This window comes from Mus musculus, chromosome X (assembly GCF_000001635.26).
Source record: "Mus musculus strain C57BL/6J chromosome X, GRCm38.p6 C57BL/6J".
Classification (NCBI taxonomy): Eukaryota; Metazoa; Chordata; class Mammalia; order Rodentia; family Muridae; genus Mus; species Mus musculus.
This window is the reverse complement of record NC_000086.7, coordinates 58,080,045-58,224,223: the sequence shown is the minus strand read 5'-3', so window position 1 is coordinate 58,224,223 and position 144,179 is coordinate 58,080,045. Positions and strand designations below refer to the sequence as shown.

Here is a 144,179-nt window from a genome sequence, read left to right as displayed (position 1 = left end):
TATCCCAGTTAGCCAGAAGAAGACAGACATTGCCTTCAGTGATATTTCTAGAATAAGAAGAAAATGATTTTATAACAATGGGATAGTATATGCTCTGGCTTACAATGTAATACTTATTAAGGCAGAAAAAGAAGTTTTTTCATAGCATCACTAAGTCCTGAAGAAAGAAACAATACTGGTTGATGACAGGCATAAACATCAGAAAAGCATTCTGTAAGCAAACCACACATTCTAATTGTCAAGTTACCAGATAATTCACAAATAAGATTTTGCTTTGTAAATTCTGTGCTTCTATTATGAACAAAAGTATTATTGCTTGTATGGTAGTAAATAGTATTGCTACAGTTAGAGACAAATTTTAAAATATAAAAATGATATGTCATCTAATTCATTGATGAAAGGGTAATTGCTCTTCCAGCCTATGCTTTTGAGGCAATGTCTCTTAATCAAGCCTGATAAGGCTAATCTCACTATTGTGCTTGCTTGGGGGTCTTCTGTCTCTTTTTTCTGAGGCTATAATTACAAGTTAGCTATCATGCCTTCCCAGCATTTTACTTGGGTTCTGAACAGCTGAACTCCAGTTCTCTTGCTTACATGCCATGCTACTAAGCAAGTTCCTGCCCCGTCGTCCCCCATCTTAGTTAGGGTTTCCGTTGCTATGAAGAGACACCAAGACCACAGCAACTCTTATAAATGAAAGCCTTTAGTTAGGGCTGGCTAACAGTTTCAGAGGTTTAGTCCATTATCATGATGTCAAGAGTCATGGTGGAATGCAGGCAGACATGGTGCTAGAGATGGACTTGGGAGTTCTACATCTTGATCACAGGCAGCAAAAGGAGACTGTGGGCCATACTAGATGTAGCTTGAGCATAGGAGGCCTCAAAGCCTGCCCCCACAGTGACACACTTTCTCCAGCAAGGCCACACCTAATCCAAAAAGGCCACTCCCTGTGGGTCAAGCATTCAAACACATGAGACTATGAAAAGCACTCCCATTTAAAGTACCACACAACTCTGAAACTTTTGTCTTCTCAATATCACATCCCCAAATAGATTCAGTTAGATTACTCAGTTGTTTTGACTTTGAGCTCAAGATCCAGATCACCTGGATTTAAAAGCACAAAGCTGGCATTTAGTCAGGTAATTGAAATTTTCTATGTTTTACTTTCCTTATTGGAGATTGTAATTGTACAGCAGCTTATTTTTAAAAGGATGTTGTGAACATTAAATGGATTGTGTTTTGTAAAGTACTTAAACTATGTTAACCAAAGGAGGAAGAAAATGAAAGCACAATGCCAAAACATGAGCACCAACTGAAACTTTTACTGTCAAACAAAGATATCAGTCTGTCACAGATGTAATGCTCTATGTGTTCAAGTTAAGTGGACAGACATGGGATGAGATTTTTAATGCCCAAATTACAAATCATCTCAATTACACATTAAGAATGCTATATATCCCCCGGTGGAGAGATAAGGAAAGCAACCCACCCACAAAACTTTCAACCCCAAATTTGCCCTGTCTACAAGAAATGCAGGGACAAAGAAGGAGCAGAGACTGAAGGAATGGCCAGCCAGTAATGAGTCCAGCTAGAGACCCATCCCATGTGCAAATACCAATCCCTGGCACTATTAATGATACTCTGTTATGCTTGTAAACAGAAGCCTATGTCCCCTGAGAGGCTCCACCCAGCAGCTTACTGAAACAGATGCAGAGACCCACAGACAAACCTTGGATGGAGCGTAGATAGTCGTATGGAAGAGTTAGGAGAAGGATTGAGGAACCTGGAGGGGATAGGAACTTCACAGGAAGACCAACAGAGTCAACTAACCTGGACCCTTTGGGGCTCCCAGAGACTGAACCACCAACTAAAGAGCATACAGAGGCTGGACCTAACCCCCACCCCAATGTAGGTAACAGATGTACAGCTAGGTCTTTATGTGGGTCCCCTAACAACTATAGCGGGTGCTGTGTCTAAAGCTGTTGCCTGTCTGTAGATCCTGTTCCTGTAATGGGGTTGCCCTGTAGTGGGAGAGGATACACTTAGCCCTGCAGAGACTTGATGTGTCAGGGTTGAGTGATACTCATGGTGGGGGCCTCCACCCTCTCAGAAGAGAAGGGGAGGAGAGTTGGGGGAGGGACTGTGTGAGGGGCCACCAGGAGTAGGGGAGGCAGTGATCAGGATGCAACATGAATAATTAAATTGATGGAAAAGAAAAGACTAAATGAACAGAATGCTATGTACACTGTTGATAGGCTACTTGGAGGTATCTAAACAAAATGGTTAGCACAATGTATATGCTACTGTCCCTTTTTCCTATGTTGTATACCTAAAGTCAGTGCTTCAGAATTTATGCCATCAAGTTGTCATGCATCTAGTTGAACATGCCATGTTTTCAGTATAGTAGATATACACAATATTGTTCTTAAACCACTACCCAGTATATCATAATGATTATGATTGCTACATCAAAGCTATTAGATGTGGCTATATTATACTCAAAGGTATCCAGTTGGGCTGGAGAAAAGGCTCAGCAGTTAAGAGCACTGAGTGCCCTACCAGAGGTACTGAGTTCAATTCCCAGCAACCACATGGTGGCTCCCAACCATCTGTGATGTCATCCAATGCCCTCTTTAGGTGTGTCTAAAGACAGTGACAGTGTACTCATCTACATAAAATAAATCTCTTTTTAAAAAAAGGTATACAATTATCGGCCAATGTTTTGATGAATGTGAGTGATTTTTCCAAAGGAACTCCTGTCTCTGGCTTAGTGCTTGCAAAAGAAAGAAGGATGCAAATAACTGCTTTTGATATTCAAAATACTGTTGCCAAGAACGTTAAAAATAGCCAGAAAGATTAACTTGAAGAATAGGACCAGGAAAAAAGAAAAGTGTGACCAGGTTAGATCTAATGCTGAAGGGCATCTGCCCTGTCCTAAGTGCATCTACAACTGCAATGCTAGTGTTAGATTCAGAGTCAGACGGAGAATTCTCTCTTCAGTTGGTTCTTATCACTAATATGCTTAACCAATCAACTTGATTATGATAAACTTGACTTGAGTGTGTGTCTTAGTCAGGGTTTCTATTCCTGCACAAACATCATGACTAAGAAGCAAGTTGGGGAGGAAAGAGTTTATTTGGCTTACACTTCCATACTGCTGTTCATCACCAAAGGAAGTCAGGACTGGAACTCAAGCAGGTCAGAAGGCAGGAGCTGATGCAGAAGCCATGAAAGGATGTTCATTACTGGCTTGCTTCCCCTGGCTTGCTCAGCCTACTTTCTTATAGAACCCGAGACTACCATCCCAGAGATGGTCCCACCCACAAGGGGCCTTTCCCCCTTGACCACTAATTGAGAAAATACCTTACAGTTGGATCTCATGGAGGCATTTCCTCAACTGAAGCTGCTTTCTCTGTGACAACTCCATCTGTGTCAAGTTGACACAAAACTAACCAGTATAGTTTGTTTCTGATCCTAAGTTCTAGCATTCCTTTTCTTTGTGTGAGGATTGGGCAGATTATTGCTACTTCGCCTAGGCTGGACTTGAACTTGTAAACTTCTGAAAGGCTGGAATTATAGTCCCAAACCACCATGTTAGGTTTAAACTCGTGGCATTCATTTATTTCTTTATTTGGATATTTTTTTCTGGACAGGGACACACTTTTATTGTTGTTTTTGGTCAATGTGACACAAATCTAGAAATATCAAGGAAAAGAGATACTAACTGAGAAAATATTTCCAATACTTGGCATATAGGCAAGTCTGTTGGGCATTTTCTTTTTTCTTTAATTTCTTTTTTATTGGTTATTTTATTTATTTACATTTCAAATGTTAGCCCCCTTCCTGGTTTCCCCTCTGCAAACCCCCTATCCTACCCCTTCTCTCCTGCTTCTATGAAGATGATCACACACACACACACACACACAGAATCCTTCCATACCACCCTAGCATTCCCCTATGCTGGGGCATCAAGTCTCCACAGAACCAAGGGCCTCCCCTCCCAGTGATGCCAGATAAGGCCATCTTCTGCTACATATGCAACTGGAGCCATGGATCCCTCCATGTGTACTCTTTAGTTGCTGGTTCAGTGTTGGGAGCCGCGCCCACATTCGCCGTTACAAGATGGCGCTGACAGCTGTGTTCTAAGTGGTAAACAAATAATCTGCGCATGTGCCGAGGGTGGTTCTCTACTCCATGTGCGCTGCCTTCCCCGTGACGTCAACTCGGCCGATGGGCTGCAGCCAATCAGGGAGTGACACGTCCTAGGCGAAATATAACTCTCCTAAAAAAGGGACGGGGTTTCGTTTTCTCTCTCTCTTGCTTCTTGCACTCTGGCTCCTGAAGATGTAAGCAATAAAGTTTTGCCGCAGAAGATTCTGGTCTGTTGCGTCTTTCCTGGCCGGTCGTGAGAACGCGTCTAATAACAATTGGTGCCGAATTCCGGGACGAGAAAAAACTCGGGACTGGCGCAAGGAAGATCCCTCATTCCAGAACCAGAACTGCGGGTCGCGGTAATAAAGGTTCCCGTAAAGCAGACTGTTAAGAAGGATTCAACTGTATGAATTCAGAACTTTTCAGCTGGGGAACGAGAGTACCAGTGAGTACAGCTTTACGAGGTAAGTCTGATCTTGAACTTTCTAAGGAAATTCAAGACAGTCTATCAGAAGTAAAGTGGAATATGTTTGGCCTTGAATTTTTTCTAGTGTTAGAAGCCCTTTTGTTCCTTTTCACATGTTATCAAGTGGTTAAGGCAGGGAGGATTCTAGATGAAATTCAGGACAATCTATCAGAAGTAAAGCGGGGAGAGAGAGTAGGAGCAAAGAGAAAATATGGTACACAAAATAAGTATACAGGCCTTTCCAAGGGTCTTGAACCCGAGGAAAAGTTTAGGTCAGGTAAGAATACCTGGGGAGAGATTAGAAGGAAGGAAAAGAAAAAAGAAAAGAAAAAAGATCGATTAGCGGAGGTCTCTAGGAGATACTCGTCACTAGATGAGCTCAGGAAGCCAGCTCTTAGTAGCTCTGAAGCAGATGAAGAATTCTCCTCTGAGGAAACAGACTGGGAGGAAGAAGCAGCTCATTATGAGAAAAAAGGGTACCAGCCAGGTAAAGTGCTAGCTAATCAGTTAAGGAAGCCAAAAGCGGCTGGCGAAGGCCAGTTTGCTGATTGGCCTCAGGGCAGTCGGCTTCAAGGTCCGCCCTATGCGGAGTCCCCGCCCTGCGTAGTGCGTCAGCCCTGCGCAGAGAGGCAGTGCGCAGAGAGGCAGTGCGCAGACTCATTCATTCCCAGAGAGGAACAAAGGAAAATACAACAGGCATTTCCGGTCTTTGAAGGAGCCGAGGGTGGGCGTGTCCACGCTCCGGTAGAATACTTACAAATTAAAGAAATTGCCGAGTCGGTCCGTAAATACGGAACCAATGCTAATTTTACCTTGGTGCAGTTAGACAGGCTTGCCGGCATGGCACTAACTCCTGCCGACTGGCAAACGGTTGTAAAAGCCGCTCTCCCTAGTATGGGCAAATATATGGAATGGAGAGCGCTTTGGCACGAAGCTGCACAAGCGCAGGCCCGAGCAAACGCAGCTGCTTTGACTCCAGAGCAGAGAGATTGGACTTTTGACTTGTTAACGGGTCAGGGAGCTTATTCTGCTGATCAAACAAACTACCATTGGGGAGCTTATGCCCAAGTTTCTTCCACGGCTATTAGGGCCTGGAAGGCGCTCTCTCGAGCAGGTGAAACCACTGGGCAGTTAACAAAGATAATCCAGGGACCTCAGGAATCCTTCTCAGATTTTGTGGCCAGAATGACAGAGGCAGCAGAGCGTATTTTTGGAGAGTCAGAGCAAGCTGCGCCTCTGATAGAACAGCTAATCTATGAGCAAGCCACAAAGGAGTGCCGAGCGGCCATAGCCCCAAGAAAGAACAAAGGCTTACAAGACTGGCTCAGGGTCTGTCGAGAGCTTGGGGGACCTCTCACCAATGCAGGCTTAGCGGCCGCCATCCTCCAATCTCAGAACCGCTCCATGAGCAGAAATGATCAGAGGACATGTTTTAATTGCGGAAAGCCTGGGCATTTTAAGAAAGATTGCAGAGCTCCAGATAAACAGGGAGGGACTCTCACTCTTTGCTCTAAGTGTGGCAAGGGTTATCATAGAGCTGACCAGTGTCGCTCTGTGAGGGATATAAAGGGCAGAGTCCTTCCCCCACCTGATAGTCAATCAGCTTATGTGCCAAAAAACGGGTCATCGGGCCCTCGGTCCCAGGGCCCTCAAAGATATGGGAACCGGTTTGTCAGGACCCAGGAAGCAGTCAGAGAGGCGACCCAGGAAGACCCACAAGGGTGGACCTGCGTGCCGCCTCCGACTTCCTATTAATGCCTCAAATGAGTATTCAGCCGGTGCCGGTGGAGCCTATACCATCCTTGCCCCCGGGAACCATGGGCCTTATTCTCGGCCGGGGTTCACTCACCTTGCAGGGCTTAGTAGTCCACCCTGGAGTTATGGATTGTCAACATTCCCCTGAAATACAGGTCCTGTGCTCAAGCCCTAAAGGCGTTTTTTCTATTAGTAAAGGAGATAGGATAGCTCAGCTGCTGCTCCTCCCTGATAATACCAGGGAGAAATTTGCAGGACCTGAGATAAAGAAAATGGGCTCCTCAGGAAATGATTCTGCCTATTTGGTTGTATCTTTAAATGATAGACCTAAGCTCCGCCTTAAGATCAACGGAAAAGAGTTTGAAGGCATCCTTGATACCGGAGCAGATAAAAGTATAATTTCTACACATTGGTGGCCCAAAGCATGGCCCACCACAGAGTCATCTCATTCATTACAGGGCCTAGGTTATCAATCATGTCCCACTATAAGCTCCATTGCCTTGACGTGGGAATCCTCTGAAGGACAGCAAGGGAAATTCATACCTTATGTGCTCCCACTCCCGGTTAACCTCTGGGGAAGGGATATTATGCAGCATTTGGGCCTTATTTTGTCCAATGAAAACGCCCCATCGGGAGGGTATTCAACTAAAGCAAAAAATATCATGGCAAAGATGGGTTATAAAGAAGGAAAAGGGTTAGGACATCAAGAACAGGGAAGGATAGAGCCCATCTCACCTAATGGAAACCAAGACAGACAGGGTCTGGGTTTTCCTTAGCGGCCATTGGGGCAGCACGACCCATACCATGGAAAACAGGGGACCCAGTGTGGGTTCCTCAATGGCACCTATCCTCTGAAAAACTAGAAGCTGTGATTCAACTGGTAGAGGAACAATTAAAATTAGGCCATATTGAACCCTCTACCTCACCTTGGAATACTCCAATTTTTGTAATTAAGAAAAAGTCAGGAAAGTGGAGACTGCTCCATGACCTCAGAGCCATTAATGAGCAAATGAACTTATTTGGCCCAGTACAGAGGGGTCTCCCTGTACTTTCCGCCTTACCACGTGGCTGGAATTTAATTATTATAGATATTAAAGATTGTTTCTTTTCTATACCTTTGTGTCCAAGGGATAGGCCCAGATTTGCCTTTACCATCCCCTCTATTAATCACATGGAACCTGATAAGAGGTATCAATGGAAGGTCTTACCACAGGGAATGTCCAATAGTCCTACTATGTGTCAACTTTATGTACAAGAAGCTCTTTTGCCAGTGAGGGAACAATTCCCCTCTTTAATTTTGCTCCTTTACATGGATGACATCCTCCTGTGCCATAAAGACCTTACCATGCTACAAAAGGCATATCCTTTTCTACTTAAAACTTTAAGTCAGTGGGGTTTACAGATAGCCACAGAAAAGGTCCAAATTTCTGATACAGGACAATTCTTGGGCTCTGTGGTGTCCCCAGATAAGATTGTGCCCCAAAAGGTAGAGATAAGAAGAGATCACCTCCATACCTTAAATGATTTTCAAAAGCTGTTGGGAGATATTAATTGGCTTAGACCTTTTTTAAAGATTCCTTCCGCTGAGTTAAGGCCTTTGTTTAGTATTTTAGAAGGAGATCCTCATATCTCCTCCCCTAGGACTCTTACTCTAGCTGCTAACCAGGCCTTACAAAAAGTGGAAAAGGCCTTACAGAATGCACAATTACAACGTATTGAGGATTCGCAACCTTTCAGTTTGTGTGTCTTTAAGACAGCACAATTGCCAACTGCAGTTTTGTGGCAGAATGGGCCATTGTTGTGGATCCATCCAAACGTATCCCCAGCTAAAATAATAGATTGGTATCCTGATGCAATTGCACAGCTTGCCCTTAAAGGTCTAAAAGCAGCAATCACCCACTTTGGGCGAAGTCCATATCTTTTAATTGTACCTTATACCGCTGCACAGGTTCAAACCTTGGCAGCCACATCTAATGATTGGGCAGTTTTAGTTACCTCCTTTTCAGGAAAAATAGATAACCATTATCCAAAACATCCAATCTTACAGTTTGCCCAAAATCAATCTGTTGTGTTTCCACAAATAACAGTAAGAAACCCACTTAAAAATGGGATTGTGGTATATACTGATGGATCAAAAACTGGCATAGGTGCCTATGTGGCTAATGGTAAAGTGGTATCCAAACAATATAATGAAAATTCACCTCAAGTGGTAGAATGTTTAGTGGTTTTAGAAGTTTTAAAAACCTTTTTAGAACCCCTTAATATTGTGTCAGATTCCTGTTATGTGGTTAATGCAGTAAATCTTTTAGAAGTGGCTGGAAGCGGTCGCCATCTTGGTCCGAGACCCGCCGAACTTAGGAAATTAGTCTGAACAGGTGAGAGGGTGCGCCAGAGAACCTGACAGCTTCTGGAACAGGCGGAAGCACAGAGGCGCTGAGGCAGCACCCTTTGTGGGCCGGGGACAGCCAGCCACCGTCTGGACCGGAGGACAGGTGCCCGCCCGGCTGGGGAGGCGGCCTAAGCCACAGCAGCAGCGGTCGCCATCTTGGTCCGGGACCCGCCGAACTTAGGAAATTAGTCTGAACAGGTGAGAGGGTGCGCCAGAGAACCTGACAGCCTCTGGAACAGGCAGAAGCACAGAGGGGCTGAGGCAGCACCCTGTGTGGGCCGGGGACAGCCGGCCACCTTCCGGACCGGAGGACAGGTGCCCGCCCGGCTGGGGAGGCGACCTAAGCCACAGCAGCAGCGGTCGCCATCTTGGTCCGGGACCCGCCGAACTTAGGAAATTAGTCTGAACAGGTGAGAGGGTGCGCCAGAGAACCTGACAGCTTCTGGAACAGGCAGAAGCACAGAGGCGCTGAGGCAGCACCCTGTGTGGGCCGGGGACAGCCCCACCTTCCGGACCGGAGGACAGGTGCCCACCCGGCTGGGGAGGCGGCCTAAGCCACAGCAGCAGCGGTCGCCATCTTGGTCCCGGGACTCCAAGGAACTTAGGAATTTAGTCTGCTTAGGTGAGAGTCTGTACCACCTGGGAACTGCCAAAGCAACACACTGTCTGAGAAAGGTCCTGTTTTGGGCCTTCTTCTTCGGCCAGGAGGAGTTCCAAATACAAGATATCTGCGCACCTTCCCTGTAAGAGAGCTTGCCAGCAGAGAGTGCTCTGAGCACTGAAACTCAGAGGAGAGAATCTGTCTCCCAGGTCTGCTGATAGACAGTAACAGAATCACCAGAAGAACAATCTCTAAACAGAGTCAACTATAACTACTAACTCCAGAGATTACCAGATGGCGAAAGGTAAACGGAGGAATCTTACTAACAGGAACCAAGACCACTCACCATCACCAGAACCCAGCACACCCACTTCGCCCAGTCCAGGGAACCCCAACACACCTGAGAACCTAGACCTAGATTTAAAAGCATATCTCATGATGATGGTAGAGGACATCAAGAAGGACTTTAATAAATCACTTAAAGAAATACAGGAGAACACTGCTAAAGAGTTACAAGTCCTTAAAGAAAAACAGGAAAACACAATCAAACAGGTAGAAGTCCTTACAGAAAAAGAGGAAAAAACATACAAACAGGTGATGGAAATGAACAAAACCATACTAGACCTAAAAAGGGAAGTAGACACAATAAAGAAAACTCAAAGCGAGGCAACACTAGAGATAGAAACCCTAGGAAAGAAATCTGGAACCATAGATTTGAGCATCAGCAACAGAATACAAGAGATGGAAGAGAGAATCTCAGGTGCAGAAGATTCCATAGAGAACATCGGCACAACAATCAAAGAAAATGGAAAATGCAAAAAGATCCTAACTCAAAATATCCAGGAAATCCAGGACACAATAAGAAGACCAAACGTACGGATAATAGGAGTGGATGAGAATGAAGATTTTCAACTCAAAGGTCCAGCAAACATCTTCAACAAAATTATTGAAGAAAACTTCCCAAATCTAAAGAATGAGATGCATATGAACATACAAGAAGCCTACAGAACTCCAAATAGACTGGACCAGAAAAGAAATTCCTCCCGACACATAATAATCAGAACATCAAATGCACTAAATAAAGATAGAATACTAAAAGCAGTAAGGGAAAAAGGTCAAGTAACATATAAAGGCAAGCCTATCAGAATTACACCAGATTTTTCACCAGAGACTATGAAAGCCAGAAGAGCCTGGACAGATGTTATACAGACACTAAGAGAACACAAACTGCAGCCCAGGCTACTATACCCAGCCAAACTCTCAATTATCATAGAGGGAGAAACCAAAGTATTCCACGACAAAACCAAATTCACCCATTATCTCTCCACGAATCCAGCCCTTCAAAGGATAATAACAGAAAAAAACCAATACAAGAACGGGAACAACGCCCTAGAAAAAACAAGAAGGTAATCCCTCAACAAACCTAAAAGAAGACAGCCACAAGAACAGAATGCCACCTTTAACAACTAAAATAACAGGAAGCAACAATTACTTTTCCTTAATATCTCTTAACATCAATGGTCTCAACTCGCCAATAAAAAGACATAGACTAACAAACTGGCTACACAAACAAGACCCAACATTTTGCTGCTTACAGGAAACTCATCTCAGAGAAAAAGATAGACACTACCTCAGAATGAAAGGCTGGAAAAAAATTTTCCAAGCAAATGGTATGAAGAAACAAGCAGGAGTAGCCATCCTAATATCTGATAAGATTGACTTCCAACCCAAAGTCATCAAAAAAGACAAGGAGGGACACTTCATTCTCATCAAAGGTAAAATCCTCCAAGAGGAACTCTCAATTCTGAATATCTATGCTCCAAATACAAGAGCAGCCACATTCACTAAAGAAACTTTAGTAAAGCTCAAAGCACACATTGCGCCTCACACAATAATAGTGGGAGACTTCAACACACCACTTTCACCAATGGACAGATCATGGAAACAGAAACTAAACAGGGACACACTGAAACTAACAGAAGTGATGAAACAAATGGATCTGACAGATATCTACAGAACATTTTATCCTAAAACAAAAGGATATACCTTCTTCTCAGCACCTCATGGTACCTTCTCCAAAATTGACCACATAATAGGTCACAAATCAGGCCTCAACAGATTCAAAAATATTGAAATTGTCCCATGTATCCTATCAGATCACCATGCACTAAGGCTGATCTTCAATAACAAAATAAATAACAGAAAGCCAACATTCACATGGAAACTGAACAACACTCTTCTCAATGATACCTTGGTCAAGGAAGGAATAAAGAAAGAAATTAAAGACTTTTTAGAGTTTAATGAAAATGAAGCCACAACGTACCCAAACCTTTGGGACACAATGAAAGCATTTCTAAGAGGGAAACTCATAGCTATGAGTGCCTTCAAGAAAAAACGGGAGAGAGCACATACTAGCAGCTTGACAACACATCTAAAAGCTCTAGAAGAAAAGGAAGCAAATTCACCCAAGAGGAGTAGACGGCAGGAAATAATCAAACTCAGGGGTGAAATCAACCAAGTGGAAACAAGAAGAACTATTCAAAGAATTAACCAAACGAGGAGTTGGTTCTTTGAGAAAATCAACAAGATAGATAAACCCTTAGCTAGACTCACTAAAGGGCACAGGGACAAAATCCTAATTAACAAAATCAGAAATGAAAAGGGAGACATAACAACAGATCCTGAAGAAATCCAAAACACCATCAGATCTTTCTACAAAAGGCTATACTCAACAAAACTGGAAAACCTGGACGAAATGGACAAATTTCTGGACAGATACCAGGTACCAAAGTTGAATCAGGATCAAGTTGACCTTCTAAACAGTCCCATATCCCCTAAAGAAATAGAAGCAGTTATTAATAGTCTCCCAGCCAAAAAAAGCCCAGGACCAGACGGGTTTAGTGCAGAGTTCTATCAGACCTTCAAAGAAGATCTAACTCCAGTTCTGCACAAACTTTTTCACAAGATAGAAGTAGAAGGTATTCTACCCAACTCATTTTATGAAGCCACTATTACTCTGATACCTAAACCACAGAAAGATCCAACAAAGATAGAGAACTTCAGACCAATTTCTCTTATGAACATCGATGCAAAAATTCTTAATAAAATTCTCGCTAACCGAATCCAAGAACACATTAAAGCAATCATCCATCCTGACCAAGTAGGTTTTATTCCAGGGATGCAGGGATGGTTTAATATACGAAAATCCATCAATGTAATCCATTATATAAACAAACTCAAAGACAAAAACCACATGATCATCTCGTTAGATGCAGAAAAAGCATTTGACAAGATCCAACACCCATTCATGATAAAAGTTCTGGAAAGATCAGGAATTCAAGGCCAATACCTAAACATGATAAAAGCAATCTACAGCAAACCAGTAGCCAACATCAAAGTAAATGGAGAGAAGCTGGAAGCAATCCCACTAAAATCAGGGACTAGACAAGGCTGCCCACTTTCTCCCTACCTTTTCAACATAGTACTTGAAGTATTAGCCAGAGCAATTCGACAACAAAAGGAGATCAAGGGGATACAAATTGGAAAAGAGGAAGTCAAAATATCACTTTTTGCAGATGATATGATAGTATATATAAGTGACCCTAAAAATTCCAACAGAGAACTCCTAAACCTGATAAACAGCTTCGGTGAAGTAGCTGGATATAAAATTAACTCAAACAAGTCAATGGCCTTTCTCTACACAAAGAATAAACAGGCTGAGAAAGAAATTAGGGAAACAACACCCTTCTCAATAGCCACAAATAATATAAAATATCTCGGCGTGACTCTAACGAAGGAAGTGAAAGATCTGTATGATAAAAACTTCAAATCCCTGAAGAAAGAAATTAAAGAAGATCTCAGAAGATGGAAAGATCTCCCATGCTCATGGATTGGCAGGACCAACATTGTAAAAATGGCTATCTTGCCAAAAGCAATCTACAGATTCAATGCAATCCCCATTAAAATTCCAACTCAATTCTTCAACGAATTAGAAGGAGCAATTTGCAAATTCATCTGGAATAACAAAAAACCGAGGATAGCAAAAACTCTTCTCAAGGATAAAAGAACCTCTGGTGGAATCACCATGCCTGACCTAAAGCTTTACTACAGAGCAATTGTGATAAAAACTGCATGGTACTGGTATAGAGACAGACAAGTGGACCAATGGAATAGAATTGAAGACCCAGAAATGAACCCACACACCTATGGTCACTTGATCTTCGACAAGGGAGCCAAAACCATCCAGTGGAAGAAAGACAGCATTTTCAACAATTGGTGCTGGCACAACTGGTTGTTATCATGTAGAAGAATGCGAATCGATCCATACTTATCTCCTTGTACTAAGGTCAAATCTAAGTGGATCAAGGAACTTCACATAAAACCAGAGACACTGAAACTTATAGAGGAGAAAGTGGGGAAAAGCCTTGAAGATATGGGCACAGGGGAAAAATTCCTGAACAGAACAGCAATGGCTTGTGCTGTAAGATCGAGAATTGACAAATGGGACCTAATGAAACTCCAAAGTTTCTGCAAGGCAAAAGACACTGTCTATAAGACAAAAAGACCACCAACAGACTGGGAAAGGATCTTTACCTATCCTAAATCAGATAGGGGACTAATATCCAACATATATAAAGAACTCAAGAAGGTGGACCTCAGAAAATCAAATAACCCCCTTAAAAAATGGGGCTCAGAACTGAACAAAGAATTCTCACCTGAGGAATACCGAATGGCAGAGAAGCACCTGAAAAAATGTTCAACATCCTTAATCATCAGGGAAATGCAAATCAAAACAACCCTGAGATTCCACCTCACACCAGTGAGAATGGCTAAGATCAAAAATTCAGGTGACAGCAGATGCTGGCGAGGATGTGGAGAAAGAGGAACACTCCTCCATTGTTGGTGGGATTGCAGGCTTGTACAACCACTCTGGAAATCAGTCTGGCGGTTCCTCAGAAAATTGGACATAGTACTACCGGAGGATCCAGCAATACCTCTCCTGGGCATATATCCAGAAGAAGCCCCAACTGGTAAGAAGGACACATGCTCCACTATGTTCATAGCAGCCTTATTTATAATAGCCAGAAACTGGAAAGAACCCAGATGCCCCTCAACAGAGGAATGGATACAGAAAATGTGGTACATCTACACAATGGAGTACTACTCAGCTATTAAAAAGAATGAATTTATGAAATTCCTAGCCAAATGGATGGACCTGGAGAGCATCATCCTGAGTGAGGTAACACAATCACAAAGGAACTCACACAATATGTACTCACTGATAAGTGGATACTAGCCCAAAACCTAGGATACCCACGATATAAGATACAATTTCCTAAACACATGAAACTCAAGAAAAATGAAGACTGAAGGGTGGACACTATGCCCCTCCTTAGAAGTGGGAACAAAACACCCATGGAAGGAGTTACAGAAACAAAGTATGGAGCTGAGATGAAAGGATGGACCATGTAGAGACTGCCATATCCAGGGATCCACCCCATAATCAGCTTCCAAATGCTGACACCATTGCATACACTAGCAAGATTTTACTGAAAGGACCCAGATGTAGCTGTCTCTTGTGAGACTATGCCGGGGCCTAGCAAACACAGAAGTGGATGCTCACAGTCAGCTAATGGATGGATCACAGGGCTCCCAATGGAGGAGCTAGAGAAAGTACCCAAGGAGCTAAAGGGATCTTCAACCCTATAGGTGGAACAACATTATGAACTAACCAGTACCCCTGAGCTCTTGACTCTAGCTGCATATGTATCAAAAGATGGCCTAGTCGGCCATCACTGGAAAGAGAGGCCCATTGGACACGCAGACTTTGTGTGCCCCGGTACAGGGGAACGCCAGGGCCAAAGGGGGGGAGTGGGTGGGTAGGGGAGTGGGGGTGGGTGGGTAAGGGGGACTTTTGGTATAGCATTGGAAATGTAAATGAGCTAAATACCTAATAAAAAAAAAAAAAAAAGAAAAAAAAAAAAAAAAAAAAAAAAGAAGTGGCTGGAGTGATTAAGCCTTCCAGTAGAGTTGCCAATATTTTTCAGCAGATACAATTAGTTTTGTTATCTAGAAGATCTCCTGTTTATATTACTCATGTTAGAGCCCATTCAGGCCTACCTGGCCCCATGGCTCTGGGAAATGATTTGGCAGATAAGGCCACTAAAGTGGTGGCTGCTGCCCTATCATCCCTGGTAGAGGCTGCAAGAAATTTTCATAACAATTTTCATGTGACGGCTGAAACATTACGCAGTCGTTTCTCCTTGACAAGAAAAGAAGCCCGTGACATTGTTACTCAATGTCAAAGCTGCTGTGAGTTCTTGCCAGTTCCTCATGTGGGAATTAACCCACGCGGTATTCGACCTCTACAGGTCTGGCAAATGGATGTTACACATGTTTCTTCCTTTGGTCACCCGAAAAATCCAGACTGACCAAGGGAATACTAATGTCCCTCGTCTTGGTGATGTCCAGGGCGTCAATAATAAAAAGAGAGCAGCGTTGGGGGATAATGTCGACATTTCCACTCCCAATGACGGTGATGTATAATGCTCAAGTATTCTCCTGCTTTTTTACCACTAACTGGGAACTGGGTTTGGCCTTGATTCAGACAGCCTTGGCTCTGTCTGGACAGGTCCAGACGACTGACACCATTAACACTTTGTCAGCCTCAGTGACTACAGTCATAGATAAACAGGCCTCAGCTAATGTCAAGATACAGAGAGGTCTCATGCTGGTTAATCAACTCATAGATCTTGTCCAGATACAACTAGATGTATTATGACAAATAACTCAGCAGGGATGTGAACAAAAGTTTCCGGGATTGTGTGTTATTTCCATTCAGTATGTTAAATTTACTAGGGCAGCTGATTTGTCAAAAAGTCTTTTTCAGTATATGTTACAGAATTGGATGGCTGAATTTGAACAGATCCTTCGGGAATTGAGACTTCAGGTCAACTCCACGCGCTTGGACCTGTCGCTGACCAAAGGATTACCCAATTGGATCTCCTCAGCATTTTCTTTCTTTAAAAAATGGGTGGGATTAATATTATTTGGAGATACACTTTGCTGTGGATTAGTGTTGCTTCTTTGATTGGTCTGTAAGCTTAAGGCCCAAACTAGGAGAGACAAGGTGGTTATTGCCCAGGCGCTTGCAGGACTAGAACATGGAGCTTCCCCTGATATATCTATGCTTAGGCAATAGGTCGCTGGCCACTCAGCTCTTATATCCCATGAGGCTAGTCTCATTGCACGGGATAGAGTGAGTGTGCTTCAGCAGCCCGAGAGAGTTGCACGGCTAAGCACTGCAATGGAAAGGCTCTGCAGCATATATGAGCCTATTCTAGGGAGACATGTCATCTTTCATGAAGGTTCAGTGTCCTAGTTCCCTTCCCCCAGGCAAAACGACACGGGAGCAGGTCAGGGTTGCTCTGGGTAAAAGCCTGTGAGCCTAAGAGCTAATCCTGTACATGGCTCCTTTACCTACACACTGGGGATTTGACCTCTATCTCCACTCTCATTAATATGGGTGGCCTATTTGCTCTTATTAAAAGGAAAGGGGGAGATGTTGGGAGCCGCGCCCACATTCGCCGTTACAAGATGGCGCTGACAGCTGTGTTCTAAGTGGTAAACAAATAATCTGCGCATGTGCCGAGGGTGGTTCTCTACTCCATGTGCTCTGCCTTCCCCGTGACGTCAACTCGGCCGATGGGCTGCAGCCAATCAGGGAGTGACACGTCCTAGGCGAAATATAACTCTCCTAAAAAAGGGACGGGGTTTCGTTTTCTCTCTCTCTTGCTTCTTGCACTCTGGCTCCTGAAGATGTAAGCAATAAAGTTTTGCCGCAGAAGATTCTGGTCTGTTGCGTCTTTCCTGGCCGGTCGTGAGAACGCGTCTAATAACAGTTCAGTCCCTGAGAGCTCTGGGGGGTGTCTGATTGGTTGATACTGTTGTTCCTCCTATGGAGTTGCAAACCCCTTCAGCTCCTTCAGTCCTTTCCCTAACTCATCCATTGGGGACCCTGTGCTCAGTCCAATGGTTGGCTGCAAGCATCAGCATCTGAAAATAGCATGGATTTTTTTTAAAGATTTATTTTTTTATATATGTAAATACACTGTCGCTATCTTCAGACACACCAGAAGAAGGCATCAGATCCCATGACAGATGGTTATGAGCCACCATGTGGTTGCTGGGAATTGAACTCAGGACCTCTGGAAGAGCAGTCAGTGCACTTAACCTCTGAGACATCTCTCTGGCCCCTAGCATGGATATTTTAAAGATAGCTAGTTTGCAGTTGCTAACCTGGAACTCCTGCCTTGGTTTCCAAGTATGATATTGCAAGGCATGTACTACCAAGCCAGGACTTGAATTCTTGGGTTTTAATTACAAATTTGGAATTTAATATAATTTCTCAATGCTGTGGCTGCTTACCAATTTGAAATACATTTTCCACCTGGATCTATACTCTGGTTCAAATTAAATTAAATGGAAAGAAGGGGGTCTCTTCCTGTTGTAGTGGCAGAGTTCAGACAACCCCTTATATTGTTTCTACCTTATGTCAAAATAATTCAACATAAGAAATTTTCTTTAAATTTGCAGACTCTTATGGCTGTTGTGTCTTCATGTAGATTCCTATGTATTGGAAAGAGTGGAATGGAAATAAAAGTGTGGGTTTGAGGATAGGCGCTTCCCAGGAGCACTCTCTGTGAATCCGTCTCTTCTTCTCTGCAGGAAGCTGAAGGAGGACAGAGAAGGATGGCTTCCTGCCAACGGCCACTATGTGTGTAATCTTGGAAACAGACACTTTGACCTCAGTCACACATTCAGCTGACATGTTGACTATGAACCTGTGAGGAGCCTGAGCTCAAGCACAATACACACTACATCTATATAAAAGGGACAAAAGCCAAGATAGCAAATTTAAAACAAAGCCGTACTTATATAACCAAGAAATTTAACAAATGAAGAGAGAGAGAGAGAGAGAGAGAGAGAGAGAGAGAGAGAGAGAGAGAGAAACATAACAAAAATATTGTGTTGGGCTAGGCCACTGCTTGGTGGTACACAACACATGCCTAGCATATGTGAGAAGCTGTGTTCAAAGCCCAAAACCAAACATTTCTTTTTTAAAAAGAGAAGGAGCTTGGTGCAGTGGTGCACATCTCTACTTCCAGTACGGAGAGACAGAAAGTAGTCTTATGAACATAGTGAATTCCAGCTAGCCAGGGCTACACAGTGTGAGGAAGAGGAAGAAGGGAAGAAGGGAAGATCAGTAAACCTTTCTAAACACATCATGATCAGGTGGTCAAAAGCAAAAAAAAAAAAAAAAAAAAAAAAAAAAAAAAAAGAGTCTTTAAACCAAGTAGAAAATTAAAAAGCCAGAGTTTCAGATATAAGATTAAAATCTTTCACAAGAAATTATACAGGACATTGGACATATTTAAAGTACAGATGTAAGATGGAGGAGAAGAGCACTCAAGCCAGAAAGAGTCCAATGTCTAGGAAACCTAGTCTCAATAATGAAGTTTGACCTTAGAACACGTTCAAATAAGTAACAATCCAATGAGTTCAATTCCAACAAGCTGGCACTACAGGAAATGCTGATGAATGCTTTCCCCCTGGATCTCAGTGACACTGATAAGACTCCAATATAGAAAAAGGAATGAAAGAATGCTAGAAACGGTCAATATGTAGGAGAATACAAATTATTACTTTCCTCCTCTAAACTACTTTAGTGAACATAAAATTTTTATAGTAGAAATTTGAACATATTGATAGACTTACAATGCATACACATATACATATATGTATACATACATATAAATGTATTATAAGTATATATATAAATGTATATAATATATGTACATATACACACATATATTTTTCTTTTTTTATCAGATATTTTCTTTATTTACATTTCAAATGTTATCCTGTTTCCCATTTTCCCCCCAAAAAGAACCTTTCCCATCTCCCCTCCCCCCTGCTTCTATGAGGGTATTTCCCCCACCTACCCACCCACCCCCAACTCCCTGACCTGGCATTCCCCTACACTGGGTCATCAAGGCTTCACAGGACCAAGGGCCTCTCCTCCCACTGATGCCCAACAAGGCCATCCTCTGCTACATATGTGGCTGGAGACATGAGTCCCTCCATGTGTACTTTTTGGTTGGTGGTTTAGTCCCTGGGAGCTCTGGGTGTTCTGGTTAGTTGATATTACTGTTCTTCCTATGGGGTTGCAAACTCCTTCAGCTCCTTCAGACCTTTAACTCCACAATTGGGGACTCCATGCTCAGTCTAATGATTGGTTGTGAACTCTGGCAGAGCCTCTCAGGAAACAGCTATATCAAACTTCTGTCAGCAAGCACATATTGGCATCTTCAATAGTGTCTAGCTTTGATAACTGTAAATGGGATGGATCCCCAGGTAGGGCAGTCTCTAGATGGCTTTTCCTTCAGTCTACTCCACACTTTGTCTCTGTATTTTCTCTCATGAGTATTTTGTTCCCCCTTCTAAGAAAGACAAAAGCATCCACACATTGTTCTTCCTTCTTCTTGAGCTTAATGTGGTCTGTGAATTGTATTTTGGATATTCTAAGATAATATCCACCTATCAGTGAGTGTATACCATGTGTGTTCTCTTGTGACTGAGTTACCTCACTCAGGATGACATTTTCTAGTTCCATCCATTTGCCTAAGAATTTGATAAAGTCATTGTGTTTAATTGCTGAGTAGTACTCTATTGTGAAAATGTACTACATTTTCTGTATCCATTCTTCTGTTGAAGGGCATCTGGGTTCTTTCCAGGTCCTGGCTATTATAAATAAGGCTGCTATGAACACAGTGAAGTATGTGTCCTTGTTATATGTTAGAGCATCTTTTGAGTATATGCCCAGGAGTGGTATAGCTGGGCCCTCAGGTAGTACTATGTCCAATTTTCAGAGGAACTGCCAGACTGATTTCCAGAGTGGTTGTACCAACTTGCAATCTGACCAACAATAGAGGAGTGTTCCTCTTTCTCCACGTCCTTGCCAGCATTTACTGGCACCTGAGTTTTTGATCTTAGCCATTCTAACTGGTGTAAGGTGGAATCTCAGGGTTGTTTTGATTTGCATTTCCCTGATGACTAAGGATGTTGAACATTTCTTTAGGGCTTCTTAGCCATTTGGTATTCCTTAGTTGAGAATTCTTTGTTTAGCTCTGTACCCCATTTTTAATAGGGTTATTTGGTTTTTGGAGTCCAACTTCTTGAGTTCTTTATATATATTGGATATTAGCCCTCTATCAGATGTGGGGATGGTAAAGATCTTTTCCCAATCTGTTGGTTGTTGTTTTGTCCTACTGACAGTGTCCTTTGTTTTACAGAAGCCTTGGAATTTTATGAGGTCCCATTTGTCAATTCTTGATCTTAGAGCATAAGCCATTGCTGTTCTATTCAGGAATTTGTTTTTACCTGTGTCCATTTGCTGGAGGCTCTTCCTCACTTTCTTTTCTATTAGTTTCAGTGTATCGGGTTTTATATGGAGGTCCTTGATCCACTTGGACTTGTTCTTTGTTACAAGGAGAAAAGAATAGATCAATTTGCATTCTTCTACATGCTAACTGCCAGTTGAACCAGAACCATTTCTTGAAAATGCTGTCTTTTTTCCACTGGATGGTTTTAGTTACTTTGTCAAAGATCAGGTGACCATAGGTGTGTGGGTTTATTTCTTGGTCTTCAATTCAATTCCTTTCATCTACCTGACTGTCTCTGTACCAATGCCATACAGTTTTTATTGCTATTGCTTTGAGGTCAGGGATGGTGATTTCCCCAGAAGTTCTTAGATTGTTGAGAATAGTTTTTACTATCCTGGGTTTTGGTGTTTTGTTTTTTTGTTTGTTTGGTTTTTTGTAGCTGCTGTTATTCCAAATGAATTTGCAAATTGCTTTTTCTAACTTTATGAAGAATTGAGTTGGAATTTTGATGGGGATTGCATTGAATCTGTAGATTGCTTTCAACAAGATGGACATTTTTGCTATATTAATCCTGCCAATCCATGAGTGTGGGAGATCTTTCCATCTTCTGAGATCTTCTTTGATTTCTTTCTTCAAAGACTTGAAGTTCTTGTCATACAAAATTTTCACATTTGCTTGGTTAGAGTCACACCAAACTATTCTATTCTGTTGGTGACTATTGTGAAGGATGTTTTTCCCTAATTTCCTTCTCAGCCTGTTTATCCTTTGCATAGAAAACAGCTACTGATTTGTTTGAGTAAATTTTATATCCAGCCACTTTGCTGAAGTTGTTTATCAGCTGTAGGAGTTCTCTGGTGGAATTTTTGTAGTCACTTTAGTATATTATTATATCATCTACAAATAGTAAGGTTTTGACTGATTCCTTTCCAATTGTTATCACTTTGACTTCCTTTTGTTTTCTAGTTGCTCTGGCTAGGACTTCGAGTACTATATTGAGTAGGTAGGAAGAGAGTACCTGATTTTAGTGGGATTGCTTCAAGTTTCTCTCCATTTAGTTTGATATTGGCTACTGGTTTACTGTATATTGCTTTTACTATGTTTACATATGGGCCTTGGATTCCTGATCTTTCCAAGATGTTTACCATGAAGAGGTGTTGAATTTTGTCAAATGATTTCTCAGTATCTAATGAGATGATCATGTGGTTTTTTCCTTTGAGTTTGTTTATATAATGAATTATGTTGATGGATTTCTGAATATTGAGTCATCCCTGCATCCTTGTGATGAAGCGTACTTGATCTTGGTGAATGATCGTTTTGATGTGCTATTGATTCAGTTTCCAAGAATTTTATTGAGTATTTTTGCATCGATATTGATAAGGGAAATTCGTCTGAAGTTTACTTTCTTTGTTGGGTCTTTGTGTGGTTTAGGTATAAGTGTAATTGTGGCTTCATAGAACAAATTGAGTTGTGTTCCTTCTGTTTCTATTTTGTAGAATAGTTTGAAGAGTATTGGTACTAGATCTTCCTTGATGATCTGATAGAAATCTGCACTAAACTCACCTAGTCCTGGGCTCTTTTTTTTTGGGGGGGGAGACGGTTGCTATTTCTTTAGGGATTATGGGACTGTTTAGATGGTTTATCTGATCCTGATTTAGCTTTGGTACCTGGTATCTGTCTAGAAAATTGTTCATTTCATACAGATTTTCTAGTTTTATTGAGTATAGCCTTTTGTAGTAAGATCTGATGGCTTTTTTCAATTTCCTCAGTTTCTCTTGTTTTTGTCTCCCTTTTTATTTCTGATTTTATTAATTTGAATACTGTCTCTGTGCCCTCTGGTTAGTCTGGCTAAAGATTTATCTATCTGGTTGATTTTCTCAAAGAACCAGCTCCTGGTTTTGGTGATTCTTTGTACAGTTCTTCTTGTTTCTACTTGGTTGATTTCAGCCCTCAGTTTGATTATTTCTTGCTATCTACTCCTCTTATTGTATTTGCTTCTTTTTGCTCTAGAGCTTTCAGGTATGCTGTCAAGGTGCTAGTGTATGCTCTCTCCAGTTTCCTTTTGGAGGCGCTTAGATCTATGAGTTTTACTCTTATCACTGCTTTCATTGTGTCTCATAAGTATTAGCATGCTGTGCCTTCATTTTAATTAAATTCTAAAATGTCTTTAATTTCTTTATTTATGTCTTCCTTGACCAAATTACCATTGAGTAGAGTGTTATTCAACTTCCATGTGTGTGTGGGCTTTTCCTTATTTTTGTTATTATTGAAGACCAGCCTTAGTCCGTGGTGATCTGAAAGGATGCATGGAATTATTTTAATCTTTTTGTATCTGTTGTGGCCTGTTGTATGACAGAATATATGGTAAATTTTGGAGAAGGTAACATGAGGTGCTGAGAAGAAAGTATATTCTTTTGTTTTTGGATGGAATGTTCTATCAATATCTGTTATAACCATTTGGTTCATGACTTCTGTTAGTTTAACTGTGTCTCTGTTTAGTTTCTGTTTCCATGATCTGTCCATTGATAAGAGTGGGGTGTTGAAATCTCCCACTATTATTTTTGAGGTGAATGTGTGCATTGAGCTTTAGTAAAGTTTCTTTTATGAATGTGGGTGCTCTTATTTTTGGAGTATAGATGTTCAAAATTGAGAGTTTGTCTTGGTAGATTTTTCCCTTCATGAGTATGAAGTGTCCTTATCTTTTTTGATAACTTTTCATTGAAAGTAGATTTTATTGGATATTAGAATGGTTATTCTAGCTTGTTTCTTGAGACCATTTGCTTGGAAATTTTCTTCCAGCCTTTTACTCTGAGGTAGTGTTAATCTTTATCACTGAGGTGTGTTTCCTGTATGCAACAAAATGCTGGGTCCTGTTTATATATCCAATCTGTTAGTCTATGTCTTTTTATTGGGGAATTGAGTCAATTAATGTTAAGAGATATTAAGATATCATTGAATATCTTGGTTTCTGCATCTATGGTAATTGAGAGTTTTGCTGGGTATAGTAGCCTGAACTGGCATTTGTGTTCTCTTAGGGTCTGTATGACATCTACCAGGCTTTTATGGTCTCTGACAAGAAGTCTGGTGAAATTCTGATACATCTGCCTTTATATGTTACTTGACCTTCTTCCCTTACTGCCTTTAATATTCTTTCTTTGTTTTGTGCATTTGGTGTTTTGACTATTATGTAATGGGAAGAATTTCTTTTTTGGTCCAATCTATTTGGAGTTCTGTAGGCTTCTTCTATGTTGATGGGCATCTCTTTCTTTAGGTTAGGGAAGTTTTCTTCTATAATTATGTTGAAGATATTTACTGGCCCTTTTATTTGGGAGTCTTCACTCTCTTCTATACCTATTATCCTTAAGTTTGGTCTTCTCATTGTGTCCTGGATTTCCTGGATGTTTTGGGTTAGGAGCTTTTTGCATTTTGTATTTTCTTTGACTGTTGTGTCAATTTTTCTATGATATCTTCTACACCTGAGATTCTCTCTTCTAGCTCATGTATTCTGTTGGTGATGCTTGCATCTATAACTCCTGATCCCTTTTCTAGGTTTTCTATCTCCAAGGTTGTTTCCCTTTGTGATTTCTTTATTTTTTTTTTCATTTTTAAATCCTGGATGGTTTTCTTCAATTCCTTTACATGTTTGTTTGTGTTTTACTATAATTCTTTAAGGGATATTTTTTGTTTCCTTTTTAAGGGCTTTTACCTGTTTATCTGTGTTCTCCTGTATTTCTTTAAGGGAGTTATGTACGTTCTTCTTAAAGTCCACTATCATCATCATGAGAAGTAATTTTAGATCTGAATCTTGCTTTTCTGATGTGATGGGGGTATCTAGGACTTGCTGTGGTGGGAGAACTGGGTTCTGATGATGCCAAGTAACCTTGGTTTCTGTTGCTTATGTTCTTGCACTTGCCTCTCACCATGTGATTATCTCTCGTGCTACCTGCCTTTGCTGTCTCTGACTGGAGTCTGTCCCTCCTGTGATCCTGGTTGTGTCAGAAATCATCAGAGTCCAGCTGTCTCTGTGATCCTGTGATTTTGGGATCCTGTGATCCTGAGATCCTGTGTGTATCAGAGCTCCTGTGATTCAAATTGCCTCTGTGATCCTGAAATCCTGGTGTTACCAAATTCCTGAGATCCTGTTGTGTCAGAACTCCTGGCAGCCAAACTTTCCCTGGGTGTTGCAGGGATAGGTGGGGAGCCAGAGCCCTGGGTTTGCTCTGGGCAGAGGTGCAAGCTAGAAGGAACCTGAGCCTCTGTTGGGGTGGGAATTTGTGTTTTCCTGGTTCCTGTGGGGGTCCTAGTTATACTGGGTGCTGGGGAAATGTTGTGGCAAATGGATGGACCTGGAGGGTATCATCCTGAGTGAGGTAACCAATCACAAAAGAACTCACATAATATGTACTCACTGATAAGTGGATATTAGCCCAGAAACTTAGAATATTCAAGATACAAGTTGCAAAACACATGGGACTCAAGAAGAAAGAAGACCAAAGTGTGGTCACTTTGCCCCTTCTTAGAATTGGGAACAAAACACCCATGGAAGGAGTTACAGAGACAAAGTTTGGAGCTGAGACTAAAGAATGGATCATCTAGAGACTGCTGCACCCGGGGATCCATCCCTTAATCAGCCTCCAAACGGAGACACCATTGCATACGCCAGCAAGATTCTGCTGAAAGGACCCTGATATAGCTGTCTCTTGTGAGGCTATGCCCGGGCCTGGCAAACACAGAAGTGGATGATCACAGTCAGCTATTGGATGGATCACAGAGCCCCCAATGTAGGAGCTAGAGAAAGTACCCAAGGAGCTAAAGGGGTGTGCAACCCTATTGGTGGAACAACAATATGAACTAACCAGTACCCCCAGATCTCATGTCTCTAGCTGCATATGTAGCAGAAGATGGCCTAGTCGGCCATAATTGGGATGAGAGGGCCCTTGGTCTTGCAAACTTTATATGCCTCAGTACAGGGGAACACCAGGGCCAAGAAGTGGGAGTGGGTGGGTAGGGAAGTGGGGAGGGGGTATAGCAGACTTTTGGGATAGCACTTGAAATGTAAAATAAGAAAATACCTAATTAAAAAATAAAATAAAAAATAAAAAAAAGAAAGAAAACAAAAACAGGCCGGGTGGTGGTGGCACACGCCTTTAATCCAGCACTTGGGAGGCGGAGGCAGGCAGATTTCTGAGTTCAAGGCCAGCCTGGTCTACAAAGTGAGTTCCAGGACAGCCAGGGCTACACAGAGAAACCCTGTCTCAAAAAACAAAACAAAAAAAGGAAAGAAAGAAAGAAAGAAAGAAAGAAAGAAAGAAAGAAAGAAAGCAAAAACAGAAAAAAATAAGTGAAAAACAAATAATAAATTCAAACTTAAGTACATCCAAATACATATGTAGAATGACACAACTCTCTAAACTCATAGCAGTTTGTCAAACTGTCAGTATATGCCAAAGGAGAAATTTGATACTGCCAAAAAGTTATATAGATTAATAGATGATGAAGAGATAGGTAGGTAGATAGATAGATAGATAGATAGATAGATAGATAGATAGGCAGATAGTAGATAGATAAATAACACTAAGAAGGAAAGAACTTAAATGGAAACATACTGTTATGTTTTCTATCATCTATTTATAGTAATACAGTTTTAAGCCATGGTGGGTTGATATGCTGAAGGTCCAAATACATAAGCTAACTAAACGTATATTGTAGAATGATATAAAATAAGCTATGATGTTATTAGAACATAGGAAATTTGACTAGGGGGAAGACTGGAAGGATGTCTTGGTAGTCTTGCAGTGGACCATGGTTCAGTTCCCAGTAGCCCCAATTGGAGCTGATCAGGTGCTCCTCAGGCAGCTACAGGTAGATCACAGCTACACTCATACACCAACACAAACATATACACAATTAAATAGCATAAAAGTCAATCTATGCACACATGCACACTCACACGCACACACACCATAAATAAAGGTAAACTAAAAAAATCAATCTATTTTTACAACTGGATTGACTACATTAGTATTATTCTAAATAAAATTAAAGACAAAGAATACTGATAAAGCTAAAAGCAGAAATGTTATAACAACAAAAGAGTTAATGCATTGGGAATATGTAAGATTGCAAATTTACACAAGTTTAAAAGTCAACAGATTGTCTGCACAACAGCATGAGAGAACATTTTTTGGTGAAAATATGTTTTATCGAATAACCATGGTAGTAGTTATATTTGTCAAATTGTGTCAGTAATTCACTTAAAATCGATAAGTGTTAATTTATAGAATTTATACTTCAGTGAAGAAATATGAAAAGGAGAAGGAAAAATAAGTATAGAGCTAATTATATAGAATATATATATATATATATGTATATATATGCTAAGTCAGCCTTAAATGTACACCCTAGAGGCAGTTAGTTTTCATTTTGAGTATCCTAATCAGAAATCCACACTCCAGGGAAGATTAGTGAGTGTTTGAAGGACTCTAATCAGGAACCCACACCCTTTACATGTATATAGCGAGTGCTTTTAAAATCTTCTCCAAATATGCACCCAAGTGTTCATTATTTAGCATAAGGGCTGTTAGAAATAATTTAACAATTTTATGAGAAAATCATCACATTCCTGGAAAATTGATCAGGTACCTCACTCTGACATGAACCAAGTGCAAGAATCCAGCCGCACCTATGTCAGTGAACACCAATAACAGGCACCATTAAAAACACACACACAATCGACAGGGGGAATGTTGGGGGGTATTGGGAGAGTTGGAAGGCAAAATGGGGGTCAAAATGGTCATATTTCATTGCATACATGTAAAAAACTCTAAAGAATAAAGACATTTGAAAGGAGAATTCTCTGACTTGGAATTGTGCTCAGAGAACATATATAACATGCACAGAACTCTTGTCCAATCCCAACACCAAAAATACCAAAGAGAAAGGGAAGTCTGTTGTTGTCTCAATAGGAAAATTGCTCAATATATGACCACTACCACCACAATGTTGCTAACATCCTCCCTGGAATGATTCTTTCCTGCAGCACTTATTGCTTTGTCTGAAGGGGTAATGTGTTGCTTCCTGTGCCTAATTCCTAGTAAATACCTCATTTTGTAGCCAAAAATTCAGGCTGACAGTTCCTATCAATGTAAGGGTAGTTAGTGACATTCTTAGGGAAATACGTATTCTGTCTAGCATCTTGCTTGTTGGACCCCAGTGTGCTGGTGAATGGTGAGATGGGTCTCAGTCAGGCCACAGTGGTACTGGATAGTCTCCAGAAGATTTCTTGCATTCTTTCTTTGCTGCTCCAAATCAAAACAACTAGATAAGCTTATTTTATTCAGGAATGTTTCTATTCATAAGCCTTCAGCTTCAGTTCCCAGACTTCCTCTGTAAAAACCCATTTTCTGCCCAGTTCTGTTCACAGAGCAATCCACATAGGGGGTTTAAGGGAACAATTAATACTGAGATTTTTAGATGCATGCCACTGATTGTAATATTAAACTCTGCATGAAATCCTTCTGAACAGCATGCTTACAAGCAATAATGTGGAAGCACAACTTCCCAGAGGACAGGGATTTTTCTTGATCGTGGTTACATGTGAGTCAAGTTTTATTAGAACACAGATGCATTCATTTACGTATTGCCTAGGAATACTTCTGTATTATAATGGCAGGTGTGAGTAGTTGAGACCCAAATATTGTGCACTGCAATGCTAAAGGTATATCTCCATGATCCTTCACAGAAATTTTCTGATCCATGCATTGGAGTAGGGTTCCTTCTAAATCAGTAATTCTCCCAAATGGCTAAGTAATAATCACCACTAATTAGTATTAGTCTTCTATTTCTTTGTCTTCTTGAGACAAGATGTCATTATGTTGCCCATCCTGGTCTGAGATTTATGAGCCCCACACTTTAGCCTTTTGAAGTGCATACACCACTAGCTAGGCCTGGTCATCTCCACTTGTATATTTTCCTATTTTTCTCTTTCAGCTTCTCTCTTCTACCTGTTGTTGTGATCGTTGTTATTTGTTTTTGTCTTTTGCAGTGCTCAGGATGGAACTGTGGGTCATGCTAGACAAATTCTCTATTACTAAGCTGCGCTCCTAACTTTACCTGCTTCATTACTTTTTTCTTTCTTTCTGAAAGGGTGTGCATATAGAGAATCAGAGGACAATTTGCAGAAGGTGGTTCACTCCTTCCACCATGTGGGTCCTTAGTAGAGATCCTACTAAGTTCATCAGCTTTGGCAGACAGATGTAAAGCACACTTACTGGAGGCTGAACCATGTAACTAGCTCCTGTTGTTTGCTTGCTTGCTTGCTTGCTTGCTTGCTTGCTTGCTTGCTTGCTTGGTTTTTGTTTATTTTTAATATTGTGTCCATTTCCTCTAGGGTTTCTTCATTTTTTTAACTTTTAATTTTATTCAATTTGTTCCTTTACAGTTTCATATCTGTATTCAGTGCACTCTGATCACAGTTCTCCACCTTCTCTTCTTCCCCTCCACCCTCATCAACAATCCTTTCAGCCTACAGGTAGGTAGGTACCCTGCCACTTTCAGTTCTTTTTGGTTGGGTTTCATTTTCTCACCACTGAAGATGGGCATGAGGTATAATCACCAGTGGACACACCTCTGAACACAGCGATTCCCTTCGGCCCAGCCTGCATGGATCGCCCCGATAGTTCCTCTTAGAGAAGTAGACCTCTCTGAGCCCCTTCTCAGTCCATGACTGAATATTCACAGCTCCAGTCTCATGCAGGCCCAGCACAGGAAAACACTGCTTCTGTGGGTCCATAGCTGCAATGGCCATGCTGTATAAAATATAGCATTTCATAGCCCCGCCCACTCAGGCATCATTGATCATCTCATGGCCTCTTTCTAACTTCCTGGTCTCTTTCTACAGTCATCCCATGTTAAGCATATCAATCTAAAAATCTCAAGCTGAGATCCACACATGAGAGAGAACTTATTGTGTTTGTCTTTCTGTATATTTTCCAGTTCCATCATTTTTCCTACAAATTTCATGATTTAACCTGTCTTTAGAGCTGTATAGAATTCAGTTGTATAAATGAACCACATTTTCATTATCCATTCATCAGTTAATAAACATTGAGCTGATTTCATTTCTTAACTATTATGACCAGATCACAATGAGCATGGATATGTAAATATTTTTGTAATAGGATATAGATATAGATATCTTTCTGTGTATGCCTGGAAGTGTATGTACATGGTTCATATGGTGCTTCTACTTCTAGCTTTTTTACAAGCCTCAATTTGATTTCAGCAGTATCTGCACCAAATTTATAATCCCAGAGTGGTGGTCTGAATAATAATGATCCCCATAGTCTCATATGCTTGAATGCTTGGTCCCCAGTTGGTGGAGCTCTTTAGGTAGGATTTGAAGGATTTGGAGGCACGGTCTTGTTGTAAGGAGCTGTGTCACTGGGGATGGTCTTTGTGAATTCAAAGCCTACACCATGCTACGCATCTTTCTCTGTCACTATGCCTCTTGCTTCCAAGTCAGATGTGGACCCTCAGCTACTGCTCAAGCACCGGGCCTGCTTACCGCCTTCCATGCTCTCTACCTTGATGGCCATGGACTCTGAACTTTCACACAGAAGACAGAGCACAAGGACCTCTGTAACTTTAAGGCTAGTCAGAACTACACAGTGCAATCCTGTCAGGAAAAAAAAAATAAAGTAAAGAGCAAGTAGCAGCAGTTGCATTAATCAAACATCTGTTTTTGTATCAATATCATACTGTTTTTATTAATATGGCACCATAATATAACTTAAAATCAGGTATGATGAGACATCCATCAGTTTTTTGTTTTGTTTTGTTTTGTTTTGTTTTGTTTTGTTTTGTTTTTATTCAGGGTTTCTTTGGCTACCCATACCTACTCTTTCATATTTCTACACAAACTTTTAATCTGTTTTTTTTTTTCTATTTGTAAAATGGTCCTAGAATTTTTATTGAAATTGCATTAAATCTGTAATTTACTTCCAATGAGATGATGTATTGATTACTTTCTATTGCTATGGGAAGCACAACAACTAAAAGCAACTTAAAGAGGAAAAGATTTACTTGGCTTATACTTCCACATCACTGTTCATTCTTGAAGGCAGTCAAGGAAGGAACTCAAACAGGACAGGAACCTGGAGGCAGAAGCTGATACAGAAGCCATGCAAGGGTGCTACTTGCTCCTCATGGCTAGCTCAGCCTGATTTCTTATAGAACCAAGGACCAGCAACCCAGGGTTGGTACCACCCACAATGGGCTGGGCTCTCCCACATAAATCATTAATTAAGAAAATCCTTTATAGTTGATCTTATGAAAATATTTTCTCAATTGAGGTTCTCTCAACTCAGATGATTCTATCTTATGTTAAATTGACATAAACACTAACCAGAGCAGAGAAATGCAAATCAAAACAACCCTGAGATTCCACCTCACACCAGTCAGAATGGCTAAGATCAAAAATTCAGTTGACAGCAGATGCTGGCGAGAATGAGGAGAAAGAGGAACACTCCTCCATTGTTGGTGGGATTGCAAGCTTGTACAACCACTCTGGAAATCAGTCTGGCAGTTCCTTAGAAAATTGGACATAGTACTACCGGAGGATCCCGCAATACCTCTCCTGGGCATATATCCAGAAGATGCCCCAACCGGTATGAAGGACACATGCTCCACTATGTTCATAGCAGCCTTATTTATAATAGCCAGAAGCTGGAAAGAACCCAGATGCCCCTCAACAGAGGAATGGATACAGAAAATGTGGTACATTTACACAATGGAGTACTACTCAGCTATTAAAAACAATGAATTTATGAAATTCCTAGGCAAATGGATGGACCTGGAGGACATCATCCTGAGCGAGGTAACCCAATCACAAAGGAACTCACACAATATGTACTCACTGATAAGTGGATATTAGCCCAAAACTTGGGATACCCAAGATATAAGATACAATTTGCCAAATGCAGGAAACTCTAGAAGAATGAAGACCAAAGTGTGGACACTGTGCCCCTTCTTAGAATTGGGAACAAAACACCCATGGAAGGAGTTACAGAGACAAAGTTTGGAGCTGTGACAAAAGGATGGACGATCTAGAGACTGCCATATCTAGGGATCCACCCCATAATCAGCTTCCAAACGCTGACACCATTGCATACACTAGCAAGATTTTGCTAAAAGGACCCAGATATAGCTGTCTCTTGTGAGACTAGGCCGGGGCCTAGCAAACACATAAGTGGATGCTCACAGTCAGCTAGTGGATGGATCACAGGGCCCCCAATGGAGGAGCTAGAGAAAGTATCCAAGGAGCTAAAGAGATCTGCAACCCTGTAGATGGAACAACATTATGAACTAACCAGTACCCCAGAACTCTTGACTCTAGCTACATATATATCAAAAGATGGCCTAGTCAGCTATCACTGGAAAGAGAGGCCCATTGGACACACAAACTTTATATGCCCCAGTACAGGGGAACGCCAGGGCCAAAAAAATGGGAATGGGTGGGTAGGGAAGTGGGGGGAGCGTATGGGGGACTTTTGGGATAGCATTGGAAATGTAATTGAGGAAAATACATAATAAATAAATAAATAAATAAATAAATAAATAAATAAATAAAAATTCAAGAGTCCCTATAGGCAGAGTGGGTAGTTTTTGGTTGTTTGAATCTCTAGCTGCATATGTAGCAGAGGATGGCCCAGTCAGTCATCAAAGGGAACAGAGGCCCTTGGTTCTGTGAAGACTCTATGCCCCAGTGTAGGGGAATGCTAGGACTGGGAATGGGAGTGGGTGGGCTGGGGAGCAGGGGGAGGGGGAGGAGATAGGGGATTTTTGGAGGGGAAACCAGGAAAGGGAATAACATTTGAAATGTAAATAAAGAAAATATCTAATAAAAATTTTCAAAAAAAAAAAAAAGAAATGTGGCTATGTTCAGAGATGGGGATACGGGGAAGCAATTGAATCATGAGGTGCTTGTACTCATTAACGGATCAGTCCATTGATAAGGTCTTAGTTTGATGGGATCTTGTGAAGTAATAAAACCCAGTGGTGGACCCTATTTGGAGGAAGTCGGCCCTTGAGGGGTTGTCATGGCCGCTGTGAGATATGGAGCTTTGGCTTACCCTGCGTTCCATGCTGTGCTTTTCAGTCTTCCCAGAAACGGAAAAGGAATAAAGCTAGTTGATCATACACTAAAACTGCTTAAACCACAAGAACAAGTGTGTTTAAGGTTGTTTTCCTTGCTTAATTTATCCCAGTGAGCACAAAGCTTACTAATACAGAGAGAATGTGAAAACCAAATTCCAGTATTGGGATTAGCCTTTCTCGGTAGTGTCCTTGTCCCTGGCTTCAGTCCATATCAGTACTCATAACCAAGATGCATATCTTGTAATCCCAGCACTTGGAAAGTGGCGGCAGAAGGATTAGAAGTTCAGGGTCATCATTGACTGCATAGTGAATGCACAGCCTGCCTGGGATATATGAGTCCTTGTCCCAAGATAATTAAATATATACATTACATAAAGTCCGGATAGATGAAAGAAATTATTTCTTCTGTCCATAAATGTGGTTTTAAAAGGTTCTCCTTTTGCTAGAAGCCCATAAAATGTCACAATCCCTTTGGAGGGCAATTTCCCCATCGCTGTTAAAATACAAAGCATGCAAGCTTTTGGACATGGCATATGTGTCTAATTGAAGAGGCATACAAACAAAATTTTCATTGCTATATATATTTATGTGTGTAATACTGGGGATTGAACCCATGGCCTTGACTGTGGTAGACAAGCAATTGGTCTATCATTGAGCTACATTCTCAGCATTATTTGCAGTTTCAAAATGTCAGAAGCAATCGAAACAGTCAGCAGTTGTTAAGTAATGTTCAAAGAAATGAAGTAGAGCTATGTTACAGGAATATGAAAAGTCTCTAAAGCATATTATTAAGTGAGAACAAACTAGCAAAGCAATTTTATAGTATGGTCTCAATAAAGTAGCCAAATTTGTGTATGTACGTGCATATTTGCATTCGTGTGTGTGTGTGTGTGTGTGTGTGTGACTTCATAAGGAACAGACTGTTAACACTCCAAAAACTAAAGACAATGATTACTTCACAAAGGAGGGCAGATGGGCAGTCGAGTGTGAAAGGACTGCTTGAACATTTTGCTTGCTATACTTGTGAATGACTGGACTCATTCCCAGTGGAAATGTATTTGTATATTACTTGTGTAATATTTTTAAACATAATAAAATTTTTAAATACTAAATAAAACCCAATAATGAGCAGGCAGAAGGCAAGGGAACTGCTGTTTCTCATTAGAAGCCTTTGAATGACATTTGACTTTTAAAACTATACACAAGCTTTAATTTGATGAAAAGGGGGGTTTATAAAAACACATTGAAATATACTTTTACCCCTTGCTTCAGAGACAATAAGTGGCAGAGTTAGCCTTCACACCAGAGTATTAATAACTTCTAGAGAAATAAAAAGGAAAAATATTTAATCTGGTAACTCATTATAATTAAGCATTATTTCAGCTTTATCTACATTGTGGTTCCATAATAAACTATATAATCTCTAAATAGTAATATATCTTAAAGTTATAAGTAAGGTCCTGATCTATAAAATGCCCTTGAAAAAATAAAATAAAAAATTACTTGGACTATTTTCTTCTTTAAATCCCCTGTATTTGATCCTACAGCTGATTCACTTAGGGTTAGTTCAGCATTATTGATAATTTTGTAGAATGAGTATTTACCCAGACAAGTTAGGAAATATCTGCCTTAAAATGCTAATACTTTTCTCACTACTATATGTTTGAGTCATGAGTTTGTGTATTAGTCTAGGCACAGGGACAGTTTTGCTTCTCCATAGCTTTATTTACATATCAACATATGTTCTTGGGAGTCCCTGAATATGAGATAACTTGGTTTTGATTTTTCTTTTTGAAAATCATTTTTGGAATCTCTAGTATGGAAACTAGGGTTACAGGCCATTGTGAGCCTCCATATAGGAGGTGAGAACTCAACCTAGGTCCTCGGAAAGAGCAGTAGGGACTTTTGAACACTAATTGACACATCTCTCTAGCCCCACCATTAAGTTTTTAAATACACCAGGGGACAAGCTTCATAATTTTACAGCAATTATACATGTCTGCACTAACTATTGACCACTGTGGAATGAAGCTTCTCTGACCACGTTGGGAGGCAGCACAGATTTGCAGGCATAAACATAAATATCTAGAAGGCAATTTGACAATATAACTGTATAGCAAAAGAAAAATACAGGACTCTACCCTAGGGCCTGTGACCTTCACAGCCATGGGTTCTTGACCAGAATTACAGTGCCAGCCATGATATTTACAGCCAGGCCTGGTGATGCATACCTTCAATCCCAGCACTCAGGAGGCAGAAGCAGGTGGATCTCTGTGAGTGAGAGACAAGCCTGGTCTACACAGGGAGTTCCAAGACATCCAGGGCTACACAATGAGACCCTGTATCAAAAGAATAAAATCTATTCTGTGGGGCAGCTCTAGAAGTAGTAAGTTACCCCGTAAGAGTCATATCACTGTTGCACCAGGAATCACATCTTGCCAGGCAGTTCAGTATTGTAGCATGTAGGGCTCAGCAATGGGTAGGGCTATTGATGTCTTTTATCCCCCAGTAGCCTGCATAACACTTTATTGCACTATGAAAGCTAGCCATTAGGGAGGGAGTTTCCTGGTAAGTTCTACATTGATTTGTCCTGCAATAAAGGAAATGGTGTCTTCAGTGATAAGGCTTTACCATTTAGTTATAATGACCAACTAAGAGCAATGGTAATAAGCTATGTTGTCTTGGAAACCTCTGGGACCTCACTGACCAATAGCTGGAGATCTTCCTGTCACTGTTTGAGGCCTTGGGACCTACTTTTTATTTTTGAATTGGAGTTTATGGGTTGGAGATGAAGATCAGTGGTAAAGTACTTACTTAGCATGTGCAAGGCGCACAGTTTGCTCTCCAGTTAGAAGAAATTGGTGGTATCTGTTTTCAATGAGTACACTTGGATGTTGGAGGGAAGATGATCAGAAATTCAAGGTCATCATGTCCTCATCATAGCAAGATTAAGCCAACATTAGCTACATGAGATGGTGTTTCAAAAAACAGTATGTAATAAAATGTTGTAAGTTCTTATTATAAGCCTCAATAATGTAAAATCTTGAAGTTACCCATTAAACAAACTTGATGCTAGTTTTGAAAAATGCATAGTAGAGAATATTTATCCTGAAACTCCATGCAATAGAAAAATAACTGAGACTGAAGTCTCTGAATACTATGAAGTAAAAAGATAAGCAAAAAGTATAAGTAAAAAGACAGGAAAGGGGAGATTTTGAAAAGAAAAGAAAGAAAGAAAGCAATTAATTTGACAAAGTCCAGCTTCAGCCCATGAGTCCATTTACAGACATCCACAGGCATTATATGACTGAGGAGTTATCTACTAGGACAGCATATATTCTTTTTGAGAAAGTCAAACTGTACATAAACAAAGCAATCTTCAGTGCTTGTTGTAGAAAGCAACTTCCTGGCATTCCATGAGGTCAGCATATCCCAACCTCCCACATGGAGGACACAAAGGGGAATGAGATTTGCTCAGTTGAAGAAGCTGCTGTCTTACAAACCTCCAAAGAGAAAACCATGTTGTTGCTGAGTAGCTTTTAGCAACTTAAAAAACCTGGTTAAGTGAAAGGTATCCTGAAATGCTGGCATACTCTTTCCTGACTATTTTGAATGAAAAGCCCAGCTAGTTTTAAGCCATTATAAAGCAGATTCATATATCACTCCCTATATTCCTTTCTAAACAAGCACAAATTTCCGAACCTACAGTCAGCTAGCTTTCTCTTCTCATTCTTGATTGGCATGATGAGGGCTGCATCACACTTCATCAATAGCACATATTACATGAAACTAAAGAGGAGTCTACCCAGGCCCGTAGGACAAGGTAGGCAATCAAACAACATAAAAGAGATGAATTGCAAGTCCTTGGAGAATGGAGTCATTATGAGCTTAACAAGCATCATTTCCAGCCATCTCTATTTTGGTGATGTTAGTGGGACATTCATTGTTGCGCTCTGAGCTGTTGTGATAGCTTCAGATTCACTAAGCTGATAAATATTTTAGAGTGGCATCTGAATAGTCCTGAGTATTTGTTATGGTGCTCTCTATTCAATTGTCCATCTCCTGGTCATGAACAAAGGAGGATTACTTTTTTAAGCTAAGAAAGAGATAAAAAGAAAAATCAACATAATTACATGCAAAGTGGATCAATAAAATTATAGAATGTCAAAGCTGAAGAGAACTCTGATGTCAGCATAGTATTGTTTCTGCAAACATTCCACCTAAGTGCTCCTAGGAGAGTGGGAAGGTATTATGTATCCCAGGCAGGATGAGACTACAGTCCTCAAGGGCTGGTAGCTTATTTGAAACATTTTTTTTAAATACCCTACTTAATTCTAAAATCTACTTAACCTCTGAATCTCATTTCCCCATCTGAATAATGTAGATTAAAATGTTTACTCTAAAAGTTGCACTTTACTCTTAAATGGAGCTATGTATAAAACACTAGGCATAAGGGCTTGAGGGAGAACACTGGTTGTTCTTGCAGAGGACCTGAATTTGATCACACCATCTAAATTGGAAGACTCACTATTGCCTGTAACTTTAACTCTAGGGGATCCAATACATTCTTCTGGCCTCTGCAGGTGCCTGTACCCTTGTATGCATACATATGTATGGATAAACACACATACAAATAATTCAAAATTAAAAATAAATATTAAAAATAGCCACTAGGCACTGAATTCAGGGCTGAAGAGATGGTCTATCAGTTAAGAGCATTAACTGCTCTTGTACAGGACAAGGGTTCAATTCTCAACAAGCACATGGTGGTTCCCAACCATCCATAACCCGAGTCCCAGGAGATCTGATCCTCTCTTCTGGTAGTTTCAGGTATTAGGCACATGGGTACTGTACAGAAATATGTTCCTGCAAAACACTCATAGGCATAAAACATATTTTAAAGACTAGAAAGAGTAATTTTACAATAAAGTAAAACTCAAGTATTTTCTACTTGAGAAAAACAAACAGGTTCGAATATAGAGATTGGGTAGGTAAAGGCTCTGATGAGAGGGTGTGGTGCTGAATTTGGCTTCTCACATAAAGTAACAAAGTTACACCTCAAATTGACCTAAAATATTACTTTCCAAGCAAGTGAAGAACACTAGAACAAATGTCCCCCTGATAATGCACTTAAAACCATAAGCAAAATGTGGGATACCTTCTACATCAACAATTTTATTAGACACCAAGAAAAAATAATTCTCAAAATAAATACAAATGTATTACAGAGTAGGATATGCTTTGTTTTCTTTTTGTTTGTGGGTTTGTTGTTTTGTTTTGTTTTGTTTTGTTTTGTTTTGTTTTGTTTTGTTTTGTTTTGTTTTGAGACAGGGTTTCTCTATGTAGCCCTAGCTGTCCTGGAACTCACTCTGTAGACCAAGCTAGCCTCGGACTCAGAGATCCACCTGCCTCTGCCTCCACTGCCTGGCTATCATATGTTATTTATGACCCTTTGGAAGAAAACTTGAGCCTTCAGATAGATGTGTGGCCCTTGGAGCTTGAGTTTGCACTGCTCAACTGTTCAATATGCTTTATTTTCAAGGTAGGATATTCGTGGTTAGGATCCAGGAGAATGGTTAGAATCCAGTGGTTCTCATCCTTCCTAATGCTGCAATTCCTTAATATACTTCCTCATGCTATGGTTTCCTCCAACCACAACATTATTCTCATTGATACTTCATAACTGTAATTTTGCTACTGTTATGAATTGTGATGCAAAAAAAATTTGGAGAAAGGGGTTTGCAGGAGGGGTCGCAACCCCTAGATGAGAACCATTGGATTACAAAGTGGCCACTTGAGAGCAAAGGTAGCCCTGGTGGTGGTGGCGCACGCCTTTAATCCCAGCACTTGGGAGGCAGAGGCAGGCAGATTTCTGAGATCAAGGCTAGCCTGGTCTACCAAGTGAGTTCCAGGTCAACCAGGCCTACACAGAGAAACCCTGTCTTGAAAAACAAAAAGAAAAGAAAAGAAAAGAAAAGAAAAGAAAAGAAAAGAAAAGAAAAGAAAAGAAAAAAAGAGAAGAGAGGAGAGAAGAGGAGAGAAGAGAGAACAAAGGTAGGAAAGGTGAGTTCCAGGTCAACCAGGCCTACACAGAGAAACCCTGTCTTGAAAAACAAAAAGAAAAGAAAAGAAAAGAAAAGAAAAGAAAAGAAAAGAAAAGAAAAGAAAAGAAAAGAAAAGAAAAGAAAAAAAGAGAAGAGAGGAGAGGAGAGAAGAGGAGAGAAGAGAGAACAAAGGTAGGAAAATGATGTGATACATGATGTCACTTTTTTTTTCCACTTAATATATCAGTCACTCAAACTACAACCAAGTAGAGAAGCTCTGATCTGGACCTGAGGCATTTCAAGATGGATAACAAAATGGATATGTATCCCCTACAAAGCAGACCATTCTGATGATATCAAGTGATGACAGTTACTGTCTTGGAAGCTTTGCATGACAGAGAACAGGAGCTCAATCAGCTTGCTCATCCTCAATGTGAGTCTCACCCCTAAGAAAAGATATATTTTGTCAAATAGGACATATGTAAGCATGTAAGTACATGAGTGTCTGCACATGTGTGTATTATAGAGATTCCTTGTTAAGTCCACTTAAGGTCTATTTTCCAGTTTGGTGATGTAGTTCGATGGTAGAATTCTTGCTTTGTACATGCAAGCCAAGGTTTGATTCTCAACACCGGAGAAATAAAACTAAAATTTAAATTCACCTTGAGTAGGGAGAGTTTAGTGGGCAGAACAGGAGCTTTTTGGGAGAGGGAAGATTGAAATAATACTGGCCACAAAGGCCCTCCTCGTTTCTCCAGTTCTGATTGGCTCCTGTACTATTGGTTTTGGTATCATCAGACCTGTGTCTACCTTGCTTCTGAGTAGGTCAGAGGCCCCAGCTATTTACCCTTCCTGAAGCAGCTCCCCTTTCCGAGTAGCAAGAAAGGAGTTCCAAACTCCAGGAACATTTACACAGCAGGCAAGTTTCTTGGTGCTGGGGCTATCATAGTTGGTGCTAGATCAGGAGCTGGAGCCACAGCTCTCCTCCTGAGCCATTCTGGTTTGTGTTATGTTTGTTACCAAGGAGCTCTTTTATTTGATGGTTGCTTTCCTTGTTGCTCTCTGCCATGGGAATCACATGGGTGATCCAGCCATCTCTGCTACTTTGATTCTGTGTCATTCCTGATGGTGACATGCACTAAACTTAATCATTATAGATAACATTTCTCTTTTAAAAAAAAAGTAAAATATACCATCCTTTCAGTTTGGGTAGTCACCAGCCTCTCTGGTTAACTTTCCTTGAGCTTCAACTTCCTCATTGTGAAGTTTAGGGTATAAACATTGACTACTGAATTGACTTCTTAGTGTTAAATAAAATATAGGATATATACATATGTGTGTGTGTGTGTGTGTGTGTGTGTGTGTATATATATATGTGTATATATATATATATATATATATATATATATATATAGAGAGAGAGAGAGAGAGAGAGAGAGAGAGAGAGAAATACTACAAAATACATCATACATGAATGCCATACAATAACAAAGTGAAGATAAATACAGTAAACAAATCTCTGATTTGTGGTTACTTTTTTCTTTAATAGGGCCAGTGAAAACATTCATGGAAGGCAAAAGGGTTACACTACAGAGAAAAGCACTATGCTTATCTACTGTCCTACTTACTAGGGCTACTCTTACTGTGATAAAGCCATGACCAAAGTGACTTGGGAGGAAAGGGTTTATTTGGCTTATGCTTCTTTATCACTGTTCATCATAGAAAGAAGTCAGGACAGGCACTCAAACAGGGCAGAAACCTGGAGGCAGGAGCTGATGCAGAGGCCATGGAGGAGTGCTGCTCTCTGGCTTGCTCTCTATGGCCTGCTCAGCCTGCTTTATTATAGCTCCCAGAACAACCATCCAAGGAGTGGCCTCACCCACAATGGCTGAGCCCTGACCCAAGAATCACTAATTAATAAAATTCTTGACAGGCTTGCCTACAGCTGGATTTTATGGAGGCATTTTCTCAATGAGGTTCTTGCTTCTCAGAGAACTGTGGATTATGCCAAGTTGTCATGAAACTATTTAGCACATCTACATACTCGTGCGCCTTGGACTGTAGTCTCTAGCATTTAAGATTCGAAAAGGATGGGATGGGGGGCTAAGTTTTCTCCTGCATTTATATCAGTCCCACCCCCACCAGGGGCCAGAAGACAGTGACAAGACTGCCACTCTATAGGAGGCAAGAGCCCAAACCAGGGTTCTCACTACAGACTGACATCCAGCAACTCATTAATTACATAGCTCCATTAGTGGGATGGATCCCTTTGTCTTTCTGGATGACAATCTCCATTTCAATGCATTCAAGTCTTATTTTGTTCTTCACTCCTTAGCAACCCAGCTACTGCATTCTGACAAGTCCATTTCCTTATAAGACAGGAAACATAAAGAAAAAAAGAAAACAGGAAAAGAAAAGAAAAAAGAAACCCATGGAACTTGCTGCAGTTGAGATTTAGCTCAACAAATTCTGCTAATCAGTTAATTTGAGGGATAATTGTACTGGCTGAAAACAAATGCAGGCTGCATGTCCCTTGTACGATGGCTTCTCACTTTGGTTTTTTTTAATTAATTATTTATTTACATCCCAAATGTTGCCCCCCTCAAAGTCCCCACAGTCCCCACTCACAGAGTCCCTCCCTCACCCCCTTCCCTTAGCCTCTGAGAAAGTGGGTACCCCTCTGAGTTTCCCCCCAACCCAGGGGCATCAAGTCTCTGCAGGATTAAGTGCATCCTCTCCCACTGAGGCGTCTGCAGCCCTCTGCTGCATAAGTGTCAGGGGCTTTCTCACTTTGTGATGCCTCCTCACACCAGGAGAGAATCGTCTTCAGTCTTTCGAGAACAAATCAAAGGACAACTCTGTAAATGTACTCAGGGTTGACTTTATAGACTTCCAATACCAAGAAGGCTGTGTTTGGATGTGATTGCATAGCTCTCTGATGTCATTCCTACACAGTAAAATACAGGAGATGACAGTCACAAAAGAACAAAATTAAAGGAAAAGCTGAGAAAGATGTCTTTTTTTTTTTTTTTTTGAGACAGTGTAGGCTCTTGTTTTTTTTCAGAGTCAACAACTGCAAAACTATACTTGATACTGTAAAACATTCATCAGAGTGTGCTGTATACAAATATGTCCCCTTTTATAGAAAAATGAGTTTCACACTTCCAAGAGAGGAAGTGACAAAACACCCCAGGCATGAGATGGAATTTGAAATGATACATAACGGAAAGAAAAATGTTCATCTTTCCGAGAGTCAGAGAAGAGGGAGAAGAGATGAGGCCAAGGTTGAGGCACAAGAACGGTGAGCCTGTGAAGGGGGCAGCAGTAATGTCAAACAGACACGACGACTTAAAAGTTCCCTTCATGTTTTTAAATTGGATTTTAGAATGGATAGGTAGCTGGAGAACAGAATGGAATACAAACGTAATTGAGTCCTGAAACATCGTGAGCTCTGCATTTAAAGCAATGGGTGTGAGCACTGTTGTGTCCCTGTTAGTTGAGCAAGGTAATCAGCATTTACCATTCCCTTCTGTATACGTACCATGCTCCACAAAAAGGATAAGTATGGCACGTTTGAATAAAGCTGCGGGTTTCCTTACTCAAGGCACTTTTACATAGAAAATACTGTGGCATGCACATAATTTTAAGACCAATAGGCAAAGCAAAGCTGTTGCTTTTCCTTCCTACTGATGCATACAAAGTACCACAAGCTTAAGCAGCTTTCCCTGATATCCATGTGTTATTTTATATTCTTCATAAGTCACGTCCAAGTGTGGCTAGGTGGATTGCTTAATTGTGGTGTCAAAAGGATGAAGTCAAAATGGCAACGGGTACTATGACCTCATTTAAGTTTTAAATATGTCTTCTAAATTAATTACTTATAGGAGAATTTGGTTCCTGTCCTAGGTAGGGTTTCTACAACTGTGATAAAACACCATAACCAAAAGCAACTCTGTAAGAAGGGATTTATTGCATCTTACAGCTCTCAGATCATACTCCATTACTGAGAGGGTATATCAGGTTGGGAAACTCAAGACAAGAACTGATGCAGAAGTCATAGAGGGGTACTGTCTATTGGCTTACTCCTGATGTCATGCTCAGTTTTATACAACCCAGGACCACCTGCCCTCCAACATCAATCGTTAATTTTAAAAAAATACCTATAGGCAATCTGATGACGGCATTTTCTCGATTGGGGTTCCATTTGCCAGATCACTCTAGCTTGTGTAGTCAACGGGGGAAAAAAAAAAAAACAAAGCAAGACAAAACCGGGTACTTTCTTATAGAGCTGAGAGGCCTTCTACTCCTACAAGCTACCTACAATTCCCTATCATGTGGCACTATTCACAAAATGACAGTTTGCTGCCTAAAACAGCAGGAAGCTACAGCAGGCACGATGGCACACACCTTTAATGACAGCACTCACTTGAGAGGTAGAGACAGGAGTATAGGCTCAGATTTTTCAAAACTACTTTAATAAGGGTTCTCAAACACCTTGATCTGCTCTCTAGCCCACTGTCCAAAGGTAAGAGAGAAAAGATGGTAAATAGGACAAGGGGGTGTGGACCTGTTTAGAAGTACTTCTTTGCGGTGGTTCTAATCTCTGTTGTCAGGATATCAGCTATCCAGTTCAGTAATGTCAGGAGACAAACAGTCTAGTTCAAAAATGTCACCTAACAGGAATCAGCAACATTGGCATGATCCAGCAGAAACAACCAGGCCTCCCCCATGTAAGCACAAGTCAGTGGGAGTGGCCAGAACTAGCCAGAAATCCAGAAGTTGTTCTCTGCTGTGCCTCCCTCAATGAAGTGAAGACAAGCAAAGATGTGAGACGAATGAAGTATTCATTGCATGACTAGCTATGCAAGCACCCTGTCACTGTCTGTTGGGTCTCACTTATACTCTCTCAGAACATCATGTATCCTCTCATGGGTCTTGCTTCAGCAAAACATCACAGGTTCCAGGGCATTGTCTACTACACAGTGAGTTAGTTCTAGAGCACTTCTGGGACGATATGTCTGAAAAAAAAATTCAACTGGAGAATGAAGAATGTGGGTGGTTCCATCATACAGGCTGTGGTCTCTGGCTGAAAACAGGAGAAAGTCTCCCAGTATCAGCTTCTGAAAGAATCTAAAACATTGAACTGGCAACAGGTCAGCTGGTCTTCCATGATCGTGGTGAGAATGGATGAAATGCCATAGAAAGCTTCTAATGTCCCACTTGGAATTCGCTTCTGTTGAATAGCAGTACTGCAGCTTTTGTCTTGGCTGTTATAAGGAAATATCACCTAGTAAACTAGAGAGCAATTACTGTCCTTGTTTGGAGTAACCCTGGAAAGAGGGCAAATGATAAGATGAGTTAATGTGAAAGGAAGGTCTTTTGTCTTCTTCACTGACTACAGAATATATGACCAGCATCCTGATTCCCCAGTGTAGGAAAAAAAGAGAAAGCAACCAACTTGTCTCCATTTAATGATAGAGTATTAGGGTACCTAAGGCATTAGCATCACTGATCGAAGAGTCTGTTCTTACTTGGATGAACTTTTAGAACTCCACAAACATTTCTTACCTGCCTTATGCCGAAAAGGAAGGAAGCACCTAGGACAATAAACAGAGTGAAACAAAAAGAGAAAAATGGAATCCCATCCACACATTGGTTATTAGGCCAAATTTTTCTAAATTCCTTTCTTTAATAGCAGTTCTATCCAGTCATGTTAAGGCACTTCTGGTGAAATACATCATGAAGCTTCCAAGTCCCTATGGTGAGCCTTGATGCAGGACGAGATGCTCATTCATTCACTTAGGGTCATAGGTATTTGTGTCTCATTTCTCCAGCAGATATTGCAGGGCCTTCTCAAATATGATAGGGATACCAGCTATCAGTCATAGGCAGATTATTGCAGAGGTAGACGAAGTAGTGACACTTACATTTGTTCTCAAAGCTGTTTTGCTTTTATCATGGACACTCACAACCAAATGATTATCTGAAATTACACGAGTAATCGTAAGAATTCTGAAATGTATTGGGAAAAATTCTACCTATGCTCTTTGTATAAGGGAAGGGTCAAGGACTGTGAAGGGTAACTCCTCTCTTTGAGAATCAAGAGAAATGCCCTATAATGCTTTGAGTATGAAATATCCCCCAGATGCTCATGTCTTTGAATGTTTATTCCCCGGATGATGACACTATGTTAAGAGGCTGTGAAACTTTTTTAAAGTTCTTAAAAAACAAAATAGAATCTCACTGTTTTGCAACTTTCCTTTTCCCCTAACAGCCCTTCTCATGCACCCAACTTTGCTCCATTTCAAATTCAGGACTCTGTTTATTTGTTGATATATATATATATATATATATATATATATATATATATATATATATATATATATATATATGGTTTTACTGCTGTGAACAGACACCTTGACCAAGGCAAGTCTTATTAAAAAAAAAACAACATTTAATTGGGGCTGGCTTACAGGCTCAGAGGTTCAGTCCATTATCATCAAGGTGGGAGCATGGCAGTATCCAGGCAGGCATGGTGCAGGCAGAGCTGAGAGTTCTACATCTTCATCCAAAAGCTGCTAGTGGAAGACTGACTTCCAGGCAACTAGGGTGAGGATCTTATGCCCACACCCACAGTGACACACCCATTATAACCAGGTCACACCTATTCCAACAAGGCCACACCTCCAGATGGTGCCACTACCTGGTCCAAGGGTATACAAACCATCATTATATATATATATATATATATAATGTATATATATATATATAATGTGTATATATATATATATATGTATGTATCCCTAGGATGCAATGTATATATGCATATACACATACTATATATATATATATATATATATATATATATATATATATATATACACATACACACACATATATATGTATATAAGCTATAAACATAACCTGCTTGTCTGTATAATGTTGCTTATGTATGTATGTTTTCAGGGTTGACACTTGGTATTACATAACCAATTGGTGTGCTTTTCCTGGGGAAAACAATTCCTCTCACTCTCAGCATTCCTTAGTTGCTGTAGTTCTTTGTCTAGGATTAGGCCCTCCATATTTCCCCTTTCCATGTTTGCATGTCTACTGGTCTTATCCTTGTTAAGGTCTTATTCAGGCAGCCATGTTTTCTGAGACTTCTCTGACATTTCTAGGAAACAAAATCTCATAGCAAATTTCCTGTTCCTCTGACTCTGTGATCTTGCCCTGTCTTGTGCTATGATCTCTGAGCCTTAAGTGCAGCAGTTGGATTATAGATATGCCAGTTGAAGCTGGGCTTCACATAGCCACTTGTTCTCCTCATTTTGATCAATTGATGTGGTTGTATGTAATGGTTTCCATCTGTTGCAAGGAGAGGCTTTCACAGATTTCTTAAATAGCACATTATTGTTTAAACTCAGGTTGCATGTTCCTCTTGCAAAACATGTAATAATTCCCATTCTTTAAATCATGTACCTGCATAAACATTGTGTATTTCTGATATATGTTCACATAATTTTTCTACGGTTCCTACTACTGAAATAATGACTGCATTAGGAGATTTTGTTCAAAAGTTTAAGTACTCCTAATATATTATCAGGCAACTCTTAATTTAATATTTTCATACGTTGTATTTTAGTCATACCTTCTCTTCCTCCAGCTCTTCTCAGATTTCCCCTGCCCCTACTTCCTTAGCCAATGTTGTGCTCTTTCTCTATGTACACAGAGCTGTTTCTGTGGTGGGGGATGAGACTGTGAAACTTGTAAGAAATAGATCATAGCAGGAGGAATTAGTTCCCTGGAAGTGGGCCTCTAAAAGTTATACCTAGACCCTGATGCCTGTTTCTCTCGGTTTCCTACTCCTTTGTAAGTGAACATCCTTTGACACACGTTCCAGCTTCCATGAATCAAGTTCCTCCACTCTGCCTTCACCTCCATGATGGACTGTAAGCCAAAAGAAATCATTTTTCTCCCTTACATTGCTTTTGTCAAGCTTTGTGATCACAATGATAGAAAAGTACATAACACAGTCCCTAAGAAATGAAATAACCCCAATTACTCAGTGAATGACACAACTCTTTTATTTCGTGCACAAAGTGCATAATATTCCCCATATCTTTTCTCATATGCATTTCTGCGCTGTAACATTCTGTCAGGAAAAGAACTGTTCCTCATGGTCGTTCATGTTTCTCAGAAACTACAATCTATGGTTTCCACTGCAAATATGAAGACACATTCTTATAGTGGAGGGAAAGTCTTCCTGGTGTATTTTCTGGATTAGTAATTTTAGGAAGAAAAGAGTCAATTGTTCTTGGTATTATTCTACGCAAAAATGTTTCTGAGAATTTTATAGCATTTTTTTCTACCTAGAAGAGTTTTTCTCCCTCTCCTTTATTTCACGCTATGTGAAAATAAATGTGTTGTTGCCCCCAAAGCCACACATCTATCTAATTAAGCCAACTAACTTTCTTCATCACTTGAAGTAAAAGGAATATCTTTACTCTTACTTTAGAGAACAGAGGACTATATAACATCCATTCTACCTTTCATGATTCAGTGCCATGTTGGAGCCTTTTGAAAATCAATACACTTTCCTTCGCAAGTCGTTGGAAGTGCCCTAGGTAATCAATAGCACATCATTTACATTTATAGCCAAAAGCAGGGTGGGTAGTGTGGGGTGTGTATATGCACGAGTGAAGAATTACCTTAAGGGAATGTAGTGGCACATTCTTGCCATGTCAGCAGCATGTGAAAAGTCGGCAAAAAATGGTGAGTTTGAGGTCAACCTGGGCTACATAGGGAGATCCAGATCCAAATAAAGAAACAAAACAAAAAGCAATGTATTTTTATAGAAAGTAACAAAAACTTGAAGCCTCAAAATGTACCTGCTGTACTCAATGAGTAGATAACTATTTTACAGAAGGCTATCTCCATCATGTTGACAAAAATTTGCCAAAATAAACATTTAAAAAAAAAATCTGTGTTTACTCTTAGTGTTCTTTTCATTTGTACTCTATTCTGCAGGCAGTTCCCTTTAAACCTATTTCTAAAATGACATCCACAGATGTTAATTTGTAAAGTAAAATTGACTTTCTTTTATTTATTATTTTTACTTGTTAATTTTTGAATCAGGGTCCTGTTCTCTAGCTCAGGCTAGCCTTGAAATCACTCCATAACCCAGGCTGGATTTGAACTCATGGAAATCCTTCTGTCTCCCAAGTGTTCCCGAGTTCCAGGCGCATCCTACTATATTGGCAATGTTTCCTTTCAAGACGTGAAAACTTGGGTTCATTTGCCATCATTTTGTCTTGTTCTGATATTGTTTTGTTGTGCTGGGGACGGCACACAGGCTTCACACACACCAGCAACTAGTTTTCCAGTAGGCAATGATGCCATCTGCAGTCCTTGGTTCAGTTATGAATTAGAACTTCCATTATCTTCTGACATGAAGAGTCTGCTCAGCATATACCTGCACATTAAGGAGAGAAAGAAAAACATGGTTTCATGCATCAGCATTTGATCTTTATGTTGTTTCCTTTTTGCTACAATCATTACTCTTGTTGCTATAAAATAACCCCAAGGTTGCTGTATGTGGACATAGAATCTGCAATGCAAATTATTTTTCCTAGCTATGTGTGGTGGCACATACCTTTCATCCCAGCACTCAGAAGCAGAGAAGGTAGATATATATTAGGTTAGTCTGTTCTACATAGAAAGATAAGGAGTTCCGGGCCAGCTAGGGCTACATAATGAGACTCTTGTCTCAGAAAAACAGTATTTTCACTAGTGGACTCCTTAGTTGCAAAAAGAAAACTTGAGGCTGAACATAGTGGCACATGCCCATAATGCCAGCACTCAAGAGACAGGGGATTATTCAAGGGAAAAGTTCACAATAGTAAGTTCCAAACTATCCAGGGATATACTGTAAGACTTTGTCTCAAAATAGTAGTAGTAGTAATGATAATATCATCAATAATAACAGCCGGGCGGTGGTGGCACACGCCTTTAATCCTAGCACTTGGGAGTTCGAGGCCAGCCTGGTCTACAGAGTGTGTTCCAGGACAGCCGGGGCTACACCAAAACACCCAGTCTCGAAAACAACAACAACAACAACAAAAAGCAATAATAATAGAAAGAAAAAGGAAGGGGGAGAGGAAAAGGAGAAAGGGTAATAGAAAGAGAAATTTTTAGTGCTTTGATGACTGTCATCCTGTCTTGGAAACAATAGCATATATATTAAAAAGGTCAGCAAACGTCATCTCAACACCATGTAGTCACTGTGCTGATGGGGAGCCTGATAAAGCTCTCTCCAAGAAAAAGAGTCAAAACAGGCCCATGTATTCATGCACCAAACAGAAAAGAAAGAAAACCAGATTTTCAGGAAATAGTGAGGACACTTAGCTGTTCAGTTAAGAAAATAAATGTTATTAGATAACTATCTCGCCAGTTAATGTATATCTCATACTATATGCAAAAATAATCAATTCCAGATGGTATAAATTACTAAATGTTAACATAAATCAATAAATATAAAAGATACTAAAAACCTGTTAGTGGTAATGTAACTTTATTCCACTTTGGAAAGAAATTTGACTAAATTCATATATACTAACTATAGATTTTCTTCTTGCAGCAGTATGAGATCACTATCACTGAGTCACATCCACAGCCAGGATAAATGATGCTATCTTAAGCATGTATGCCTGTTTCCTAGCAACTGAACCTTTTTATAGTTTCCTTGGGAAACTACTGATTCACATGTGCATAAAGGGTATTGCCCAGGGTGTTCACCTCAACACTGACCACAAGAGTAACCACACTGAGAGGTTGGAAAGATAGCTCAGCCATTATGAGCACATAGTGTTCTTGCCAAGAACCAGGAGTTCCGTTGCCAGTGCTCACATTGGTCAGCTCTCAACCACCTGGAATTCCAAGGACAGGGAATCCCACACCCTCTGCTGGCATCTGTGGGTAGCTGAACACATGTAGCACATACTCACACAGACACAAACATGTATACATATATAAATATCTTAAATGAAATTGTAATTATTATTTTAGGACTAAAGTGATGGCTCAGCAGTTAAGAGCACTGGCTGCTCTTCCAGAGGTCCTGAGTTCAATTCTCAGCAACTGCATGGTGGCTCACAACCATCTGTAGTGGGATCCAATGCCCTCTTCTGGTGTGTCTGAAGAGATGGACAGTGTACACGTATATGTAATTATTATTTTTTTTGGAGGACAACTTTTTTAATTAGGTATTTTCCTTGTTTACATTTCCAATGCTATCCCAAAAGTCCCCCATACCCACCCCCCAATCCCCTACCTACCCACTCCCCCTTTTTGGCCCTGGCGTTCCCCTGTACTGGGGCATATAAAGTTTGCAAGTCCAAAGGGCCTCTCTTTCCAGTGATGGCTGACTAGGCCATCTTTTGATACATATGCAGCTAGAGACAAGAGATCCGGGGTACTGGTTAGTTCATATTGTTGTTCCACATATAGGGTTGCAGTTCCCTTTAGCTCCTTGGGTACTTTCTCTAGCTCCTCCATTGGGGGCCGTGTGATCCATCCAATAGCTGACTGTGAGCATCCACTTCTGTGTTTGCTAGGCCCCGGCATAGTCTCACAAGAGACAGCTATATCTGGGTCCTTACAGCAAAATCTTGCTAGTGTATGCAATGGTGTCAGCGTTTGGAAGCTGATTATGGGATGGATCCCTGGATATGGCAATCACTAGATGGTCCATCCTTTCGTCACAGCTCCAAATTTTGTCTCTTTTTAGTTGTGTGTTTCTGTGTGTGGCTATGTGGGGTTAGGACATGTATGTGCACATGAGTACAGACATCTGAGGAGTTATAGACAGTTATGAGCTACCTGACATGTGTGCTGGGAACTAAACCCAGGTCCTCTATGAAAGCAGTACATGTCTCCAAACACAAAAGAAATCCTTGAAAAAAACAGTAACCATACTGAAACACTCTATATGTAGAGAAGCAGTACAACTAATTATTGAACATCTGCACAAGAAAACACTATAAAACATACCGTAGCAGCTTAAGTGAAACAGTAATGTTTTTAAAGGCTGGGGATGAAGAGTAGTTAAGAGCAAGGGTTGTTCTTGCAGAGGACCTGGGTTCAATTCCCAGCAACTCACAAACATCTGTAACTCCAGGCTCAGGGGATCAAATACCCTCTTCTGGTGTACCCATGGTGTATAGACATACATACAGACAAAACATGGGCACACATAAAAATAAATAATTTTTTCATGGAAGAATGGCTGAAGAGAAGGCTGCTTGTTGAGGGATTGTTGTTGTTGTTGTTTGGTTGTTTGGTTTTGGTTTTGGTTGGTTTTCTGAGACAGGATCTCACTATGTAGCCGTGGCTGTCCTGGAACTCCCTCTGTAGGCCAGGGGAATTCATAGAGATCTGCCTGCCTCGGCCTCCCAAGGATCAAAGGCATGTGACACCGACACCAGACTGAGGGCTCAGTAGTTCAGAATAAATACTGCTCTTGCAAAAGACCAGAGTTCTTTTCCCAGAGTCTGTGTGGCAACATACAACTGCCTGTGACTCCAGCACCTGGGAGATCTGTCTCTCTCACACTCACAAACCCACACATGCATATGTGAAGAACTGAAAACAAAATTAATTGTTAAAGGGAGTTAAAAAGCAGTATTAAAAGATACCTAAGATATGTTGCTAGATGACAAAAGTCTCTCAGTGAATAATGTATAAAAGATGTTCATTTTATAGCTGGGGGAAAAAGCATTATATAAAATCCATAGGCACATATGATTTTGTAAATACAGAGAAAATAGGAACATAATAATGTGTAATTTTGAATATGCCTCAAAATGATTTGAGACAAAGTACAAAAGCAGTAAGGTGTTATTAGAAGCATTTATAGTGATAATATTTTAATTTGTTTTGCAGTTTTAGAGGACACACTACAGGACTGTGAGATTAGAGACATCTCCCCTCACCGCATTCCCAAATTCAGAGATGAAAATATGAATCAATTTTCATAATGAAACTCAAAGACAGCTGGGTGTGGCGGTGCATGCCTTTAATCCCAGTACTCGGGAGACAGAGGCAGGCAGATTTCTGAGTTCGAGGCCAGCCTGGTCTACAAAGTGAGTTCCAGGACAGCCAGGGCTATACAGAGAAACCCTGTCTTGAAAAACAAAACAAAGAAAGAAAGAAAGAAAGAAAGAAAGAAAGAAAGAAAGAAAGAAAGAAAGAAAGAAAGAAAGAAAGAAAGAAAGAGAAAAAGAAAAAGAAAAAGAAAAAGAAAAAAAGAAAAAAAGAAAAAGAAAAAGAAAAAGAAAAAGAAGAAGAAAAAAAAAACAGAAAAAGAAACTCAAAGATAGGAATCCCTGCATGGTTCTGGTAACCCCTTATTACACCTGCCTCAGATCATTTACAAGGGCTGAGTGTGAGATGTAGCTCAATGGTATAACACTTTCCTTCCATGTAGAGAACATGGCTTAGGTCAATCCCCAGCACTTCAAAACATGTATTCTATTTTCTTTTCTATTTTGATTTGTTTTATTTTATTTTGAGACCAGATCTCCCCATGTGGCCCTAACTAGTGTGGAACTCACTTTGTACACCTTTCTGGCCTTCAACTCACAGAGAATCTCCTGCCTCTGCCTCTAAAATCTTGGGATTAAAGACAAGCACCTAGTCAGGTGGTAATGGCGCAACACCTTTAATCCCAGCGCTCCAGAGGCAGGCAGATTTCTGTGAGTTTGAAGCCAGCCTGGTCTACAGAGTGAGTTCCAGGACAGCCAGGAATACACAGAGAAACCTTGTCTTAAGAGGAAAAAAAAAAAGACATGCACCAATGTGTTCAGACCAACCTTCTCTTTGGGAGTGAAGTGTTTGCTTGCTTGCTTGCTTGCTTGCTTGCTTGCTTGCTTGCTTGCTTGCTTGCTTGCTTGCTTGCTTGCTTGTTTATTGAGACACTGCTTCTCCATACAGCTCTAGCTGCCTGAAACCCTGTGTAGGACAGACTAGCCTCAAATGTACAGTGATCATTTTACTTTTACCTCCCAATTTCTGGAGTTACAGTCATGTGTCACCATGTCTGGCTAGACTAGCACTTTGACTCAAGCAGATCCCATTATAAGATACAAATATGTCACCTCCTGAAGAGTAAGGTCCATGAGGACAAACAACAGTTTTAGTGAACTTCATGTCCCCATTTTAGCACAGTCCTTGGCACCTGGATATGTATGCTAAAATTTAGTTCTTATTAATATCTGTTTTCCTTCAATTATTCCTCAAAAGAATCCCACTTGACCTTTATTCTGTAGCTTGTATTTGAGAGGGTTTTCAGGGGAAGAAAGGGAAGGGGGAAATGACATATTTTAATTTCAAAAAGAAAAGAAATATTTTTAAATACTTTATTCCCATCAATGAGTAGAAAATCATTAAAGTGAACAGTGTAAAATAAGCTTAGCTCTCTGATCAAAAAGGGGGGGGGGGTAAAAAAGGACCTGACAAGAGGGGGGACAACACAATCACAGGCACTGTGGGAAAGTATGTAGCCCAGAATGCCACAGAAGGCAGGCATCTGGGCCCACAGAGACCCTTTTCTCTCAGGTCATTGCTGATACAATGAGCAGAATAACATACACTTCTTCGTATATTCATTCATTAGCCAATTTACTAAACAACTTCCATGGCCAGGTGTCTTAGACCCTGTCTCCAATGAGAGCATGTGCCTGGGAGCTAGAATGGGAGGAATGTGGTGGCCTTTGTACTCAGTATTGCTACATAAGACTAGTCATGCTGGCTGCTGACTTTTCTGAGTTGAAATGGAATGGATGACAGTACCTCCAGTGGTGTGTTATTTTGTACTTTTAAAACACCCTGTTGTACTCAGGAGGCGTTCAGTAACTGACTGTTATTATTAATATTATTATTAAACTGACACTTTCCCCTTTATTTTTTCCTTTTATTTATTTGTTTTGTTGATTTTTCAAAACAGAATTTCTCTGTGTAGGTCAGGCTATCCTGGATCTTACTCTGTAAAAGAGACTGGCCTCAAACTCACAGATTCACCTGTCTCTGACTCCCACGTTCATGGTGGTGATCACCAACATGCCTAGCTAAACTGACAGTCTTAAATTCTTGTAACCTAGGTAAGATGAACCTTGGAAAGAAGAAAAGACACCAATAATTGTCTTTATAGTAAAGTCAAACATGTCCCATTGAAAAGGGGCCACCAAGTGACAACTCAAAGGAAAACAAAATAACTCCCAGTTAAATCTTAGGATTGAAGAATGCTTTTCAGAGACGGTGGTGTTTCAACATGGGTCTGAGAGCATGACAAGTGTTTTTCAAAGAAGTAAACAGGTGGGGCCGTGGCTATGCACTTTTCTGCCTGTAAACAGAAAACGAGTCCTATGCCAGATGCAAAATGGAATTGGTTAGTGTGATAAAGAAAAGGTGAGAGACACGGTTAAGATTATTTCTCTATAACAGCAAACATACATTTTGGCAGTGAATCAATGGATCATCATGAATCAATTGCTTTATCCAGACTTGGACAAAGAAATTATTTTTAAAAAAGAAATGGAGTTAAAAATCAGGATAAAATCATTTTACAAGAAAGATGGTTTTGATTGTGAGACAATCTCCTCTGTAAAAGAAAAGAATCCTTTGCTGGTACATTCCATTAGCAAGAAGATATCTTGGATACATTTGAATCTTTTGATTGCCTGATTGAATGAAAACTCTTAAAACAAGAATGAAGAACAGACATTCTCTTGGAAATTGTTCTCAGCAGTCTAGACAGTATTTGGTACAGGAACCCAAATTGAAATCTTGCTTGCCAATGGGGCCTTTACAATCTCCTCTCTTGCAGACTAATGGCTTCCTGGATGTGCATTGCCCAGTGAGATTTTAGGCTCCCCAAGAGCAGGAGCAGTGTCACCTGTCCTTCTCAGAGCTCAGCATGATCATAAGCACAGAGTCCCCTGGGTTTGCCTTTCCCCAGTCAGTCCTCTCTCCTGTCTAAGTCTTCATTACAAGGTGATAAGTATGAAGTATGAAGGATGAAGGACAGGGGGAGCTACATTTGCTCATTTATAATTCTCTTCTGAGTTGCTGATTTCAGCCCATGGGTTTCTACTTGCCAGGCAGACAGAGAAGAGCCTCACCTTTCAGATCCACTGCAGTTTGCAGCAAAGAGTTTTCCCCGCTAGGCTCTAGAGAAGATGACTTTCTGCAGATCCCACCATGGTGGTATCAGGCTCAAGAACGGAAAAGCCTTGCTATCTCAGCTTAGGAGTGAGTTCTACAAAAGACTTTCCTAACAACCCTAAAGCCACCCAGCCTATGAATAGTAATGTGCAAAATAAATCTCCTTCCGCTGGAAGGGTGCTCTGTTGTGCCCTACAGACCTTGCCAGGAACTGCTGGGAAAACCTATGGGGGGTCCCTGCTGAGGCCAGGACTGGAATTGATTGAAGTATCAAGAATGTGGCTTGGAGGACAGAGGCACAGCATAGCCTGTCAGTTGAGAGAAAGCATCATTCGGCTTCCTCCCCCTTCCGCTCCTGAAAGTTGACTATCCTTGTAATTAACTGTGGAGCACGGCCACATGGGAGGTTGGTAAGAATGCAGAGTCACAGGCTCTCCCTTTAGTAAAACCCCCAGGAATTCATAAGCACAGTAAAATTTGACAGTTGCCTAAGCCCTTGGGGCCTGTTAAATGTTCACATTAAATGGCCTTGGGACGCTGGTCTATCTGTGAAGTTGCTGTGGATAGCCAATGAGATAATCTGGTGCAACAGTGTGTGCTGACCATTTGGTAAAAATTTCAGGAGTTTTGCAAGCCAGTTGTTGCAGTTTGGGTGGCTTGAAACTGGATTACGGTGTGAGTATTTACACCACAAACATCTGCAAACTGAACAAATCAGAGAATTTCATTTGATTAGCAGAGATCCAGTTTACCTGCATTCCACCAGAGAAGCCTTTTTACAAGTGATCTCTAAGACCCCTGAGCTGGGAAATCTGCCATGCTCAGTCTATAAAAGACACTTGCAGGTCTGGATGTTGTTCTGAACTGGGGGCTTGAGATGCTGTTTGGATACTGAAACAGAAGGTATAATGGTACCAAAAGGACAAGCTTCCAGAATGGCGCGGGGGCCCTACACTCACCAGCTGGAGCTCATTACTGTGCTGCTTGCCAATGAGCAGCTCAAAGACCTTGCTCCATTGTGCCGCAGAAGGTCAGCGCTTCAGCAGCAAAGGAAGCCTGGACCCAGAGCAGATCCACTGGGCCCCTTCTGAGGGAACCTTGGAAAACAAGTTTTTTAAATCATTAAGGAAATGAAAACGAAAAACAAATCCCAAGAGAGGAGAAAACCTGCACTAGCTGGCTTACTTAATGGGACATTAAGGTCACACTGAAAGAAAGAAAGAAAAAAAAAAAAAAAACCCCAACAACACTTGAGCCAACAAGCTCCGTGGTTCACACAGGGCCAAGATGAACCATTGAGCTGCGAGGCATTTGGGTTCTTAGCCGTCTTTGCAAGGGGTTGATCTGCCTCTCCGAGGTACTGTAAGCATTTTGTGATCTGGAGGTTGCTATGGTGGCTGCTTTTGTGTTGAATAACAAAGTGCTATATAAAATTGAGCAAATCTGCATAAATTATGTCTGGCCGATAGCTCTACTTTACACATCCTGATCAGTAATTGAAGAAACATGTTCAAGCCCAGAGCTCTGGGGCATGGGCTTGTGTTCCACCAGAGAAGGACTTCCCCAGGTTAGCTTCACGCAGGGGGCTTTTTCTTCCCTTCAGCTGAACAGCCAGTGATTGCCAGCACACCTTTCCTGGCATTCTTTTGCAAGCCTTTTAGGACAAATGCTATGAAGAGGAGCACTTGGCATTTTTCAGATAATAGAAATCACAGCCAAGAGAATATGTTTCCGTTTTGATGCATGGAAATACAATCCTTTTTATGCCTTCAGTCCATATTTGTGACAAAATGATGCTTTCATATAAAATAAAAGCCCCAAACCTTACCACTCTGTTGTCTCTCTGTCTTTAATCTGTCCCTCTCTGGACCACAACATTCTTTGAAATCCAGAATCGTATTATCAGAGCCTTACTGCCTTTGGTCCAAGCAGAGCATATTGCAGTACTCTGGAATGATGAGGTATTGGCAGCCCCAAACCCCGCCCACTTTCACGCACTCTTCCCTCCCATTAGGCAAGACGTTTTCCTAGAGAAGTAGTCGAATTGTGTATTTGTAGATAGTTGGCAGCCTTAACAAAGGGAATTGAAAAGAACCACTAGTATATTCCGTATCCCCTGAGCTCATGCACTTCAATGGATAGCCAGGGTATGACATCTTCCCAGGAGCAGTGTGGCTTCGTTTCAGTTTCTGCGGAGCAGCCCTGTTATTCTGCAGTCTTATGTGTTGCGAGACAACACCTAAGCCTTGTACCTTTTGCTCCCTTCTGGAAATGCAGCCAATCCACAGTCATACACAGGCAGCATCCAGCTGGGAAAGCGACTATTATCTCAGAGGTGAGTGCAGTGTGGCGGATGAGTCATAAGAGCTTACAAATGACAAAACCAGGTGTCGGGGACTCCAAATGATATTAAAGAAGCTCCCTACCAGCGGTGAGACTGAACGAGATGGAAGGCCAGCCCTCTACCAACTGCGGCAGGGAAATATATGGGAGTGGTTCTGATTTTCGACTTGCATTCTTTCAGACAGCCAACTTTTACAGAGGGTATCCACATGAGCTAGCTGAGCCTGGGATTTCACTTGGCCCAGAGCCACCAGCCCTAACACATGTCTAAGGACTCGCAGCTGCCTCCTCACTAGTGGGTTTCCAGCACCTCCACTGCAGATGTGGGCTTTGCAAGCTGTGCAGTGTCTGCTTCTCAAGCTTCTGGGAGAGGGAAAGAAAGAAAAGCATAGATGGCTCTGAGAGCTCCAAGTACCCACCCACAGGTGGAAGAAGATCCAGGAAGCAAGCAAGATGAAATTCCAAACTACTGGGCATTAGACATCTTCGGAGCAGCAGGCTCTGTGGAACTCTGTTCATTCCAACCCCAGGCCTCCATAGCCTCTGAACCATGGGTAAAATTAACTTGGCTCTGAAACTAATCACAGCACATTCCTAGCCAAGATTGCAGAAGTTCCTGGCCCATTTCTTTGCCTGCGACACAAGATTAACCAATTACGAGTTGCTAACGATAAGCAAATGATAATGACAAATGGCCTTGGGCCTTACCTGAAATCTAGAGACACATTTGCAGACTGGTGGCCTGATGTCGTCTCCAGATTGGAGGACAAAGACCTCAGTTCCCATCCTCATGAGTCACAAGTTCTAACACTGACTGCTGCTCTATCTAGGACTTGGTGGCCCCAGAAGGTCATCACAAGGTTCTCCTTTTCTGCTGCATGCTTTCATTAGATCAACTTGCCCGGAACAGAAGAAGAGTGTCAGCAACATGCTGGGGCAGCAAGAACTGATGAGCTCAGCCCACACAGCAAGAGTATTTGCCAGAGTGTGGTGTTTGCCCAGTACAGCAGTTTCCAGACACATCTGCACAGCACCTAAGACAGAACAAAATCAATCAGAAAACACACAAAGTTTGTGGGTGGTCTCTTCTCGGCACGTTCAAAACTGTTGACAATACAAACTCACAAGCTCTATTCATACCCTCAATCATTGAAAGACGAGGGGACCCCTTTAATGCCAGTCCCTTCCTGTTTGCAACCATCTACAAGGCAAGAGTCTCTTGTTACTTCCTACCCTAAAATCGGCATAACTTTGTACTCTAGGTTCCAGAATTCCTTGGTCTCATAGCTGTTTCTCAAACAACAACTGAACAACTGTGTATAAAGTTGGTCTTTGTCCAATGAACACATACATACATACACACACACACACACACATACACACACATTACACACACACACACACACACAAAGCCCACAAATCTGCTATGACCTTGAAAATCAGATCAAAGGCTTGAACTTTAATCCTAGTACAAGGAGTCAGGATGCTCATCTTTAGCAGTAGGAATTTCCACAGCCAGTTCTAGTTCTGACACTGAGGGATTCTATGCTAGGGCTCATGCTTGTAACAGGAAACAAGAGAATAACTACCGTGTCCTTGAACTCAGGAAGCCTGTGTTCCAGTTGTAGCTTTGTGGTGTACTAGCTGTGGATTTTCAATTCAATTTAGTCAAGCGGCAGAGGACCTTGCATCATGAGGGCCTTTGTGGAGAGTCATAAAGCAGTGATGCCTATGCTCGCCCACAGAAATTCTGGCTTTATTATATGCATGCGTGTTTCTGTTATCACAACAGCAAAAATACGTTTCTTAGACATCACTACTTAAGGGTTGAAGAGATGGCTCAGTGGTTAAGAGCATTGGCTGTTTATTATTATCCCATAGAAGCCTGATTGTTTCCTAATGAAAGACAGAAAGGGGGTGGGACTTAATGGGACTGGAAGTAGGGAGAAACTGGAAGTAGAGGGAAGGAAAATTGTAATCAGGATATATTATGTGGAGGAAAAAAATCAGTCTTCAATAAAAGAAAAAAGAAAAGCACTAGCTGGCTGCTTCCAGAGGACCAGGGTTCAATTCCCAGCACCCACCTGGCAGCTCAAAACTGTAACTCCAGTTCCAAGGGATTCCACACTTTCACACAGACATGCATGCAGGCCAAACACCAATGCACGTACAATAAAAATAAAGAAATCACTTCAAATAGAAGTCATTTCCTAATCGCTGTATGTTTTCTGCCATCCCCACTTGCTGACTTCTTGTTCGTTCTTTCAACATGCTAAGAAAGCCCTGTCTCATCTCCTCCTGTTCCTGCCCGCTCCCTCCTGTCTCCATTTTCCCATTCCCTCGCCCTTCTTGATACCAGAATCCTCTGACTTTTGAGAACTTTCTTAAACGTTCACTCATCAAAGCCTTTGCACTTATTATCTTCTCCGAGGGTATCTCCTTTTCAGTCGGTCCAGGTGAAATGGCAATCAATAGGGCTTTCCCTAGCTTTCCTATCAAATGTTCCTAAGCACATCTCCACAGCCCAATCACCTTGGCCATCTCTTCACCCTTTTACCTCCTAGTCTTCATCACTGACATACTACATACGTTATAAATTAATCATATCTACCATCTTTTTTCTCCCACTAGAATGTAAGTTCCACAAGGTCAGGGATGTTTTCTAGTTCTTTCTGTTTGCTCTGCCCCTGCCCACAGTGATACAGATAAATGGTACAAAGAAAACAATAGCTCTGGGTTGAATAAATAAAGGAATAGTAGCAAACACCAAATGTTTAACATTATAATGTTTATGGAAAATATAATTGAAATAAAAATTTAAGATCAGGTCTTATATATCCTGGGCTAGTCTTGAACTTGTATGTAGATGAGCATGACCTAGAACTCTTGATCCTCCTGCACCTATTGCCCAGGGACCAAGATTATAGGCAGGTATCACCATACCCTGAGATCTTTTAATTTTTTTAACTACTTCATCCTCAAACTAAAAAGACCTCCATAATTTGGTGTGAGCAGCTGACATTTCAGGCCACAACAGGAAGTTCCAAGGATCTTCAGAAGGGGAGTTTGGGGGAGGGCTGGGTTTAGACATCTTTTATCCCTTTTAGTGATATGTATGCTATGACTTAAATGGGCTAATCCTGTCGGGCTATCTTCCCAGTTGCTAATCCATACTTCTGGCTGGGAACATCCACAGATACCTCAGAACATAGAGTCCTCTGGAGATAAAAGCAACCACAAAGAATGTTTCCTGGATGCCAGGCCCTGGGCTTGAAGACATTTCTGGCATTATCAGTGAAGTTCACAACCACCCCATAAGATGAGTAGCATTTTAGATTTTTATTACATTTTTAACTTTTATTTGGTGTGCAATTGGGAGGGGGCACATGCCTGTGGACATCAAAAGACAACTTGTGAGAGTTGGTTCTCCCCTTTTGACCATGTGGATCGTGTGACTCAACTTGGATCATGGGAGTTTGTAGCAGGCTCCTTTCCCCGCTGAGCTATCTTGCTGACCTCATGAATATTATTGTATCCTTGTTTTTCTGGTGAGGAAGTAGAGGCTGAAGGAGGTTAAAGCCCTTAGCCAAGTGCACACAACTAGAAACGATAAGGCTAGACAAAAGCTAGGCTTTAAATCTGGGTCACAAACAAGCTCTATCTCCCTCTCCTCCTTCCAGTTGTGTGCTGCATTCTGGCTGTGGCAGTGTTTGCCCCTCCCCCCTGGGCCTGGAAAGTTGTGTTGGGAAATCAAAACATGTAAATGTTACCACAACGATGAGGATATATTCCCACTTGTAAGCAGCAAAGAATTGATGAGCCTGGTGCAAATGAAGAAAAGCTGGGCAGAAAAGACTATTTTAAAACGTAGACTTAGAATTAGCTCCTTTATTAGAGCGCTTGCCTAGCGCACACAAAGCCTTGGGCTCCATCTCCAGTACTAGGTCCTCCTGACTTGTTGTACTTGCCTGTACTCCCACCGCTGCAGGGATACAGAAGGAAGAATGAGGAGTTCAGTTATTCTTAGCTACATACACAGTTCAAAGCCAACCTGGAAAACATGATATCTTCTCAGAAAAAAATCTGTAACCCTGGCACTCAAGGGGCTGAGAAAAGAGATCATGTGTTTGAACCATTGGGTGAGATGCTGCATCTTGCTTCCCCCCCGCCCCCCGCAAAAAAAAGAAAAAGAAAAAAAAAGACAAAAGAAGTGACTTGGTTCAAATTCTGCCTCAGTCTGCCTAGCAAATACAGGTGCCTAGGGTCGGTCCCATCATCATCTCACACACACAAACTATTAAAATAAACATCGGGAGACTATCAATGGACTGTGGCAAGATACAGGATTCGAATATAAATTTTCTCAAGTGTGAAAGCAGGAATCCCTGACTTCATAGCTTTGTCATGAAGATAAAATTCAGGAATGGATCAGGCTCAGCACCTGGCACCAAACAAAGCTTAGTGAAAACTCACTTCTTTCTTTCCTGCCTTTTCAGACTCCTATATGAGCATCCTCTTTGTAGTTGCTTCCAAACTCCAGGATCATGCTTTGTGAGTGGCAAGGGAGGAGACGTTAACCACCTCCAGGGACAATCTGGGTTTCCTCTGCATTCACTGCTTCCCTTGTCATTTTTATTGGCCTTGTATTAGAATTGTAAGAAGTGGAGATGACCTAAAAACTTAGGCTCTCTTAAAAGGAGGAAATCTGGAAACTCAGTATGTTATAATGGAGAACATTCAGCATTTCCCTTCTTTTTCATAACTTGTTAAGACTGATGCTGAATCGACCTTGGTTGAGAAGAGTAAATAAACATTAACATTGTCAAAAACAACTCTCATCACTTGAGGATAAAAGTAGGAAGCCCAATAACAACTCTTACCCGTGAAAGGTAAGTCTCCAAATACTCTGTTACCATAGTACCAACATTTCCAATTCTTTTCGAGTCTCTTGTGATACTGAGTAGGGTCAGATCCATCCTAGGCTAACCCGTGTTTCCCTCAGGTTTCTGTGAAAGCATCATTCTGTAAATACAAAATGAGTATTTGCAGGCAACTAAAGAGAAATCCCGAAAATGGAACTATTTAGTAAAAACTGTCTATCTTTAGGTAATGTAATAACAGTAATACTTTGGGTTTATCAAGTGCCTTTGTTCTGAACAACTCAAGCTCTGAAACCATTATCACGTTAATCGAATAGCACATTCCTAAGCTAGAATATCATCATGTGGCTGTTAGTAGTGTCATCAATTCCATTCTGGAAACCACATACTGTTATGAGAGGCAAAATGGAACAAGAAAGGGAAAGAACAAGAGCCTGAAAACGACTTCAATGTGTAAGTCCTAATGCAAATAAATCATGTCTTTGCAAAGTCCTTTTGCAGGATTGCACAAACTCTCTCTATATTCCCAATGCAGGTATTAGGAAAGACTACTATAGTTTCCCAAACGCATAATGCCAAGTGAAAGCAGCCACAAACTGACAACAGGCTCAGTTGTTGAGGTGGCTCTGCCTTCAACTTTCTGGGTATCCTGCTGTGTGCAAGACCTTTCCCTTTCTGCATCAAACTTTCCTAAGCTGAAGAAAGAGAGCATGGAATGGACAAGTACATTTTATGATGTCCTGACAATAGAACACTTTCCCCTAGAGACTGGGAATCCATATATCACCCGTGGGTCTTCAACATATATATCTGGAAACATTAATGCACTTTTGCTTCTAATGGCATTATTCTTACTAGAAATATAAATAATCCAGGTATCTGTCAAAAGATGAGTGCATTAAAAATGGCATATAGACACAGCCATACGTTCTCCTTTTTTAAATTTTCATTCCTTTTCAAATGTGCTACGTAGCCAAGGATCTAAGAATGACCTTGAACTTCTCAATCTCCTGCCTCCACCTTCCAAGTACAGGGATTCCAGCCACACATGGATCACAGGGCCATGTGTCTGCAGTGCTAGAGACCGTCAACCGTCTTGCATGCTGGTCAAGCACTCTACCAACTATGTGGCATTCCCAGCCTTGGAATATAGATCAAGAAAGGTGTTCTGCATTCTGCACCTGGCATTTTGTATCTGACTGTTGCTGTGATTGCCAGGACGAACACTTGACCATTTTCTTTCACAGATTCTGAAAGAAAGTAGGAATGATAATAGTGGCTTACAGACAATACTGCTAGGCTCTGCCCAACAGCAATATAGCAACTGCTTTCATCATCACTCACCGCCATTACTACCTGTACTGTTGCCAAGTGCAAGCAAGGTGTGGCAATGTGTAAGAAGAATGCTTGCTGCCCCAGTGCCCCTTCCTCCTCCTCCTCCTCCTTCTTCTTCTTCTTCTTCTTCTTCTTCTTCTTCTTCTCTCTCTCTCTCTCTCTCTCTCTCTGTCTTCCCATATGTTGCTGGCTGGTCTCACTTCCTCTTGTTCTCTCTTTCTATCCTCCTCTGTTCCCCCTTCCTCTGACTCTACCCCTTTTCCAAGTCCCCACTCCCTTCCCCCACAATAAATCTTCTTCATACTAGGTCTGTCACATGGCATGATTCCACAAGGGAACCCACCAGCTACACCCTTACTCCACGTGCATTATATTTCATAATAGATAATCCTTTCACTTGATAAAAGAAACTCCAAGCATCTCAGTGACTTGTCCAATGTCACACAGCTACAAAGCAATGAAGCTGGAATTCAGCCTCAAATCCCTCTGGCTCCAAGCTTAGTGTTTGTTCCCTTCACAAACAAGGCAGAAAAAGATTTTCTAGAAAGAGACGTTGTTAACTTCTAAGTCCAGAGGGAACAAAGCTACCCAAAATTGCCTCTGTTAGGGCATGCACACAAAAGTGGTACAGATAAAGCAATCAGTCTTAAGATTTCCAAATCAGATACTACGATCTTCAAAAAACAAAACAAAACAAAACAAAAAAACCCCAAAGCATTGTTCTTAATGACTGTGGACATGGCTCAGTGGATAAGAGAGTACTCGTCCTCCAAGCATGAGGACCTGGGTTCAAATGCCCAGAATCAAAAAAAAAAAAAAAAAAAAAAAGAAGAAGAAGAAGAAGAAGAAGAAGAAGAAGAAGAAGAAGAAGAAGAAGAAGAAGAAGAAGAAGAAGAAAGGTCAGGCACGGCTGCATGTGCCTGTAGTTACTGATAAGAGAATCCACAGAGCATCTTAGCCAGACAACTCACTTGCAACCACAAGTTTTTGATTTAGTGGGAGAGTCCTTCTCAATATGATAACAGAGAACAATAGAGAATGATACCTGATACTCAGAGCCTATCTCCTCAGGTATGGACACAACTACATACTCATATGCATGTGCCCTCCCCCACCCACATATGCATATTAGCTTTAGTACACTGGTGAAGCAAGGCATCATGGTGACTGCTTACAATCCCAGCTGGGGCGGGAGGATCATTGTAAGCTTCAGGCCAGCCTGGGGCACATGATGAGTTTAAGGCTAGTTTGGGTTATATAGCAAGACCCTGTCTCAAAGAAAAATGGAAAAATGTATTGAATCAAATACAACAGAAATCATTTCTCCCTAGTTAGCTGAATTTATGAAGAGAATTTTAGCCAGGCAGTTGGTGGCGCACACTTTTAATCCCAGCACTTGGGAGGCAGAGGCAGGTGGATTTCTGAGTTTGAGGCCAGCCTGGTCTACAAAGTGAGTTCCAGGACAGCCAGGGCTACACAGAGAAGCCAAAATCCCCACTGGTCTTCTTCCTTTTGCAACTTCTACAGTTCACTAAAAATAAAATGTGTCCCTTTAGATAGTCATATATGCCAGGACAATGTCTTTCTCATATTCCCAAAGGCAGACAGCAATGCAAACTGGTAGGTTTTAAAGAGAATCTGTACAATATTGTATATAATTAACTCTTGACTATGATAAATGCTCTTTCTTCCATGAGGTTTGTTCTTAAATAAAGGAGTCTATCTTTAACCATCCGGCAGATTGAAAATCAGGAGATCATCACTGCTTATGTTGGCTTTTGGTATTTATATTTGAAATTTTACCTTTCTTTCTTGTGGCAAATCAAAGGTTTTCAATAAAATCCATTGGAGCTTAAATAAAGCCTTAGTTACACATCCTTCTGCTTTATGCAGATTAAGCAGTGTCTCCCCCCCTCACACCCCAGGGTAGATAAGTATCTCATAGACCGTCGAGAGATCCTCTTTCAGGGTCTTGCAGCAAAATCACTGTTGGAAAATAATCTCTTCCCAGCCCCTTCTCTGTTGGCACTACGTGATTCTCACCCCAGCAATCCTTAGACTTACAAGGTAAGCTTTGGGGAAAACTTGGACTGCTTGAACAAACTCTGTTCTTAGGGAGTGTCCTTTTCAAGAAGACACTGTGGTTGAAGGAGAAAGATGTTCTGCACAATTAATGTTTGCAAGAGGGTCACTGAGAAGGTCAAATTTTAACTGGTGCCAATATATCACTCAATGTCCAGTGGTGAGCTGATGAAAGTACCTGATTGGCTTCGGCTACGTGAACCCAAAAGACAAGAATGTCTGAATGAGACAGAACAATGAGGGACAGCCCCCAAAACAGCTGTACACCCTAAATACTCTAACATCTGATTTAAGAAATAAGTATTTGTCAGGAGGCAACTCAGCACAGGCCTGCCCCAAAGGAATGCAGGTTGTTCCATGGAAGCAATTTCAGCTTTTCCCTCTAAGTCTATATGGGAACTGATTCAAATCTATTGAAGCCCGATCTGTTGACTAAACATGTTCCCCACTCCTGTTACACTGTGTCTTCCTAATAGATGACAATATGAGGACATAGACACCAAAGTGTCAGAGCTGGAAGGGAACTTAGATTTCAAGTTTAACACACCCTCTTCTGCATTTCTCAGGCGAGGAAACAAAAGCCCAAACAAGTCATGCTTCCATCCCACTTCCACAGAAAGAATGCAGAAATGTCTGTATTAACGTTAAAAACAGTGCTCTGTGCCTACCTCATTGTTGTGCTTCCAGAAACTGAGAAAAAGCAGTCTCTTGGCTCCTCCCTCCTCCCCACCCCCACCATACTCCTTGCTCAGATCAACAGTTCCGGTTCTCCCCTTCTGTCCTTCCAGCTTTCTCAGTCTCCTCCCCTCTGTAGCGGTAGGACCAATTACTCAGCATCCCACTTAGCATAGCAAAGAGTCAAAGTCCAGAAAAGTGGTGTAGCAAAAACCAGTGGACCCCCGCTTGGCGCTTTGTTCTTCCCAACTGTGCTTACTTTCCCTAAGCAGAGCTGCAATCCCCTCTGCTGTGGCTTCTTTCTGTTAAGTTCAGGCCCCCATGGATAATTTTGCATTGTACCCCACAGTTTTACACACACACACACACACACACACACACACACACACACACACACATTCATATATACGAAGGGAAAAAAAAAAACCAGCGTCATCCCAGTTCCTCTGCGAACTGGTCCTTGCCCAGGATGACAACAGTCTTTCTGAGGACAAGGCCAGCCTTGCAATGTTTGATTAACACCAACCAGCTCTTTGTAGACAATATCAGGCCATACAGTAACAAGGGCACGCTTTCGCTTTGGGTTTGCTCCTCTGTTGATACAATCCATTATCCTGTTTGCCTTTCTTACTATAGCAAGGCATTGCACCAAGGGCTTCAAGGATTTTTTTTTTCCTATAATAACCTCCAAATCCCTTAGCACCTGCCTTCTGCCGAAGAACCTCCCTCTTCACGTCGCTGCTTTTCTTTGTCCTTTCAACACCATTTTGAATAGTAGGTAAAGCTATACTCCCATCCCAAGGAAAAAGAAGCTATGGCCACAACTAGTGGCTCCATATTTTAAAAGAAACCAAATGGGGCAGAGAAATCGAGTCACTGTTTGTTTAACCCTTTCACTACTGTCCCTGTCTTTGATTCAAGGTCCCAGCTTTGTAGTCACTTACACAGTTTGAAGCAGGAAGGAACACAAGTTCCAGAGCTCGGGACAGCAACCAGGAGATTTTGATTGATTTGCTTCAAGGCAAGTGCCACAGCAACATTAACACATGTACACAAACGGCACCAGGCTGCTTCTCTCAGCTCCCCCCAGTTATTCAGTCTAAAGCATACAAACACACACCCTCAAAAATCTTTCCAAACTCCCCCCAAACATTATGAATCACGAGATTAATGGAATCTCCGAATCATAGACACTGGGTTTTAGACCTTCCAGACATTGACAGACAGCATCTTCACATTTAAAAGAAATCCATATTTGAAAACATTTTCACGGCCAGCAGTGTTGATAGAAAAATACCAACAATCTCAATGTTGAAACAACACAGAGAATTCTGAATGAAGATTTTCCAGAAAATAATAGGTTCTGTTTCTGTGGAGTGGCCACACAGCCTTTCCGAGCTGTAGCCCCCACCCCCTTCCCTAGTATCTTATTTATGTTTGTGCAAGATACCCCTGGTTAATTATCAGGCTTTCCCATTTGCCCAGTAAATGGAAGGCAAATTAATAATTTCAGGGAGAAAAAGACCTGGGCGCTCTTCTCCCGCCTCCCTTCCCAGGTCAGCCGGCTCGCTTATGAATTAGTGCTCCGGAGGCCTGAATAGCACGGAATGAATGTTTGGCTAAATCCTCTAAGTATGAAAGCTCTTCACACCATTTGGTCTTGAACTGATCCAATAGCGAGGTGTAACCACTAGTGACAATAAAGCGCCATCTGGCAAAGTGAACTCCGGGACAAACAATGACAAGCACAAGTGAAAAGAATTGCAATGATTTCCACAAACATGTGAAATACTATAAACTGTGGGACTTAGCAGCTTCTCCCAAGGCAAGTAAACAAATGCAACCCTTGGGCTGCGCTTACCACCCCGGCAGGCTGAAGTTGGGGGGGTGGCGGGCTCTGTCTCTGAGAGCAGCCTGGCTCCATTTGCATTTAGCTAGGGAAAAATGTATGCAGATTAGGGAACAAAAAAAAATATATAAGCGCTCGTAGCCAGACGTCACTTTTCCTTCGCTCTTTACTGTCAGGGTGATGTACTGGAAGTCTTTATTTCTTTCAGCTCGGGCCTCTCGGAGCCTCATTCTCCTTCCAGCCTGTTCTCATGCCTTTCTCATCACCTGCTGAGGCCTTGATCACGCACAGAGCAGACGAGCAGCGGGGGGACAATTAGAGAGGAGTTCAGACTTTGATCGTTTGACCATATGTGAATACAACAGCTGACCACATGTTTTAAAAGACAACTGACTTAAATGTATTAAAAACATCACAAAGCAAAAGCATAGATACTGAAATTTACATTTTAATTATCTGACACAATGCTGCGCTCAACTTTTTTTTTTCAAAATATTGAATATGAAAAAAAATACATCTTGTCCCTTCAAAACAGGAAGAGAAAGCACTTTCAGTGCATTCTCCCTGCCCCCCACCTCCACCCCCTGCCAAAGGCGCCCCCTTTCAGCACAACATTTAACCACTGTGGTTGGTGAAGAATCCTGGGCTGGAGATTTCAAAAGGCATATTCAAAGCTTCCCAAACTTGAGCATGATAACCAAAGGTAGACTGAGCTCCAAGTCCACTCATTTAAAGAATGATTGTACTCAGAAAAGATCGGCTTGGTGTGCCTAAGCTAAACTAGCTGTGTGTGATGAGTTTCTCCAAGGGCTAGCCTTCAGTCCTTGAATTCTTTAAAAATGGAAATTAAAAAAAAAAAAACAAAAAAACAACAACAACAAAAACATGTTTTGTAAACTTTGCCAAATGAAAGAGCTTTGCTGTCCACAATACTCTCCAATGCTTGGTTAGCTGGAAGAGTGCCTTTGCAGCCTCAGGGCACAAATGAAAGTTGATTGGTGGTCAGTTCTAGCAAAAAGTGCTTGCTCCCTTCTTTCTGCTTCTCTTTTCATGTATCAAAGCTGAACTGATTTTAGCTTAGCTGAGGTGAGGTGTGGCTACTTCTGATCCAACTAGGACCCTTTCTCTGGCTTTTGTATGCAATTGATGCTCTCTCTCTCTCTCTCTCTCTCTCTCTCTCTCTCTCTCTCTCTCTCCCCTCTTCTGAAGACATGGGGCTTTTCTTATCTTCCCCACCTACAAGATAATTAACATATTCATGAATGGTTATTTACTCTCAAATAGTGAGATAATAGAAAAATAACACTAATTGTTTTGACAGCAGTTTGCTTAAGAGTTATCTGGAAGAACAAATGTTTCTTTTGTAGTGTTAGGAAGATGAGTGCTTATCTATGTATTAAGATTATTTCTGTTCTTATGGTAGACAGACCAAAGCAATTTGGGGTAAGGGGGAGAAAAGGTCTAGATGCAATTTAAGTGAAATTTCATTTAACATCCCCCCAAATGTTTTGATAAGCCATTTACTCTTTTTTCAGTGAGAGAGATTAGCAATGCGATTTACATTTTAATGGCTATATATGCTAATATTTTGTTGATAATCTGTGAGTCTTAGTGTCTTTAAAATGTAAATTGCCTTTTAATTTAAAAAGATCCCACCTGTGTAATTTTACTTTGGTATCATCTTAAATGTAATTGATTTATAATCATTATCGTATAAGCACTTAAAAAAACAAAACAAAGCAAAGGTTGCTTAAAAGACACGTTCCTGTCCTTACTGGGGTTTATGTGCCACCTTGAGGCCTTGGGCATGTCATCACCCTCTCTGGGCCTGTTTCCTTCTCTGTAACACAAGTTAATTAAAGGAGCTGATCTCTAATGACTTTTCCAGTTCCAGAGATTCTCAGATGCTATAATTGCCCTACCAAGACAAACTTCGCAATTGAGTCCTGATAACTTTTATTTCTTTAAAGAAGTTTTCCCTGCAGCATGGAGATAAGTTGATAAGTGAATCTCTGTCTCTCAGTCCTTTTTTGTCTCTCTGTTTCTCTCTCTCTCTCTCTCTCTCTCTCTCTCTCTCTCTCTCTCTCTCTCTCTCTCTGCTCAGCATCAAAAACTCAAGGCCTCGAGCATGCCATTCAAGGACTCCAAACACTGAGAACTTGCACAGCCCCGAGTTAATGAGTGTTTATATTTAACCTATTGTAAGCCCACAGTGCTAGCATTTTACAAACACTACCCTTTTCCGTCCTTACAACCCCCTTGCAAAATAAGCATTATTATCTCCTCTATTTCATTGGTAAAACTAAGGTCCACAGAGGCCAAGGCTTTTTGGAGCAAATCTCCTGGCTAGCCTTCGGTAGAACCAAAGCTTGCTATCAGATGGGAATTTTCACGCCATCCAACATCCCCTCACAGAAAGATAATGTGTATCAGAAGAGTAAGCTACTTTATCAGTGATTTCCTGGAACAAATTCTTTACCTCAATTTCCTTAACCCACATAGGAATTGTATCCCCAGGAATCTATCACCTACCTCGTGAATAAAGACAAAATTAGAAAAATAGTAAACTAAAAGTAAGCAATGTGCTTCCTCTTAGATGGCGAAAGCGATGAGCATAGATCCGCCCTCTCCGGAACACACACTCTGGCCTTGGATGGTTGAACTAATAAGCTAGATAAGTTTTCAACTATGGGAGTCTTCTCTAATGCCATTCCTATGGCTAAAAGAAGTGTCTTACAAAGATGGAAATTTCTAGAAAGCATAATCCAACGTCCTCTGTTGAATCAAGATACAAATCTCAGGGAAAATCATACAAAATGAAAGAAATTGAAAAGTCTGCCCTGCAAATACACTTTATTTTAATCGCAAAGAGTTAACGCTTTAAAGGTAAACAGAAAATCAGCCCAAATTGAAGGCAATGAAGAGGTCTGTGGAACCACTGACAAACAGGGAGTGACTTCACAAAATGCTACTTCCTAATTTCAAAAAGAAATTGTTTTGTTTAAGAAAACAAACAAACCTCAAGGCATCTAGAGATATGAGATATTATAAGATATAAAATCCAAAACATGATTTGAAATTTAAGGATAAAATTTAAATCTTCAGGAAGGGCAATGGAGGAAGGGACTCTGTGATGGGCAGATTGGGGCAGGACAGCATTTGAGATGTAGATAAATAACTAAACCGTGGGGGGGCCCTTAAGTCTTCTGGGCTGGTGGATTTTGGGCCCCCCCAAGAACCTCACCCCATCAAATCAGAGTGACAGTTAATAGTGCCTGGGGGCGAGTACTTTCTTGAAGTAAAGTGCTTACTTAAGTGGTCTTTCGGAAGGGGGCACGCTTTGAGAAAGTGATTAGGTTAAGCCCAGCCATGGAGAAGAAGGGGTAGACTGCTCCATGGAGTTCATTCATGATTTTCCCATAAAGGAGCCTTTTAGATTGTGTGCCAGAAAGCAAGAGCATCCCAGCGAAGGAAAGACGGAGATGCTGAGAGATTCGAGGAAGCTTGATGAGAAGGTCAGTTGGTGAGGGCCACGTTCAGAAACGTGGGTGTTTTATGTACCCACTGTTATTTTGTAACTTTCCTAAATTTGTGCTTTTTGTCATTCCTGCTTGTATTTAGTGATTTGCTGCCAAATCCTTCCAGTTTTGTTTTGGAGATCTACAATCCGTGGAGAAAACAAACAAGCAAACAAAATAACAAACAAAAGTTACCAGAAGGTTCTCTTCCCACTTCTCCCTTATACGCTTGGGGAAAGCACAGAAACACAAGCAATTCATCTGTCATGTCTGATACTACCAAAAAGCCCAAGGTTAAAAATAGCTTTGGCATTGTACATAAAATGCAGCTAGGAAAACAGGGCTCTATTTTCAACTATAAGATTAACAGTAAGTGTTGAAACACACACTGAGTGTGGGAGCACAGGTCTTTAATCACAGCAGGCAAAGGCAGGTAGATCTGATCTACAGTGTGAGTTCCAGGACAGCCAAGGCTGTCCTGAGAGAAAGCTTGTCTCAAGAAACCAAACCAATCAACCGATCGATCAATCAATCAATCAACCAACCAGTCAAACAAACAAACAAACAACAAAAACACTGAAAATGGCTGCTTAGGGGGGAAAGCAAGTTCACACATCTCTGGTGCAAGTGCAGATGGTATATGGATAAGAATCGTCATTTTTTTTTCTTCTTCAGAATTCTCAAGGCTAAGAAATGATGGGTAAGAAGAGGGCATGAATCTCCATTCCATACTGGTGGTGATTGACAGTGTTTGTTTCCTTTTCAAAAACACCATCTCCTCTCCCTGGAGTAATTATGAGGAATATTTGAGGTGATAGATGCCAAGTAGGTGGTGTTAAGTTGGGGCAGGTTGTCTTGAAATTCCAAGGAAAGAGTTCCGTTGCTAAGTTACCTAAATGGGCTTCAGTGTGAGGTAATTCACAAGATAATGAGAGCCAGGCCTAGAGAAGAGAGCACCTGGGGTAGGGGCGGTCCTGGAGGCTACTTTACTATGACAAATGTCTCATCAGTGCTTGGATTTTCTGTGCTTCTCGGTTAGGTTTTGTTTGGGGTTTTGTTGTTTTTGTTGTTTCATTTTATTTTGCTTTTTCTTCTACATAGGGTCACACTGTGTAGCCCAGGCTGGCCTAAAGCCTGGTCTTGGGAGAGGTTCCTAATCTTTTGAAAATCTAATGAGATCTAAAGACCCATTCTCTAGAAAATGCACATATTCACCGAATTTTGCATATGTTTTAGGAGTTTCTTGGACCCCCTGAAGGGAATTAATACACAGTGGGCTAAGAATTCTTTGGACTTTAAAGCTCTATTGATCCACAACCATAGGGGTAAGAATTTCTGCTGAGGACAGCGCATCCCACATCTAGCAACCGTGATCGCCTAGAAAAGGATCCTGCCAGCAGTGCAGAGAGACTTGTCTATGTCTCTCTAGAAGTCGCTTTCTTCCAAGCGAAAGCACATCCCTGTGATCCCAGCACTTACAAGGTCACACTGAGCTACACAACAAGACCCTGTCTCGAACCTTTCCTTATTTTCCAGCATACTCCTCTTTGGGACTTATGCCCACCTCCCTTGTCCACCTCTTCTTCTCTGTATGTTCTTCAGCGGTGACCTTGCCACTTAGCTCTCTGAGAAGAACCCAACTCATCAGATAAACATGATTCATCTTCCTTTTACCAGGACAAACTCAACTACCTTTGCCTCCATTGTAGGCCTCTGCCTGAACCTCAGGGCATACTTCCTCTAGTCTACAACCAACCCTGCCTTGCGTGTGGAGGGTGGTGGTGGGATGAGTTGGGGAATGGGGGTCCTTGTGCCCTCTCTCACCAGCGTGAAAGTTAAAACAATATAAAATTTTAGAGGCCTAAGAGGAAAATACCTGACCTGATGTAAGCTTTCATTTCATTTCAGTGTTTTTGTTCGCTTTCTTTTTATTTTGCAGGATTACACAAGGTCATTTTCATACAAACATATAATGTTCTTTTCATATACTCTCCCCATATCACCCAAAGCGTCCCTTCTCTGTCCCTTTGAGCCCCCTCTGGTCCCCAGACAGTTTTGCTTCTATGGGCATGTTATGTGTACACATGATCTTATGTATCCATACACTCTGAGACCCACAGAAGAGAGAAAGCATGTGACATTACCTCCAGATACATCCATTTTCCTACAAACAACATAACTTCATTTTTCATAGCTTAAAAAATCTGGTATGTGTGTGTGTGTGTATATATATATATATATGCCATGTTGTCTTCACCAGTTCCTCTGTTATTGGACACCAAGTTTGGTTCTCAACTCAGCCATTGTGGTTAGGACTGCAATACACATTGACATACAAATATCTATACCATGTGGATTTGGTGTCCTTTGTGGAAACCTCCAGAAATGGTACAGCTCGGTTATATGGTAGTTTCCTGTCTTTCTTTTGTTCAGTGCTGGGTTGAGAATCCAGGACCTAACACATGCTAAGTAGTCACACTATGCTGAACTATCCTCCCTGGCCTAAGTTCTTATTGCTGTGCATAAATCTATGGCAAAATAAAATACTGGAAAACCAGACACTTACTCAGAATTGCTCTATGTTCCAGAAAATGCTTATCACCAGAAATAAAATGATGGACACAAAGTGGCTCTCTCCTCGGGACCTCTCACTTAGCCTATGTGTTATTGGTTTGTACCTATCTCTTGATACAATTAGGGGTGGCAGACTGTCCTTGAAAGGTATTCAAGAAACTTGTTCCTTTCTTTCCCTCCTTTTAACTGTGAGCATTTTCCTCCATCCTGGGTTTTTACCATGAGGTACTGCTTGGCCACAGGCTAAAATGCAACAGGACTCATCTACCACCTTTGAAATTCTAAGTCGAACTAAACCTTTCTTTCTTTGCAGAGTATTATTATTTTTTAAAGATTTATTTATTATATGTAAGTACACTGTAGCTGTCTTCAGACACACCAGAAGAGGGCATCAGATCTCATTATGGATGGTTGTGAGCCACCATGTGGTTGCTGGGATTTGAACTCAGGAAATCCTAACCGCTGAGCCATTTCTCCAGCCCGCAACATATTATTATTGTTGTTCTTGTTCTTGTTCTTCTCATGTATTTTGTCACAGTTTAGGAAAACCAACGCAGTGAAAGAATGGGATTAATAAGACTTCGAAACTTCGCCCAAACTCTACACAGCATTCTGAACCGACTAAAACAAGTAGGTAGATCAAACCACAAATTCCACACCCCATTCCAAGTAACACTAAAACAATGTCCAATGGACAAAAAGAAGTTCTTTGCTTGGATTTTGCTCATTTTTTTTTAATTTTGAAGCTGTAGGTAGCACAGGCTGGCCTTGAAGTCTGAAATCTCAATCTTCCTGCTTCAGCCCCATAAGTGTTAAGAATATAGGGCATGTCACCTTGACAAGTTTTTTTTTAATGTGAGCAAAAATTAAATGAATAGTAAATGAACTGTTATAAATTATATGTAGAGGGTGGGATTAAAGGAGATTCTAAATCTTACTTTTTGTTTTGTTCTCCTTCATATATTTCATTATTTATTATTTTTGTAGTACAGAGGATTTAATCCAGGACATAGTAAGTGCTAAACGCGTGCTCTACCACAGAATTTATGCCAAACCTCCTTGTTTCACATATATTTTCTATGACATTTTTTAATTAAAATGCTGTTGATATGTTGCTTAAAATGCTATTAGTATGTAAACAAAGGGTAACAGACAGAAATGAAATGAGCTGTGCTCAGCCTTGTGTCCCAGTGCTTGGTTGGGCATGTCTTCATCTGAATCTCTGTATGTCTATGGAGTCATTCAGGTAGGCAGGCATTCAGTACTGACCAATACTTACTAATACGGCCTCTATATTCCAACTTTGCCACTTGCACTGAGCTACAGGACAGATAATCCAAGGGAAGTCCCAGCTAAACTACTGATCTACCCTTTGAATTCTAGGCGTCACCTCTTGAAGAACTTCATCCTCCCCACTGTAATTATATGTCCATGCCCCACCCCCACCCTGCTCATCTCCTCCCCAGCACACCACTGCAGGCAGTCCCGGATCACAATGCTCCTATGCTCCTCCTTCTGGCTCTATCCTTAATACCCAGCCAGGAGACATTTCATTGGATGAGTGACTGAATGAATGAAAAATGAGCCAGCAGCAGAATAAGGTGACAGCAAGTTCTGTCACTGCCGATCTTAGCTCAGTCTGAGAAGGTACTGGTATTTCTAGTTCTATGACCTCTACCTTCCAGCTCCAAGCTGACGGGAACATGCCTGAGGGGTTTCTCTCTGCTGGTGAGCATTTTATTCTGCAATACTCAAAAAGAGCAAAAAAGCCATTTTCAGGATTTCTGCCTGTAAGCCTAGACTTTTAAACTCCTTCTGCCACCCAGGGCACATGGCACAGCTGAGCATGCAGCCTGCTAGCAGGCTGTCTTCTGAACTCTTCCTTCCAGTGAGAATACCACTTTCCATGGGGTATGGATGAGTCGAGGAACACACTTCAAGATCTTCCCAGGACACAGTCTAAATTACTGTGGCTGAAATCTACTCTTACCAGTAAGAACCCCAAATAAGCCAGGCGTGGTGGCGCACGCCTTTAATCCCAGCACTCAGGAGGCAGAGGCAGGCGGATTTCTGAGTTCGAGGCCAGCCTGGTCTACAGAGTGAGTTCCAAGACAGCCAGGGCTACACAGAGAAACCCTGTCTCAGAAAAACAAAAACAAAAACACAAACAAAAAAGAACCCCAAATAATATCTCCCCCCACCATTCTTCCATCTATCTCTAATCATGTCTTTTCCATCGCTGTCAGGTATACATATGCATGGAAAATACGTGTATACACATATAAATATATGCACATGGTATTCAGCCACACCATAGCATTACAAGCCAAATTAGTTTTAACTCTGCTTTTCATGTCTTTATATTTCCCAATGTCCTCACCATAGGTGAACTTTGATCACAATAAAAAGGGAATTTGACACGTGATACAGATGTGGAGTGGGGAAGAGAAACAGTTTTAAACAGGAAGTTTGAGGCAGAGAAAAGAAAGAAGGAGGTAGTTTTTTGTTTTGTTTCTAAGTTTTAAAAGGTTTGTGCTCAGCTCTGGCAATCATCTGCTCAGTCACAGCTTAAGCATGGGACTTAGAGTAATGCCGAGGAAAAAAGTTTCAATGAGAAGTGGAAACTGGACGAACTGAATCTCACAACAAAACCTCAGTTGCCCCCATCCTAACAATGTTACCACGAGGCTTATATGACACATTTTTTACATTAAGCAATGCAGAGAATCCATTTAGATGGGTCCAAATTGAGAAGCTACAACTTTTAAATTTGAAAAGGCTTTTTGAATATCCTTGTATTCTGTGGACACAATTGGAGGACAGTCTGTCAACATGACCAATCAGCAAAACAATAGTGATAGACTCCTTCCTTGGTCCTATTGGATTCCCAGCGATGGCCTCATGACCTAGTTTCCCATATTGGACAAGAGGTCTTTCTTCTGGAGCATGCCATAAATCCACTGAGACTGGCTATTTTGAATGCAACTGGCCATATCTTCAAGTAATCGGTCATTTTGTGCATGAGACAGTTGAGACACATTAACTTCATTTTGTGATGCCAGTAAAGCTTAAACTCTTACTAAAGGAGTGCATGCATTTAGTTGCAGCAAAATCTGCCAATAAAAATATTCTGCCAAGTGATAGTTATTTTTTTCATTTAGATTGTGAGATTAAAGATATATTTTAGTTGGAAGAAAAATGCTATTTCTATACAATCAAATTACCCTTTACAGAACAAATCTTCTGAAAATCCACTCGTTCCTACATAAACCTGTGTGTGCATGAAGAAAGCTCTGGCAGAAGCCACAAGTGGCTTTTACCACTGTTTCTAATAGAAAGGTTTGTTAGATTTCAGAGAACACACAGCAAGATATAAACGACGACATGTTTAGTGGTGGTGAACATGGTACCCATTGCCTTGTTCATTTTAGGTAAGCACTCTTCCACGAAGCTATAGTCCAATCCTGAAAGAAGATTTTACTCTTTATGTATTCTGTATTCTTTAAACTTTCTTGAGTAGGTAAGATCCTGTCCTAAAAAAGAATAATTAACCAAAATTGTAGCTATAGTATTAAAGATGATTTAAATTACTTGTGATTAAATTAGTATTACAATTAATATTCTCATTTTTGAGACAGGGTTTCACTATGTGGTCCTGGCTGTTTTGGAACTTGCTATATAGACCAGGCTGGCTTTGAACTCACAGAGATAACATCTGCCTCTGCCTCCTGAGTATTGGGATTAAAGGCATGCATCCACAAGGCCTGATTTACAATGAATACTTTTAAAATAAAGATTTGGATTGAGGGATGTTGGCAGAGTGCTTGTCTAACATGCAGGAAGCCTTGGATATGATCACTAGTAGCACAGACACTGGGCAGAGTGGTGGAATTCAATAATCCCTGTCCTCAAGGCGTGGAAGTTACAGGCTTAGGGCTTCAAGGTCATCTCCCACATGGTGGTTGGAGGTGATGCTAGTATATATGAAACCCTGTCTCAAATTAATTCATTAATAGACAAATAAATAGATGAAGGCAAACAAAACCCCATGGAGGAAATGAATTCATTAACAGCATCTGTAACAACATGGAAACTAATTTACATTTTTCTTTTTTATAAGATATTAAAGAGGACAGTATTAAGAATCCCAATGTGTTCATGATCGAGTTTGAACAATTATCAACTGCTGGGCAAGGTTTTATTTAAATGTTTTCACATGCTTACACATACACATGGGCTGGAGATGTGGCTTAGTGGTAGGGGGTTTACCTAACACAGGCACATGCAGGAGCACATGTGCACACAATGCACACACACACATATATACACAGAAACACACCATATTCTCCGTGGCAGTTTGAATGAAAATGACTCCCATAGCTTCATATGTTTGAATACTTGGTCCCCATTTGATGGAACTGTTTAGGAAGAATTAGGAGGGTGTGGTCTTGTTGGAGTAGAGATATCATTGAGGAGCCAGCTTTGAGTTTTCAAAAGCCCATGGCATCACCAATTCTCTCTCTCTCTCTCTCTCTCTCTCTCTCTCTCTCTCTCTCTCTCTCTCTCTCTCTGCCTGGTTGTTGTCTCAACCTGTATGCTCTGCTCTCAGCTACTGCTCCAGTGCCATCCCTCCCTGCCTGATGTCATGCTTCTTGCCATGATGGTCACATAATCTACCACCTTCTATAACCGTGAACCCCAAATTAAGTGCTCTCTTTTAAGTTGCTTTGGTCATGGTGTTTTGTGACAGCAATAGAAAAGTAACTAAGACACCATCCACTCTAAAGCCCAAGGTTTTACAAAAACACAAAAGAAATTTTCTCAGTTTGATATTGGCTGTCTTCCTCATATGGAGAGGATTCAAATCTAGTTCACTTAGTTACTAAGGAAGTATAACCAAGCAGGGCAGAACCGAAGGACAGCAGGTAAGTAGACAAATGAGTTCAAGGAGATGCAATTCTCCATCTACTACTTCCCAGCCTTCAAAGTGTGCAAATACTCTATTTCTTCCAAGCTAGCCTTTCACAATGAAGTTGAAGCATTTGAGGGACAGGAAATAGTTGTTGCAACTTGACAGAATAACTGATGAATTATTCATAGAGTCACTGAAGTGAAATCTACAACTTGTGGCTTCCCTGAGTTTCCACCTGGCAGATGGATTTGTCCCCAAGAGGTTTCAGAACTGAAGCTACTACTTGCATCTATAAATTATATTGTCTGTCTCATCAGGGATAAGGACTTTAAGTGTCCAGCTCAAAGTTAAAGTGGCCTTTTTAGGAAACCAGGCCCTTTTCCTACCACTCACTCAAATACAGCTATTTCAATATCAACTACGACCATAGCTGTTGACATTTAAAAGACAAGCTCCTCCCTCTCCCTCTCCCTCTCCCTCTCCCTCTCCCTCTCCCTCTCCCTCTCCCTCTCCCTCTCCCTCTCCCTCTCCCTCTCCCTCTCCCTCTCCTTGTCCTTTTCTCTCTCCCTCTTCCCCCCTTCCCTCTTCCCTTTCCCACAATTCTTCCTTTTAGACATAGGGTCTCCTGTAGCCCATGATGTCTTTGAACTTGCTATGTAGCTTCTGATAACTTGGTACTTCTGGTCCCCCTGACTTGCCCTCCTCAGTGTTAAATGCTTGCATTACAGGCCCATGCCACAACACCATTTATTTGGTGCTCAGTAAGTACACATTCCGAACAACTGAACTATTTCTGCAGTTAGAAAGGCTAGTGAGTCTCTTCAAAGCTCTCTCTCTAGGAGTTCTTAGTCTAAGGATAAGTTCCTGGGTCACAACTTCCAACGTATTGCTCAAATATGGAAGTCTTTCAGCTTGAAAATTCCAGAGATTCTTTTGGGAGTTTTTCTTAGATTTGTGAAGCTGTCTGCAAAGTAGTCAATGTCACTCTTATCCTTGATGTATTCAGAGGCAGTAGTCACCAACTCGGAAATTGCCACAAAGTTGACCTATGTTAAATTAAAGGCCTTTCAGATTATGCACATAAAATATTTTTTTGTAAAAATCAGAATAAATGTTCTTCTCTCCCTTTCACAGAATGAGGAAGAGCACGGGCATTGACTAGTCAAAGATCTCAGAGCTGTAGAAGGTAACAGCTCCAGGTTCATGGCTTCTGATTTCAGGTTTAATGTCCTCCCTATGAAACCACAGACTGGCAGTCTCCAGACCAAATATAGTCCCATGTACACATTTCTAACAACTAATGGTCAATTAACAATAGACTTCAGAGCTGTCAGTGAATTTTTCTAACTGATTGCCAGTAGCCACGAAAAGGCTCCATTTATTGCCTGAGGCTGAGGCATTACCAAAGCTGGGACATCTGTCCTCTTTGTTTTGTGTCAGTCTCTACTCAGCCCACTTTTTGTTTTCACTAGTATCTCTGCCCTTGTCCTCACAGGCCTCTGAAACGAGCTGAAATGATAGGGTTAGAGAGAAGGCTTGGCAGTTAAGAGCACTGCTTGCACTTGCAGAGGACCTGGGTTAAAGTCCTAGTACAGTCACAGTCATCTGTAACTCCAGTCATAGGGCATCTAAGAAGCACACACATGGTACACAGACATACAGACAAACCATCCATAAACATAAAATAAATATAAATTTTAAATTAACACACACTGCTCAATCTGCCTTCTTACATTCATAGCATTTAAGTAAATAATCCCCAGGTCATATGGAGTTGGGTTCCTAGGCTACAAGCTCAACCTAAATGCTGTATTACAGCCTTGGCTCCCTAGATGACTACACAGATCTCAGTGGTGTGCACACTTAAAGAATCTCCATTTGTGCTCATTAACTCCAGTAAGTGTGCACTCTTATACATATAAGATGTGTGGAGCCTTAAGGCCAATTCCCAGAACTACAAAAAACTATATCCTAAATTAAGGATGTGGCATAATGATTGATCACTTTGGAGCTTGCCTAAAATACAGAATCTCAAACTGAACCGCCAACCTATTGAACTGGTATCTAAAGTGTAACAAGATCCCCACATTTTACTATATACAGCACAACAAATAAATCCAAATGAGACAGATAGGCAAATTCATAAAGACAAAAAAGCATAATGGTGTGTGGGCACAGTGGGCAGAATGCCGGGTGGAAGATATAGACTAAAGGATACGGAACTGAAAGTGATAGAAATTGATTTTTGGCATCAGATGGGAGTGCTTACAGAATAGTACGAGATTCCAATAGCTTCTCAGTTGTTACTTTAAAAAAAATCAAAAGTCCTGTGATATTTATTTCAGTGTATTTTTGAAAGTTTCAGTCAAGGGCGGTGATGATGGTATTATATATAATCCAAGCACTCCAGAGGTTGAGGCGGGAGGATCCCTAGTCTGAGGCTAACCTGGGCTACATAGGAAGGAGATAACCTAAGAAAAAGCAAAGGTGCATGGGCAACCCATTGCTGTCACTGCCTTGGTGCCAAGGGTCAATCCTTATACACAGAAAGCTCAAGCTGAACTGGTAAAAGAAAATGTGACATGGACCTCCAAGGCTGTGTGGGGAGACAGGCAAGCTTGCCCAGCTCATTTGGCCATGCCAATGTGCTTTTCAATGTTGAGGAGGCTGAACAGGAAACGGAAAATGTGCTAAAGAAATCTCAACTCTTTCCAGACACTCTTCTAGATGACTAATAAGGTTCTGCTGATTTGATGTGAGATTTGGAAGGCAGAAAAAAATGTGTGTATAGGAACATGAGGCTTCCTATCAAATTGTATTCAGCTCTAACTTCATAGATTAGTATAGGGGGCTAACAGTGGCAAGCAAGATTCGTGTATGCTGTGTGCCCGGTCACTAAGTTCAAGTTAATGAGCATTAAAAGGAAGCAGAAGCTATAGCCATAAAAGTCCTGTGAGCAAAACTTTACTGTGCCCCAGATCTGAGTTATGGAAGTACACTCGTGAGCTCCACTTCGCCTGACAACTTGCTTTCTCTCCTCCTTTTTGATAGTGGCCCAGGAGCATCGTTGTCCTCGATCAGAATCACTCTGAGAAGCCCCACTCAAGCTTCCTTAAGCAGCTCATTGCCTGTGTAAACCGCCTTTTGTTGAATCTATCTGGAGTGGCGTAGGTTTTGTTCGCTGGCCTCTCGCCGATACAAAAGCTTTGGGAGACTCATGTTCTAGCTGCCAAAGAGACCCAGAAAAAAAAAGCCACACTTAGTCCTCAGGACTCTAAACAGCTTGTTCTATAGAAGCTGTGTGACTTGGTGAAGGAGAAAGTGGCTGGCTAGGAAGAAGGGACAGAGTATACTTTGCTGAATTAAATTAAAGAAGGAATATGGAGGCTAAAGCCCAAGGTTACAGAATTTATAGTTTATCTAGAGATACAGGTCTGAAACTCCTAGAGGATTAGAAATGTTTTATTTTGGTTTTATGGTTTTGGATTTGTTTTTATTTATTTTATGTATACAAGTACACTGTAGCTATCTTCAGACACACCAGAAGAGGGCATCAGATCCTATCACAGATGGTAGTGAGCCACCATGTGGGTGCTGAGAATTGAACTCAGGACCTCTGGAAGAGCAATCAGTGCTCTCACCTGCTGAGCCATCTCTCAAACCCCAGTGGCTCCTGCTTTTAATCCAATCAGAAGCAGGTGGATTTTTTTTTTTTTTTGAGTTCCAAGACACTGTGTCTCAAACAACAAAAGACACAAATCTTTTAAAAATATAAAATGCTATAGTCACAGGAATAACCAAGATTTAAAATCATATCTAAATTTAAAATAACTAAGCACTTTGTTTGTTTGTTTGTTTGTTTGTTTGTTTGTTTTTCAAGACAGGGTTTCTCTGTGTAGCCTTGGCTGTCCTGGAACTCACTCTGTAGACCAGGCTGGCCTCGAACTCAGAAATCTGCCTGCCTCTGCCTCCCAAGTGCCGGGACTAAAGGTGTGAGCCACCACCACCCGGCCATAAGTAAACACTTTTGTGCCAGGAACTTTTATTTATTCAAGGCCAAGTAAGCCTAGGACATTTGCTTGCCTGCCTGCTTGCTTGCTTGCTTGCTTGCTTGCTTGCTTCCTTCTTTCCTTCCTTCCTTTCTTCCTTTCTTCCTTCCTTTCAGCCATAGCTTTTAAAATAATGGGTATTGTCACCATATACATCACAGAATTGAACACGGGGGGGGGGGTTGCATATAAAAATTGTCAACATTATAAAAGTTTCTGAATGTATAATAACAAAAACTATTAATTTAATCAAATGCATAAGCAATCTGACATGCTTGCTATATCACATTGTGTGACTCCACTGAAAACTTAATTGTCAACACACAACACTGCTGCCTTCCTCTGTGCATGTCATTAGACCATGAAACACCAATGGCCTCCCTGAAACCTTTTACTCAGATTCAAGACTATTGTGTGTTAGGAATTGCGGGGTTTGTTTGTTTTTAAAGATTTCGTTTATTTTATGTATGAATGCTCTGTCTGCATGTACACCTGCAGGCCAGAAGAGGGCATCAGTTCTAGTATAGATGGTTGTGAGCCACCATGTAGTTGCTGGGAATTGAACTCAGGACCTTTGGAAGAACAGACAGTACTCTTAACTGTTGGGCCATCTCTCCAGCCCTGAATTGCCATGTTTTTACTGTATTGTTCGTGTAGAAATATAAGAGTTTGATTACAGAAAACAAAGACTGGATCTTTTGCACAACAGTAAAATCCTTAACTACCGAGCTGACTCTACCCCCAGCTCTTTAACTCTCTCTCTCTCTCTCTCTCTCTCTCTCTCTCTCTCTCTCTCTCTCTCTCTCTCTCTCTCTCTCGGTTTTTTCGAGACAGGGATTTTTGGTGTAGCCCTGGCTGTCATGGACCTCACTCTGTAGACCAGGCTGGCCTCAAACTCAGAAATCCACTTGCCCCTGCCTCCCAAGTGCTGGGATTAAGGCATGTGCCACCACTGCCCAGCATGATTTCATTCTTTATAAAACAAACAAACATATCCATCTCACTAATATGCAAATAGCTTTTCATTGATGCAAGAATTCTGATGCAAGTACCGTGCCCTGTTCTCCTTCAGGGTTGATCTTGATTTGTATTTCAACTCTCCCACTGACAGAACCAAAACAGCCAAATTCTTCTTTTTCACTGTCAGATCTCTGAGTTCCAGGCCAGCCTGGACCACAGGGTGAGTTCCAGGACAGACAGACAAAGAAATTTTGTCTTGAAAAATCAGAGAGAAAGAAAGAATGAAAGAAAGAGAGAGAGAGAGAGAGAGAGAGAGAGAGAGAGAGAGAGAGAGAAAGAAAGAAAGAAAGAAAGAAAGAAAGAAAGAAAGAAAGAAAGAAAGAAAGAAAGAAAGAAAGAAAGGAAGGAAGAAAGGAAGAAAGAAAGAAAAGAGTTGTAGCACTCTTTCCAATGGGGAAAATTGGGAAACAACCTAGAATGTGGTTTGTCCATACACTGAACTCTAATATAAAAAAACTTCAACATTCAACATATGTCTCATCATGTTGAATGCAAAATGTAAGTTGTGAAAAATCATAATATGATTCTACTTACATATAAAGTGCTAAAGACACTTAGCTGTGGGAAAACATCCAAGAATGAGAATGTTGTCCCCAAATGGCCACAGTCCCCAGACTGTCTTTGTGCAACCTGAGAGCCAAGAATGGCTTTTACAGGATTGAAGAGTTGTAAATTTTTTTACAAAAATGTAAATGTAGAATATTCAACTGAGACCTACAAAACCTAAAATATTTACTATCAAGAATTGTATAAAAAAATTGGTGATGTCTGTGTTCTGTGAATATACATGTACCTATAGGAAAAATATGTGTGTGTATACATATATATATATATATATATATATATATACACACACTACTTGTGTGTGTGTGTGTGTGTGTGTGTGTGTGTGTGTGTATACTTGTGTGTATGTGGTACAGTTGTGTAAGTTGATGGTTACCTTTACAGAGGCAGAAAAGGAGAAATATTTCTGTACCATTTTCTCTTCTCAAGAAGAAATGGAAGGAAGCAAATAAGGCTTTGTCTATTTCTACCTGTGGAGAAGGGTTTTTTTTGTTTGTTTGTTTCTTTGTTTCTGAGTTTTCCTCGTTTACAGAATTCTGACAGTAATAATTGTTCTCTACTCACAGGGAGGGATACATTTCAGATCAAGACAGTAGCAAGAATGAATTAACTGCAGAGCATAATGCCAGGCTACATGGATACACTTTTTCTTGTTAAACTGATTATCCCAGGTACTTGCTGTGAGAGAAAACTGACTAACACTATTAGAATGGAGGGACAGATTGTTTTCTGGGAGTAGAGTTTAACTAATTTCATATTCTCTGTTCATGACATTGCCATCCCAGCATTCAGTCTGAAGCCCAAGTTGAAAATACAGTCTTATGGAGCTCAAGAGTGTTTGGCCTGATTTGCTTTAAAGGGCCATCTACTACATAAGACCCTGACTTAAAAAGCCCCAGAAGTCCCGCTGTACCTTCACCAAGGGCATCTTGGGAGTTCCCAAGCTCTGCTCTCCCTCCACACTAGCTGGTGTTGAGCTGGAGACTGCAGTATTATGTTCTGACCTGTCAGCCTCTTGACACGGGCATCCTTTTTCAGTTGGCAATTGAAAGTCAATGCTGCATGAGGGACTCTTTCCAAATGAACTATGTCTTTGAGCTATGCTCAGAATTTAGCAAGCACCCTGAAAACAACACACCCCTCAGTGCACTGCAGGAATCTGGTATTCATGAGTTCCACATCCTGTGAGGTATGATTGCCTTAAGGAATATTTCACAACACTCTTCAGCACCTCACTCAATCTTCAACAGACCTTCTTCTCTAAAAGTATTTTTTTTTAATGCATCAACTTGTTTGTATGCTTTCTTCTCTTCTGTTCCTGCAGCTCTGGTCAACTGCCTTTGAATCTACCATTAGTCCAAATGAAAAGACCCACTTCACGTTTACTGCCCATGCTCTGAGACTTACTTGGTTAGGTATATTTGCTCATGGTTTCATCTTTATGCATAATTCACCACTCTCTCTCCATACATACATGGAGAGAGAGAGAGAGAGAGAGAGAGAGAGAGAAGAAGAAGAAGAAGAAGAAGAAGAAGAAGAAGAAGAAGAAGAAGAAGAAGAAGAAGAAGAAGACGACCTAGGCACTACTAATAGCACAGTCTCTTGTAGTTTTCAAGTGCCATCCAGCTTTATCCAATTCTTTAGAAGTGGATGGAGTTCAGTTAAGATTCTTTTGTTTAAAGAACAATCAGGGAAGAGGTTCATTAAAGACATTGTGTACAGGATAACTCCTTCTGTGTACTTTTGCCCTAAGCACTTTAGGATAATAGCTCTTTGAATTTTTGTGATGTTTCTTTGACCTCTACATGCTGTGCAAAGTTACGCTCTAAAATCCATTGTTGTCTTTGATTAACTTCACCTCAGGTTAGCATATTCTGGGTGCATTAAAATGGAACTAATAGTCAGCAGTTATCATTTGTTACTGAATTTTATCACTATTATTCAAATATTCTATCCTTGCCTGGCACTCGGCTTTCTATGGGAGATATTTAAGGAAGTAAGTTGGATCTGTATTCCTTTGACACACAGGCCCTGTTGCAATGAAGAAACCAAATTTAGAGTTGGGCATGGTGCTGCACACCTTTAATCGCAACACTCCTGACGCTGAGGCAGAGACAGGTGGATCTCTGTAAGTTCGGGGCCAACCTGAACTACATAGTGAGAGTCAGCATTATATAAGAAACTCTGTCTCAAAAAAAGGAAAGAAGGAGGGTGAGAGTGGGGGTGGGAGAGAGACAGGAAGGAAAGAAAGGAACCAGATTTGGACATACTGGATGTGATATTGCCCATCTGTAATCCTAGCACTCAGTGAGTAAAGGCAGAAGAATTGAGAGTTCTAAGACAACCTGGGTTGCCTAACAAGATCTATCAATATGAAAATAAATAAATCAGTAAATAAGGAAAGTTAAGTCCAGGTGTGGGGGTAATGTCAGTATTCAGAAGACCAAAGCAGAAAGATCTCAAGTTCAAAACCAACCTGAACCACAAAGGGAGTTTAAGTCCAGCATGCCTGGGATACACAGTAAGACCCTTGCTCAAGACACAAAACAAAACCAACAACACAGAAGTCCTAATCTTGAATTCTTGGCCTACCAATCATTTTATAGGCTGTACAACCTGAGGTAAAGCACTTCACTTTCTGAGTCTTGATTTTCTCATCTGTAAAAGGCATAGGTTAATAACAGCACACACATTCCAAAATGTGATAAGAATTCAGGAGCTATTATTGTTATTTACCTCCATAACTCTCAGTCTTCCCATCTCTAGAAATGGAAACACAGTGTTGGGAACACCTCTTAGTAGCAGAGTGCTTAGAATTTGTCAGCCTCTGGATGCCATCCCTAGAACAAGAAGAAGAGAGAGCATGACAAAATTGTGGTCTTGAACTACAAATGATGTACTTTCTCCTGGGTAAGCTTGTCAATGTTGACTTTTTTAGTTGGGACAGTTCACTATGCAATGTTAAGTATGCACTGGGGAGGGGTTAGCACAGGCCTTGCCCACTTAGGCCAGGAGAATCCCTCTAGAAAACCAAAATAAATGTCAATTATTCTGAAAAGTCTACAACTCTTAAGAGGTAGGAGTCATTGAAAAGCTAAGGGATCAGTTACACACATAAAGTGGTATGGCCTTTCAAAGAAATAAAGTACAACCCATCAATCTCAAAGAGAGCTCAGTCCCTCTGACAGGATGCACTCAGATTTCAAGTATGATCTCAATAGTTTTATACCCCTTTCTTCTTTTGAAATTAATAGTGATGCCCCCAAGAATTTTTAGAGTTTTCTACTTTGTTTCTTTCGATAATAACACTTACTCATGTTTCAGGAGTACTTTTCATTCCTGAAAACATTCAAGTCCTATTCCAAAAAGCAGGAGCTAAGGCTTGGGTTCTGAATGAAAATTTGTCTAAAACTAGACAAGATTGAAATTTCCTCCTTCCTGGGGCTTGGAAACATCCCCGAAAGTGCTAAAAGCTGGAATAAAAAAATTATGGGATGTTCAAACTACATAGCAGCTCATTTAAGAAGGCTAGATCTAGTCATACTTTCTGTTGGAGTTAGGTTGACCACTAAGAAGCTATAAGTAGATTTTTATTTTTCTATTCGTATATCTTGGGCTTTCCATTATTCCATTATTACTCTATGTTTTTTACAATAGGAGAAAACTAATTCATGTCATAATATAATGGTATATTTCTCAAAACATTCTGTTATTCTCTTTTCTACTCTTCTCTCCTCTATCCCCGAGAGAAGCGGGGGCATGCCATCACAAATACTCATATTAGATCTTACATTCCCTAGTAAGAAGATAGGTTAATACAAGCAACTGAAAGACTTACATAATAAAGACTTTAAGACATAGAAGAAAGAAATTGAAGAAGATATCAGAAGATGAAAACATTTCCCATGTTCATAGATTGGTAGGAAAAATGGTTATTCTACCAAGAGCAACCTACAGATTCAATGCAATCTTCATCAAAATTCCAACACAATTCTTCACAGAACTTGAAAGGACATTCTTTTTGCCTTCATATGGAAAAACACATACACTAAAACCGAAAACAAAACAAAAAAGAAACAAATTAAAAAAAAACAGGACAACTTAACTTTCCTGAGTAATAAAAGAACTGCTAACAGTATTACCATGTTCATTTCAAGTTGTACTATAAAGCTGTATTAATAAAATCAGGGTTGTACTTACACAAAAACAGACACATTGATCAACTGAGTCAAATTGAAGACCCAAACAAAATGGACACCTGAATTTTGATACAAATGCCAGAAATACACAATGGAAAAAAGGGAGCACCTTCGGCAGATGGAGCTGATCTAACTTCATGGTGCATGTAGAAGAATGCAAATAGATCCACGTGTATCATCTTCAATGAAACTCCAAATGGATCAAAGACTTCAACATAGAACCAGATACACTGAAGCTGGTAGAGGAGAAACTGGGGAATATCTTTGAATTCACTAACACAGGATATGACATTCTGAACAAAGTACCAATAGCACAGGCACTAAGATCAACAACTCATAAATGAGACCTCATGGAACCAAAAAGTTTCTATATGGCAAAGGATACTGTCCATAGGACAAAATGGCAGGCTATAAATGGGAAAAGGATTTTTACTAACTGCACATCTGATAGAGAGCTAATATATAAAATACATAAAGAATTCAAAAACCTAGATATCCAAAATCAAATAACCAAATTAAAATATGAAGTATATATTCTCAGAATAGGAAACTCAAAAGGCTGAGAAATAAAAAATGTTCATTATCCCTAGCCATCAGGAAAATGCAGATCAAAACTACTCTGAGATTCCATCTTACAATATTACACCAATCAGGAAGGCACAAATCAATAAATGAAATGACAGCTCATGCTGGTGAAGATGTAGAGTATAGGGAACACTCCTCCATTGCTGGTGGAACTGCAAACTTGTACAACCACTATGGAAATCGGTGTGATGGTTCCTCAGGAAGATGGAAATTGATCTCCCTCAAGATACAACTATATCACTATTGGATAAACCCAAAGAATATTTACCACAATGACACTTGTTCAATCATATCCATTGCTGTTATATTCATAATAGCCAGAAATTGAAAACAAATGAATGGATAAAGAAAATGTGGTACATTTCCAAATATGGTATGTATTTGCTTATAAGTAAATACTGTTAAGTCTTTGGTAAACAGACTACCATCAGTATAACCATAGAAACTATGTATAAAATAAGGAATTATGGGGAAAGGAGGGAACTTCCAAGGAAGGGGAAGTAAAACAGACAGTTATAAATAGACAGGGAGAGGGAATGGAGTGACTAGAATGGGAACATCAAACAGGGTGATGGAGGAAAGAGTGGGTTAAAAGAGTGGATACAGGACTGGGCGTGGTGGCCCACGCCTTTAATCCCAGCACTCGGGAGGCAGAGGCAGGCGGATTTCTGAGTTTGAGACCAACCTGGTCTACAGAGTGAGTTCCAGGACAGCCAGGGCTACAGAGAAAAACCCTGTCTCAAAAAAACAACAACAAAAAAAGTGGATACAGGGGAGCAGCTATAACTAAGGACCATTTGCATTTGAGGAAGCCTATGGAAACCTAATACAGTAATACAGTAGAAGATATGTGTGTGTGTGTGTGTGTGTGTGTGTGTGTGTGTGTGTGTGTGTGTGTGTATAATCTATTTTTATTCATGAATACATATGGGTATTCTGTCTGCATCCATATATATGTATCACATACATACTTTATGTCTGTGGAGGTCATGAGAGGGAATCAGATCACCTATACTGGAATTACAGATGATTGTAAGCCACCATATGAGCTCTGGAAAATGAACCCAGGTCCTCTGGAAGAGCAGCAAGTGGTCTTAACTGCTGAGACATCTTTCCAGCTCCTGTTGAAAAGAAATCTAAATGAGAATAATCAAATAGCTGAGGAGGCAATGCTTCAACTAAGACAGCTTATACCACCAATGACGCCTCCAGTTCTGGGAATGGGTTATATCTAATCAAGTTGTTGGCTGAAGGAGCCCCATGGATCCCCCCCCAAACAACTCATTTCCAGGACTATACATTGCTTTCCACAAACTAATGGTGAGACCTATTGCTGGAGACAATACCTAGACAACTCATTGAATGGGGAAGTCAAGACTGTGCCTTCTTAAAGCTTTCACCCCTACTGACTGGTGTTCATGGTACTAGAAAGTGCTCTGAATGCAATCAGAGAAGGAAGCTAAAAATGAACCCAGCTACAACTCTTCCAATCTACAATGGTGACCTTCCGGTTCAATATGCACGTATTTGTAAGAGTAACCAGCCAATATCTGATTGTTTAAGGCCCAGTCCATAAGACGAAGCCATACCTAACACTGCTAACTTGGCCAAGAATATAAAACTATATACCACTGTTCTGCTAAAGGAACAGAAAAATAAACTGGCTGCTAAGGACAATCTTCTACACTCATAGATCAGTGTCTTGCTCAATCATCATCAGAGGAGCTTCCTCTTGCAGTAGATAGGAAGAAAAAACAAGAGTCCTACAATGGGACAATGTGCATAAAGTGAGGGACCTTGGAACACTCAGTCATCAACAGTATGTCTCCATCAAATTCCTTCCCTCAGATGTCAGGGAAATCTGTGGAGGAGGAGGTAGAATGTGTCACTGTGGACCGAAGACACCAGGAAACAAGACCTTCCAAATACAGCAAAAGTGATGCACATATAAATTCACAGAGACTGTGGCAACATGCACAGGACCTGCATGGGTCTGTGCTAGATGGGGTCCCAGCACTGAGAGGGGGTGTGGAGACAAGCCTCTCTTCCTAACCCAGAAGCTATCTCCAATTGATAACCACCAGCAAATGACAGATCAGTTTTCTCCAAAGACTCCAAGGAGTCTGACTAGAGGACCAAACTACTCCTGTTTTGTTTGTTTGTGGGGTTTTTGTTGTTTGTTTTTGCTGTTTGTTGTGTTGCATTGGCTGTCCTGGAACTAGCTCTGTAGACTAGATTTTTTGAACTCAGAAATGTATGTACCTCTCCCCTCTGAAGTGCTGGGATTAAAGGCACCACCACCAAGCTATACAAATCACACTTAAAGACAGACCCTGTGACCAGCCATAGATGGCCAACACAAAGCTAATTCGATTTAAATTGTGGAGCTTCCTTGTCTTGTAATTCTGTGTCTCAGCATTATTTCTTTTTTATTTAACCTTTTTCCTTGAGGCTCTTTTATATACATAGTATGGTTTCTGGTCCTGTGTTTTTGTAGGATTTCTGCCTGTGTGGATCTGTGACTCTGCATGTGTTTCTTGTGTATTTTTTTGGTCCTTTTTCATCTGTTAGTTTGTTTGCTTCATCCTATTTAGGTTTGTTTATTTGTATTATTTTTTAGAGAGAGAAAGAAAGGATATGGATTTGGACAGGTGTGGAGTTAGGGAGGGGATGGGGAAGGGAAAACTGTAATAAGAATATATTGTATAAAAATATCTATTACAATGGAAAAAAAGAGAATGGCTTAATAAAGAAAGATATATTTACTTACTACAATGTCACCAAACCATCAATATAATTTTTTTGAGCAGGTTCTCAAGTAGCCCATGTTGCCTGAGGCTGGCCTTAAATGGTTTCAATGGTGCAGAAGCATACTCACAACAAAGAAAATTCCTCAAAGGTTTTAGAAATTTTTAATATAATTTAAAATTTTAAACATTAAATTTTAATATTTAAAATAAAATAAAATTTATTAAATATTTACTATTCAATAAAATATTTAATAGAAAACTGTGATGTTTATTATTATTTAATAAATACTAAATATTTAATATGTAGTAATTGGATGTAGGATTTTTTTTCTTTCATTGGAATCATCTTGAGGCTAAAGATATGGCTCAACACTTAAGAGCCCTGGCTGTGGTGCACCCTTCAATCCTAGGACTCAGGAGGCAGAGGCAGGAGGCTCTCTGAGGTTGAAGCCAGCCTGGTCTGCAGAGTGAGTTCCAGGACAGCCAGAGCTACACAGAGAAATCCTGTCTGGAACTCACTCTGTAAACTTGGCTGGCCTTGAACTTAGAGATTCTCCCACCTCTGCCTCCTAAGTGCTGCGATCAAAAGTATGCTCTTAATTGTTATTTAAAAAAAAAGTGTGCTCTTATTTTTGTCTTTCAAAAAATGTTAGAGAAGAGCAAAAAGCTTCAGTGTGCAAAATAGAATAGGTGTAGATAATTATAGTGCAATGTGCATTGCAAATTGCTAGCAAAAAAAGATTGTTTTTGAATGTTTTTACCGGAAAGAAATGATGTTTGTTTGAAGAGATAGAGATATGCTTAACCTGATTTAAACATTCCACAAGACAGACATGTATCAAAATATTCCAAGATAGTACATAAATACGTACAAGCTTGATTATCTTCTATTTCAGTTAAATATAAATGTCAGTGAAAAATCCACAGTGACAGATAACCCTGTATGAAATTGTGAGATATATGTGATGATTTTATGGATTCATTTTATATAGAAGTCATGATTAGCCACTAAACCATAATAATGTTACCTTTGCAACCTCCCATTCCACCCGCCATGGAAAACAATATTCTCCTTTATTTGAGTATATCTGGACATGGCTTGAGTATTTTTGAAGTACTTCATGTAACAAATATTTTAAAAATAAATGAAGGGCTTGAGAATGAAGATGTGTGGATTTTTTTTCCTAATGTTCTGCTGTTGTTTCCCATGTGGATTTCAGGTACTCTGAGCAAGCTGTGTGAAAAGACAGGGGCAAACAGGACTTCTGTGATAAGATCAAACAGTTGTAAACTCACTTTGGGATTTGTTCTCAATATTATCTGAAGTATGCTGTAATTGCAATGGTTTGTAGCTCTCCTTTCTCATATTACCACCAGCCTTCCTTCTACGTCTGTAATCTTAGAATAGCACAAAATTTTGGCTTTCATTTTTATCTACTGGAGCTGCAAATAACTAGAGATGGCTGTCCTTTTAGTGCAAATTACTATTTGGAAAGAGTCATATGGTAATATTTGTATTAACAAGGAAGAGAATTGTCAACCCCACATTTTGCTGCCAAAAACCTCATTACCAAAGGTAGATATAAATACCCAAGATGAGAAAATGAATTTTGAATGTGACTTTCCTCCCTGTGGTATCCTTACAAGCCATTCACACTTCCTATCTAATCTCAAGCTTTTCATAATGAGCAGGAGGCTCCCAGGCACGGTGGTACAAGCTTTTAATCCCAGCACTCAGGAACAGAAGCAGGCCTGGTCTACACAGCCAACCCCAGGCCATCAAGGGCTACAGTGAGACCTTTTCTTAAAAAAAAAAAAAAAAAGTAAGAAAAAAGGAAAGGAAAGAAAACAAACCCCCAGAACTCCCAGGGACTAAGCCATCAACAAAGGAGTACACAGGGCTCCAGCTGGGCAGAGAGGTCCTTGGTCCTTGAAGGCTTGATAGATGCCCCAGTGTAGGGGAATTCAAGAGCAGGGAAGAGGGAGTGGGTGGGTGAGTGGAGGAACATCATCATAGAAGCAGGAGGAGGGAGGATGGGATAAGGGGTTTCCGGGAGGGTGGGAAACTGGGAAAGGGGATAACATTTGAAATGTAAATAAAGAAAATATCCAATAAAAAAAAGAAAAGAAAAGAAAAGGAAAGGAAAGGAAAGGAAAGGAAAGGAAAGGAAAGGAAAGGAAAGGAAAGGAAAGGAAAGGAAAAGAAAGGAAAGGAAAGGAAAGAAGAGAAGAGAAAAGGAAACAAAACAAAACAAAACAAAACAAAACAAAACAAAACAAAACAAAACAAAACAAAACAAAAAACTAGCCTGGCAGTGGTGACTTTAATCCCAGGCAGAGGCAGATGGATTTCTGAGTTCAAGGCCAACCTGGTCTACAGTGTGAGTTCCAGGACAGCCAGGGCTATACAGAGAAACTCTGTCTCAAAAAACAAAACAAAAACAAAACAAAGAAAACAAAAAACAAAAAAACAAAAGCAAAACAAAACAAAAAACAAAGAAAAAAACAGAAAATCAGAAAATCAACGTCTTAAGAAGCGCTGTCCCTCCACCACCACCTCTACTACTATCCTAATCACCATTGGTTGATATTTCCTCCAACATGCCAAGTGCCCAAGAACTGTATATAAAAACATGCTTCATTCACTCATCTACTCCCTCAACCAACAAACTTTTTTTTTACTTTTGTTTTTATTTTATAAGTACTTTTGCCTGCTTGTATATGTACATGTATGCATGGGACCCACAGAAACCAGAAGAGGGTGCTAGATCACCTGGGAGTGGAGCTACAATGTTTGTGAGCTACAATGTAGGTGCTAGGAAATCGAACCTGGGTCCTCTGGGAAAACAGCTAGCTAGTGTTCTTAACAGTTATACTATCCACTCCGGAACATTTTATTGGACACCCACCAAATACCTTCTTGCCAATCTTGACTCAGATTTCCTGGGTATTTATCCAGTTTATAGAGCTATCTTTAAGGAAAATCCATGAGGGTGCTAGAGAGATAGCTCAGTGGTTAAGAGCACTGGATGCTCTTCCAGAGGTTCTGAGTTCAAATCCCAGCAACCACAACCATCTATAATGGGATCTGATCCCTTCTTCTGGCATGCACAACATATACACTGAGTACACTAGTACACAAATAAGTGCAAAATTTAAAAAAGGAAAAATCCATGAAATCTCAACAATATGGTTACTTAAACAAGGCCTAAAAGATGACAACATCAATTGACACCCAAACATGGATAGAGAAAAATGTCACAAGGCTGCCACCCCTCGATGAAGAGTTAACAGTCATCAATGACTGCTGAGAGAAGGAGGATCAGTCTGCTCCAGGGTTATTCTTCCTGATAGGTTATCCAATCCCAAAGCATCTTCTTCAATCATGGACACGTATAAGCAACACTAAAGGAACTCAGCAGGGTGAACTGAGAAGGATCTTAAAGGACGAGAAGGATGGGTAAATAGTATAATACAGTACTCGTGTGTGAAGTTCTTGAGAACTAAAATTTAAAATAAAAGAAAAACACAATATGAAAATCATTTACTCAGAATTTAGAGACATAGCAAAGTAAAGACCAATTCTAGTCCTCTTCATTACACATGCTTAGGTGATATGCACCAAGAGATATATTTTTTATTAGATATTTTCTTTATATACATTTCAAATGCTATCCCGAAAGTTCCTTATACCCTCCCCACGCCCTGCTCCCCTACCCACCCACTCCTGCACTTGGTCCTGGCGTTCCCCTGTAGTGGGGCATATAAAGTTTGCAATACCAAGGGGCCTCTCTTCCCAGTGATGGCTGACTAGGCCATCATCTGCTACATATGCAACTAGAGACACAAGCTCCAGACACTATTGCATATACCAGCAAGAGATATATTTTTACCAGGGTAGAAACTATATGCTTGACCTTCCAGACAAAGATGCCAGTGAAATGGCAAATGGTAGAATATTGTAGTAAGCCATTGTCCCATTCAATGAATAATAATAACAACATCAATTATACCTTCTAGTGACTGCCAAAACCACAAATATAGTCCACTAAATGCAAGTGAATTGTAGTCTCACCTCATCTTTCCTTTAGCCTGACCCTCAAAATGCCTATAGCCTCATGGGTGTCACTCTGTAAGATAGGGATGGTGATGGAAAGTGAGTCAAAATGGAGACATGGATCTTAACCAGTTTGCAGAAACAAAAGCACATTATTTTGCCTTTTGCCAAGGTCCCCCTGAGGTCCAGAGAGTTCTGTGGAAGATTAGCCCTGGAAAATAAATAACAAACAAAAGATAGACTCTAAAGAGGACACTTCATTTACTTTATGGTAAATCTGCTACTGCTTATTGTATAACTTTGAACAAGACCTTAATTTTTTTCCACACTAGCAGCTTGCTTGTATATGGTTTAATGCTACCAAATCTTCCTTTAAGCAAATCTACTTGTCTCTTAGTTACCACTAGGGATTGCTTTCAGGATCTCTGCCAACACCAAAATCTATGGATGTTCATTTCCCTTATACAAACTGCTGAGTTATTCACATAAAAACCATGCACGTCTTCTGGATTGTGTACAACATCTAATACAATGTAAATGCAATATGAACAATTGTGTTGTTATAATGTTTAGGGGTGATAATAGGAAAAACACCTGTATGTATGCAATACAGTCACATTTTCTTTTTTGAGACAAGGTCTCATGTAGACCAGGTTGGTCCTGAGCTTGCTATATAGCTAATGCTGACCTAAAACTTTTTATCTTCCTGATTCTACCACTGAAGTTCTGGGATTACAAGTATACTACACAACACAGCTAATTCAATATATATAAATATATTAGAGAGAGAGAGAGAGAGAGAATATATATATATATACATATATATATATATTCTACAGGTGTTTGAATCTATGAATGCAGAACCCATAAATATAAAGGGTCAGTTGTACATGTACTAATTGTGTGCTCCTCTCTGCTAGATATCGGTTTCTATATACTGTGTACTAGGGATGCAACTACAAACAATATTATACTACTGTTTCTATGAAAGATTTTAAAATCCTGGGTACAAGATAAGCAAATTAACAGATACAATACAGATATCAAGCGTCATGCTTAAGGAACTACACTTTACCATGACATGCTAAAAATGAATCATGTATAATCAGGTTTCAAGTTGGACAACTGGATGAATGCTTGTATCAGTCTCTGAAATAGAAATGACTAGATGGAGTGCTGTTTGCAGGCCAGTACAATTAGGTTTAGAGCAGTGGTTCGCAACCTTCTTAAAGTTGTAACCTTTTAGTACATACAGTTCCACATGTTGTGGTGACCCCAGCCATAAAATTATTTTATTGCTACTTCATAACTATAATTTTGCTACTGTTGTGAATCATAGTGTGAATATCTGATATGCAGGATATCTGATATGTGACTCCCAAAGGGGCCACAATCCAGTTTAAGAACTGCTGGTTTAGGACATCTTGACTTTAAATGCCGTCCTGGTTAGTTTCATTATCAACTTGAAATAATCTAGAGTCACCTGGGAAGAGGGGACCTAAATTGAAAAATTGGTTTGATCAGATTGTCCTGTGAGCATGTCTGTAGCATATTGTGTTGACTGATGATTGATATGGGAGGGTCTAAGCCACTGTAGATACCACCATCCCTAAGCAGGCAGTCCTGTGTGGTATTAGAAAGCAGGATAAGTATGACCCAAAGAGCAAGCCAGTAAACAGCATTCCTCCACAGTTTCTCCTTCAGTGCCTGTCCTGACTTCACTTGATAATAGAACTGAAACCTGTAAGCTAAAAGCAACCCTTTCTTACTGCAATTTTTTTGTTCATGGTATTTATCACAGTAAGAGAAAGCAAACTAGAACAGATGCCTACAGACCTTTCAGCAAAGCATAGTAGACTGTGTAGCTGTTGACAAACTACCAGTGAGATTAGCTCTGTGTCTGTGTAAGGGTCCATGATTCCCCGAAGTATGATAGCCTGGACTCAAATAGTGTATGTAGACACAAAGAGTATTTTATTCAGCAAAAGTACATCACACTGGGGTCTCCCCAGTACCAAGACAGAGAGACACCCAAGTGAGCTTGCAGGCCTGATTCAAAGCACATTAAGGAACTCTGGGATAGGTGACCTCTATGTTAATCTGTTGAGTCCATCTCTACTGACATTCCATTACAGGGTTTGGGAGCTGTAAACTTGCTGGGGAGGTCTGGCAACTGTCTGAGGAAGTAGGTGAGGAAGTCTGGAAACTGCTGCTGACCCATTGTCCTTGCCTTGGGCCAGGTGAAGGGGAAGCGTCTGAGTCCTTGAATTACCCTGTTCTTAGAAACAGAGATTTAAGCCTAGTCTTCTTAACTGCCAATTTGAAGCCTGTCAAGGAAGTAGGGTAGCCTTCTCATTTGTAGAAGAGCATTTACCTGGTCTGCCACTCCAATGTCTTCAGCTATTAAAACAGAAGTAGCAATAGCATCTATTACACGATTTTTAGCTCCAAAGAAAACCCAGTCTTCCTCAAGCTGTCAAGATATAGGTAGTAGATGAAGTCCTGAAAATAGACAGTAAATTTGAATAGAATCTGAGGATTATAAGGAAATATTGGATAAATGTCAGTTTCCTAATTTTAACCACAGTACAATAATAATACCTGAGAATATTTCTACTTTATAGAAAGCTCGGAATACCCAAGATACAATTTGCAAAATACATGAAACTCAAGAAGAAGGAAGACCAAAGTGTGGATACTTTGATCCTTCTTAGAAGAGGGAACAAAATACCCATGGAAGGAGTTACAGAGACAATGTTTGGAGCAGAGAACTGAAGGAATGACCATCTAGAAGCTGCCCCACCTGAGGAACCATCCCATAAACAACCACCAAACCCAGACACTATTGCAGATGCCAACAAGAGCCTGCTGACAGGACCCTGATATAGCTGTCTCTTGTGAGGCTATGCCAGTGCCTGGGAAATACAGAAGTGGATGCTCACAGTCATCCATTGGACTGAGCACAGGGTCCCCAATGAAGGAGCTAGAGAAAGGACCCAAGTAGCTGAAGGGGTCTGAAGCCCCATAGGAGGAACACAATATGAACTAACCAGTATCCCCAGAGCTCCCTGGGACTAAACCACAAATCAAAGAAAACACACGGAGGGACTCATGTCTCTAGCTGCCTATGTAGCAGAGGATGGCCTAGTCAGTCATCAATGGGAGAAGAGGCCCTTGGTCCTGTGAAGGTTCTATGCCCCAGTATAGGGGAATGCCAGGGCCAGGAAGCAAGAGTGGGTGGACTGGGAGGGGGGATAGGGGATTTTTGGAGGGGAAACTAGGAAAGGGGATAACATTTGAAATGTAAATGAAGAAATTATCTAATAAAACAAAGAGAAAACACATACTGACTTAGGTGCCACAGCCATCATGTTTACAACTTATTGACCATTGGTTCAGAAAAAAGCTGAAATATGTACTTATTTAATAAGAATTACAAAGACAGCCGGGCAGTGATGATGCATGCCTTTAATCCCAGCACTTGGGAGGCAGAGGCAGGCGGATTTCTGAGTTCAAGGCCAGCCTGGTCTACAAAGTGAGTTCCAGGACAGCCAGGGCTATACAGAGAAACCCTGTCTCGAAAAAAAAAAAAAAAAAAAAAGAATTACAAAGAAATTATGAATAATTGAAAAATCTACATGAAAATATATATGAGAACGTACTTTTTACAATTTGAATGTAAGTTTGAAATTATTTCAAAATAAGAAAATTTAAGAAGGAATCAGTTGGAGGCACATGCTAAAATACTACATTAAAGAGTGAATTATCCACTTAATCAAACAAGTCTACTTTAAACATGGCTGCATTTAGATCATTAATTACTTTGAGTGGTGAGAGAATAAGAAAACCTATTCAAGAACATAAAAGGATCTTAATATAATTGTTAAGAATCACTGTAAAACTATTGTTCCCCTCTTGACTAATTCTTTCTATCCCCATCTGCCACCCCTACCCTACACCAGCTACTTAGAGACAGAGTCTAACTATGAAGCACAGGCAGGCCTGAAAGTTGCTGTTGCCTAGATCTGACTATCCTCTTGCTTCAGCCTCCTGAGGACTGGAATTAGAGACATGTGTCATGATATACAGCCTTTGATCAATTTTGAACTCTATGGAACTTTCCTAAGAACATTTTCAGAGGATTAAATAAACTATACATAGTTCTACAGATCAGCTGTATCAATTAACCCTGAGCTGGCTTTCTTAAGGAATTAACGGAAGTAAAGAAAAGATATTTATAAAGAATAGAAGTGATATTTTAAATTTTTCTATTTAATTTTTTTTTCATACAATAGAATTTGACTGTATCCTTTTCCTTTCTGAGAAGATGACCTTAACTGTGGCATTGACATCCACTTGCACTGTTCCTTGACACAGATTCTTATAAAAAATGCTGTCAACATAGCTCTGCTCAGTACACACACACACACATACTTCTAAAATACAATGGAGAATTTTCAAGAGTCTAGGACAGAAAGGATACAGAATACTAACTAGTGGTCTTGTTACTATAGTCATTATATGCTTTTAAGAATTTTCTTACCACTACCTCTGCAGTATGTTCAAGTGGAATATTGCAAAGGTGAGCATGATGATTCTCTGTAGGGAGTTTTTTCTTTTAGTTCTGGAAGCAAAAAAATCTAGCATGACTGAGCAATTTTAACAGCAGGACAATTGTAATACATGAGAATATTTTTTGCCTTATAGAAAATACATATTTGAAAGATCTGGGTGTGATGGACATCATGTTTGCAACTTATTATCCATTGGTTCAGAAAAATTCTGAAATACGTTCTTTTTAAGACTCTGTGTGAAAGAACAGTGCAAGTGGATATCCATGCTACCGTCAAAATCACCTTCTTGGCAAAGGAAACAACTTGATTGAGCTATATTCTATAGAAAAAAGTGATGTGTGTGAATACATTTTGTTATTCTCATCACTCAGTGTAATTAATGAGCTAAATGTAGCTATGTAAGCCCACGGGCACAGGGATGATGTTAGGGTTAGGAGTGGCCCACCTAAAAGATTACATCTGTTACAAGACTGTAATTTTGTAGAAACTTCATAGTGGCTAAGGTAGGGCTTAAAACAATGCCATCCAACTTCAGCCCAATTACAGCCTTTCTCCTACACTCCTTTGAGTTTTTGATATAAAGAAATACTTTTTTAGAAATAAAATGTTCCCCCTAGAATGCTGTGGCAGCTACAGCAGAAAAAAAAATTAACTCCCAAAGCCCTGTGTAGAAACTGGGCTCACACTGAGAAGTAACAGTGAACTATTTTGTTGGTAGGGAAAGTGCATGAGCCACTTCTTCCCCCTCCTCCCTGAATGTGTTCACTCCTTAAAAGAAATCTCAAATAAAACAAAATTAAACTGATCAAGCACTCGTTCCCAGCATTCAAGTTGGAAGGCCAAAAAAAAAAATAAACATAATAAAATAAAACAAGACAAAATAAACAAAACCAAAACAAAATAAAAAAACCAATGAGCATCATCCACAGAGCCTCAGAGATGCTCTTCGAACACATCTCTCAAGCGAGCCATATTGCAAGGGAAATTTGAGTCTTTTTGTATAGGAGAAAAATCTCTGTGAGAAATATGCAGAGGAGTCATTTCATTTCTTTGCATCTGCCCTCCTGGTGGGAGGTATCAGGCCTTGGGTAGCCCATGAAGCTATAGGAAGCATATTACAGAGAGTTTAATTTATTCAAAGAAAATCAGAATCAACTAATCAGAAGGAAGGGGAAAACGCATTAATTAAACAGCTTTACTCATGCAGAAAAGCTGCCAGCATGAGCATTTCAAATTACCTGGGCACACCTAATGCATTTGCATTTCCTCAGGAGAAATGTGCTCTGCCCTACAAAGCCACGAACATTTCATAATTCCATTTGAGCGCATAACAAAGGGGAATTGACAGCTAAGAACCACCTTCCACACTTGGGGGCTATAGCCTTTTCCTAGGAATTTTTAGCTCTTGAAGAAATTCGCTTCTTGACTAGATGTGGCGAGAGGAAGTTTAAAGTCGTCTCTAAAGGAAAAGGCTCAAAAAGAATCCCCCCTCCTCTTCACACACCCCCAACAAAGGAGGTGGGACCTTTACTGGCAGGAGGCTAACAGTGTTCTTTTGTTAGATATTAACATAAAATAAGGTCGTAGAAATGGGTGTCCATCAACAGAATTAGAAAGAGCTAAGTAAGTTTTAAGAACAAAAGGTTTACTTATTTAAATTACAGGAGTTGAGAAACAGCTGGGAATGCAATTTCTTTCCCAGAGTGGGAACAAAACAAAACAAAACAAAGCCCTTCAAAACAGTTAAATGCAATTATGTTGCAATAAAACTTTATCATTTCAAAGTAGACGTATAATTCTAACTGAAACAACCCCACTGGCAATACTTAAGCATAGGTATTTACCTTAACATTTTTCAATTCAGCTTATTCATCGCCCAGCATCCTATTTTGGTATTTGTTCCTAAGGAAGTTTGCCACTGTGACATTTAAACACACCTTATTATCCAATGAGAACGGCCTGATAATATTGTAAACACTCATGTGCTTTTTATTGCTTATGTTTTTTAAAGGCACATTCGGAAATTGCTTATTATGCTAGAAAATATGCAACATTGTTTACTCTGAAATTATTTAGGTGGAAAAAAAAAGGAGGGAAAAGGGCCATTAGACAAGTTCTCCGAAGTTTCCTTTCTACTTCAGAAAGGAAAAGAACACTGGAAATGGAGATTTACCCAACTTTCTTCTGGTTTGAAAAAGTATGTCCTCTCCCTCTCAAAGCAGGAAACATTCATGTTGTTGAAGTGCAATTATCTGCCACATAGCAAAATCTAAATAAAATAGTCTCTACTTTGGCCTCAAACATCTTATTTGAGAATTTGAGATGCAGCTTTCTAGCAGACTGGATATCCTTGACCTACTTGTGGAAAATGCTGTCTAAAAGTTGACTGCACCAGACAAGATTGCAGTGGAAACAACCAAGGGTTAGCTGCTAACACATCTATAGGACATTCCACTGGATGGAAGAGGCTAATACAGAGAGAAGTTCGGTGGGAAGTGAACCCACGTTGTAAAGGCCTGAAACAACCGCCTCACTCACCTGGATTGGGAGGGTTTTGGGAATCTCAGTGGCAGGCTTTCTCTTCACACTGTCTTTTATGCAGCTCTTCAGTTGTTTGTTTGTTTTTACTTTCCTGACTACAGCAGTCCTATGCTGTGGAGTACTGTTCCCTGAATCCCTTTTATGCTGTCATCTTTTTTTTTTTCTGTCATCTTTTGTGGGTAGAACACAGGCAAAGATTTGCAGCACAAGTTTCGGGAGCTAACATCAGGAGTAAGGAGTGCAAACACGTCCTTACAAACTGCTTAGCCCCACTACGGTTATCAGCTCCTCCTCCGCCAGGTTTCCATGCCAAAGTGCTTTCCACAAGGAATCCACTAGAAATAAAGGGATTGGTCATATAGACATAGGAAATATGAATGATGGTTTGATTATTCATTTTGAAATATCCTGATAAAAGCAACTGCAAAAATCATGTCATTGATCTGATAGTTGTTTGCACATTTTGTAAAGCTATGCATGAAACATAATAGGATTTCTTTGGAGCAAAACAACAAAAGATGTAAACTTCCCTTTCAATTGCAAACATAGTTCATTTATTCCATTGGTTTTTTTTTAATGCAATTTTTTGTTGTTGATGTTGTTAACTGGCACCAAATATTTCTTACAAAACTTTTTTTTTTTTTAATGAGACAAGCAAGAGTAAATAACATTCGGGTTAAAGTCATACTTCATTCCCTAAGGTTGAAAAAAAAACAAAGCAGTAAATAATTTTCACCAAGTCATCTCTGTCAACTCAAACACGGCATTTAAATGAATTCAAGTGCTTGAGGTATTTTAAAACCCCTACAGAAATGTATAATGCAGTAAAAATAATACTAAGCATTTAAGAGTCTCAATAGGGCTTTCTATAAAGCCCTGACACAGAAATATAAATCAAATGATAGCCATATTTTTATTTAATTTCATGATAAATATTTGATTTAACAAATGAGATGTTTTGCCCACTCTCTTACTTATTTCCAAAGGGCAAAGTAGGTATTAAAAAGAAACACACTCAGTAACTGGGCTGAGTAAATTTTAATCACTAGCCCAGTTGTGATCCAAAAAAGAATAGAGGGAACTACCCAGTTAGGAAAGAAGAGAAAGTAGAGAAAAGGCAGAGAAGAAGGGGAAGAAAAAATAGGATCCACATATTTGATTATCTTACTCAACTCTTTTAGAAGCGTCAACTGGAAAAAAATAACTTCTGAGTTAATGTAGATTATCTTTGTTGCTGTTATTTGAAGCAAGGTCTCAGTGTGTATCCTTGGCTGGCCTGGAACTAACTCATCTGGTTGAAAAAGCTGGCCCTGAACTCAGAGAAACATCTGTGAAATTAAGACCCACAGCAAGCACCAAGACTGACAGTATCTTTTTTTCTTGACTGCCTGGCTGTTTTAAAACTCACTCTGTAGACCAGGCTGGCTTTGAATTCTAAGATCCATCTGCTTCTGCATCCCAAGTGCTGGCACTAAAGGCATGTGCCACCACTGCCCAGCCCAAGGTGGCACCTCTGGATACAGTTTGTTACTACAAAAAGCAACAGGTGCAAGAGGAAACTTACTAACCACCAAACTTGATTCTGGTGTGCTATTTTTTCTATGTTTTAAAATATTTTTTAATGTTTTGAGACTACAAATATACAATATTAATTCCTTCATCTTCCCCTCCCTTTCTCCCTCCAGACTCTCCCATGTACCCCCTTGTTTTCTTTTGACTTCATAACATTTTCTTTTATTGTTGTTATATACATAATGTGTGTGTGTGTGTGTGTGTGTGTGTGTGTGTGTGTGTGTGTGTGTGTTCTCATAGACTAGGAAGACAGCATCAGAAATGGAAGTAAACAGATGACAAATGAAAGGCTTACCATGTTGCTGTGACTTCATGAATATAGCCTTTCATTTGTCTATGATACATATATATCCCTAAATACATAAACACAACCTGCTCAGTAGTTACTTGCATGTCTTCAAGGCTGATCATTTGGTACTGGATAACCAATTGGTGAACTCTTCCCTGGGGAAGACTATGTTTTTCCACTTTCAGCAACTCTTAGTTGGCTATATATATCTAGGGTGGGGCCATCATGGCCTTTCTCCCAGCCACACTGGCATGTTTATTATTGTTGTCTTTGGATGCAGGTATAAATCTTGGAAAGAACCTACAGCAGCTGCTTTACTAAGCCAGCATAAGGCTACATTCTAAATAGTTATCCTTACACCTACAGACAAATGTAGTCCTCACTCTCTGCCAAGGACATTTCCTTCAGCAACAGAGACAGCTTCGGCAAACCACAAGTGACAAAAATGCAGAGCTGTGGAGCCCTGTGCCAGCACACAAAACAACTCCTATACCTGACACTCAGAGATCACTGACAAAGAGGAGTGGAAAGATTACTGCAAGGAAATTTGCTGTGAGGTTTCATCTCCTAGACACGTCAGAAGCAGCATCCATGAAGGCACAGCGACTTGGTGAGCCTTTCATTTGTCATGGTGGCATGTGCTCACTTCTGTTTCTGAAGTTGTTCTCGCTCAGCCTATGAGAACAGAACAGGTGCCAAGACTGTTGGTATAGATAGCCTGGCACTTGGCTTTGGCAGCTATAAGGCTTGTTCTTGTCACCTAGCCAAGTTAGTCCCAAATCGTGCTCTATCTTTATCTGGCCGTAGTTTTTTGAAGTAGGCGGCAGAATTCGAGAAGCATTCTGAGGCATTGTGGATTGTGCAACAGCTCAAATGACATAGTCATCTGGTGACTGAAGTCCTGCAGAGAGACCAGGAGAGGCAAAGATGCAGAGTGCAGTGGCTATTCATAAGGCCAGGAGAGTGGGACAACTACCAAGGACAAGGCCTACTGTGTGCTGATGATAGCAGACCCAGAGAGGTGGCACTACCAAAACCCTTTGGAGGTCATATGACCTCCATGGTTTAGAAGTGAATTCCAAATGACAGGGCTAAAAGAGTTCATAGGCATGAAACATGGCTGAAAAAAAGCCCATAGTGGCGAATTAAAAGGAAGCTAATTTGGGGCCAGCAACCTGCAGCCATGTCTGTTTTTAAATAGGAAAGAGGGACAAGAGAGGAACGGTTTTCTGTGTTTTGTTTTGGAGAGAAGAATTTCAAAATAACAAAACAAAACAATCTTGATCCATAGAAATGTCTATCTTAATGCTGTTTGCTTCAAGGTCTAGTAGTTGGCCTTGGGAATCTTGACATTAAGGTCACTTGTGGTTGTGTTGTTACACACCTATGATCTTAACACTAAGAAAACTGAAGCATAAGGTTTATGAGCTTGAGGTCAGCATATTGTGTGTATGTGTGTGTTCATGTATATGTATATTACAAGAAAATTCCAGGACAGTTTCAGAATCATAGTAAAGTCTTGTCTCGGAAAACAAATATACAAAACAATTATAGTTGACAGGGCCTTCCTATTGCCCTGTGATGAAGATAGTGGATCTACTTTAGCATGGATTGAAAGAATCCAGAAAGGTGTTTTGTAAGAGTAGTGCAGGTGGTCAGAAAGACTTCCTAACGTTCTTTTCAGAGAGGTGACAACACATAATTTCATTTAGAGACATATACCTGAATCCTGGTTGAAAGGGATAGCAAACCTTATCCTTCGATACAGGTCATGATATATACTAATGTGCTAGCTCTTGTATATAGCTAGTTATACTATCTAAGTGTTTGCTTAATCAGTACAGGAATGGGTTCAGAGATACCAGGACTTAAAGGATCTAAAAACTATTTCAAAAGGGGTGGGTCCCTTCTGACCAGAACAGAGGTAAAGCTTCTGGCCATTTGACTCTTGTTTCTTCAAGTTCTTTTTATGTGTGTACAGTTTTGTGCTCCACTTTCCCTGAACATTGGGACTGGCATGGGATCTAAAGCTTTAATGAGTACCCAAGAGACTGTGATCAAGTGGTTTACTTCTGGCTTCGGCAGTAAAATTAATTCCTTGGTCTGACTCAGTCAATAAAGAAATGTCAAACCAAGGAGTCATCTCAGTCACTTTATTTATTTATTTATTTATTTATTTATTTATTTATTTAGGTATCAGGACTCAGATCAAACCAAAGACCTCACACACACTGGGCAAGAACTTAACCATGGAGCTGCTGACCTCAGCTATCAGCACATCTACTCAAGTATGTATTCAGTCTAGTCATTCAACACAAAGGCAATAACCAGTGACTAAATTGCTTACAAACCAGGTGAATGTATAATATCCATTTGAAGTCCTGCAAGGGATAATATGGACACAATGGACTTCCTGGGCTATCAAAGAACAAATTGTCATTTAGTTACATAATATTTTCTCATTTTTACATATATGTCCTATGTGGTGGGGTGTAACTGTAGGCCAAAGCCTTAGTAGGAATTGCACATTTGACCCAAGGTACAATCCATCTGATAATTCCATGGTGCTCTTTTGTGTCTGCTTTTCTTGTTCGGATTCCTGGGCATTTGTCTAAATGTCAATACCATCAGTCAGGGAGAAAGGTAGCATTAAACACTGGTGGGAATGGAGTGCAGTGATATCTTTTCGTCTGCATATTTAGCCCTTTTCTCAGCATTACTCTTGTATACTACCTGTCTCCTTGGTACACGCCAGAGAGCAGATAAGGACAGTTTTGTTGTAGAAAGGTGGATAGCACACTATGGGGCACCAATTATCTGCCCATTGGCAGAAAGAATCCTAACAGAGGTTAAACATTATGGGACTTTCAGATTATACCAAATTATAGGAAGCTCCAAAGATGTATTTGGACTCAGTGTAAATAGTGGTACCTTGAACTGACTTCACGTAGGCAGCTTGGTCCTTAAGTGCTTCATGTGAGCAAAGTATGGCATAGTTAGTTATTAAGTTTCCTTGAAAATTCCTTCTTAGGCTGTCAGAGAGAGAAGATGGACAGAGGAAGAAGAAGAAGAGAAGAAGGGGGAGGAGGAGGAGGAGGAAGAGCAGCAAGTCTGGGTTGTCTCATGGCTATGAGCCCACTTTTTTCTGTTTTATTTTAGTAACTTTTTAATTTATTTTTATTAGATATTTTCTTCATTTACATTTCAAATGCTATCCCCAAAGCCCCCTATACCCTTCCTGCACCCTGCTACTCTACCCACCCACTCCCACTTCCTGGCCCTGGCATTCCCCTGTACTGGGGCATATGATCTTCACAAGACCAAGGGGCCTCTCTTCCCAGTGATGGCCAACTAGGCCATCCTCTGCTACACATGCAACTAGAGACACTGCTCTGTGGGGTACTGGTTAGTTCATATTGTTGTTCCTTCTATAGGGTTGCAGACTATAGTAAAGCTCAAAGCACACACTGCACCTCACACAATAATAGTAACTTTATTTTATTACTTATTAGTTCATTTATATTTTTTAGACAGGGTCTTATTCTGTAGACAAGGCTGGCCTGGTGTTCTCTGCATAGCTCAGGATAGCCTTGACTTCACAGAAATCTTTCTGCCTCCGTTTCCTAAGTCCTGGGATGATGGGCATGAGCCACCACGCTTAGGCATTGAAACTATTTCTACACCTGCAAGATAATAGTCGAACGGCTTTGTCTTCAGGAGGAAGAAGAGGGGAAGAGGTAGATTGTAAGTGTTGCAATGATTCACAATGATGGAAAGATTGATTTTTAAAGGCCTGTTCAAATGTAGTCTGTCTCTACAGCATTGTAGGGTGGTACTGTCTTAGGAATTTGGTAAAGAACAGATACAGGATGAGAAACACAGAGATAAGGGGGGGAACTTAATTCAAGAGTACTGGAATTCTCAATCACAGCTGCGGCTGCATATGTAGACTTGTATTTGAGGCAACAGGGTCCAACTGACATGAACATATAATATAGCCTGTATTTAAGAGACAGAACACCCAGCACATGGTAGGAAGAGGCAGATGGATCTCTCTGAGTTCCAACCTGGTCTATATTATGAGTTCCTGGCCACTCAGGAATACTAAGTAAAACTCTGTCTCAGAAAGAAAAAGGCAGAGTGATAGAGAGACAGAGAGACAGAGAGAGCACTGTGATAAGATTCCTGCAGCAACCCCATGACACTATGGATCAGAAGGTTAATCAAAATTAGGTAACCCTAGGCTGGGGTGGTAGATGATGTTTGTTTCAAGACCCAAGAAAACATCAGTGTTTCTTGCAGATGGGAAATGAGTTCTGAGAGTGCATTTCGGAGGAAAGCATTTAGAGATCATACACATGCAGTAAATCAGGAACTGGAGAGCTAAGGTGTGGTTAGAACAACTTGTTAGAGCTGGGGGTGGGGGTGGGGTGTGCCCCTTTAATCCCAGCATTCATGAGGCAGAGGCAAGACTAGTCTCTGAGTTTGAGGCCAGCATAGTCTACAGAGTGAGTTCCAGTACAGTCAGGGCTACACAGAGAAACCCTGTCTCAAAAAACAAAGAAGGAGGAAGAGGAGAGGATGGAGGAGAAGGAGAAGAAGGAGAAGAAGAAGAAGAAGAAGAAGAAGAAGAAGAAGGAGGAGGAGGAGGAGGAGGAGGAGGAGGAGGAGGAGGAGGAGGGGGAGGGGGAGGAGGAGGGGGAGGGGGAGGAGGAGGAGGAGTTACTCTTACAGAGGACTGGAATTTGATTCTCAGCACCTACAAGGTAACTCACAAATGTCTTTAACACCAGGTTCCAGAGGATTTGATGACCTCTCATGGCCTCTTTGGGCACTAAGCATACACATGGGCACACACAGACAAAACATCTACACAGGAACGAAAGAGAAAAAAAAAAAGACCAGTTAATTAAATGTCTGTCTGGTTGTGATAGTTTACTCTTGACTGAGGAAGGAGGATTGCTGTGAGTGGGATAGCAGCCTCATAGGCTAGCCTGGGCTACAGAGTGACATAATATTTTAAAATTTGGATGCTGGTAAGATAAGCACTGTGCTGTTTAGTTTTATGTCAGGTTGGCATAAGAAAGAGTCATCAGAGAGGAAAGACCCTCAATTGAGGATGCCTCACCGGGCATGGTGGCGCATGCCTTTAATCCCAGCACTTGGGAGGCAGAGTCAGGCGGATTTCCGAGTTCGAGGCCAGCCTGGTCTACAGAGTGAGTTCCAGGACAGCCAGGTCTACACAGAGAAGCCCTCTCTCAAACAAACAAACAAACAAACAAACAAACAAACAAAAGAATGCCTCCTTAAGATCCTGAAAGGCATTTTCTTAATTCATGATTGATATGTGAAGGTCCAGCCCATTGTAGGTGAAACCAACCCTGGGCAGGTGGTCCTTGGTTCTATGAGAAATCGAGCTGAGCAAACCATAGGGAACAAGCCAGTAAGTAACACCCTTCCATGGCCTCTGTATCAGCTCCTGCCTCCAGGTTCCTGCTCTGTGTGAGTTCTTGTCCTGGCTTCCTTTGGTGATGAACTGTGATACTGAACTCTGAGTGAAATAAACCCTTTCCTCTACAAGTTGATTCAGTCATAGTGTTTCATCACAGCAGCTGTAATCCTAATTAGGACAATAATCATCCTCCCTCCAAAATTATGTAATTAATGGGGAGTAATTCTATAGAAGTGTTCTATCACTTGGTTATACCCCCAAACTATCATTTATTTGGGGGAGAAAATCAGGCAATACTACTTTTGGGGTAACCTTTTGGATGCCTCCTGATAACTTATACTAATATCTGCTTATCTCATCTTTATGTTTTCATAATTTCATTTCATATTCTCATACCTCATAGGCACTACGTCAAGGCACCATACTTCAAGATATTATGTTTGAGCCTCAACAGTGGCCACTAGCTGTGTGTGGTTACTAAAGTATAGGTAGATTAAATTGAGATACACTCCAAGTGTAAAATACATACCAGATATTGAAAGTATAGAATACAAAAATAAGGTAAATAAATTGTATTAGTATTCATTTTGCCTATTTCCTTTTACTCTTGCTAAGAAAATTTGCAATTGCATCAATCACTTGCCTTATATTGCAACTATACACAGTTGGTCTAGAAATCTCAACAAAGGACTTTATTTCCCCAGATTGTTCATGATGTTTATTTGTTGAAACTTTTTTTTTTTTTTTTTTTTTTGCATTTTACCTGCCTCAGTGATTGGAGATATGGTGCTCTTTTTTAAACAAGCAATATGAGATTGACTTCGCGGGAAAGATAATTTGTCTGTGGACTGGGGATGGACCAGGATGCAGAGCTAGAGTAATTTGCAGCACATCATAGGACTCCAGGGGAAAAATGAGATGCTTTTTGACTAAGGTTGTGGCTGTGGTGATGGAGAAGACAGACATCTCAATTTTATGGCTATTAGAAATGGTAAAGAAAACAGAATGCATGAGTACATGAGTTTTCAACAATGGCAGAACATGGTTCCTTCTCTGAGACAAATGGGTAATAGCCAATTTAAGGAGTAATAATGAATTAGTGTTTTAGCATTTCATTTTGAAATAATTAGATTTGCATAAATATCATAAATTGTTCACTGAGCAATACACACTCTTTAGCCACTTTCTTTACATCTTAAAAATATTTTATTTGTTTAATTATTCATGTGAGGTGAAAGGGCATTTGGGGGGAGTTGCTTATCTTGTTGCACCGGGTTGTCTCCAGGGATTAAACTCAGGTTATCATGCTTTGCAATATGTACTTTATCCACTGAGCCTTCTGACTGAACCCATGTTGACATCTTTTTTTTTAAAGATGTATTTATTTATTAGATATAAGTACACTGTAGCTGTCTTCAGACACACCAGAAGAGGGTGTCAGATCCCATTACAGATGGTTGTGACCCACCATGTGGTTGCTGGGATTTGAACTCAGGACCTCCAGAAGAGTAGTCAGCTCTTAACCGCTGAGCCATCTCACCACTTCCCCCCATGTTGACATCTTAAATATCCAAAAAAAGGTGTAGAAAAGAAGTTTACTAGTACACAAAGTATTATATTTTATATACATAATCCAATATAATTTGTTTTAACTTCAAAAAGCATAATTAGTGTATGAAAATTTAACACACACAAACATACACATAAAACTGGCATCAGTGCACACTATTTGCACTGGAGTGACTATTCCACATCCCTCATAAGTGAATTACCTGGCATAGCGTGTATGACTTGTAAGAAACTTGTCACCTCACCAATCATGTGCATTATCTGTCAAGTTCAAGCTATAGTGAGTCTGAGTCTTTATAGGATTTTATATATAATGGTTTAGCATGGAATCAGCTTCATTTTCTTATCAGAAAATCATACACACTAGTATCTATCAATCACCTAATTACCTTTCTATGACAGTCCATTCAATTAGGACTTTTTACTAGCATATTTGTCTCTGTTTTCTCGACTACTACATTGTCAAGAAACTGTCTAGATTTTATGAAAAGCAAGTGATATATGGTGAATCCTAGTTTCATACTTACTAACTTTCTGTCCTAATTTTATTTAATAATATTGAAAATGAGTCTGAAGTAGGAATTTCTGGTTTCATTGGAAACTCAGTTGTGTCATGTGATGTTTTCCTGGAAGCTGTCTTATGACAAGGATGCTTTGTTGAATCAGACAAGTGAGAGGATGTTTTGTTGAGAACAGACACATGGTGATTTTCTAGAAGCTGTCCGGTGAGAGAGCATGTGATGTTTTGCTGGAATGGACATTTGAGAGAACAGGTGATGTTTGGAAAGAGTATGAGTATAACCCAACAGACAGCGGATGATGCTCTAGCATTGGTTCACCTTGCTGGGATCTGTTTGGGCTTTGCTGACACTGGTCTTCACTGGTGATACTCTGACATTGGTTTGCCTTGGTTTCTTTGCTTGTTATGACTTCATAGAAGTACAACAAAGGCTCCTGCCAATCAGCAGAGTCTCACAGTTTCTTCTGGACTGAGCCACTGCTGCTGATTCATGTTTGATGTTTTGCTAGTAGACTGGACTGCTGATAATGAAGATTGGAATTACCCCAAAGAACTATTTCTAAACAGATCCTCCTTGTGCTACTAGCCATCTTCCTTCTGTACCTTTGGTCAGTGAATATAAGGGAGGTTAAAGCATAGAAGTGGATGCTCACAGTCAGCTATTGGATGGATCACAGGGCCCCCAATGGAGGAACTAGAGAAAGTACCCAAGGAGCTGAAGGGATCTGTAATCCTATAGGTGGAACAACAATAACCAGTACCCCCCAGAGCTCGTGTCTCTAGCTAAATATGAATCAGAAGATGGCCTAGTCGGCCATCATTGGAAAGAGAGGCCCCTTGGTATTTCAAACTTTATATGCCCCAGTACAGGGGAATGCCAAGACCAAGAAGTGGGAGTGGGTGGGTGGGAGAGTGGGTGGGGGAGAGTGTGTGGGACTTTTGGGATAGCATTGGAAATGTAAATGAAATAAATACCCAATTAAAAAAAGAACATTAAAAAAAAGAATGAAAAAAATACCTAATTAAAGTAAAAGAAAAAAATCCTTATTAAAGTAGGTTTTGAAAAATATAAACCTACATGAGACTATTATATATATATATATATATATATATATATATATATGTATATATATATATATATATATATATGTATATATATATATATATATGAAACTTTGCCAAAAAAATACCAAAATTTCCAAGTTAGGACTGTGTATTAGAGATTTTCTCATGAGCTATGAACGCTGTACAGCAGCCATAGACCATTCAGAACTTTTTCTAGAACTTTCTTAGTACTTTTATGACAGAAGGTCCAGTCAATGCAGAATCAGGTCCAGACTCTTTATTTTCAGCTGACACACTCTACATGTCTTATCTACATCTTTGAGTAGTAAAACTAGTAAATAGAAGAAAGGTCTAATAGTATCTTTACTATAGTACTTTATTATATACAGAGTACTGTTAAACATACAGAAATAGAACAAGTAATAAAACATCAAAAGCCCATGAAATACAAATATTGTGTGTGTGTTTGTGTATGCTTTGTGCTTTCTCTTTTTAAAGATATCTGATGTTCTAAGTGCGATCAGTCTCATATAGCCCTATTATAGTTACGCTAGAAACATCAATTAGAACAAAGGTAAGAATACTCAATAAAAAATATGGTCCTTAGGATAAGAACTTGGAGATAGTAGAGTGGTGGGGTTTGAATAGATAGGAAGATCAATTTTGCAAGTGGTTCATAAACCACATTCTGCATGGCTCCTAACAACATATAATAAAGGGAAAGTAACACATGTTGTTATTGTTTAGAAAAGAATGAAATTTTCAATCTGTTTCAAATGAACAATTTCTCCCCTTCCTTTAGTACTCTGGGGACCACAAGGCCTTCTCTTTTGTCTCTTCTGGTTGCTTTGAATGGTGATCAGCAATGCATGATCAGTCAAGTGGCATTAGCTCTAATGCTGTCATCATATGCCAGCCAGAGGGGATGTGAAAGGGGAAATGGGATTTGCACCTACAAATACCATCTCGATTAATAAATATCTGAGACACACCAGGACAGAACAAAATCTGTCTTTCTTTTCCTGCACGCACCATGCCTTTTCAGTGTTGAGACCTATATAATAAACCCTCTTTGTGAGCCTGTTGTGTTTCCAAGCATCATACAGACAGATCAAACTTCCCCCAAAGGGTCATGTTAATCACTGTTTCATATACCGATATAAGAAATGCATTCTAACATGCCTTTGCAAAGGTATAATTCAAATGATTACCTCATGTGCTTCAAAGGGGAGTCGGGTGGTGTCCTCTTTCCATAGCACTCAATTTCACAACACTTTGCAAAACTGCTCTGTATGATGTCTTCCTCCAAGAGTAGCAATATCATAGCCATGACTTTCTAAATTTGGGCCTGCAGTAATGACAGACTTTGAATGAATGCTTTCCTATGCTATGGGCAAGAAGCAGGAGTTCAGCAAACTTTTCCAGCTTTAAGTGCTAAGCCCTTTGAAGCTCACTTGTACCGTTTACCTGTGCAAATGGCTATCCTTTAGCTGCAACATAAACTTCCCACACTTGGCTGTTGCTTGAATATTTTTACGACAATTGTTTTCATTACTGGAAAAAAATGGATAGAATATGTTCTGAGAATATACCCTTATGTGTATGCATTATTACTTCCCTTTATTCTATCTGTCTCGAGGAGGCAATATGACCATGGAGAGATGAGTATTCAAATTCAAGGTCCTTCAGAAACTACCTTCCTGACTTTTGTTACACTTCACTAAATGTTCCACATGTAAATTTATTGGTAAAAAAGATATTTAATATTATATAGTTGACAGAACTTTTTCATTTTGTTTGTTTCTTTGATTGATTGTTTTGAGACAGGGTTTCTCTATGTAGCCCTGGCTGTCCTGGAACTCGCTCTGTAGACCAGGCTGGCTTAGAACTCAGAGATCTACTTGCCTCTGCCTCCCAGGTGCTGGTAGTAAAGGAGTGTGCTACCATTGCCTGGTTTAGAAATTTTAATTTGTGTATAACATTGGATGGATTACAATGTGTCTCCGCAATCAACTTATTATATTCCCCTGTGGAAAGTAGCTATCCTTTGGCTGCGGTGAGAACTTACTGCACTTAGCTGTTGTTTTTGCTTTGTGTCTCCGAAAACAATCTCAAGTATCTCAGACAATGGAGCTTATGATGACCTTGAACTTTTTGATTCTTCTGTCTAGGCCTCCAGAGCACTGGATTACATACAGACACATGCCACTATGCCCAATTTGTGTAAGGTTGAAAACGGACCATAGGCCTTCATGCATGCTAGACAAAACATTCTACCAAATGACTTTCCTCCCAAGCTCTCAACTAATTTGTGTTGTCAAAACAAATATTGAAATGAGTTATTTATTCTCAGGAAATATATTAATTATAAAAATAAATTTACCTTGGTGACTGTCATGCACAAGGCCCTAAGCACATACTCATGAGCCCGTGCATATGCACACACACACACACACACACACACACATGCACACACACACACACACACACACACACACACACACACACACACCTGAGAAAGAGAATGAAAGAGAGAGATCATACGTGCTTCAACATAGCATTTTCCAATAATTTCTCATTAGGATTTTTATGTGCTTTTTAAAAAAAACACAACTAAACTGGCATGGAGCATAGTGCTTCTCCCATGTTTCCATTACACTGAAACTTTATGACCATTGCGATGCTTCTTTTGTGTTCAGCATGGTAGTTCATGCTTCTCTGTGTGCTATCTCATTACTATACCCCAAAGACCTAACCAGGTGCTCATTAAAACCAACACATTCCAAAAAGGCAGAGCAAAATTACAACCTCCTAAACAAAATCCTAGGCACAGTAAAAAACCATACCAACTTTGAAAGCTGAAATTGTACAAAATTTTTCTTAAATAAAAATGTTATTGCTTTTCTGAGGACTCTTTTAATACTATGCAATTCTCTAGATATCCTTTCTCATATTCTCTCTCTCTCTCTCTCTCTCTCTCTCTATATATATATATATATATATATATATATATATATATATATATATATGTGTGTGTGTGTGTGTGTGTGTGTGTGTGTGTGTGTGTGTGTGTGTGTATGTGTGTGGTGTATGGTGTGTGTGTGTCCAGGTGGTAGTAGTGCATGCTTTTAATCTCAGCACTCAGGAGGCAAAGATAGGTGGATCTGTATGAGTTCCAGGCCAGCCTGGTCTTGCAAGCAAGTTTTAGGATAGACAAGGCAACGAGAGAAACACAAGAAATCTTGAAAACACACACACACACATATATATATACACATACATACATACATACATATAAATATATGTGTGTCTGTGTATCTGTGTGTGTATTGTGTGGTTACGTATATGTATATTTTAAGGATATATATATATATATATATATATATGAACAGCAGAAATATTCTCAAGCATTTGAATATAAGAAGTCACTAAAATTAATTGCAACTTACTCAAAGGACAATTTCAATAAAGCTTAGGCATCATGGATACATACTGACCCATTAATAAGTTAATCTTAATATATTTTGACTCGTGGTTTATGGTTTAAGGAGGCACAGCCCACACTGGCAAGGGAGGGATGATGATAGGTGGCTCTGTGGCAACTGTTTGTTTGTACAAGGTATTGATCAGAGAGTAGAAGGTCAGGCTGAAAGTGGGTCTGCACTACAGTTTTCTTTTTAGATCCACTAGGGCCATGTCAAAATTGTTCCACCTTCCACTAGTATGCCACCAGCTACGGACAAAATATTCAAACAAATGAACTTGTGAGTGCACAGCTCATATTCAAACTGAGAGAAATAATCATCTCTAAATGTCCAGGAATATCATGCTGCTGCAAAACACAACACTGAGGTCCAGACATTTTTAAAATATAATCTGCATGCAGGTGGTGGATACAGGCCAGTCTGGAACTAGTAGGCAACCCTACCTTCTCAGCCTCCTGAGCAGCTGGAACTACAGGGGCATGTTGCCACGCCCAGCTTACATGCAAGTTTTATTTTCAAGGACTGTATTTGTACATCTTCACTGATTTCTTGTGTTCAAAGCACAGCAGTATGAGACATTGTTTAAACTCGCTTCAGAGAATTCATGTACTTCATCTGCACTCTGAGAAACACTCACCTGTATGAAATGGAAGAAATCCTTTTTTTTTTTTGCTTCTTGTATTTATTTATTTATTTATTTGTTTGTTTGTTATTAGATATTTTCTTCATATACATTTCAGATGCTATCCCGAAAGTTTCCTATACCCTCCCTCTGCCCTGCTCCCCTACCCACCCACTCCCACATCTTGGCCCTGGCGTTCCCCTGTACTGAGGCATATAAAGTTTGCAATACTAAGGGATCTCTCTTCCCAATGATGGCTGACTAGGTCATCTTCTGGTACATATGCAGCTAGAGATATGAGCTCTGGGGGTACTGGTTAGTTCACATTGTTGTTCCACCTATACGGTTGTAGACCCCTTCACCTCCTTAGGTGCGTTCTCTAGCTTCTCCATTGGGGGCCCTGTGTTCCATCTTATAGATGACTCTGAGCATCCACTTCTGTATTTTCCAGGTACTGGCATAGCCTCATATGAGACAGCTATAACAGGGTCCCTTCATCAAGGAAGAAATCCTCAAAATGTTTAGTTATAGAAGTTGACTAAGAAACTTCGTTGGGAGCCTCAGAATAACTGAGGATGAAATTCACCAGGTCCACTAAATGAAAGGTAAGATCTTTGCCACTTTCCCATTGTGTCACTACCATCCACATACATCCAAATTGTAAGCAAGCAAGCATGCCCGTACTTTCTGTGTTTTCACAGGATACGTCCCACTTTTTTCCATAACTGGCTTTCTCCAAGGAGAGTAAACATGTCCTGCATAGCTAGTTCCACTAAAACTGCTTGATCTTCAAATGTCAAAATCTGAAATACAGAGGGTAGCCTAAGGAATGGGAATCTTCCTGCCTCTTGTGGTTTTCAGCTCCTGGAAAATCCCCCTCTCCCAATAAGTTTCTGTGGTTGTTTGAATAAAAATGGCCCCCATAGACCCATAGGGAGTGGCAATAATAAGAGATGTAGCCTGGCCAGGAGTGGTGGGGCAAGCCTTTAATCCCAGCACTTGGGAGGCAGAGGCAGAGGCAGGCAGATTTCTGAGTTCGAGGCCAGCCTGGTCTACAAAGTGAGTGCTAGGACAGCCAGGGCTACACAAAGAAACCCTGCCAAAAAATAGAAATAAAAATAGAAGAAGAAGGAGAAGGAGGAGAAGGAGGAGGAGGAGGAGGAGGAGGAGGAGGAGGAGGAGGAGGAGGAGGAGGAGGAGGAGGAGGAGGAGAAGGAGAAGGAGAAGGAGAAGGAGAAGGAGAAGGAGAAGGAGAAGGAGAAGAAGAAAGAGATGTAGCCTTGTTGGAGGAAGTGTGTCACTCGAGGTGGGCTTTAAGGTTTCGAATGCTCAAGCCAGGCCCAATGTCACTTGCTGTCTGTGGATCCAGGTATAGAACTCCCAGTTCCTTCTCCAGCACAGTATCTGTCTGCCAGCATGATGCCATGCTTCTCGCCATGATGATGATGATGGACTAAACTTTTGAACTATAAGCCAGCTCCAATTGTTTTCCTTTATAAGAGTTACTGTGGTTGTGGTGTCTCTTCACAGCAATACAATACTGACTAAAATGGGTTTCCACTATCTGGAAGCACTTTCTCCTTCTATCAAAGGCGCCCATCTACCACTGTCATGAATGTTACCCATCATTCACCAAGAACTGGCATCTGGATCTTTGGACACTCTATCTGAATTCAGAGAGCATGAGTTGGCAAAGTGACCCTGCATCTTACTAGTTCATTTCCTTGGGTCACTCAACTCTCACAGTCACGTTCTAGACAACACTGTCTTCTAGAACAAGCTTAACATTGAAATGATAACTTATGTAGACCACTTTCTGATAGATACACTCCCCATGCTTCCAACCTAGCCATTCTCCCTTGTCAAGCCTAATGAGTTTCCATGCTGCCTTGCTCTGTGACTATAGCTTATCCTTTGCTAGGTCATGTTGAAATATTATGTGACTACAACTGTGTTTCAGAAATATCTTCAAAGCAGATGCTGTCCTCGTCCTGCAAGCAAAACCACTGTCTGACACATAGAAGATATTCAAGTCTAAATGGATATTCTTGAGAAATGGTGGAAAGGAAGAGCCCTGTGCTGTGAATTTGAGGACCATGTAAAGCTGAATGAGAATGGGTTCTGACTCAAGGAAAGCAGGAGAGCAATAAAGGATAAGAAAAATGAATTGCAAACTCAGTATCTAAAAGGCATATAAGAGGGATGGGATAAATATATAGTTTGGGTGGTATATTTTCCTAGCTTACATGAATACCTGGGTACCATCACCACCATGATGGGACATGCCTGTTAACCCAACACTGGGAGGAAGGTGAAAATAGAAGAAACAGATGTTCAAAGTCATCCTTGGCTACATAGCAAGTTTGAATTTTTTTTTTAGTTAAAATGTAAGTTTAATTAAAATATATAAGTTTAAAAAATATGCAAGGCCTCGAACTTCTGCTTTGTCCATTAAATAACACAGTAAAATTCCTATGGGATTGTGGGAACGGCTAGCCAGAGAAAGGCACAGTTTCTGTAAGGTATCAGAGTAGCTTTGCAGAGGCTGTGAGCTCTGTCCTCACCTAGAAGAAGGTGGAGATTTAGATGTAGAAGTAAACGTGGCTCAAGGAGTAGGGAAGAACCATAGGAAGAGCGTGCAAAGCTGAGTGTGCAGGGCAGCAGTGACTGCTTTCGTAAGAGCTACAGAGACATAAAAAGAAAACAACTGAGTGAACTTCGTTTTAGAGCAACAGAACTGTCTATTTGAATGTTATTTTTGTAGAGAGTATGCAGAGGTACAGTTCCTTGGCATCTAACTTATCAATTAATCCTCAAGACACATGCCTTTCTTCAAAAGAATATTTCAAGGACCAAACAAAACCACTTTTTAAAAAACAAAGCCTTTTCATCCACGATGATAGTTATTTATTATTTCTACTTAAGCTTACCCTTTTTTTTGTATCAACATGGTCATTGTTTCCTATGACAAAGTGATAAACAGGTTTGTATGTTTTTCAAAGGAAAGTAAGGCCAAACAACAAAGATGGGAATTGTTTTCAATTCTTTAAGTCCTTTAGATGATATTGTATTTCCATGAACATATTTTCCTGTTATTGTAAATTTATACTAAGTAAATAATGATGGCATTAGCTGGCATTCTTCATGTGCGTTTGATCATTATTTTCAAAAAGCAACTGCCAGGACAATTTCCTACCAGACATCACTTAACTGAGAGGCTGCAGGTGTTAAAGGCAATTAAACCATCGTTATTTAAGATGCACAATGAAAATTACCCACCTTTTTTGTTAATAAATGTCCAGCATACACAGAGCACACATTTCTTGAGATACAATATATCGTATAGCATTTTATTTTTTTTATGATTACAATCACATCATTACCCTCGTCGTTTTCCTTCCTGCAAACCCCCCATATACTCTACTTTGTTTTCTATCAAATATACCAATTGAGTATCTTGGAACATATATTGCATGTGCGTGCATACACACACACACACACACACACACACACACACATAGAGAGAGAGAGAGAGAGAGAGAGAGAGAGAGAGAGAGAGAGAGAGAGAGAGAACCATTTTAAAGCCTGAACTGGGTGTTTATCCTCCAGTCTCATTGAAAGTCCCTGGGCCAGAAATTTACTCCAGAATTGTGACTCTATCATTTCCTATCTGTCTGACCTTGGGCAAGTTACTTAACCACTCTGAAGCTGCTTCTACAACAATAAAAAGTAGTTACTAGCATTCAGTTCATAGGATTAATATGAGAGTTAAATAGGCAAAATACACAAAGTTTAGCATAATAACTAGAACATAAAATCTGCTCAATAGCTGATAGCTACAGTTTTTTGTTGCAGACAAAAATATGTTTTGTAGTAATTCTATTTTATATTATAGGTTTGTATTTACATGGAACACACATTTTTTAGACATAATTATATAGATATAAGTATGAAATTGAATGGTCTGCCTGGGGTTGTAGCTCAGTTAGTAGGTGCTTTTCTAGCATACACAACACTCTGGACTTTATCCCTACTGCTGAGCAAACCAGACAAGGTGCTGCTTACCTTTCATCCCAACGCCCATGAGAGAGAGGCAAAACGATCAGAAGTTTAAGGTCATCCTTAGATACATAGCAAAGTCAAGGGTTTGAGGCTCACCTGGAATCAACAAGACTGTGCTGCTAAAAAATGATAATAAAAAAAATTTTTAAACATGAAATTGAATTGTTATTAGTCTTTTTTTGTTCTATTTTGTTTTTGTTTTTCAAAACAGGGTTTCTCTGTGTGGCCCTGGCTGTCCTGAAGTTTGCTCTGTAGACCAGGTTGGCTGGCCTAGAAGTCAAAGATCCACCTGCCTCTTTGTCTTGAGTGCTAGGATTAAAGACCTACACCATCAGCACCTGGCTTCATTGTTACTCTTAAATTCCTGTGTGCTTCTGGTCACTTTCCATCACTACACAAGTAAACTGTTGCCAGATTTTGGGACAACTGCTAGTCCTGGGATACTTCTAAGGCCAGCCTAGAGCTCTCAGATGTTTTTTTATTAATGGTGGATCGAGCTGGAACTTTTCCAACACATTCTTCTTTTTAATCTCCTGAAACAGGCTCATCTTCCCACCTCATTGCAATTCAGTGTCAAAACAAAGTGCCATTTACTAGCCCCCGATCTGATCCACATGCCAGACTGGACAGTCCCCAACTGGGCAACACAGTGAGATGCTTGCAGCCATTGGCATGGGTCCCAATTCCCAGTGAGGGTATACAATTCTCCCTCCCTCCTGAACAGAGAGCTGTGTTAGTATGCTGGGGAGACTGAAAAAGCATAAATTATTGAACCTCCTACCCCTGCCTTTGCTTTTAAGAATACCATACATATTTTTATGACCTAAATACATTGCTAAATGAAGCAAAGGGGACAAATGTTGGGGCGAATTCATGTTTTCCTTCCTGTCTCCGTCATGAGCCCTCAAAAGCTTATGATAGTTCCACTCTTCCCAACTCAAATATAAATCCTGGACACCACTTGGCCAAACTCTGCTCCTTAAGGAAAATCATGTAGACATTTTGAGAAGCCCTGTCCCACTGCAATGGGAAAAAAAATTAAAAATATCTCTGGTTTTCAAAGCAGAGTTGAAGTTGGCTAAGCATTTGCTGAGTGTGAGGCTGTGAGACTATTCTCTGCTTCATAATACAGGCAATGGAGAATGAAGATATGATCGACCACTACCTTCAAGAAGCATGGCAAACAGATTTTTGGCTTAAACTAGAATGCATTGCTCCTGTCTAGATTAGACAATGTTTGCTTCAGTCACGAATCCCCTGTATCAGGAGATTTTAATGATGAAAGGAAAATGGAATTTAGACCACAAGAGAGAGGAAAAACAGGGAGGAGAGCAGATCTACCTTAATTAATCAAATCATGGCAGACATGAGATTGGTTTAGGCAACATGATGATTAAGAACAGGAGCTTGGGGTCAGGCATTCATAACACTAAATGCATATGTACATATACATATAATACCTTGAAAATATAACAACTACTGTGAGCCTGGTGGCTTTCTATAAAATGAGATTGTCGTTAGGCTGAAATGAACTCATGCAGGCAAACTTAGCTTAGCACATAATAAGCAGGTGAGAGTCTTAACTATTAATAGTATTATTAGAAACCCTGGAAGCCTTTCTAGAGAAATAGATACAGTGTTTCCAAGTTCCCCTCAAGAGGCACCCATGGTAGCACATACCTCTAATCCAAGCTCTGTGGAGGTGCTGTCAGGTACATAAAGAATTCTGGGTCAACTTTGGTTATGCAAAGAGTGTGAAACCAGCATGGGCTACATGAGACTTTGTCTGGAAGGAAGGAAGGAAGGAAGGAAGGAAGGAAGGAAGAGGAGAGGAGAGGAGAGGAGAGGAGAGGAGAGGAGAGGAGAGGAGAGGAGAGGAGAGGAGAGGAGAGGAGAGGAGAGGAGAGGAGAGGAGAGGAGAGGAGAGGAGAGGAGAGGAGAGGAGAGGAGAGGAGAGGAGAGGAGAGGAGAGGAGAGGAAGAGAGAGAGAGAGAGAAAGAGAAAGGTTTAGAAAAGCATGATAGAAGTCCTCTTCAATAAAAGCTGCTTCTTTCTGAGGTATTCAAGTACAAGTAGCTGGTCCCCAAATTAAGGTCAGGGTCAGAAAGCACAAATAGAGAAGCCTTGAATTTCCACACATTAAATAAATGGTATATAAGGTCCTTGGCCAAATTAATGCATTCTGGTCATCCACAACACAGTAATTTCTAAAGACCCTTAGTACTTTGTCCAGGCCCTGTGCCTAAATAACCTACTTATGGGTTCTGCTCTCAGTAAGTTGTATTTCCATCTGTGTTTCTAGGTTGAAGCTAGATATTAGGATATACTTGTGCTTTTCTTCTTTCTCTTGTCTCCCTCTCTCCCTTCTTCCCCTCTCTCCCTTTTCTCCCCCCTCTCTCTCCTTTTCCTCCCATCTCTGCCTTCTTCCCCTCTTTCCCCTCCCTTCCCCCTCTCCTCTTTCTCTCCTCTCTCCCTTCTTCTCCCTCTCTCCCCTCTCTCCTCTCACTTCATCCTTCACTGTGTCATATACTTCATATTTAAATACCTAGCCCCAGTCCCATATTCCTGCATATCTTGGGAGACAGGACAGTAGCTTAGAAGAAGGTAGTATACACTATCCATTGAATGTTAATGAGCAGCATAGAAATCTCCTTCACATAGCTCCAGAGGAGGCTGAGGTTAAAGTGGCTCCTGTATGTAAGGTCTCTAGATGTTAGCCACTCATGCAGATCAAACCCGATGTCTTTACTGTGCTTTACAAGACCCTGGAGTTAGCTGTTCCTTCCCAGCTCCACAGCTTCTTCCAAGGTCCTCTAGTCCAGCCACAAAAGTGCCCCTCCTTTCTTCCCAACAGGCCAAGCATGCTATACCTAGGGGCCTTTGTAGCTGCTATTCTTTCTCTTTGGACATCCCCCCGAATCTTTGCATGGCTGACTCCTTGTCTCTGCTTAGGCTTCCATTCAATGTCTCCTCATCACAGAGGCCTTCCCTGACCCCTTATTTAAAGAATCTGCCCCTGTGCACCTTCCTGTCGATTCCTATCACATCTCCTTCTTCAATTGTCTTCGGAGCTCACCATTGTCTGTCAGTTTTTCCTTCCAGCTTTTGGGCCTTTGCTTATGCTAATTGCTGTCTCCAGAATGTTTCCCCCTTCTCTTTTCTGGTCAAGTCTCACCTGGGCTCACCGCAAAAGCGACTTCCTTTGTTACTAGATAGAGCAGAAACACTGCAGCAGCACTGCTCCACCACCCTCAGGCCTGCTACAGGCTTTTACTTGCCCTCTGAACAGGGCGGCAGTCTTCAACATTAATCTATGTCTTCTCTTTCGCTCCCCAGCCCAGGCTGAAAGCACAGTGAGCCCAGTCACTTCTCTCCACTTTGTTCAGTAACAATCCCTCCTCTAGGGCCACTAGGATTGTAAAAGACCTTTATAAGTTGAGATTTTTATAACATCACAGAGTCCAGATACCTCTCTCTCACGTTTGAAGCTCTCTATAATCTAAACCCAACTTTATCTGGCCAACCTTTCTCCTCTTCCTCCTCCTCCTCACTCACTCACCTTCCCCCCAAGTCAAGGTCAAATTAGACCTTTGATCCCACACTCTTACCTGCAAGAGCTTCCATGTTCACGTAGCACTATCTTTCAACTACCACAATATAGTTAGCATCATTGCTATTCATTTAGCAACCATGGATAGCGAAGCTAATAGATATTGAGCATTTTCCTCAACATAGCACAACTAGTAGAAACTCCAGCATGATTGCCCTCCAAAGCCTTTTCTACTCCAGAACCTATAGTCTTAAGTGTCACATGCTACTAGCACCATAGCAGAAAAGGTGACATGTAAGAGGCTAGAAAGGAGAGTTTAAGAGGCTGTCAGCTACTTTGAGTTTGTCTCTCTCCAAAATCCATGTCTGTAGTCTCAGTAGGGGCTACTACCTAGGCAGGTTGGTTTCAGTAATCTTGGTTTCCCAGTCTAATTATCAGCCTTGTACCATTTCACTTACAAACTGGGAATGAACAAATTAGTAGAGTCCAAATACAGCAATCTTTGATCAAAAGATTAAGAACGTATTAACAAACCATGGTGGGACAACTGTTGTCTCAGCACTTGGGAGCAGGAAGATTAATAGTAAACAACAAACAAACAAACAAATTGAAAACAGGGCAAGTGAGAAGGCTCATTAGGTAAAGTCACTTGCCCGCAAGCTTAAGGCCTAGAATTAGGTTTGATCCCTGGGTCTCACATGGTGGAAAGGAAAGGGAGAACAGATCCTTACAAGGTGTCCTCTGTGATCTCCAAGTAAATGCCATGGCGGCGGCCATGCACATGCTCACATACACAATAAATAAATAAATAATTGTAATAAGATGTTACAAAGAGAAGAAAAAAAAGAAGCACAGTGCCTTGAGGAATTTTAGGAACAATGATAACACATGTGGTCATTGAGGGCAGAAAAGGAAAGATTGGGCAAAGCTTTAAGCACGAGAAAGGAATAAGACAGAACAACAGATAAAAGGGCTAGCCAAACAAACCTGGGGGGCCTGAATTCAATACTCAGAACCACAGGCACATGCACACAATAAGAAATAAAACAATAAAATACAGTTAACGTGTATTACAAAGATAAAAAGAGAAAAGCCTTTAAGGACCAGATGGATACTGGTCAGGAAAATGACATTTAAAAAGCATTTCAGACATGGATGTGGTGGTAGACACAGGTAACCTCAGCTCTTGGAAGGCTGAGGGAATAGCATCACTGTGGGGTCAAGGTCATCCTAGATTGTGTAGTGAATTCAGGGGACAGGCTGCAAAGGGAGACTGTCAAAAAAGAAAACAAAGGAGAGATGATTCATAGGGAAGGGGAGGGGAAGGGAGGGGAGGGGAGAGGAGGGTAGAGGGGAGGGGGAGGGTAGAGGAGGGGAGGGAGAAGGGAGGGGAGGGAGGAGGGGAGAGGAGGGGAAAGGGGAGGGGAGGGGAGGAGGAGGAGGAGGAGGAGGGGAGGGGAGGGGAGAGGAGGAGAAGGTAAGGGAGAGAAGGGAGGAGAGGAGAGAAGAGGAAAGGACAGTAGGGGAGGAGATTCATTTCTGCCTGAAGGAGTCTGAGCCCTTGACTGCCTGTCTTCTTTCCAAAGTTAATGCAGATGATGGCTGACATTACAATCTCTGCCATAGTTTAAATAGGAAGTTGTGGGGCTGGAGAGATAGCTCAGAGGTTAAGAGCACTGGTTGCTTTTCCAGAGGTCCTGAGTTCAACTCCCAGCACCCACATGGTGGCTCACAACCATCTGTAATGGGATCTAGTGCCCTCTTCTAGTGTGCAGGCAAACATGCAGGCAGAACATTGCACTAAAAATTAATTAGCCAGGCAGTGGTGGCACATGCCTTTAATCCCAGCACTTGGGAGGCAGAGGCAAGTGGATCTCTGAGTTTGAGGCTAGCCTGGTCTACAGAGTGAGTTTCAAGACAGCCAGGGCTACACAGAGAAACCCTGTCTCGAAAAACCAAAAACCAAAAAAGAAAGAAAGAAGAAGAAGAAGGAGGAGGAGGAGGAGGAGGAGGAGGAGGAGGAGGAGATCAGAGACACAGAGACAGAGACACAGAGAGACAAAGAGAGACAGACTCATACACACACACACAGGAGAGGGAGAGAGAGAGAGAGAGAGAGAGAGAGAGAGAGAGAGAGAGAGAACTTTTCTAGAAACATTTACTTCCAAAGGAAGAACAACTGAACAGAAAGCTGTCTGAAGTGCTGGTCTGGCTTGTTGCTAGCTGCACACCTGCCCCACTGAGTGAGGAAAGGAAGAAAGAGCAAGGGTAGTGTCTTCCTGCAAGAGACAAGGAGCCAGACCTAGAAGGTAACGATGACAGAAGAAACCAGTGGGGAGCTTTGGCCTGCTCAATCTTTTTTCGATCCAACATTTTTGAGTGAGAAAGTAAATAAAGCTATAGGCTATCTCAAACCAAAAGGAGGGAACTTCCAGAGCCATGATGATATATTAAATTCCATCCCAGGCTCAATAAACTATGACTTATAAGGCTTGTAAAATCTTTACAGGGCTCCTGACAGCTCCACATGTGCCGATGGCCAGAAGAATGGAACCTTTTGCAAAACATCTGTTAAATCATGCATCTTGGCTTGAGCTGCTCTGTGTGCCCATGACAACAAAACCTAGGGCAATGTGAGTACCTGGAGACCTGAGGGAGGGAGTAGGTGCCGGGACCAGCATGTGCAGGGCTGCTGACTTAAAGTGGCATCTTGTCAGGGCTTCCATCTTTCAGATGCATTTCTGACAATCATCTGTATTGGATGAAAGCGGCCTAATTTTAGCCATGCCTGAGCAGTATGACTCATAGCTCTGTTCACCACATATTGAGTTATGCTGCAGGCCTACTAGACAATATAGACTCTGTAAGTTCTGACATGAACATGAGTAGATTTCACAGGCGAGGCTCAAAGTTTCTTAAAACTTTTAAAATGGAGCTTTGCGAACAAATGAAGAACCAAATAAAGTTTCGTGGTCAAGCAACTGGTTCTCCACTGTCCAAGACAGTCGTAGATTAGAGCACCATTGGAATTTTAAAGAAATATATTGAGCTTTGCTTTAGAAACCAAGTGTTTGTGGGGCATAAATATCATCAAAAAGCAGGTTGGTAAAAGGCACTTTCCTATTTCCTCTCCCTTTCTCTCTCTCTCCTGTCACCCCTACCTGCCCCCTGACTGTGTTTCATTTGACCCAGGCTGGCATCTGATTCACAGTGTAGGCAAGGACAACCTTAGTTGCCTCCATATAGCGTTGCATGTAGTGATGGGGAATGTAAGCCAGTGCTCCGTGCTTGCTAGGCAGCTGTACTGAGTGAGCTCCGTCACTCGCCCGCCCTTGCTTTCACCTTTGCAGTGCTATATATCTATGGTTGTGAAGATAGAATTTGAGTAAGAAAATAAAAGGAATTGAAATGACATTCTTTTTTGCCACTCTACTCCCAGGTTTTATTGGCCGGTTCAACTTTCTAGCATCAAAGGACTATATCACATAGGGAATACAAACATGCCCAGTTGGGGGCCCTGGGACTAAAGTCAAAACCTTCCATTCCGTTAATTTCTAGCCAAACCCTCAGAATTGTGATGGCCAAGAAACAGTGGCACCACCTTCCCAACCATTCACTGAATTTGACTACTTTCTAAAAATACTGAGACAGGAAAAAGTTATTTTTGATATGTCTGATGGCCGCTGCAGGACAGGAGTTGTACCAGCCCCCTATCTCAGATGATTTGAGACAAATGGGAAATAACCAAATCTCTGTGTTCCCTTGAGGGCCACACATCATGGCCAGCATAAGCTGGAAGTCCAAGGGTGAAGTGCATCTTCTCTCGGAGTTCAGTAGAGCACACAAGCAGCAACCAGTCAAGGGCAGAGAGATAAAGGTTATAGTTGCAAGGGCAAAGGGGAAGCAGACAGGGTCTTTGATTAGGGGCTTAGTGAGAGAAAAGCACCAGCAAGCCAGCAAATCCAACACAGACTGATAGAGTCCATGGGAGAAAAATAGTATGCGACCTAAACAAAGAAGTTCATGTATTTCTTCACCTGAGAAAGATGGGTAAGGTGTCCTTTAAGCATGCTCTGATGGACTTGGTGACTGGGGAAATAATTGATAGTCCAGGATTCCAATATACGTGCAATAACTATCAACTTCAAGTGACCAAGATCGTGTGTGTGTGTGTGTGTGTGTGTGTGTGTGTGTGTGTTTTGACATGTGCATCTTTGTGTGGAGGAGGACATGTATGTGTGGGTATGCATATAGACCATGTCAACTTCATGTGTTGCTGTCAAGTGCCATCCACCTTGTTGGGGGCATGTTGTGGTTGCTGAGTCACACTTAGACCTTGACCTGGTTGTTCCCAGGCTCCTTCCCCAACGTTAGAGATTGAACCTAGCTCCTCCAGCTTGCTAGGCAAGTACATTACTGGCTAAGCCATCTCCCCACTTGATGAAATGGTCACACTCTGAGCAGTGAAGGGTTAAACATTGGTTCTGCCAGTCCTTTTAAGGTTCTTAAAATCCCAGGGGAGGAAGGACTCTAATCCTGCATCATAGCAGTGGTCGGAATGCTTTAAAGGGAGGAAACTAAGAAACATCAAAGACAGGGTGTGTTTCTGGGTGAGTGGAAAGAGACGTGAACTGGAGATCCAGCTTCACCACTAACTCATCACATAACTATATAATTAAGTCTGTGGTCATCAGGATAGTTGAAGTTTCACTCAGACTCAGTTTCATGATCTGTAAAATGGTAATCTTGTCTGCCTCACAGTGTGTTTTCAAGAATTGATTGAAACGACCCAGGATGGAGTTTCACAATCTCTGAAGCCCCCAGATACAAGTGGCAGCTATTGTTTCCTGGAAAGGGAGAGCTGGCGGGAGGTCAGGGGAACAATCAGGCTTTATTCTTTGTGTCCTTTGCTGACAAAGCAGTCATTTTCCTGATCAAACAAGTGGGGGCCATGCAGCCTTTTCCACAATCCATGCAGAGAGTAAAGGCAAAGCAATTCCTTGTGTGGTCAGACAGTCCCGATGTGAATGTGCATGGATGGTGAGTTCTGATCTTTTGGTCTGGAGGAGAGCACAGGGCACAGGGCACAGGAAAATATATCTAGACTTGGCAACACTAAGAGCCCAGAAGAGCAATTGTCAAAGGAAGGTGTAGGGCCTGGGAGAGCAGGGGCAGCCTGGTGGAGAGCAGGCAATAAAGGGCTCTGTGGAGAACAGAAAGGAAAGCCCAGTCCTTCCAGAGGAAGCATCATAACATGGCAAACACAATGGTTTGGGAGCAAGAAACCTTGCTCCTCCACTCACATCATACCCTCTTCCAAGTGACAACGTGCTAGTTATCAATGACTCATTCCCTCTGGAACATGACTTCCCTTCCTGCCTCATTCACTTTGAACTTCAAAGTGTCACACCTGTTTAGGCAAATAGGATGTAAGTGTATGACGTACACTTCATACAAACACAAGTAAGTTTTACAGGCCTGGATATTTTTGTCCCATTCCCTCTTAGATTCCTATGTTGAAATCTAGAGATTGATAGTTATTGCCTTAGGAGGTATTCTTTGAGAGCTGGTGAGGTCATGAAGATGAACCCTCACAAATGGGATTTGGGACAGAGGCCAGAGCAAGTTCATTCATTCTATGTGAGGATACTGTGGAAAGGCACCCTTCATGAGCCAGAAGGCAGCCTTCCCCAGATACTGAATATGCATCTACTGGGATATTAGACTTCCCAGCTTCTCAATATGATGATCAATTTTTTGGTTTTTTTGTTTTTATAATCCCAGGAGAATCTTGCTTTAGGAAGGCTTCTGCCTATCTTATTCCTTTCTTGTAAAAACCCCATACTGTGGTTCCTATTTCAAGATGGGTTCCAGAAACGTGTGCACAAGCCCAGCTAAGCTGGATGGAGCCCAACAGATTCCGAACTGAATTTCTGCCTTCATGTAACCCAGACAGGAGATTAGTAGGTGTTTTTGGTGACTGTGTCTGTGTAAGAAACTGAACTTAAGCCTTCTACATGCCAAGTACATTATCTACCACTGAGGCCTACATTCTATGAGCCCCTAAACGAATGCTTAATATGGTCATCCCCATTTTTGTGTATACTATGTTTCAAAATTGTTAAATTATCAGAAACACATCAAAAGAAAAATATTATATAATGGCCCACAATAACTACATGAGATACATCTTTCCATGTCTAGCAGTGAATTTTATTGGCACATTGCTGGGTGCTTTTGTTGGTGCTGTTCATTTTGAGGACGGGGTCTTATTATGTATCTCAGGCTGGCTTTGAATCCATCCCCTTTTTGCCTCTGCTCCTCAAGTACTAGGATCATAGCTATATGCCACAGCACCCAAGTTTGCAGTCATGTATGTATATTTATATGATGCATATGATGAAGGTAGAGTTAGGTAGCTGTGACAAAGCTTGTGTATGATACAAAAGTGAAAAAGACTCTGTGTCTCTTTAAGGGAAAAAAATTGCCAGATAGCTTTAAGACCGAAAGCATTAGGGTTGTTTGGTATCTCAGCAAAAGGTGACTGATCTACTCAGGTGCTTAAATTCAAAAGCCTTTGTTCCCAGGTCTACTAAGTGCGTAGGACAATAAGAAGAGCCTCATTAGGGTTTTAGAAAGTTAAATCTTTGCATATGGAAAGAGTCTCTGATACAGCCCAGTACATAGGAAGCATTTGTGATAATGGTTAAGGATTCCTAGCTTTATTCAGCAAACACAGAAAGAAGGCAGACAAACTGAGGAAATGAAAACAAGATAAAGCCGAGGCAGACTACAACAGAACGGAGATACTGGCCTTGATCCCCTCCAGCTAGACAATGACCTGGATAAGTTACTTACACAAAGGCAGCCCCATCACAACACGATGGGAGTGGATTGTCGAGATGATTTTAACTGCTTGATAAATCTGTTCCTAAATCATCCATGAGGGGTTAGTTTGACAATCAGATCTCAATATCCACCCCACCCCTTAGGCTCAAGTCACAGAAAGAGACATTGTCATTAGAACCCCTAAAGAGACATTGTCAGTGGCAAAAATGCCCTTACTGACCATCCATCTGGACTATCTGCACTACAAGTCAGATGGTAGTCCATTTGGGCCTCTCCTATTAGCTGACCAGATTTGGTGAATGGGCAAGATGGCTAATACAACCGAAGAGGAATGGTCCCACCCAGCCTCCATCCCCGTTGACTGAAGATTGGTAGTGCACCTAAAGCTCAGTGCCTAGAATAATATATATATATATAAATACACATATATATATATAATATATATAATATATATGTATGTATGTATGTATATATATGTATATATATTATATATGTACATATATACATATATATATACCATTCCAGTTCAGCACTGTCCCTTAATCTATTGCCCAAATGTTTCGACATGGAGTTGTTAGAATGAACCACCCATGCCCTTAGCTTGTTCTCCTCCAGTCTTCACTCCTGCAATGCCCAGAGGAAGAGAATGACAGAGGTTGAAATGGCAATAAAGAATGTCTTCGGAGCCCTTTGGATGCAGGAGAGAGTAAAAGAAATGAAAAATGTTCAGAAAAGAATAAAAATAATAAAAGTGATGCTCTACTACTGAAGCCCTAAGAGGTCTTCCTAAAAATCAAATTAATTCTCTGTCTGTCTCTCTCTCTCTCTCTCTCTCTCTCTCTCTCTCTCTCTCTCTCTCTCCCATCCCTCTCTTTCCCCCCACTCCCCCTCCTGCCTCCAGCGGTAAGCATGTGTATTCAAACCACCTGACTCAACTTCACATTTTCCCCGGCGTCATCTATACTAGGAAGAATATTGAAAAGTATTCCCAAAGTAGTCGAGTTTGAGTTAATTACTTACTTTATTCAACTTGCACGGTTCTAAAACCGAAGTGTCTCATAGGTGATCTGTCGAAAGCTAGGTAATGTGGAAATACTTTAGTCACTGGTCAAATATTTTGTTCTTTGCTGCTTTTCCATATGTGGAACCCATTAGTTGCTACGGTTGCCGCTGTGTTGCTGTAAAGTGGGAAGCCGAGTGCTCTTCTCAGAAGCGTTAGATACTCCAAAGTTTCTTTGGAAGCTCCCCATTCAGAGCGTCTGTAACACAAGGCTGGAAACTCAGAGCTACTTCTCCCCTGACACTTGCTGTGAGGAATTTACCAGGCTCTTCTGAATCTGCTAAATCATCCTGACGGCTCTCTGCAGCCTTTTCAAAAGCACGTGCGCCATTTTGTCATGGAGCTCACCTTCTTTCTAAACAAGCTTAAAAAAAAAAAAAAAGCTTCCAAACGATTGGGGACTAAGGAGAAACACATTTCCAACAAGTTTCCTCTCCCTCTGTGGACATCCCAGGACCGGCTCCCTGGAGCCAGGCAGGCTGCAGGCTCCTCCACTCTTCCTCACAAGACTCATCCCTCTTTCTAAGGCAGGTTTTCTGATTATCCATTTCCTTTTCTGTCAGCACTAGCTTGGGAAGAACCCCTAGCATTTTACTATTTCTTTTCTACGTCTTTCTGGATAAATAATTTCAAAATGGAACATCTTTCCTGCTTTGTATTTTGTTCTGTTGAGAACCGGAGGGGGGGGCGGGGTGTTAGATTTTTGAGACAGGGTTTCTCTGTGTGTAGTCCTGTGTGTAGTCCAGGAACTTACTCTATAGACCAGACTGGCCTCGAACTCATAGAGATCCACTTGCCTCTTCCTCCTGAGTACTGATATTAGAAGAGTGTGCCATCACCACCAGACTCCTTGGTTCTTATTATCCCCCTCTTCATTTGGTTAGCGTTCAGGCAAGGCAAAGTTTTTTCACTCTCTTGGCTGCATGCATCCAGCATTCTTCATGGCTGCCTCACAGGAGAACTCAAAGCCCATTACCTTCCTGTTCACACCAGAGATCAGAGATCCCCCTTTATTACTGATGTTGTCGCCATTTCTTCCTGTCTCTGACTCAGTTCGATAAGAGTCCCTTAAGAACAGAGACCCTCTTACTTTTCTCTGTAGTCCCAGGACATCAGATTGCCTGGCACGTGGCAGTTGCCATGTACGTATTTGAGAAAGGAATGAATGAATTCAGATAGCCCCAAAGTTTACTGAAACTCTTCTGTCAGCTCCCTAGAACCCCTGAAAGAAGTGGGTGGCTCAGTGGGAATTGCTGTCTTTCCTTGTGAGTCTCAAAAAGCCCTCTTGCAAAATTCCTGGTTCACTGTGATGACCTTGGCAAGAACAATTGTTAAGCAGTGAGTAGTGGGGTTGTTGGTACAGAAACTACTATATCACTTGCTTGGTAACTGCAATTCTATCACACACACACACACACACACACACACACACACACACACACACACACACACACATTAATGTCTTCCTGTGGTCTGTCCCTGGAGACATATAGGAAATGTGTTTATATTCCTCCCGGGATTAGGACTGGTGAGATTATGCTTTATATATTCTGGCCCTGAACATATGACCATTATCTACCTACTTAACTGTCTATGTCACTAGCAGTCCTAGTCATATCACTTCCTTGATCCCCTTTTCAAGTCTTTCATGTCCTTGACTTTGTCTGTATCAGAACAGGGGTTGATGAGATGATGGTGGTACACAAGATACGTCAAAGTGGGAGCTCTCAGTAGTCTCAACTGATTATCCTGGTGGGAATTTAACATTCTCAATTTTTACCCAGTTCTTAGAATACCAAACTACAATAAAGCTGCCCTTCCTTTTGTTGGAGAAAGTCCCTCTTCCTTATGATGGTCTCATTCCTACCTATGCATTACATTGAGATCTTACACAATGTAGCCAGTTCTACATGTGTATTATTCAAACAATTGATAACCTATAAAAAGTTTGAAATGGCTGGGTTGCAGGTTGTTCTAACCTACCCCACCCTCAAACACCACACACACACACACACACACACACACACACACACACATCTCTTACCTGTTTTCTCTTAATTGGTGTGACCTTCAGCAATGCAAACTAGTTTTATCATTAACTTAAGAGAAAAAATACATAATTGGATATCAATTATATTGCCCAAAACTTGCATAACCCAATCAAACATTTGGCTGAGACTTGTTCTGCTTATATATGAGGTGGTGAAAACAAAATGAGGGTGTGAGGCACTTTGGGAGTTGTTTGAAATGTCTGAGGCCAATAAGGTACCACTGTGTAAATTACTCCTGCAGTATGCCTCACGGAGTCCTGGAAGCCTTAATGAAGAATTTTTTTTTTCCCTGAGACTGCCAGTTTACTCAGAGGAATAACTTCCCCAGGTTAACAACAATTAGCATGCAATCACTTTTACAGAGAGGGAATATTTTATCCTATATTATGTCTATTGTTTAATTGCCTGGCTACTACTGTGAAGCCACTGAAATGAAATACATTTGCAATTCATATTAACTATCTAGAGTAAGAACCTAGGATCAATATAGGAGATGAGCTTCGATGTGTGAGAAGGACTGTTTCTTTATTTAGAGGACAGGATGCCTTTAAGTGATCCACGAGAGTGGGTAATATGAACTCATTCCAGATTCAAATTAATGATTTGAGCACACCCACCAGATCAGCTAGGAAAGTATTTACACACAGTGCAATAGTATTAAAATGAATCGCCTCTCTGTGTGTGATTCTTGTCTGTCTGTCAAATCTCATCTCAAATGAGATCGGAAGGGAACAGAGTGGACAAAAGCTAAATCCCAGGAGAGAGTTCAGTTTGGTCAGCATTGCCAGAAAATGGAGAACAAGCTATAAAGCAGGAGCAAATGTGCTGGGGTGGTATCTGAGGCTTTTTTTTTCCTGTTAGAAACTGTACTCTAGAGGCTCTAGATCTCACTTTTGCAAAGAACATTCCTGCTCTACTTTGGAGGCCAGCTTAGAAGGGATGAGAATGTAAACATGGAACTTAGAGTGTAACCCAGTGCGAAAGTGTGTTTAGCATATTCGAGACTCTGGAATCCACCACCAATAACAACAGCAAAAACCCAGGAAGAAACAAGCTTATCAGTTGTCAAAATGCCAGATTATGGTAGCTTAGGCTAGTGATAATGAAGTGGAGATGATAAAAAGTAAATGGATTCATTAAACTTCTGAGACGAAGTGTCATTGCAAAGTGGAATGCAGAGAGTAAAGTCTGAGCACGAATTATTGAGGCTGTTTCTAAGAAACTGGCTTAGAAGCTAATCCTTTGCTCATTGTGTTGAGCCGGGAAACCCTAGAGATTCAAAACACCAAAACAGCATATGAGGATAGTTTTCAAGTGGAAAATGTTACTACTAAATCTCATCTCAGTACCAAAGCATCTAAGGTTAATTTCAAGAATGTGGTTCACTGTTCTTGATCAAGGTTGAAGCGGGAAATCCACTAAAGAACTGTTGCATGACCGGTAGAATGGAAGAAAAGGGGAGCATGCAAGGTCTGGACAAGTTAGTTGAAACTTTTCTAAAGGGCAGTTTAGTAAACTTGCACTTTATTGGCGGTATGCAAGTTGGAACAAAAACCCACTCTACAGTTACAAATAACATTTGTGTGTTAAGCAACACAATTATTGCAGGCTGGTGGTGGTGCACGGCCTTTAATCCCAGCACTGGGGAGGCAGAAGCAGGGGGATTTCTGAGTTCAAGGCCAGCCTGGTCTACAGAATGAGTTCCAAGACAGCCAGGGCTACACAGAGAAACCCTGTCTTGAACAAACAAACAAAAAAAATATAGTTCTTGATAAGGAAAAAAAATCAAGTAAATTAGATAAAACAGTTTGATAGAAGCCAAAGTAAGTTGGATCATGGATTGGCTGTTAAGAATCAGGAAAACGATAAAACAAAATGATATATGAAATAGATGAGTTGTAGCTGGATGTAAGTTCATGTCTATAATCTCCAGACTTTGAAACTAATTAAAAGGATTAGCCTGAATTTGTGGTCAGCCTGAGTTCTAATAGTGAGTTCAAGGCCATCTTGGAATAGCGAGTAAGACCTTATCTCAAAAATTAAAACAAAACAAAACATCACACTATAGATGAATTATGCTATGTTTCAAGTTCAAAACTTACTACCACTTTCAGGATTTTTTTTCCCTGATTACTCATTTTTTTTTTATATTAGGCAAGTAGTCCATTCTTTTCTAGATCATAATTCTCCTCTTTGCACTGGGAAGGAGTTCAATTTAATGATATCAATGATTTTGTGCAACCCCATCATGTACTGGGTATATAGATAAGAAAACGTTTAACTGGTAATCAAGGGTAAGAACACACTTAGGTTACAATAGCAATCTTTCCCTGAAACAATACGATGCAATATAATCATCATAAAATGCTTACTTGAAATTACAAATTGCATATGTTGGAGACAAAGATTTTTTTCAATTTTTTATTAGATATTTTCTTCATTTACATTTCAATTTTCTTTTTGAGACAGGGTTTCTCTGTATAGCCCTGGCTGTCCTGGAACTCACTTTGTAGACCAGGCTGGCCTCTAACTCAAATGCTATCCTGAAAGTCCCCTATACCCTCCCCCCGCCTGCTCCTCTACCCACCCACTCCCATTTTTTGGCCCTGGCATTCCCCTGTACTGGGGCATATAAAGTTTGCAAGATCAAGGGGCCTCTCTTTCCAATGATGGCCAACTAGACCATCTTCTGCTACATGTGCAGCTAGAGACACAAGCTCTGGAGGTACTGGTTAGTTCATATTGTTGTTCCACCTATAGGGTTGCAGATCCCTTCAGCTCCTTGGGTATTTTCTCTAGCTCCTCCATTGGGGGCCCTGTGTTCCATCCAATAGATGACTGTGAGCATCTACTTCTGTATATGCCAGTCACTGGCATAGCCTCACACGAGACAGCTATATCAGGGTCCTTTCAGCAAAATCTTGCTGGCATGTACAATAGTATCTGCGTTTGGTGGCTGATTATGGGATGGATCCCCAGGGGTAGTCTCTGGATGGTCCATCCTTTCATCTTAGCTCCAAACTTTGTCTCTGTAACTCCCGAGACAAAGAATTCTTAACATTTATTTAAATTTTTGCGCATTGGTGTTTTGTCTGCATGTGTCTTTTTGAGGATGCCAGAGCCCCTGAAACTGGAGTTCCAGATAATTGTGAGCTACCATGCAGGTGCTGGGGATCAAACCCAGGCCCTCTGCAAGAGCAGCAGCTGGGGCTCTTAACCACTAAGCCATCTTTCCAGCCCCACGACAAAGAAATTTAAAATGATAGTATCTATATGTAATCCAGAGGGGTAGAAATCTATAATCAGAGAGTAAGAATTTCTCAGGGTCTAGATAGCAAAGCACCAAAGTAAAGAATGGAGGATCTTTAGGACCCAGAGCTTGATGGGAAAATCCTAGAAATCCAGTTCTCTTCCTCTTTTCTGTGATTTTCTGCTCACCAAGCTTCCAAGTAGTGGATTACATTACCAAGTGGGGTGCCTATCAGACAGCTGCTGTCATTTATCAGCCCAAGGGCCACTCTCATAGTAAACTAATTAACCAACTTTCTGATTTACATCTAATCTCTTGTGGCCTTTGTAAGAGTGAATTCTCTTGCTGGAACAAGAACATCCCTTTTTGACGAGAACAAAACGTGTTTCTGTGCCCACAAGGATGACAACCAACCTGGAAGCCAAAGTAGTCTCAAAAGCACAGAAACCATCCAGCCCCCAAGAGGAAATAAATATTCCACGTGAGTCAGAGTTCTTTTATATTTGGTTAAGATGTAGCATGTCACAGTAGTGATTGTCATTTTCATTACATAGTGACAAGCTTTGGCTTACATAGTTCATCAGTCATCCATGCCCAACAAACCAAGACCATGAAAGAGCTAATCTCAACCCATTTCTCTGCACTCTAGTCTGCACAATCCTGTGGCACCAAGGTTATAGTATCAGTCAACCTGTGAGAATACCACACTGTAATAGTAAAAAAGCAACAGACAAATTTATCCTCAACATGGAAAAGAACTTGGAAGACGTCATTCATTCGTCCTCACCACATTCCTATGAGCTAAGGCTTATCCTCATTGTATCAATGATAAGCCAACTTGTCCTACATGGTCGGAAAGTATGAGCCTATGAACTTGAACTCAAAAGACTTCCTCTTTTTTATTTAAACCCCGTTTTTCTGTTTTGAAAACAAAAAGTCATCTCATGCTTTCATGCCACTTCCATGCACAAAGTGTCAAATAAGCAGAGTGATTACTAGCCAATGCAATCCAGAGCTTTTTATTTGTATGCCTGGAATTTCACATTCTATCATACTTGGAGAGTTGCGGTGAGACTCATAGGATGCCATCAGCAAACTGAAGGTGTTAGGAAAAGTTCTTTGGATCAAAGAGTGTGTTTTTGTACAATTTAGAATTACTTCTTCACAAAATGTTTTACTCTCAGCTGTCAAAACACTTTGTTCAGTTACAGCACAAAATGACAAAGAGGAAAGCCAATTAAATAACATAGGGGAGGGGCTTCTAAGAACATCTTGTTCAAATTGTGCAGTAAACACGTGGTTTCTAATTCTCTTGCTTCCTGGGTTTCCTCTGGAAGAGTGAGAGGCCAGCTCCCTGCTCCAGCGCATGATGTTTGTTCCATGGCTGGACTCAACTGGAACCTGGATACTTTTTTCTTTACAGAAAGATGAAGATACAATGCCAGAAAGAGCAAATTCTTTGAGTATGGTTTGTCTTTCTTGCTATTTGTCTTTCCATCGGTCTGTCTTCCCTCCCTCCCTCCCTTCCTTCCCTGCTTTCTTTCTTAATTTGAATGTAGAAAAATATACAGAAAGGAAAAATAAACTGATAATTTGATGTATGGGCTCCGGGTTAGTGAGTCTGAAAGTACACAGGCTAATGAAATGTGCAGCCAAGCCCAGAGCAAGCCAAACCAGAAGTTGAGCCACGGGGAGTAATTAAAATAGGAAAAGACCAAAAATAACATCTCTTAGTAAGAAATGAGAACACAGACGCATAATGTTGCTCCAGACAGACTGATCACCTACCACAAGGACAGAATGCTTTCCCTGGACATTCACGCTACACTTTTTCGTACAATTTTCTCAGCTCATTTTTTTAGAGAAAAAGTTCAAAGTCTCCATTCTCCTGCTTGTCAGGCAGGCTTCTCACACCTTGAAGGGAGGGAGTTCAAACTTGGTTTTTGAAGTGTCCACTTTCGTCTGTTCCTTTCAACAATTAGCTACTTATTTAGGAGTGGATAGGAAAAGGAGAACAGGTCCCACCCAGCGCCCAGAAAATAAAATTGTGCTTCCAATTTTGAAGCTTTTAAGCTACATGGTCTCAACTTCAATAAGCTCATCAAAAGACCTATTTGAAGAACAGATTTTCTCTGCCTTAGGCCAAATCCATTTAAAAAAAATACAATTGATCCATCTTCAGGAATTCTTCTAAACCCTTCAGTAAAGAAAGCCAATGAGACTTTAGCAATTAAATACACTCTGAATCTGAAATGTACAATATGGAGATATGTTTTTTATGCTCAAATTATACCATTTAGAACTAATCCCCAACTGACCTTTGGCTGTTCCATTTGCAGAATTTCTTAATGGTTTTTTTAGACTTGATTTCATCACAATGAATTTCCAGATAATGATAGAGAGAGCGAGAGCGAGAGAGCGAGCTAGAGAGAGAGAGAGAGAGAGAGAGAGAGAGAGAGAGAGAACAGAGTAGGGCAAAGCAGAACAGTTGCAGATTTAGTCATTAACTACAGAAGTTTGGTACATTGTGGCTAGGCATAGAACCTAAAGTTTTCAAGGAAACAGTGGCTTTACATGGGTGGTAGGGGGGCATCCCTCGGCTTTCCGTGTGTGGTAGGTGTCCCTCTTTCTTCTGCTTTCACACTTCCTCATTTAAAGCTAACCAAAGATGTAAGAGTTGCCACCTCTGAATGTCCTAGATCATATGAATGCTTGTTCAGAAGTGCATTAAAGGAGAATAGACTCTCAGATACCAAGAAATAGAGGGAAAATGAAATTGAGTGTTCAGAAATGCACACACACATGCACACTTCAGTCTGGATTTTTAAAAAAAAAATACATTCTCATTAAAACCAGAGTCACTTCAGTTTCATTCTTGGAAGGTAGAATATCAACATTAAAATTTATGAAATTTTCAAATATTTTCCTTTCATTTTTCAGAATCTACTCATGGGGGAAAGTAAAACATCCAAATCATTTTTTCCAATAATGACAAAGTTACCTATTTAATTAAAATCCAAGTAATGTAACTTAGTTAGCTGTGATGTATACATATACCAGAATGCTACTGAGTGATACAAAGAAAGAAAGTATATGAATGGAACTTGAAAGATCATACTAAGTAAAAGAAGTTAATCGCAAGTGACTCTACAGTTTATGTTTTTTATTTTATTATTATTATTATTATTATTATTATTATTATTAGATTTTTTTGAGAAAGGATTTCTCTGTGTAACAGTCTTGGCTGCCCTGGAACTCTGTAGACCAGGCTGTCTTCAAACTCCAAGATCCACCTGCCTCTGCCTCCTGAGTGCTCTGATTAAAGGTGTGTGCCCCCACACCAAGCCTGAGTCTCCATTTTAAGACTCAGTCGTTATGAATATCTAAAAAAAGGCAACATGAAATTGTAGAAAACGGGTGAATGGTTAACAGTGGCTGCTGAAGAGATAATAATGCTACAGAAAGAAACTGGATAATTCTGGGACATCATAGAAATTCACTGTCACTTGATTTGGGTGATAGCCAATTGTCAAACCTCATAGAATTACAATGGCAAAGAATCATATATCCTCAGCTACTCAGAGGGCTGAGGCAGGAGTTCCTTAAAGGCAGGAAAACTGCATAATAGAACCAATATGCACAAGGCTTGCCGAGGTCTGCATATATATGTTATGGATTCTAGTTTAGTGTTTAATGGAATTACTGAATGTACAAAGAAGTGTGTCTCTGACTCTTGTGCCATCTCTTGGGCTCTTTTTCTTCTGTTGGTTTGCTTTGTCCAACTTCAATGTGTTAGTTTTTGTTTAATCTTATTATATTTTATTCTGTTACATTCTTTTATCTCTTAGAAGCCTGTTCTTTTCTAATCAGAGACACAAAGGAAATGGATGTGGATGGGAGGGGAGGTGGGAAAGACTGCAGGAATAGAGGGAGGGAAAACTGTAATCAGGATATATTATGTCAGAAAAGAATCTACTTTCAATGTATATTTACATTTTTTACTATCATGAGATGTAAAATGTATCTATGCAACAAAAGCATATCTTCTAAGCTTAGAGTTAATGTAAATTTTCTGGGCTGCTTATCTAAGAAATGGAAATCAGCATTGTGTTCTTACTGCAAGGTGTGGCCGACAAGTGGAAAATGTGTGGATGGGCAGGGTAAAACAGGGATAAGAAACTGCAATCAGTATAGATTGTAGGAAAATCCCCGCCCCCCTTTGGTATTTCAAGATTTTTCGAGACAGGGTTTCTCTGTGTAGCCCTGGCTGTCCTGGAACTCACTCTGTAGACCAGGCTGGCCTTGAACTCAGAAATCCGTCTGCCTCTCTGCTTCATGAGTGCTGGGATTAAAGCATGGGCTACCACTGCCCGGCAGAAAAATCTATTATTTTTTTAAAAGATTTATTTATTATTATACATAAGTACACTGTAGCTGACTTCAAACACACCAGAAGAGGGCGTCAGATCTCATCACAGGTGGTTGTGAGCCGCCATGTGCTTGATGGGAATTGAACTCAGGACCTTCAGAAGAGTAGTCAGTGCTCTTACCCGCTGAGCCATCTTGCCAGGCCCTGAAAAAAATCTATTTTTGATAAAAGTAAAACTACATAATGAAATGAATGAATTTCACTGTAAATAAATTATAACAAAATTTGGAAGATGGAGGCATAAAGATCAGAAGTTCAAGGTCAGCCTCAGCTATATAGCAAATTTTAGAACAACATAGATAAATAAGTAGTAGATAGATAGGTAGATAGATAGATAGATAGATAGAATTTTTACTTGTTATTTTCCTCTGAAACAGCAGGCACAAAAATGAGACCACACTATTACCATGCTGGTGGAAAATTTGGGTTACTGTATACATTTACACTTTCATACAGCAAATCACACCTATAGTTACTAAGAATTTATACATTGACTCTGAAAAAACTCAATATAATAATCTTTGTAATCATAGTTCTCACCAAAAAAATGCTTGAAAGTCTCAGTGGAAGTAATGTATTTCTAAAAGTCCCACTTGTATGTTTTAAGGAAAAAGCAATTGAATAT

At 40.7% G+C, this 144,179-nt stretch overlaps 2 long non-coding RNA genes across 3 annotated transcripts; both read right to left on the bottom strand.

The window, feature by feature from the left end:
• Window positions 1-47,077: 47,077 nt before the first annotated feature.
• Window positions 47,078-89,071, bottom strand: Gm36522. Of its 2 annotated transcripts, none has more exons than XR_878117.3 (4): window positions 88,862-89,071; window positions 87,760-87,863; window positions 58,274-58,599; window positions 47,078-48,476 (listed from the first exon to the last, which is right to left on the bottom strand). It is a non-coding gene; the product is annotated as a predicted gene, 36522 (long non-coding RNA). The 2 variants fall into 2 exon arrangements; XR_386937.3 differs by having other exon boundaries at window positions 88,979-89,067.
• A 7,572-nt stretch (window positions 89,072-96,643) lies between these two features.
• Window positions 96,644-103,079, bottom strand: Gm36466. The gene is made up of 3 exons (XR_386936.2): window positions 103,033-103,079; window positions 98,989-99,116; window positions 96,644-96,825 (listed from the first exon to the last, which is right to left on the bottom strand). It is a non-coding gene; the product is annotated as a predicted gene, 36466 (long non-coding RNA).
• Window positions 103,080-144,179: the final 41,100 nt, after the last annotated feature.